The sequence below is a fragment of the Psittacula echo genome (assembly GCF_963264785.1).
Source record: "Psittacula echo genome assembly, chromosome: 2".
Taxonomy (NCBI): domain Eukaryota; kingdom Metazoa; phylum Chordata; class Aves; order Psittaciformes; family Psittacidae; genus Psittacula; species Psittacula echo.
Window position 1 is genome coordinate 157,963,099 of NC_137737.1, and position 144,179 is coordinate 158,107,277.

Here is a 144,179-nt window from a genome sequence, read left to right on the forward strand (position 1 = left end):
TTGGTCTTTATGGTGGCCCTGGACCACAGCTGGTTCCAAAGTCTCATTTTTATCTGGGCACTGGGATATTTTTGTACAGAAAGACAAACTGTGGAAAAGTTAAATTATTCTGTTGATGTGTATAAGGACAAGTGACCGTGCACCACCTTTATTTATTCATTTATTTGTGCCTACGTACGTATCTATCCTCATGAAGTTATGTCTGTGTGTGTGTACGTGTGAAAGCATGTGTTTGGTTAAAAGCTCTGCTGGAAAAGTCACAGTCAAACAGCTGCATTAAACAGGCCAATGTCTGTGGGCAAAGGGACAGATTATTCCCTCCTGCTTCTATATAGGCCTTCTTGCAGAACCGAGATGGACCAAGGAGGGACATGAGCTGCATAGAATTTTGAGGCTGGCCCTACTTCATGTGACGAGTTGCATCAGAGACCTCCAGAAATCCTTTACAACCCGAGCAATTTGATTCTCTGGCTGTTGTTTGATCAGTGAAATTTGTATTAATGGCAGGGGGATCTTCAGGAGACTGCATGGGCTTAGAGAGATTGTAGAATAACTCTGGGCTTCCTTGGGAAACAGCCACAGTCCTGGCCTGAGCATGTGAATCTCAACCAACTAATCACCCCCAAATTTCTTACACCTCTTCACTCTTTGCCCCTGGAGCACATATTTCCTTCCTTCAAGGATGCCTTCTACAGACAGTTAGAGGAAGTTCCTAAGGCTGCATTTAGATTCAAGCAGCAAATAGCACCATGAATGTCTGAATAATCTCTATCATGAACTCTCTTTCCCCACTGTAGATTAGTCTGGTCCTTTAGCTCACCCCTTCTCCACAAGATGCCTGTGTTGGTTTCTGCTAAGGTTTGGACATTCATTTATTTATTTTCCCAGCAGAGAGGTAAAATACATTATTTAAAAACATGCTTAAAAAATGATGGGCAACCTACAAACACGAGGGGTTAGCTGCAGTCTTGAGCATAAATGCCAAGAGCCGAATATATTTTAAGTGTAGCTATGTTGTTTCACTCTACTTTTCTGTGTGTGTATGTGTGTGTGTATGTGTGTTCTGCAGGGATTAGTTATGGATTCACAAAATGGATTTTCACAGCAAAGGTTCTTTCTGTGTTTCATTCTTTTGATACAACTTCAACATATTTTTCAGTATTAATTTTCTCCTCCTCCTCTCTGTACATTTGTGTGTGTGTCCTTGTGGGTGTGTATAAATATGTACATATATTGTGGTTGGCTGGAAGCAGGAAAACTCATTTTCTTTAACTGTCATATCTCTGAGAAGCAGACTCACAGAAAAGCTTTTAAATACTAAATTAAAAGACTTTAAATGCTTGGCTTTTCCAATCAGCTTCTCCTTAATTCTTTTCTCTCTCCCTCTTGCTCTCGCTCTCATTCTTACCCCTCTGCTGAGTTTTCTGTTTAATTAGGGGGAAACAAAATAGTGACAAAAAGCCAAAGACATAATCTCTTTCCAAACTGGCAAAGTTGGGGTTTAATCCTCCTGGCATAGGCCCATCGAGAAAAAAGACAATTCCCTCTTAAAATAGGAAGTTAAAAATTAGGAGCTAATGTAGCACCTGTTGAAGACTGTAGAAATATTTCTTTCTATTTATATGTGTTGCTTTAGACGCTGAATCACTTTGCCTGTGAGTACATGAGTCCCCTGTTGAAACCTCTGGAAGATGAGGATTGACATAGCCAGAGGTGTTCTGCTGTCTGTAGGACCTTGGCACCAGAGGCCATAAGTTTCATTGCTGAATCAGTAGACCATTTCCCTTAAGTAGGCTTTTAAAAATGCCCTATAATTTAGCAACCATTTACTCATGCTGTGCTACAGCAGGCTCTTTTTTAATTTTAACATCTTGTGTTTTCATTCATATTCAAATTTCCTCCATTCTGGGTACAACTTACCACATCCAACATCAGCAACAAGGAGTCTAGCATCTTGCATAATTCGTCTATGCTATCTTCAATGATTGCACAGTATATTTATATTCTTAGACATCCATCTTGAGAAGAGATGGTTTACCTATGGGACTCTTTCTCTCCACTGGTGGCAGAATAGATCTTGGGACCTGCTTTAGATCATGTGTAGATCTTTTAATTGTCTACAATTAGACAAGATGCTCTCACTTCATGAGAGAATAGATTATGAAAATGAGGAACATAACCTCCATCTTGAATTCCATGGAGACAGTTTGAAAAGACATTGCGAAATCTCCTTTCGTCTTGCTCAATATGAAGAGGACAGATCTTATCACAGGAAACAAGATTGGATCATGATGCACCTTATGTTTATAGGGAAACATTTTCTCTGAAGTCTTTATGGCCATTTTGCATTTCTGAATCACTCATTATGTTTTATCAGAAAGGAAATTCGTGATACAGTCTGTCAATTTATTTACCTCTAACTTTCTTGCTACAAACTGTAACAACTATGAGATGCCCGTATACAGCAAAATGACAAATGACTGCAGTTGCTGGTTTGTGAACTATGGTGCAATATTCAGTATACTTCCTATAGATGTCAACTGTATATCGCATATTGAGGGCTTCACCCTGGTGTGTACTGAGACCAGGCCGCTTCTGTAGCAAGTAGTGAACTCAGGTATACAGTGTGGAAGTCTGACAGTGAGTCTATAGAAAACACTTACACTAAAACGCAGCTATTTCCTCTCTGCAATGTGGCACCTGAGATCAGGGAGCAATCGTTTCCAGGCAGAGGAGTGTGGAACAATGTCTCCAAATGAAATTATAGCTTGAGGAAAGGATTTTGTTGAGACAGGATGCAATGTAATTACCCAAGCTGGAATTTTGCCAGGACACTGACGTTAAAAACACTTTCAGCTCTTGTGGAAAGTGCCACAGGATCTTATAATGACTGCAAAGGAATGGGCTTTGGAATTTTATTATATATTTTTCTTTGAGTGTCTCATCCAAAAGGCAGAATAATAAAGTGAGAAAGAAAAAACTATCAAAGTAAAAGCTAATCTTTGCAAAGTGATGGAATATGTAAATCCCACTTTGAAATGGTAATTTATTAACTTCTTTTTAAGATAAGAATGCAATTAGTTCATTCTTTCATTTCCCCCCCATCCTAAAAAATGCACATATATTATCAAGTCTTTTCTCCTATGTCAAATCTATATCATTTAATTTTGTTGCAGTGAAACTTGTGGGGTTTATAAAAGGTTTGGGAGGGTGGGGGAGGAGGTTCTGCTTTGTTTCACTCCTGACTGTAAATAAAAGAAAATATTACTAAATTCAGACGTGATTGCTGTCAAAAATCTGCACTTTGTTAAATTTATAAAGGCTTTGGGCTATTTTTATATTCAATGCAGTGTCAGTAAAAAGTAATCAGAGAGTGAAAGGGACTTTTTATCATTCCCAGTTTATTCACAGAAATACTCTCTTGAGCTCTGAAGGAAAAAAAGGAAAATATTATGTGTGATAGAAGAGTAAGCATGCCTTATTTTCCACTTGATCATTTTTTGGTAAGGGAATGAATGTAGCTGCATCTATTTCTATGCATCTCTATACATAGCACACTGATTATTCCCAGCTAGTCAGTCCAGCATAACTTTTCTGAATCCATTATATTTTTATCACCATGTTTTTACATTTCATCAAAATTATGAAAGCTGAGTCTAACTGTCTGGTCATTTATATTTGGGTAAGTGTTAAATAAAAGGTATAAATAAATAAAAGTTAAATGAATCAATTATTGCAACAGTGACAGACTTTATTTGATAACAGTAAAATATGAAGATTTCTGTGTCTATTAATTTACTAATTCAGATGTTCATGGATTGTGCAGTAGGTGTAGGTTCAGATTGTTTTCTACCCATGGGAACAGGAATTCACATATGTCTCTGAAGAGAGAACTATCCTCACAATGCTGTTGAATAGGCTATGCTACTGCTGTCATAGCCGTTCCAGGAAGAGCTGCTTCACACTATTTAGGATATTTAAATATGCAACAAATTTAAAAGAAAAGGAGTGAGAGGGAGTCACTTGTAAAGAATTAATGCATTTCTTTAGCAATGAAGGCATGGGTAGTGGGATTCACCTCTCCTGGTTTATAGTTGCCTGTAAAATAAATGCCTCCATCTGAATTACGTTATTCAATGTTCCCATTATAATTAATAAAAATATAGTCCGTAGATTTGAGGGACTACAATTCATTTCATACCAATGTAGAATCCTGCGTTTAGAGCAAAGAGGCAAATCTCTTCCATTCTCCACATCTCATTTTGAGCACCTGCTCCTCACTGGTGATTTTAATCTTGGTACACAATGCAAAGGGATATTTATGTTATATATGCTGATTGAAATGTAGAATCATAGAATAGTTAGGGTTGGAAAGGACCTTAAGATCATCAAGTTCCAATCTCTCTGCCATGGGCAGGGACACCCCACACTAAACCATGACACCCAAGGCCTCATCCAATCTGGCCTTGAACACCGCCAAGGATGGAGCATTCACAACCTCCCTGGGCAACTCATTCCAGTGCCTCACCACCCTCACAGTAAAGAATTTCTTCCTTAGATCCAATCTAAACTTCCCCTGTTTAAGTTTGAACCCGTTACCCCTTGTCCTGTCACTACAGTCCCTGATGAAGAGTCCATCCCCAGCATCCTGGTAGGCCCCCTTCAGATACTGGAAGGCTGCTATGAGATCTCCACACAGCCTTCTCTTCTCCAGGCTGAACAGCCGCAACTTTCTCAGCCTGTCTTCATATGCGAGGTGCTCCACTCCCCTGATCATCCTTGTGGCCTCCTCTGGACTCGTTCCAACAGTTCCATGTCCTTCTTATGTTGAGGACACCAGAACTGCACATAATACTCCAAGTGGGGTCTCACAAGAGCAGAGTAGAGGGGCAGGATCACCTCCTTCGACCTGCTGGTCATGCTCCTCTTGATGCAGCCCAGGATACGGTTGCTTTCTCGGCTGCGAGCGCACACTGAAGCCGGCTCATGTTCATTTTCTCATTGACCAACACCCCCAAGTCCTTCTCTGCAGGGCTGCTCTGAATCTCTTCTCTGCCCAACCTGTAGCCGTGCCTGGGATTGCTCCGACCCAGGTGTAGGACCTTGCACTTGGCATGGTTAAACTTCATCAGGTTGGCATCAGCCCACCTCACAAGCGTGTCGAGGTCCCTCTGGATGGCATCCCTTCCCTCCGGCGTATCCACTGAACCACACAGCTTGGTGTCATCGGCAAACTTGCTGAGGGCGCACTCAATGCCACTGTCCATGTCACTGACAAAGATGTTGAACAAAACCGGTCCCAACACGGATCCCTGAGGGACACCACTCATTACCGGTCTCCAGCTGGACATTGAGCCATTGATCACAACTCTTTGCTTGCGGCCATCCAGCCAGTTCTTTATCCACCGAGTGGTCCACCCATCAAATTGATGTCTCTCCCATTTAGAGACAAGGATGTCATGTGGGACAGTGTCAAAAGCTTTGCACAAGTCCAGGTAGATGATGTCAACTGCTCTGCCCCCATCCATCAGTTCCGTAGCCCCATCATAGAAGGCTACCAAATTGGTCAGGCAGGATTTCCCCTTAGTGAAGCCATGTAAAAAAAATTAGAACTGAAAATGTGTGTCTGGCCTTGGGTGCTAGCCTATTCTGCACTCAGTTGAGAAGGCAGCCTAAAAAGGCTGCTTCTCACAAAGTTCCTAAGCATGGCAAGAAGTAGCCCACAAGCCCACAAGATCTGAGTTCAGCATATGCTTGGCTACACTACCAGTCTGGGCAGCAAGATGCTGTCTTTGTGAGCAACAGGAAGGGCTGGTTAGCAGCAGTCTCCTACACAGTGTTCGCAAGGATCTGTTGACTTTCAGCCATAAGTCCTGGCAGCATCCTGTTACCACCAGTCAGTTGATCTCTTTGAGCCATCAGAAGGAAACAACAACTCACAGAGGTATAAACTGAAGGTTTCTTCCCCTTCCTCTGGGCTTCTTGTGTCATTTCATGAACCAAAGAAAGCCCTGGATGGGTGGTGCAAGATGCACACCAAATCTCAGACAAAAAACCACACTAAGTTCAAGTCTATGGAGCCTCTATTTCTTCAGTTTCTCTCCATGAAATGCTCGGTGGAAAAACTTTCACCTTCCAGTTCATCCTGCTGTTGAAAATTCATGATCCTTCTAATTTAACACATGATAATTGCCATTTCATAGTCAGGATTTTTAACTACCAGCAGGATCTAACCATTCTTTATGCTTTTCAGTGGTGTAACTAAGGCAGCAGAAGAGGAGTCCGGAAACGGCATGTGTAATGATGATCCCTTAAATTAGGAGTGAACCAGCTACGTTTCTAAGGACTGTGTTGGTATTTTAGTAATTGCCTTACTGAGGAGATGGAAGCCTACTTCTGGAGCAAGGATACAAATCACTGATTATCCCGCCAGCCTCTGGTGGTGATGAAAGCTCAGGATTTGTGCTCCCCACCGCCCTCACACATAGCATTGCTGATAACCACGGTGTCCGAATGTGTGCGAACGGAGCCTGGCAGCACAGCAGCAGCACCAGACTCACCAATTAAGAATTCGTCTTAGCGAGCAGGGATTAAACACTTTTCATTAGAAAATTTAGAGATTCTAAAGCCCTATTATAGAGATCTGCCACCCGCATTGTGAGCGAAACAGCTGTACAATGGGCGATTATAAAACAAGAAAACAAAGTGACGTTTTGGCTTGGAACTTTATTGTCTCTGTGCTCTCAGCCCTACAATCCCATGGAAACAATGATGCTTAAGAAGAATTATTGTTATTTCCTTCTGAGCGGGTGGGCTATTTGCTCCATCTCCCTGTAAAGGTTAAAAATAACAATGTGTGACTCTTTGTGCCTTGTTACGATAACTTCACATTTCCATCACATTAAAAAAAATCACAGAGAATATTCATAATATTGTGCTATATAAAGCTTAAGACACAGGAGGGGGCAGGGTTATCATCACGTATTTTCATTATTTAACAATTATCACTGTGAGAGGTTCTGGAAAAAAGTTTTGGGGAAAAAAATGAAATAAAATATGCAGTCACATCCTTTCAAAGTCTGACCCTGTAGAGCTTTTATTCCAATCAGCTATGACAAAATTGATGACAGAAAGGGCTTTCAGCATGGTAGTAGCATAACAGCATACCAGGTGTATTTGCAAAATCCATTTGCTTTGAGATGCTTTGATGACTTAATGTTCTACATGGAAAAAGGAGTGCTTTATGAAGGCAACACCCAGCATATGAAACATCTATGGAAGAAAATAATCTCCCTCATTCCTCAGAGACTCTCCGTTTGCTTGACAGGATTTACAGTCACCAGGTGCTCCTCAAGCCCAGAATATTGCAAGATTCACAGGCAGGTACCAGCCCCTGCAAACACCGGCTCAGCTTGTATTACAAATGCTGCAGCATCTATTTTCTAATGGAAGTTGAGTGTTACAAGTCATTTGCTACCAGGGTGTCCAGAACCTGGGTCCTCATATAGTGAGGCTATACATGGACCGCTGTTATACTAAGAAATAAAACAGTGTCAGGACACAATGCTGGCAGTGGAATTTGCTGATAAACATTTTTACAATGATCCATGGTGTGGTTTTAGCCTGGGCACTGTCATCACAATGCTTGGATGCTGGTTGACAGCTGGCAAAGTCTCCAAACCATTCCCAATAGGCAATTTTGCTTTGCACACTAAAACAGTTTAATTGTATAAACACAGGTCATTGCTGGCCTCAGTGCTGGAAAATGCTCCCAGCATTCCTTAATTTATTTGCAGAAATGTTGTTGTCTCATCAGAAAAAATGTAGTTACTAATTTAGTTGCACGCAGGACACAGTTTTAGCTACAACCATTGGTACTGGGGTACACAGCCATTAGAGCTGTAACTGGCACAAAGCAGAGACACAAAACACTCAGCCAGTGCCCAGGAGGAGAGGTAATGGCTTCATGGCAAAAGCGTTCTTCCTTCAGTGGCTGATGCTCTGCAGCTGCCTTCTGGGAGATCAAAGCCAAGTGTGGGGTGTACATATTTACCGCACTGAGATTTACTGCAGGGACACCAAGCAGTGAACCTGGAGCTCAGCATTCAAACAGAGAACAATAGAGCCTTTTTCAGGCCCTGTTTCCTCCAGGAATGAAATGGTCAGTGGCGCAGTGCAGTGATTGGAGCCTGCACTCACCCTCATAGCACTTAGGTGTTACCCAAGAGAAACGAGCGTCAAGCTTATTAACTTGGGCTTAGCAATGACAACGTAGAGGGAACTCAAGAAAGAGCTGACTTGTATTTGACCTTCCTGCAGTGAAACCAAAATAACCACTCAGGTCCCACATAGTGGAATGCTAAATTATCCCAAAGCAGGACTTTGAAAGAAAGGCTTAATTTAATTTTAAATGTGACACAGAAGGTTCTGTAGAAAGATCTTATCCGTAGGAAAGACCTTCTCAGTTCATCCCAAAAGACCAGGCTTTAAAAGGGGACTTTGGTTCTTAATATCCTTTGTTTTCCACTTCTATAGTGATATATCTGGCCAGAAGACTCTGTTCCTTATATTATTTGTTTCAAACAAAGGGAAAACAACTAATCATTAATAAGAATATTATTAATCATTAAAAATCATTCTAAATGTGTAAGATACCAAAAAAATATTTCCTCTACATTCCGTCCTTCAAAAGACATCAAAGGTGGGATATCTTGATCTCTCAAAGTATCTTATTCTATTGTTATTAATTAATTGCATTAATTAATGTTTTATATTATTGCTTATATTAAATTAAGGGTAACACATATCACCTGATTTTAGATGTCTAAATCTAAACTGCCTTTATAGTTATATTTATTGAGTCAGTGTGCTTTTGTATCTGGTTAGAATACACAGAGCTACTTAAGCAACTTAGAAATCTCTCTCTAGTCTCTACTGACATAGGCAGCAGTTCCCATCTTGCTGTAGGAGGATCCTAAAGTGGTTTGTGGGTGTTAACGTCCATGCTGTAGACACCAAACGTAGTCTTAGGCAAAGCCCTAAAAGTGTGTTTAGATGGCCATAGCTAAATGAGATGAATTTTACAGAGACTGAAACACCAGTTAATTCAGCACCAGCTTGACTTTGCATAATGTAAGAATATAAAACATCAGAATGGCCATACGAGGTGCAGAACCCAGCCTATTCCACGACTGTGGATGGTAATACATAGGGAAAAATTCACAGAAAGCAAAGCATGTTTTCAGTATAATATTCCTTCCTGGTAGGAAGCCTCCCAGGTCCTGCATGCAAATATCTTGGAGATTAGTAAAGGTAGTGATTTCCTTCAGACCACGGTGAGGGTGATGGGGCACTGGAATGGATTGCCCAGAGAGGTTGTGAATGCTCCATCCTTGGCGGTGTTCAAGGCCAGGTTGGATGAGGCCTTGGGTGACATGGTTTAGTGTGGGGTGTCCCTGCCCATGGCAGGGGGGTTGGAACTAGATGATCTTAAGGTCCTTCTCAACTCTAACTATTCTATGATTCTATGGTGTTTAGGAGAGTTTAATGAGCTTGCCCTTCACCATGCTTGCTTTTCTGCAACCAGACATAGATGCAAACCAACTATTGTCACCCCAAAAATGCATTTTCATTAAGGGGTAATAGCACTGAATACTGGCACAGCAACAGGTAGGTTTAAGGAGAAGTTCATGCAAATGAGAGGAGCTAGGGTGGATTTGAGGCAATATGAGGGTTGGTGGCTAAGGTGGATGAATGGGATTTTAAACAAATAAGGATTTCGGATTTTATCTCTTCCCTGTCTTTCTGTTCCCCAAAATCTCACTTCCATGTTTGACATCTCTTCTACTGTCACTGGGGTCCTCTTATCAGCTGCTCAGTTATTTATAAGAAATAAAAATAAATCAATTTGCTGAGTTATTTTATATGGACAGTATGATTTGTTGGTCTTTCATTGAACAGACTTCTGAAATGAGAAACATATAGCCTTAAGTGCCAGTATTATTGACTGTGTGTATGGGATTGGAGACAGATGTATGGTTACATGTGAAAGAGTGTTTGTTCTTGCTGTCAGCTTAAGTTAGGTGTCTATGAGTAAAATGTGCCTAATGCCTTCATTGTATTTGCTTCTTGCCTTGTGCGGCAGCATAAAAGAAAACAGTCAATACCTCAGTAAATAGTGGAGAAGGTATGCAGTATGTGTAATGTATCGCATTGCAAGAATAAATGGGTTACATCCTTCACTTTGAGAGTTTAAACAGCAGATTACCCTCTGCACTTGGGTGTATTTCAGTTTGAAACTATTATTTGAATTTTGCTAGCACTAAGGGAATGGTCAGGGATGAGGTTGCTATACAGATAAAGAAGGTGAAAAAGATAGTCTGAGCCAGAAAGATCATTTTCAAATGCATTTTTGCTATTGAAAATCATGTTCTCAGTTATTTTCATCCAATTAGAGGACACAAGCAATGCCACGTAAACTGAGATGTTAATCAAAATAAAAGTCTGATTTTATCCCAACTGGTCACATGGCGTTAAGAGATGTCACTATCAGCAAAACTCTACAGATAGTTACACCACTGCAGCAGCATTCAGAGAGCATGAAAAGGCTCTGAATTATTTATAAGAACTGGGTCAGCTTCTCGGTGGGATAAAACTGGGAGAGCTAATTAACTGATACACCCCAAACAATGTTCCACTTCATATTTGACGAATAACTCCGAATAACAGAAATTCAGGGAATCGTAAGCTGCTTTGCTTCCTACAGACTGCTAGTTCAGGTTTGCTATCAAGCTTGCAGAAGTGCAAGGCAGCCTGTAAAGAGCAAGTGATCTCGGTGTTTTGTAACCAATATGTACATGTGCAATTTTCCACTGGAGGAAAATGGGATGCATTACATTTGCCTTCCTTATCCCACTACAGAATAAACCTCAAGTGCTGAAATAAAGGCCATATTTTATAGCAAGCGTATCGCCAGGGTCATTAGCTTTCCCATTCGGCTTCATCAGATGGCTACACAGCAGGATGCACTCCAAATTTATTTGATAGCTTGTCAATAAGCAGCTGCCTTTTAATAGCTCTTAACTTCATGGACTTGAAAAGCAAAATGCCTCACACTCACAGTAAATCAAATGGTCCATCACAGGGATCTCAGGTTTTTCTGGCATTCAGGGCAGAGTGGAAAGTACCTCCTGACTCTAGCTTTCACGATAAGTTTTCTGAACACCTATCACCAGGGAAGAGAGACAGGGACTTGCTGAATTGGAAATTATTGTAGTGAGGAGAAGAGTGGTGAGTTCTGCTAGATATAGCTGTAGGTAGGGAGTGAGCAAGGAGTCAGATCAGGAATAGGGACTTCAACAAATCCCCTCTTTAAGTGAGAACAAGAGGTGAGAGCTTGTCATTTTATTTAGTGCTACTGTTCCAGTAGTTGGCTGATCTTAGAGCAGCTCCTGCCTGACCTTCTGCATATTCTACAGATGCTCAAGGGTGATCATGACTAAGTATTTTCACAGAGGATGGTAAACTATTTATCATACTCTGTCCCATCTATAGACAGGAGGGGATATTTTGCCTGTGTGCATGTGCAAGTAACTCTGGGCTAGATGGCTATCACAAACACTTTGTCAGCTGAAAAACCCACAACCAAGGGCCAATACTTATGAGATCAAAACACAAAAACTTGTCAGTTTTTTAGAAGAAGGCCAAATGGCTGCAAATCAGTGACAGTACAAGGTAACCCTGTAAGACGTACCGCTTACAGGCGCTTTTGAGTATTAAATTGTTTCCCTTTGTTGTCCCTCCAGTCTCTAAACTCTTTGAAGACATGGGCTTCTTCGCAATAGAATAGAATTCTAACCGTATACAATAAAAAGTGTCTGAATTGAGTTTTTTCTCCTCATTTTAACAACAGAAGAACCTGAGAGATTTGACAACCTATATGACTAGTATCTACCTCTGCTACAAAAGTACTACTTGAACACCAACAAGGAGATTTAAGAGTGAATTTGATTTTTCTTCTGTTGAAAGAACTTACATTTCTTTACTCAAAAAAAAAAAAAAAAAGACCTATAACAGTAAAATTGGATGTAGAAAAATTTTATTTTTACAACAAAATATTTAAGTCAAACATCCCAGAAGGACCTAAATGGCATTTCCAGTTTTGCTTTTAATGCTACTTGCTAGGTAAGAGGTGTCGGATGTCGGGAAACACTATGCAAACTCTTGTGAGCCAAGATGATGGCTCCTGTTGCTGGTATGCTTGGGAAGCACTGTGTCAACTGGTCTGGGAATAACCTACAAGCATCCTCCAAAAAGACACCTTCTTCTAAGAGGGCAAACTATTTTTCTCACCTATGCCCTCCTATCTGACTGGGCATGTGTCAGTGCCTGCATAGAAATCCTGCAGTTATGGCAAATGGTGAACCCATCAACTCAGAAACGTACACTCTCTGCTGGACTTCACTGCTGATAGATCAGAGCTGTTTTACAGCTGGCTGGCATGAAGTACAGGCAGAAGAGCTTGAGATTGTCCCTGAATAGTTAGGCCCCTGCAAAGCAGCTGTGTGTGGATTTCTTTTGGGTTGAGTTTTGCTCGCACGTGCCCAGTTGAAGAGCAAGTTTGCATTCTTGTGTCTGCAGTATGCTGAGTGCCTCGATGATGCTTCACAAACACAGAGGGATAAGGAAAAAAAAGCAAAACTGATAAAAAGATGAAAAAGAAATATCAGCTTCATCTAAACCATTCTTCTTCTCATGTTCAAGTACTTTTGTAACTATTTTCTCCAGTCTTAGATCAAATAACTCCAGTAATCGGTCTCTTACCATTTCCATAGGGTGTGTCTTCTAACATATAGAGTTGAATGGAATAGAATAGGCACTGTTACCCAAGCTAAAGTACACTCACTTAAAACACCTATGTGTCAAGGGGGCAAAGTGCCACTTATGTGCCCTGTAGCAGTTATTTCTCCATAAACCAAGTTACTTTAGAACAAGACCATGGCTGAATAAGGGACCTTAAAAATCATCTATTTCCAGCCCCTCAGCCGGAGTCAGTGTGTGACGACAAAACTGTTTAAATTCAGGTCACATCCCTACCATCTTCCAGCCGTATCCAAGGAATCAGTTGTCCCACAGCTGCAACCCCAAAGACACTACAACATGGCCAAGTGGCACGGGGCTGAGAGAGACCTTGGTAGATACAAAAGTGAAGAAATAAACATGAGAGTTTAGCTCAGGATACATGTGAAAGCTGAAGACAGGAATAATCAATACCTTATAAAATAGTATATGATTATTCTTTTTGTTCCCCCTAAATCATCATCTAAGATTATACAGTATCTATTTTTCTTCCAAGCTGTCTTTTACCCCAATTTCATTCTACTTATTCTTTCTTATTATACTGTGAATTTTTATCATCCCTTTAAACTGACACTGAATAGTCTTTATCTGAAAGTATAAACTTATTCTTATCTATGGCTTTATTTGTTGCTGTATTTTATGCCTTCCAAAATATCAGCAGATAAATCTCAATTAAGCTTCTAAACAAACTCTGCTGTCTCCCTCCCATGCCTTCCCCTTTCACTCAGTTCTTTTTCTACTCCTTGTGAGTCTCCCAGAGGCAAGTAATATTCTCATCTGTTGCAACCAGGGTTAATTTAAATTTGGATTCTGATGGGCTCTGAAGAAATAAGAAGCTTATTGAGTAAGTAGTCTCAGACCAAAGTACAACCATTGCAATTCATTACTGTAATTTACACCGTGTCCTTCCCTTTTTGGAGAGTGAAACCCAAGCAGGTACCAGATGCCCACTGTGAAATGAAGCTTGAATGTCTCTTTACTTGAAAGCAAGTTCATGACTGTTTCAGCTGAACTGGTTGGAGAAAATGTGGAAACACACTCGTTAAATTTCCATGTAGAAGTGGGTGGGTGCTGACCATGGTTTTCTCTACTGTACACTTTGACGCAGGCAACACAGGGAGGCACCATTGAGCTGCAAAGTGGAGTTCTTACAGGGCCCTGCCAAAGGGAAAAGGATCATGTCAATATTTATTAGACTTTCCAGCAGCTTGTTAAGTCAGTAGGAGAGCTGAATCCCAAACAAACTCCAATTAGATTTAGTTTCAAAATGAAGGTCTCTTTCTGAACTGTTCAACAAGGTAATGCTACTGGTGATGATGGGGGCTTCTTTCTTGGGGAACTTTTTAACCCTTTATTATGTCCTTGTCCTATTGGTCAAGGTTTTGATGGTGTTAATATAGAGAGTGTTGCTATCCAGAAATATGTTGCACAGGCACATATAGAGTGTTTGTTGAAAAAACCCTAAAATTTGGGATGTTGGCATAAGATAAACCTCATATTGGAAATCTAGTCTCCCAGACATGATGGTCTGTTGCTGCATAGATGGGGACTGGTGTCTTGGTTGCAAACCTCCTTGCAGCAGCATTTTCAGCCAGAATGAGTAAGACTTGAGTAAACAAAATGACTCTGTTTGTGGGCAACTTAAGTGCAATCCAGAGATGCCCGACAAGATTTCCTTTTCTGGTCTTATAAGGGGTAAAGCAGCTATCCTGGAGCTGTATTACTGTTGCATAAAGCTTATATGATGGAGTGGAGCAGTCGTGAATGAAGAAACTAGTATGAGACATGTCCTTTCTGGAGCATTTTTGGAGCTTTGATGGAAAATGTAAGATATATTAAGCTCCAATTCTCAGCTTGCATCTGAGGTGGGACAGGGATCACAACGCAAATGTATTTTCATTGGAGATGTCTGTGAATGGATTCCGAAGAAAATAGTAGGGAAAAAAAGAGCAGGGAGAGCAAGATTCCCCTCCTCAAAGAGTTACCCCCAGGGAGAGCTTTAAGGGTTAAAAGCTGCCACTTTGCAAAAACAGATGGCAGAAGAAACACTCTTCCTTCATATATTAGCAAGACAACCTGGGCAATCCCTGGGGAAATGAATAGTAATAAACAAATAATTCAGAGCAGCAGTTGCTTCTTCTAGATCTGTCTGTCTTGTCACTGAATCCTTATTAGGTGCATGTCAGTATAGTAAAAAAAATTTCCAGTGAGAATTTCATGCTCTATTGCCTAAAAAATCGTATTTCCATCAAAGCCACCTATAATCCATACCGGGAACTATTCTCTTTCCTGGAAGTTTTAGTCCTAAGTCACTTTTGAAAGTAAAATTTAGCCATTTCAGGCACAAGCCGCTTGCATTGCAGTCTGAAGCTATAATGAATAACCCTCATGTTTACACAATGGGCACTTCAGGCTGTTACACTAAATACAAACCAGGGAGCTATATTCCAACTTCTCTTTTTTGGCTTTACATTTCCATTTATATATCAAAACCACTACTACAGTTGAGAGTAAAACCTATATTTCTTTTGGAATGTCCTCGTTTTGTGATTTAAGACAGTTTTCATTTACCACAAGTGCAAGCATTTAAAACCAGATTGAAACCCATGTATTTGAAGTGTGCTTATTGAGATTGGTTTATTCTGTTCCCTTTCTGGGAGCACAAATAGAGAATATAGTTCACCAGGGAAAAAGATTTCAACTGATAGCTTCATTTAGCAGTCCTCTTGCAAAAATCCACTTCTTTTACAAATCAGGTTATGTTCTTCCACAAAGTCTCCTGTTCATATGTTCAACATTTTAGATGTGTAAATAAAACAAATGAGGACTTTTCATCTCCTCATGCCCTTTGTATTTTCCTTTGCCACCTCTGACCTTTTCTTGCCTACAAGCGTGATTAAAGAAAGAGCCTTATTAAAGTGCATTATTTTCTTCACAAAGCTAAGGTTATTTTTTAAGAGGAAATTTCCATATAGTGTCATGTTCAGAGCAAAGGAGTTACTGTGTTTCCTTCCCCTTTCGACAGTGATTTGTGAATAGGGACAAATAGGGTAAAGTAATATGATATAAGTCTTTCTGGAAGGAAAAAGAAAAAAGGGCATTTGATCCTGGCACCAATCTAGTAAATCTGAATTCAATTTAACAGTTCTAGCTATTGCCTTGTGGGAAGCATCAGGTTGAATTTTAGCTGCTTGATGGAATGAAAACTCAGATTACCTGCTCTCTAAGGTTATTTTGGCCTAAGTTAAGATTTTTTTTCCTCCCCTGATAGCATTCATGACCTATGAAAATTCATCTCTGGCATGGCAAAATAGAAGAGAGCAAATAACAGAACTTTCCCAGCTCCTCTCCAGGGTATAATCATTTTTCTTACAATCATCTTCTACTTTTGGTACATTTATTTTCTCCCCAGGATTTTTGTCCCACCTTTCACTGCTGATTTCCCTGAAATATTGCCGAGCCTGGTAACCTCCCTCATCCTCATTCTGCATCCCCAGGGGCTTGCTATAACTTGAGATGGATTGACTCCAATCCTCAGAGCACTGACAAAATTTGACATGACTCGTTTGAAAGCTGCCCAAGGTTTAGGACTAGACCAGTCAATGTAATATTACAAGATGAACTCCAGGTAGTGAGCTAGAGCCCTGATGTAAAACCTGGAACAAAATAACAGCAGACCAGGTAATGAAGACTGCAGCTGAGCTGCAAAACTCCTGAGCAGGACTAAACCAGTAGTAAAACTGTACAGAGGGGTTTAGCTCTCTACACAATTAGAAATTCACAGTCCATTGGGATTTCTTTTTCAGATTGCATGACAGGGCTGACAGCTGTAGGATAGGGACCTGCTGTGCACACATAGTTAAAGACTGCAACAGCTCCCGAGAGTCCTCTGGATCTGGGAGCAGAGAAAGACACAGAGGCAATGTTCAGAAGGGAAACTAATAACGACACCACCATGGTTTCCCCAGTGCAACATCTTAGGTTCTCTACTGAGATGTGCAGGTGAAGTCTGCAATGTCAACAGTGAGTCTAATGCATTCTTTTTCTGTTTTGGACATGCTTTACTGTGTGCTAGAAATTTCATTACATATGCATGTTATATACATATGTAGATGTGGATGCATTGTATGCTGCATATGTACATCTATTACCTATGAACGTGAGCAATTATTACATGTGTTTCTGTCTGAGCATCATCTCGGCAGAACTGTGTACTGGAGAGGATTGAGACTTGAACCTGCATATTCCAGGGCAGCGGGGCTGTCCCATGAGCCGTCATGCAATAGCAGACCGGTGAAGAGCACCAGGACCTAACAGAAAGACACTTCAGGTGGTCCCAAAAACTGTAACTTCAGCCACATATCAAGATGCTAACAATGAGTTGTCCAGCTTGGTGGCACAGATCTAGCCTGAGCCACAGCCATGACAACGTTTAATAATCCCATGGAGATGTGACTTCCATCTCAAATTTGTGTCTACTACGGTTTTGGCTCTCATTTAGGGACAATAATTCCACTTCTGCATATGTAAAGCAGTTTCCTTATGCTTCAAAATTCTCCATTGTTATGAAATTCAAAAAACTTGATAATAAGGAGTTTGTCAATACAAGACTTGTATTCAGATAAACATTAACTTCTCACCCTTTCTTGGCTTCCATCTCTACCTGTTTGTCCTTTATTAAGTACTCAGACTATTAGATTACCAGAACAGTAACTTTCTTTTTATTTGTTGTTTGTACAGCATCTTGCACAAAGACTTTGTCCCAAGATTGGGATTCTGAGTGCTGATAATTTCGCTTGGTTATTTTACCTGCAATACAAGGGACAAAAAAGGATTTGCCTCAAGGCATTTATTGATATTGAAGTTTACTTATGATATAGTTTCTCACTGTTTCTCCACAGCAGACATTTATTGGTAAACTCAGAATGTTCCAGATAAATGAATTAGCATTGCAGTAGCTGCTGTTTCTAGTTCTGGTCTTGCCAGTAGATAAAGGAGCTGTGTATATTTCCTGATGTGTTGATTTGCTATTGGAGATAACGGGGAAATAAGCTTTTTTCCCCTTCAGCAAGTGTCAGTGAAGTAATTGCCTAATTTCACCAGGTTTTTTTCATGGGGGACAAAAAAGGGGGTTTGCGGCATCAAATAACAAAATTTGGGATAAAGCACTAAATATTATTTTTAAAGCATGTTACATTTTTTCAGGCATTTGAAGGCACACACTTTCTCTTTTTATGCACATTTAGACATTGAACTTTTTTCTTTTTTCCCTATGAATTTCCCATAATATCCTTTCCGAAAAAGAGCTCTTACCAGTGCTCCTTGGGAAGTGGGTCCAAATAGCACTGCAGTACTTCTGCAGCTCACTGGACATTTCCCCCACTCTCCTTTCACCATGGTCAAAGAACTCCTGTTGTGAGGTATCAGCTTTGATCAACTTTCTACCCAAACCTCATTTTCTACAAGGATATTTTCAGCCAGGATTACCTCTTAAAAGGTTTCTGACAAGCTATCAAAGGTGGATTTTTGAGTCAGCCTAAAATTCTGTCTTAGGATATCATAGAATCGTAGAATAGTTAGGGTTGGAAAGAACCTTAAAATCATCCAGTTCCAACCCCCTGCCATGGGCAGGGACACCTCACACTAGATCATGTCACCCAAGGCTCTGTCCAACCTGGCCTTGAACACTGCCAGGGATGGAGCATTCACCACTTCTCTGGGCAACCTGTTCCACCACCCTCACAATAAAGAACTTCTTCCTTATACCTAACCTGAACTTTCCCTGTTTAAGTTTGAACCTGTCACCGCTTCCCTGCCTTCAAACTGTAAGTCAGGAGAGAGAAAGAGTGCAAGAGAAGGATTTGGCCCGAGAGACTTAGATCTTCAATAATTCTCTGTTTTGTTCCTTTCTTTTTGCAGGTTTTGCTTGCCATATAAATTGAGCTGAAGATTGTCTGACCAGATGAGGCTCAAAAGCATGAAACCCATTCTGCTCATGGCAGAAAGATTTAAGTTTACAAACCCAACCTTCTAGCACAAGGACCCAACGTAAATATGGCAATAAAATAATTAGATTTTTAAAGCAATTTTTAACAAGAGCAATATTCAATTGTTACTTTCTACTTCTTTCTTTTCTTTGGGTTTTTTTCCTCCAAGTGGAAGAATCTGAGAGATGCAAGTCTTGTACAGTTGTGAAATTCTAGGGAATTTTGTGAGCAACATGATAAGAGGACAAAAAGGGTTATTCAGAGGATGAGGTTTCAATTTTGTTTTACTTTTGAGATACAGAGCATGAGAGCAGACTTTTTGGCTCTATTTCCTTTCTTTTACTAGGGGTTTCTTGTAGATGAGTTGACTGATTAGTTCTTAGATTAGACTTAAGGTATCAGCCTGTTTCTGATTGATGTTCAAGGAAGAAAAACATGCAGCTTTTTAACCCTTTGCATCAGACTGAAATTCAGAGTCAGCAGTAAAAGAGAGATGCTCAGAAAGCTAGGAAAAGATGCTGCACACTTAATTGCAACATTAACCAGTGAAATATTAGCAAATTTATTGGGCTTTTTATATTACAAAAAAAAAAGTAAAGGAAGTTCATTATGCTCCGTAATCCTGCTTAAATATTCATCATGTTGTTAATGAACCACATTCATTTTTAAAATGTTCAACCTGAGACGCCGTCTAACATGATTTGATCATAATATAATTTCTGGATGACCGTAAAAGGGACAAGAACAGTAAAAATAATTGTAACTCTAAACATCTTCCCCAGTTTTCCCCTGACTAATGAGCATCTGTTTTTCATTAGCAGCATCGTTTTATCTCTAGCTTATAAACCTGCACAGCTGGGCATATTAGAAATAGCTCAGTGCACCGTGGAACGTATGTTTCCTAAACTGCAGAAACACATGGAACTATTGGAGGTTTTAAAAAGCATGATTCAGGGGTGATTTCTCTCATACTCTCTATTATTCACCATGGTGTAATGCCTGGAGGCTTGGTGTGGGAATGGGATATTATCACTCTGTTGGCTGTAGAAACACAGGAAAGATAGTTCCTACCTTGCAGAGCTTGCACTACAGAAAACAGAAGCTGAGCCACAGGGAGCTGAAACTCTTTGCTTAAGGTTATGCAGCAAGCAGAGAGCATCAGCTAAAGCAGAACTTGTTGCACCTATCTTTCCCAGGCCTCTGACCTATGCACCACTCTCTATTCACCAGCAATTCAGTTGAAAGAAGGCTGATGGGTGAGTTTGGATTTTGAGTGGTGTAAAATAAAGCAGAGCCTGGTCCCAAATGCTTCTTTATCATCTTGCAACTTTCCAGAGAATTACTGAACGATGCCTCTATCTGAGCCAATGAGGTTTATACTTTTTCCTTTCCAGTTCTCTTCCCTGTCCCATCTGAGGGGAGTGAGTGAGTGGGTGGCTGTGTGGGGCTCAACTGTCTACTGTGATTAAACCAGACCGTGGTTAAACCACACAGTGGTTGTCACATCAAGGTGTACAGGATCTGTATTTCTCTTTTCTGAACCGTAAGAATTTTCTGTTGGCTCAATTCTTGATTTTCCAGATGTCCTTCATGACTCAACCCCTATTTGGAAAATCAGTCGGTCCCTTTTTCCATTTCCTTACTACATCTATAAATCTGTTGAGTACGTTTGGTGTTTTCATTCTGATCAGTCTTAAAGATACTGGTACTCCAGTAAAAACCACTGGGATATGATGAGTGTTACAAAGTAAGACCTTGCATGGAGTCAGATGTAGGTAGGGAGGATTCCTTCCCTGTCCCTCCTGCAAAATAAGGTACCTTTGCTTTTAATTACAGTGACAAAGCATGACGTTATTCTGCAATATTTTGTTCCAAAATAAATATGCTGGTCAACCTCTTTATTAAAAGAAAACAAAGATCTCTACTTCTCAGTAACCCCTCTTTCTGGCTGCTTTTTTATTACAGCTCAGTGCATGAAGTTAAGGTCTCATTGTTTAATTAATCATTGCTTAGTACTCCTATCTTTAAAGATAAATGTGTTTAAAGAAGCTCTTGAAATAGGTCTTGTGTTTTCACTCAAAAGTATAATGTACTTGTCTACCTGTAAACTCCCTGCTGTAGGAAAGAAATCAAAATCTTATTATACTGAGTTAACTACCAGCTGCCAGACTTGTTGACCTTGTTTGTTTGGAAATTAAAAGGCAGGCCATGGCAGAGCTGAACTGAATAATCTGGTAGCACAGGGAGACAGAGTAGAGGTGCTCTGTTTATTTACAGAGCCTCAGGCGGATTACACCCCTCTCAGGCACCAGTTTTTAATGGGAGTAATGTTTGAAATCAGGAGAGAAATGCAGAAATCTTGTATTTGCATGTGCTTTGAAAGAACAGCATGGCTTTGTTTTGTTTGCCTTTCTTTTTTTTTCCAAAGGACTTGTGAAGCTGGGTTTATGCAGGGCTTTATTAACACCCACTAGCATATTTATAGATCTATATATACATTCTGCTGCTAGATGGCAATAGTTAAAGCAACTTCCACACTTATATTATCAGGAGTGCCACAGAGCATTGCACTCAGCTCTGTTAAACACTGGTACCAAGAAAGATACAATACTGAGTTTTGAGAATGGGCACCTGATGATGTAAGAAGAAGAAAAGATTTAAGGAGGCAATTTATCATAGCAAAGCAGAATAGTAAAGAGCTCCAATAAATTAACCACGAAGTGGCAAATTACCTTCTGTATTGTGTGGGAAAGAAAGAGGAGGCAGTTGCATTGATTTACATCAGAGAATCCACAGATTCTCTCAGATGAAAATCCAAATGCTGCAGTTGAACAGGTATTAGTTTCAGGTAGAAATGTATCCACTCTGCCCAGTATTTGTTAACACTTTGTCACATGCCATTTTCCTTTGGGCATGTCACACAGACCTATATGAAAAATCGTCATCATCTCTCAGGCCTTGTGCTGATTCCAGTTACTAACGCACCCACAGTTTCAGCACTTGTTCCCCTGATAAATCAGCATCCTGATTCTTCTCTCATTATTCAACTAGGTCAGGGTTCTTTCCATGGAACTAGTATGAAGGAAAGAGCACTAAGGGTCTTCTTTTCGGTATAGTCCAACTATACTCTTCCAGAGCCCTGGACAGACATATTCCTGGTCTATCCTTGTCCCAGGACCTAACTGCAATCACCAATCCTTATAGGAGATTAATTTGGCTGAAGTGGGACAAGTTTAAGCAGTGACATAAAACAACTCACATAATTTCATGCTTTCTCCTCCCTTTTTTAAATTTCCCATTTTATTTACCATCAAACAACAAGAATTCTTCATGGAGCAGACCTATACAGGCCATAATTCCACCCTGCACTGTTATAAATTGCTTTCTTCCCATCAGTCCTTCCCTCTCTCCAGTCATATCCATCGTATTAAACGTGCAATTGAATACATGACCTAGACTCTTATTTGCCATCTCAGAAGAGTTATCTATTGGCAAAGCCAAGAGGTTGGTGAGCTTACTTCGAGATGACAGGCACCATTTGGAGAAAGAAAAACTGTCCTGTTTTGCTTAAGTGAAGTGGAGGAGAGGAAATGGCTCATTCCTAAAGATAGAGGAAGGGAAATGAAGAAATGCATCAGAGAATAAAATCTTTCTGAAATAGCAGTTTCTCCTAAAAATCTTAAATGATATTTTCCAACTGAGACTCGGAATGCTGGCTGAATCCTCTTTATGACTCCCACACTCACTTTTTCTTTTAGATGAGTAAAAACTTCAGTACAAGAAAAAGTCAATGATCCCCATGGAAATATTCTCTCTGGAAATCTTGCAAATACTTCATTTTACAGAAATTTGTGAATTCTGAGGAATTACATGATTGCAAAACTGCACTCAAATGTTAATAGAGCTTTGGTTAAAGCTGTGGAATTGCCTCCTGCTTGACAAGTTCATATGGAGACCAATTTTATTCTGACCTTTCAGAATTCCTTACAATAGCTGAGAACAAGATTCCAAACTTCAACACTGGTAAACCTTGCCTGATGACATTTAATGGGAGGTGATGTCTGCTCAGTCTTGCCTGGAAGCACTGATTATGTACATATATGAGGGCTGGAACTGCCAATGAAGCTGCTCATTGTTAGGGATAATTCTGTCCTTTTGCTTTCACCATGTATGTATTTTATAGTTACACCTACTGGAATAACGATTGCCTTAAGCAGAGATACAAATGCTCCATAAAAGATATTTCTAAATGGATCATATTAAAAAGCAGTGTTATTTAGGATAACTTCTTAAGGCGTGTTTTCTGCATAGCTTGCTTAGCTTCACAGAAATCCAATTTTATTGGGGGAAAGGTTTTATATAAAAAATACTTTTAAAAGATGTTCAGATTTTGAGGTTTTCCTTTAATAATATTAGAGAAAGATCTTCTGAAGGATGTGTAATGATGCCTGTTCATTAACGGACCATTCACTGTCACAGAAGAGCATGATTGGGGTAGTGCATACGTACATGCTGAGTGTCTAAGTCCACTCTAAAAGTCAGTCTCTGATATTAGAAGAAATCTGTCAAAAAATGATCAGAGAATAACTGCACTGTTTTCAGGAATCCTGGTGAGAGAAGTGCTAGGTATGAACTATCACTTGCAGTAACGGGAATGTTAGCACTTTCCATCAGCTTTTACTAGTACATGAGGTGCTGTTCACTAAGGAAACATGTGAGATTAGCTGGGAGGTGTCAGGATGGGATAGAAATAGAATAAGGGCTCAAACTCACAACCAATGTTTTTAATGGTGTGCTAACTTCTCACACCTCTGCTAATCCCAGTAACTGGCTGTGCAGGCGGTTGCAGTGCCAGGCAAAGGCAGGAAGTTCCATCTTCGCTTAAACCCCTTAAACCATGTGAACTCATTTAGTTCACATTGGCTCACACTTACCTTTGTAGCATATCTGCTAAACAATGATGGTTTGGTGGTGAATTTAAGTCTCTTATTTTCTTTTTCTTTCTTTCTCTTCTCAGCCTTGTCAGTGATTAAAATCTGAGACTGTCAGAGGGGGAAAGGAGGCAATGTAAAGTTAAGTATCACAATGTTCTCTCTCGAAAGGCTTGGAAATGCTCTTTTAGATGCTTGGAAAATACTCATAAGTAGGGGCACTTTTCAATCACCTCCTATTTGCTTTCTTTGTTTTTTGGTCCTTAATCACTTGTCAGTAAATATGATCAAAATCTAGCAGGTACCATCTGATAGCAACCTCAACTGTGAAGCTGGAACTGATTGCAAGATCATCATGAAAGCCTGGATAAAAACTGACCTACCACCATCATGAAGGCTCTGACCTGCAGACTGTGGAAACCACCAGGATGGTGACCACATTTTTTAAAGGGTTAGTCAGAGAGGTCACCACTGAAATCCCTCTTCATTAGCCATGCTTTGCTTTTTTCCTGTGTGATTCCTCACTACAGCTCATCGGAATGTGAAATTGGTGATTCCAACCAGTGACATTGAAAGGGCATCCACAACAGCCAAACTCAGCTCACCAATAAATAACAAGGCTCAAGCACCTCCCCACACATGCAAACAGAGGTAGAAATGCATGCTAAATAAAAGAAAACAAAACCACTCCTTTCTTGGTTGAATGTGAATGCCATTAAAGTTTAACTGCATAAGATGATTTTAAGGCTTTTTCTGTTCATTTATGAATAACAAAACAAAAACCAAAAGCATCATCTGGGGTGAGGTTTTTTGTTTGGTTTATGGTATTTGGGGATTTTATTTGTTTGGAGATGCCATTCTTCAGGGTTTGGTTGGAATTTGTCTGACAAACACTGGTCTCGTTAGCTCCTGAAGTCAGTCACCTGGAGGGAGATGTAGACCTTTGGAAGAGCTGCTTTTCCCCTGCAGTTCTTATCTCCATCTCAGAGACTGAAGCGCAGACTCTGCAGTCAAACTGATTGCGTGGGAAGGTGAAACACTTACTGAACCACTGGAGAAACCACTCTTCCTGGTGCAGATGTGCACGCATTGTCTAGCTTATCCTTAGATATGCTCATAGAGGCTTGCAAATGCTTTTTTAACTGAAAGCTCAGATGGGTGGAACTTATCTGCTTTTAGCAGTATTTTAGGAGGTTCAAAAAAACAAAACTCAGTTTTGCTGTTTCAACTGAAGTGACAGATGGTAGAAGAGCAGGAGGGTTAGCAGGAAGAATATTGTAGGAGTCTGCGCAGATATAAATACTTAGCTAATAAATAAGGTGGAGGTAATAACACATGCGAATTCATATATAAAAAAAGAAATCTGGAAGCAAGTCTGTTAATATCTCTCTTCTTTTTAATAATGATGCCTAAATCTGGCAGAGCACTTTTTGTAAGTATATTTGATGGAGGAATCACTGTGTGTTGCCATGGTGTTGGGATTTTTTTTTTCAGGGCAAAACTATGCATTTGAAAAAGAAACCTTTACCTTGTTGCTATGCAAACACTACATTGTGCTATTACAGCCCCAGAAAGCAGCACAACAATATGGCAAGTAAGTCAATATCCTGGTAAGATAAATGCTCCCTTTCTTCGGCCTTTCACTCCAATCCAGTGCTGCAGTAATACTTGAATCTGATGAATTCTCTGGAGGCCAGGCTGCAAAATTTCCAGTGTACATGTCATTTTTGTAAAGAAATTGCTCACTAATATCTTATCTACATCTGTATCCAGACCCAAACTCCAGCCTGGTGGTATAAATGTTCACTCGCAAGCAGCGAACGTTAGTTCATAGAATAACAGAATCTTAGAATGGTTTGGTTGGAAAGTATCATTCAGTTCCAACCCCCCTGCCATGGGCAGGAACACCTCACACTAAACCATGCCACCCAAGGCTCTGTCCAACCTGGCCTTGAACACCACCAGGGATTGAGCATTCACAGCTTCCTTGGGCAAACCATTCCAGTGCCTCACTACCCTCACAGTAAAGAACTTCCTCCTTAAAATCCAATCTAAACTTTCCCTGTTTAAGTTTGAACCCATTACCCCTTGTCCTGTCACTACAGTCCCTGATGAAGAGTCCATCCCCAGCATCCTTGTAGGCCCCCTTCAGATACTGGAAGGCTGCTATGAGGTCTCCACGCAGCCTTCTCTTCTCCAGGCTCAACAGCCCCAACTTTCTCAGTCTATCTTCATGCAGGAGGTGCTCCACTCCCCTGATCATCCTTGTGGCCTTCCTTCATAGAATAGAATCATAGAATAATTAGGGTTGGAAAAGACCTTAAGATCATCAAGTTCCAACCCCACTGCCATGGGCAGGGACACCTCATACTAAACCATGGCACCCAAGGCCTCATCCAACCTGGCCTTGAACACCACCAAGGATGTTCATGTTTCGTGACATTTTGTTCCAAGTGATTGGGAGGCATCTCTTGCTGAAAACCAATTAAAAGTCCTTCTTAAATGTAGTGCTTACACTGGGTTATGCAACAGCTTACTATTGTTTCTATGTACAGCAGCCTACAAGGCAATGATGTGGTTGCTACCATATCCATCATCTTGGGTTTCCCTTGCTACCCATACTGAAATATGTGCTGTGCCAGTTAGCAGCTGGTTCTGGTCAAATCCTAACATTCTTTTTCCACAGCCTGGTTCATCTGAAATATAAAATTAATGATACCAGCTTATGCAGCTTTTCCACTTGCTTATGTATGAGAGATTTATAATACTGTATGTCTTACTTGTGACTGGGAGGTGGGAGCTCCTGGGATGGAAGTGTACTGGCTGAATACGGACTGTTTGAGCAAATGAAGCTGAAACCGATCCTCATTTGGACTCAGCTGAATTACTGTATTTTTAATTCTGCTCAGATGAGAAATATATTTAGCCTGAAGATTCGTTTTTAATGATCAGAAATCAATTCAGCACAGATACAGAAAAAACATTTCAAATGTAAACACAGGATAGTGCTTCCAGCAACCTTTTATAACAGCAATTCAATGAAAACTGGAGCTTTTCCTATTTTTCCCCTTTATAACGTAAATGGTCATGTCATATCACATTTGTGACGATACAGAATTATGCTATATACTAATCTATCTGCGAGGGCAGCATGTCACAAAATGTGTCACCAATTAGCCCAGACACTAATTACATTTTTCCTTTTCCTTTGCACCAGGATAATAACTAGGCCATGAAGAGAGACATCCCACCCCATTTTAGGAGTTAGCAAAAGCAATGAATGAGATTGGTTCTATAGCCAATCTCTTTTAATTTACTTCATTAACCAATGAACTAGTTAGATTCTTTCTTTCTGAAAGCGCTTACTGAGAGTCTTATTTTGGCAGTTAGTCTGTCATTAATTTTTTGGTGCCTTTTTAACACATTTAATAATGGATTAACATTGAAACGGTTGAAAAGAATATGCTTAAATAGAACATAATGAGAAAAAACACCTCATTATCTCCAAAACTTTAAACTTATGCTTCATCCAACTATTTTTTACTTTTTTTTTCTTTTCCCTACTGGAAAAATATTTTCACTATGAGGTATTTATTTCTTTCTCACATTCCTCTGAAGTGTGTATTCAGACACATCATCAGAGTGGTTGGGCTGCTTATCTGAGTTTAAATGGCAGCTCTTTTCCTGGAAAAAAAGAAGATTGTAGAAACAATTAGAAATTGAATCTAAGTTTCTAAACATCTATGTGTTTAGATCAACTCTCTTTTAAATAGGTTGCATCCTGCCAGTCCTGAAATACCTACTCATGAACGTGGTATTTCCAGGGATGGCATCCTTTCCAGTAAGTTAATGCTAAGAAATTGTGTTTGGATGTCATTGCCTTTGGGATGTCAACAATTGTGAAGGCAAGACAACATTGTCAATTTCTCACAGTTGAAAGCTAGGAGAAGACACAGTTTTGGTATGGTTGGACAAGCTTGCTCAGCCCTGTAGCCAAAACACACAGTCTAGGAGCTTTGTGCTTATAGGAATTTAAGCGTGTGAATTGAAAGAGTGTGAATAGCCCCCTCACATCCCAGCTGGATACTGGTGGACTTTACATTCACTATAGAATGTATAGTGTCATTTAACCCAATGTGGCAGTCCTTAGCATCTTGTTTTCCTCCATTATGATATTTACAGTGATCAATATCATCATGCAGGGGGGTTGGAACTAGATGATCTTAAGGTTCTTCCCAACCCTAACCATTCTATGACTATATGCACATGTATTTAGGCATATCCTATCTATATAATTGGCAAATATGTTTCCAGTGACACCTCTTTCTAATCTAATTCCAACATAATCATTAGGCAAAGAGGCATTTAGTCATGTTGTTGTCCGTTCAGTGAGACAGCTATGAAGTAAAATGACAGAATATCACAGAATCACAGAATCCCAAGGGTTGGAAGGGACCTCAAAAGATCATCTAGTCCAACCCCCCTGCAAGAGCAGGGTAACCTAGAGTACATCACACAGGAACTTATCCAGGCGGGCCTTGAATATCCAAACAAATACATAGGGCAATGTCTTTTACTGGGGGTGGTGAAGACATAGGAAGGTCTAACATTGTCCTGCCCCCTACTTCTCATCTTTATTGATCCAAGTATTATCTGTTTCACTGGTGAATATGCACATATAACACTTTTTTGTTTGTTTGTTTGTTTGGATTCTTGTTCCCTAGGGAGTTTTGGAGTTATTTTTACTTTCTGTGTTTGAACTAAAGTAACTGTCTGCAGGTAATGAACATCAGAAGATGACTGTCTTGGTGTACGGCATGTATTGCAGTCCAAGCAAGAAAAATAACATCGGAATGCATTTTTTTAGCAATCCATGTATTAGTCTGTTAATTTCAGCACACTATTCCTGTAATTTACTACCAGGGCCATTGTATTGCTTTGCTTCTCATTCTACATGAGCAGGCTGTCTTCAGCAAATTTCCTTTCACAAAGACTGCAAGATGCTTTAAGTCTTGGATACCTTCCCAAATATAAATAATCTATTCAGAGAGCCTGTAAATAAAATTTCTCTTTCTGTATCTGTAATAAAAAATTTAGATCTTTCATCTGAGCTGCCTATAAATTCAAGAGTGAATGTCATAGTCTTGATTCCCAAAACTCACTGGAAGATGAACAATTATCACTGCTTTCTAAGTTCATTTGTTTCTCTAGGTCAAACTCTACTGTCTGCTGTTTCTCTTGTGACATTCTGTCTATTTCTGCTATATCATTGATCTGATATTGGCTTAATTAAACAATAGAATGGTTTGGTGTTAACATCAATAAGAGAAAAGAAAAACAAATGCTCTGAACCCCAATGCTACATCTTATTTAATGGTGTGTGGTTGAAAGTAGATCTCCCTGAACAGGGTCCTCAAAATTTCTATGTAAAAATGGAACACTTCAATATGTAGGAAATCTCTAAGCATAGTCAGCATAGAGTATGGGCTCAGCAATTTCCTTCTCCTAAGTGCTTGGGTGGCTGCATCAAGAGCTTTTCCCATTCAATTCAAGACAGTGACAGCTACTTCTGCCCTCTCTGAACCTCAGTTCTGCTGTTTTAGGAAAGAACCAATAACATTTCCTTTCCTCATAAGAGTAAAATCTGAAGCTTTTGAAACAACAGTAAAGGATTTATTTGTTCCTAAGCCTAGTGAGTAACTTTGGATCTATGATAAACCACTAAGAGATGATCAGAAACTGGGTAGTATGACTAAAATATATCATGGAGAAACTCCAGTGGAAATCATATAGGAATTACTTGGCTTTGAGGTGCTAATTGCAGTATTGCAGTATTGCAGTATCCACCCTATAGTTAAGTTAGTGGTTACTACAAAACATCCAGTGGTGTGTTTCAGCTGCCTTGGCCAAAGGTTTCGTATTAGTGCCCTGAGTTCTTTTTTAAAAAAAATAGATAAATAAATACAACTGTGCTAGAATCAGATAAATCACAATAAGAAAATTACATTTGAATTTCTCCTAGAGATTCCCTAAAAACCAGTTTTTTCATATTTTACTATACAGGTTTTTTTGTGGCATCAGCATTTCCAAAGATTGTAGCTCAGCAAGAGTCAAGGGGAGGTTTCATGGCATTTTCTCTAAGGTTGTCAGAAACATCACCTAGAAACACAGGCAGCAGACTGCTCTCAGCTACACTGTGCCCAGAGGAAACGCTTGCTCTTTCCTAAAGAGAAAAGCACTCTTGTTACCATGCACAATGTGTCATAAATGATACAGCACCACTGCAAACCTAGCAATGATCCAAGTTCGCTAATGAATGCCATGATAATTAAACTGTCTGCCTGTGTCTCAGCATGTGCACACTCATGTCAGTAGATTCCCTGCTATTGAAACTCTTTCCATTAGGTGATGTTTTTTAATCACTCCACTCACACAATTGAAGCCTATTTAGCAGAGTAAACCAAAAATGTTACCCAGCAATTAAAAGGCTAACTTTTTCTGTGGGAGGATTGGAGCAAGAAGCTTCTGATACTCTTGCATTGCGTACTTCCGCTCTGTGGGTAGCAAATATCCATCAATGGTAATCAACCTGTTGTAAGGAGCTCCTCACCCATCAGAGGCCAGCATGAATTTTTACACTACTTGCATCTTATAGCTTAAAGCTAAATTCACTGCTGCTGTGTTTTTCAAAGTCCTCAAAACCTGAGGAATAATTTTCATCCATTTCCCCAAGCAAAAGGGCTCTCTGAAGCCCTGTTTTGCTCTTTATTATGCTAAGGATAATTTTTCTCTGTGGAATTTGGAAGGATATTGTTGGGTAAAAACAGAGTTATGATTTGGGGAGCAGATTTTAGTACTATGGCTCTGTTTGCATGACCCTGTGACCATCAGAATAATAGGGCAGGCACAAAGATCCATGGCACTGCATGAGAATTGTAGTATCACAGTACCAGTATCTCAGATAAAGAGAACTCTCTTCATCAGACTGTACTATCAGATGTAGTGAACTTTAATGCCCTACTGTTTAGTCATACAAAACCTTCCTTATGCTAACTGTTACGAGATCACATTGATCCTGCTTTTAGTGTTGTCACATGTAACCATCTGGCAACAGGACAAGCGCCAAAACATGACTTGCATATTTGCTGGGTTAGGGAACAGACATGTTTGAATGTGAGCTGAGCCAAATTTTTGTCATATGTACAAATATTGCTTCTCCCTACAGCTTGGAGAACATGTGTTTTCACAGAGCTACTTAACTCCATCCTCATCGCCTGCATTTTGCCCTTGCTCTGAGCCATAAAAAGCCTTTATGTTTGTCAGGTCAGTAAAAAGCAGAACATCATCCTGTTTATTTTATAGCTAACTTCATTAGCAAGAAACAGCAAGGACTGAAATACAGGGCTGTAAAAACCCAGCTTAGGTTTGGAATGTAATGTAGTTCAAGTAATTAGTCCACTTAAAGTTTTTAATGTGGTCTCTTGGTTTCCAAAGTGCTAAAAAGCTTTTTTAATGGCTCTTCCACAGTTTTTCATTGGGTTGGCACCCTGGCTTTAGCCATGAAAAAAACAGGCCATATCATAATATCTCTGGTTGTCATGCCAGAATTTCAGCTGGTACATGTTGGCATGATACCCATGGGGCCAGCTGAAATATGTCACTTTTCACCAGCTGAACCTTGTGCTTTTCATAGAATTACAGAACCATAGAATGGCTTGGGTTAGAAGGGACCTTAAAGATCATCTAGTTCCAACCCCCACTATCAAGTCTAAAAGAACTTAGCTATACTACCAGTTCATACGGTCTTCATTTTTGCCCAAAAATATAAAAAATTATCTAGGGTTCATAACTTTATGGTGAATTGCTTTGCACTTGTGTTGCTTAGTTCTTCTAGACCTGTTTATCGATCAGAAACTTGAACCATTAGATTTAGGACTCTCATGCGTGTGCTGGGATTTCTGGATTAATTCTAATTTAATATGCCTCCTTGGCTATTCACAGTAACAGCTGACCTGTGATACCTGGTCAACTGATAGCCACAGGCAAATGGATAAAAGCTTCAATACATACTGGAAAATATGGTCACAGAGAAGTAAAAGCAGGTATATCCTCGTTTCTGTTTTGGCCATGAATGCAAACATTATTGAGGGACAATTTTGATAAACTACAAAAACAATTAAAAAATGAAGCCACAATCTGAAATCTCGGATCATTTCACCCTGACTGACTCAAGCTTAACTGCTTCCCCAAAATTCCACTTATATTCACATTTAGTCAGAATAAAGATTTAAAGACTTGTTTTTCCTTAACAAAGTCTTATTTAAGTATCAAGGCCTTTAGGATTTAGAGCCTCGGGCTAGAAATCTCAGGAGACCATTTTCAGGATTCATGTGCTTTATGGCCAGGAACAACAATCATCTGACTTGAGCCCCACTGTAGAACAGATTTTAGAAATGTTCTCTTACACTTCTGGAACAGAAAACAATATTTTCCCTTCAGAATATTTGCTTCAGACCATATATGTTAAATATGCTGAGGACAACTTTCATATTAACTAGATAGATATCATTTTGGTTTTTTGTAAGTCTGTTTAAAAGAGTTGGATGAATAGATGTGTCTCAACATAATATTGATTCTTTAACTTATCCTTTCCCTTCATAATGCTTCAATAAAGCTGAATTTCTTACACTCAGAACTGGCCAGAAAACAATTTCCATTCTGCAGGGGAAGGAAAAAACCAACAAAGCAAAGGCATTTCAAAACATTTAGTTTTTATTCAGATTGAATCTCATGGCAATTGTATACAAAGCTTGATAAAAATGTTAATGTACCTCAGACAACTTTCAAAGAAAAAGAACTACAAGTCAGCTTATCAGATAAACATTTGAAGTATCTTAAAAACACTCTAAAAGTGTTCAAAGCATCCTTTATAACCTTTGCAAAAGTATGTGTAACTTTTAGACTAAAGTTTGTAAACAATTTGCAGGGGATTCATATAACTTAACTTCATTTACTAGGCAGATAAGTCTCCAAGCTAAACTAAACTCTCTCTACATTATTGCTGCCATTAAGATGGTTTGAATATATAAGCAAGACAGAGTTTGTAACGAAAGGTATTATTTTTATTACAGCATTTCTGCAGTTGGAAAAACCTGAACACCTCTTTCACTTGCTCACACTTCTCCTTAGATCTGAGAAAGAAATGCCCTTCTAGGGTATGATTCATCCTTTCTTAAGATAGATATGATGACTCACTTTCTGTAGGTGCCTATTCATCTCTGTTGACCATAGAAGGATTCTGGTTGACTAACGATAAACAGCTAACTTGAAGATAGAAAAAAACAGATAGATAACCTGGACTTTACTTTGCAATTATAAAGGTTTCTCATAGGAACTTTCTTCCTTCCATTATTTGCATTAATTCAGGTGCAAGTTCTGAGTGCAATATTTACAATTTATTTCTTTAATTACGGTCAATCCAGAATCCCCTCTGAAGGTATCTTGGTGTTCAGAGTGACTGAATTACCTATTCCCAGAGAGGAATAGCTGCTGTTTTGCTTTCTAAACAATTCAGAGTTCTCCTAGGAAATAGATCTAGGGAGCTTCAATGATCACAACATCTTAAGTTAATATCTGTCTGGTTTTAGTTGATGGTAAAATGACAACACAGCTATTGCTACAGAATGTTAAAGTAAAAACATTTATCATTTGCTGAATATGTTCTTTTGATCTCTCTGAGGTTCTCAATATACTATTGCATATTTTCAAATGACATAAGGATACAAATGCCTTTTTTTTTCCGCTCTTCAGCTGTACTAGTTGCAAAAGCCAGGGCTTGCTGGAGACTAATCCTAAATAATTTCTGTAGAGGACAAGTAAATCAATACATCATCCTAACTGAAGACTTCTCTATTATGTGAAGTTGAAAGCGTGATCATCCAAGACCAAGTGATAAGGGCAGAGGTATGGTCAAAAATAGTATCAGTTGTTCATTTAGCTTGGCTAGAGGCACAGTTTGATCCTTTTTCTCCCTCTGTGGTGGTGTTTGGCTTTCTGCAAAGAAGAAAAGCAAGAGGAAGGGCACGAGGTCCCACTAGCAAGGCCAAGTAAGAACAATAGGAGTCAGGATATAGTAGACAACCAAGTTTCCCAGAGGTATCCTTAATAGTTGGCTCAAGAGCAAACCAAATCTAGTTTTTACAGAACGACCAGGCTGAAGTGACTCAGCAAAGACTGGATCTTGAAATTCAGCCCTTGAAATTTGGATACCTTCATCTTGTCTGAATAGAGTTGCTTTTACTTTCTAGTGCTTATTAGGATCACTTCAATCCTCATTTGCTGAGTGACAGAAACATCCCCTAAAGTTTCAGCAGTTCTTTCAGAGAATGCTTACTCTATTTCAGGTCCTTTCTAGGTATCTTTTCCTACACTGGACGTGCATGATAGAGACAAAGATAGAAACCTAGGGAGGCTACATCACTCTCTATGTGACTGAAGACAGGATTACCTTGTGCATAGACGCTGCTGGAGGGGAGAGAAGCCAAAGCAGAGCAGTCACAGTTTTTCTCTCTCCTCATCTGTCATGAAAGTCAAGTGTCTCCACTCTTCCTAGCATGTTTACTGGTGTGCATTCACTCCAACTGATTAGGTTCATACACCCTAACTAATGTACCTGCTGAGAGAAGCCAAAAGCAGCAGAGCATTATGTGGTTCGCTGGAGAGCCAGGCCTGGCATGCACTGTCCATAGTGGACCCATTTGTAATTTGCTTAATTTTGTGAATGCTGCAGATAACTGCCAGGTAATTGCTGGGGGTGCACATACATTAGAGGTTGGCAGGGGTAAGGATGAGAAATCTGTGAACAATTAGTTGACTTTGGTCTTGTGTCCTTTACAATTAGCTAATTTGCTTTCAGTGACAAAGTACCCTGACTGTTGTTTTAATTTTTAAATTTTTCCACCATTTTCAGCTAGAAATGTCTATTTTTCTTCTGCAAATTTCCTTAAAATTCAGAACATGTGATTTGCCAAGTGTTGCTGAGGCCAGTAAATCTATAGGGAAGGTATGTAGATTGTGAGATGCAGAGTGCAGCTGTGAGGAGGATGGCTTTGTGGTTACAGCTCTGGCTGTGGACTCAGCAGGGTATTACTTGTTTCCTATCTGCTTTGTGATTATAAGCCCATGAATGAATCACTTCAGGCTTTCTTCTGTACCCAAAGCAGTAGATCTTAAAGTATATGTTTTTCTAGGCTGTCTTCACCACCTTCATCTTATTTTCATCCTCTTCTTGTATGCAGTAGATTCTTGTCTTTTCCATTTTCTAGTACCCAGAATATAAACCCTGACTCCCTACTACCCCCCAAATCACAGCGTTAGCTTTTCTACACTCCCTACTGTCACTCAATACATCTTCTTTCTCCCAGGTACGCTATGAACTCCAGTCAAAACTATGGGAGCCGTCTTGGCCTTCCTTTGCCTACACTCTTGTGCCCCATTCTTTTAAACAATGTCATGGCTAATTGTTTTGTTCCACACATAACCTTATTTTTCATAAGCTGCTGCCTTCTCAGGTTGGGAGATCTCTTTACTATGTACAGTGATAGTCCTGCTTAGATGAAATTCTTTCACATTAATTAAAATATCTCATAAAATATCTAATCTCAAGCTTTATTTAGATAAAATTAGAGAGTCTGGAAGGTTGAAACTTAACCTTCTCCTAGTACACTCACGTAAGAATATCAGAAAAAACCTTTCTCTGTGAAGGCTATGAGAACATAAGCTAAGTGATGCCAAAAAAGTAGAGAAATTAAGAAAAATATAGATGAAGAAAAAGCCTTCTGGGTTTCTTGCCCTCCAGATCAACTTTCAGATTTGATAAAATACATGAAAAATCGATATCTGTAATCAAGTTACCAATGACTACTCTTAGATACTCTCTGGCACCTTTTCAGGCAGCCCCTAAAACTGTCCATTTTAATTCATATCTGGACAGAAAGTCCAGATGTAGTCATAGGAAAGTACAGAGTCCTGACTTACATATATGTTTCTTAGAGTTCATTAATGCTAAAGGTAAAGCCTCTACCTGTGGAGAAACTCCGATTACCAGAATTCATTGATTTGTCCTTCATCCCTTCATCAGTGTGGTTTGGGCCCCAGTGAGATGCCGAAACCATTCATGTCTTTGATCCTGAACATCAAAGTCCTCTAGAGAATTAGCCCATGCCACCTGAGGACTTGTTTTCCTGCAGCCTGTATGCTTTCCAAAGACTGGAAAGACACAACATTAGTGTGATAGGGAGAGGATTGTGAATAGGATTCTCAGGGCCATTTCAACTTTGTGAAATTTCATGCCATGAAACTTTTTGCTAGTCCATAAATGTCGCCAATACCTAAGGGAAAGATCAGTAATGTGATCCCATGAGGGAAAAAAAGAAACATATAGACCTCATCCCAATATTTTATGAGCTGCTCAGCACCAGCTTGGAAAACACAGAGAAAGGGTGATATGTGCTAAATACATAGTTAAATGCATTGGTTAAATGAACATTCCACTTGGCTTATTACAGAGTAGTACAAGCTTTTATGGGTCTTTGCCTACTTTTTTCTCACCCAGACAGACCATCCCTTCATAAATGAACTTTCTGCCACACAGATCTGCAAAAAATAGATAATCCTTCAAATCAGTAGGTGTGCAGGCCTAAAACGGTTGATTGAAAGCCAGAGATGCAAGAAAGTCCTGAACTGCGAAATACTGACATTGACTTGGAAACACAGATTGCTACCAATTTCTTAGGGTTCCAGGGTACTACTCTGACAGGGTTTTGGTAATCCCAATGTTATGACTTGAGTTTACTGCACATTATCCAGGAGGTGTTCTTCAGATTTGGCCCTCAGGCAGACAAGCAAGAGGAAAAAAAATTACTTTATTTAGAGACATCTGTTTCGAGATATTAACTAGTAAATAATGCATAAGTTGGGATGATGTTTTGGCACCACAACACTGTAGAGCTGAATAAAACAAATAATAGAACCATGAAGCAAAACTGAATTTTATAGTCGGTCTATTTCCTGCTAGCTAAAGCTAAATAAGTTTGGGAGACTGTAAGCAAAGGGGAAACATATTTCTGTCTGTATGTTTGTTTGCTTGTTTCCTCAAAGCCAGCATTTCCCTAAAGCATTGCATGGTCATTCCAACAACGAACTATGAGGATTGTGTCCCATGTGACAATGTGGGAGGCAGAGGCTTACGATGGTATGGCTAACGGAAACAACCCTCCGCTCATCCACCCTTCCCTCCCTTTGTGCAACATAATTTAGTCATTTCTAAACAGCTTTAGGTACCAGCAGGAATTCCAGGAAAACCTTCTCTGATTTTGGATAATATTGAAATACTGTGCTATAGCTTGCAGCAGTTCAGGCTCACCAATAACTCAGATAATCATCCACTGGGATGGAGGAAAAGGTGGGGAGATAGCTGGAAGCAATAACACCCTCACCTTCTAGTAAAGATGCAAGTCAATGTTGCTTTTATTACATTTTTTTGCAGGAGTAAACTCTATCTGAAAGAATTGAGTTTTCATCTCCATCTATGTTGAAGTCACCAATTGGCCCAAACGGACATAGAGTTTGATTACAAAGCAGTTTTTCTAGTCAGCAGAACTGAAAACTCTGCCATGTTTTCTAATGAATTTGGAACTGAGTCAGAATCTGTGGGAATTGTGTTACAGGCTTGGGTAGAACCCAGATTTGGTTGGTTTTAGGCACTTGAAGCCCAGTTTATGAAGTTGCTCAAGTGAGCACTTTCCAATATTTGGGTTTCATTAGAATGGTTTCATCTGTCTCTCTGAAGAATACACTATGAACATCACTATCCCATCCGCCTGGGCATGTTCCCGTGTAACCTGCTCTATGTGGCCCTACCTTGGCAAAGGGTTAGACTTGGTCATCTCCAGAGGTCTCTTTCAACTCTAATTATTTTGTGATTCTGTGGTCATACAGACAGAATTGCCTTTGTGCATGGCATAGTGTTTTCTTCAGTTATAAACCCACTTAAAGGTTCCTTTTCTCCTCACTGCCATTAGGCCTTTACAATCAAAGCACAGCTTGTTTATTATCTGTATTACAGTGACACGCACAGACCCACTCAGAGTCAGTGCTGTTGACCTACCCATGACCATGTTTCTTATTACCAGTTTCTGTCTCTACTGCTCTTCTAGCTGCTACAGCAATACAAATGATAACAATAAGAGTGGATGAGCTTTTCTTCCTGGCAAAATGAGAACTCGACTAGAGAGCAAAAAGAGGTCAGCAAAGTAAGACCAGTGACTGAGTGTGCATTTCTAAAAACAAATGAAAAAGTTGACCTCCCCAGGGTATGTCAAAGGCACAGACAGGACAAAACATGATCAAACACTGTGATTCACAGAGCACTCATGGCAGCTGAGGCCATGATGTGTGTTCTGTGGGTGCTTCACTAGATATGACAGTGTAGAAACATCAGCGAGTTCGTTTACTAAACCTTTTACATCAAAAGCTCATATTGATCCAGCAGGAATTTTGAGCATTGATGATGCTGATCCAGAAAGCTAGAAAACTGTCTTTTAAACCGTGATTTAGTGCTACTTGTCACCTAAGAAGCATTTTCTAAATCTTCTGAACAGATTTCATTTGGATATCCATAAACTAATGTAGCTCACAATGAGAAAATAAGGTAATTCAAGTCCCAGGTATTTACAAAATAGTTATCCCTTCCCTTTCTCAGAATAGACTATTCAGTGAAACTGGCCTTTTCAGCCAGATTTATGTGAGTCATGGTGAAAATGAAGTATGTCCCATAAGTCTAACTCTAGTGCAGACACTAGTCAGGCTGAATGATCTTTCTCTGTGATGATTGTCCTTTCTTTGCAAATAGTCACCTTTCACTACACTCTATCAATATTTATAAAATCTGATGGGCCTTAAAACATGAAAAAAAGGATTAAATTAATTTAACGGAAAACTGAGGACTATTTTGCATTTTGAACAGATTTTATATGTCCCTCTGTGTTTAGCATCTCTTACTTGTTACCAATCCACGATGCGTCTACCGGAATTAGTAAATCTCTTTGATTTACTTACTTAGAAGAAAATGTTTAATAGATGCCACATGAATTTTGCAAATTGCTCTCGTTCTGATGCCGATTAATAGAAAATGATGCAAAATGTAAAAACAATTTCTGGTCTTAAATTAGTGTTCTCTCCTACTTAAATCTGGGGGCTAGAAGGAAGCTCAGGATATTTTCTTATACTTGTTTTAGTCATACTTATTTCTTAATTGAGCTCCATATTAAAAGTGAAATAGAAGCATATTAAGGGCTGGAGATGAGAGTGTCACTGCCTTTATCTTGAAAGGGTGAAATGGTGGAAGTCTGTAAAAGCATTTGGTTAATCTCAAATTGCCTTGATTAATCAAAACCCTTGGAAATGCTTTCCCTGTGCCGTTTCAGGCTAAGTGGTTAAAATTGGAGAGGTGGAAAGCAATCTAATACCTTAGTGTTAAGTGGAGCACTTCCTAACTCTGAGTGAAGGCTGAGCAGATAGTAATTTTCTAATTTAAGGTATTTAAATATAGTTTCTTTAAAATTTTATTTGTTTTTAAAATTAACTGAAATATTTTATATTTCTTTTTTTAGGAACATCTGTTTTTTTGTTGGTGGTGCTTGAGGGCACTTATCTGAGTCATTTATTGTGATCATATTGATGTTGGGGGTAGTAGGTACTGAAGCTTAGTTGAGACATAGGAAATCTCACTAGCACATACATGATTCAAATGCAGCCTAGACTCATACAGACTCAGAATTTTAATCACACATTAACTCTTTAACTGAAAAAAAATCTGGAAACTGCAGGAGAAATGTTTTCATGACATAAAAGCTGAGACTTTAATTGGCACCAAATCATTCTCTTGTTGGTAGTATGAGCAAACAGATGAAATCCTAATTCTAACTGTGGAAATTGTACTGAATTTTTTTGCCATTTTGTCCAAAACTGGATCATGCACTTTTGTAGGGCATAAACACTGTTGCATGAAGAAAATTAATGTGAGCTTTTTTTCTCCATGATTTCCAATCATAGTTTTCTTCCAAGAAGACAGAAAAGGAAAATTATTTGGGATCAACTGTAAAATACCTGCTTTGCTTATGATATCTCGTAATTCTTACCTCTTTGAGTAAACACACAAACAAGGACTGCTGCTTTCCTTTCTAGTGAGCTGTAAGGTGCTGTCACACATGGTCAGTTAGTTTATTTCTATGGGGAGTGCAAGAAAGGATAGGGGAAAACCAAGATCTTTGCATTTGGTGTAATCCTTATCAACCTGGAACGACGGCAGGCAATAGCAGGATAACACATATATGGCTGCAGTCCATGAAAGTTCCCTCTAAGCAGATAGCAATTCTTAATCAACTTATTTAAACTTCCTCAGTGATCACACAGTGGAGACTGGTAGCTCCAGAAGGTGATTCATACCAGCCTAAGATAGATGTCTAACATTAAGTGGGATGAATCACCCAGCAGATACGTTGTCTCTCCAGTGATACAAAGGGACCAAACGAATAAGATAAATAGTTTAGACAGCTAACTTAGACCACTGAAGTTACTTGAAACAAATCTGCATCCTAACGTGTATGTAGGAGCTCAAGAGTATCAGTTTTTTGGACTGACTGAATAAGAAGGTTTAATGGAAGGACTGTAGTCTTGCCTTGCCTTTCTCATTGCCACCCAATCCTTAACTTTGCTAACAGGCAGATAGCACATGCTATTTCAGGTTTTCATTTTGAAGACAAAACATACGTAAAGGAACAAGAGACACCTAATACGTTAAACTTCACTGTATTATTCAGCAGCCAATGTTTAATTACCCACAAAAAGGTGTGCAAGCTTGCACTAGCATATGCGATCTCAGAAAATAGGTTTCTCCAGTTGAAGGGACGTGCTACAATTTTCCAATGAACAATAGTGCCAGTGAGACTCCCCATATCCATCCACTCTGTTCAAGCAACATCAACGAATGCACAGTCACCTTTTCTCTTCTATACCCTTACAGGCTGTTAAAATATACAATTAACTTGGCTAATTAAAAAAACCCAAAACAAACAATTTCATCTTTCATTTGACCTTAGTAGTTTGGACATTAGGAAAACTTGTTTACCACTCCAAGGACTATTTATGAAATCTGAGGTTTGAGATCTGATCTATTTTCTGTCACTTCCAGTTACTTACACATTTCTTTGTATTCTGCCTTAATTTTGAATTAAATATGATTCTTTATTGCTGCAAGGACTTTCCTGCCAACTAATGAAACAAGCCATAGGGAAGTTATCTTGCTGTTAGTCATAAAATTCCCTTTTATTTATTTCCATTCTTCGTTATTTGTTACAGAGTAAAGGTTTATCCTGAGCCAGCAATTAATTCAAGATTGTTAGTCCCTCTTCTGTTCTTGCATTATTCACATGTGTTGCGGTTTAACTCAGCAGGCAGCTAAACACCACACAGCTGTTCTCTCACTCCCAATAGGATGGTGGAGAGAATCAGAAAAAAGGTAAAAGTTGTGGCTTGAGATAAATACAGCTTAATAGGAGAGAAAAAGAAGGGAAAATAGCAATAATAATAATAATAATAAAAGAATATCTGGAATATTGTGTCCAGTTCTGGGCCCCTCAGTTCAAGAAGGACAGGGCCCTGCTGGAGAGAGTCCAGCACAGGGCAACTAAGATGATTAAGGGAGTGGAGCATCTCCCTTATGAGGAAAGGCTGAGGGAGCTGGGTCTCTATAGTCTGGAGAAGAGGAGACTGAGGGGTGACCTTATTAGTGTATATAAATACATAAAGGGGGAGTGTCACGAGGATGGAGCCAGGCTCTTCTCAGTGGCAAACAATGATAGGACAAGGGGTAATGGGTATAAACTGGAACACAAGAGGTTCCACTTAAACTTGAGAAGAAACTTCTTCTCAGTGAGGGTGACAGAACACTGGAACAGGCTGCCCAGGGAGGTTGTGGAGTCTCCTTCTCTGGAGACATTCAAAACCCGCCTGGACACATTCCTGTGTAACCTCATCTAGGTGTTCCTGCTCCGGCAGGGGGATTGGACTAGATGATCTTTTGAGGTCCCTTCCAATCTCTAGCATACTGTGATACTGTGTGTGATATACAAAACCGGTGATGCACAATGTGATTGCTCACCAGCCACTGACTGATGCACAACCAGTCCCTGAGCAGTGGGCAGCTCTCCCCGGTTTTATTGTTCAGCATGAACAATTGTTCAGTATGAAGACAGACTGAGAAAGTTGGGGCTGGTCAGCCTGGAGAAGAGAAGGCTGCGTGAAGACCTCAGAGCAGCTTCCGGTATCTGAAGGGGACCTACAAGGATGCTAGAGAGGGACTTTTCATCAGGGACTGTAGTGATAGGACAAGGAGTAATGGGTCCAACTGAAACAGGAGAAGTTCAGGTCAGATACAGGGAAGAAATTCTTTACTGTGATGGTGATGAGGCACTGGAACAGGTTGCCCAAGGAAGTGATAAATGCTCCATCCCTGGCAGTGTTCAAGGCCAGGCTGGACAGAGCCTTAGGTGGCATGGTTTAGTGTGAGGTGTCCCTGCCCATGGCAGGGGGTTGCAATTGGATGATCTTAGAGTCCTTTCCAACCCAAACCATTCTATGATTCTATGATTCTCTGAAGTCATATGGAATGCAATATCCCTTGGGTCAGTTGGAGTCAGCTGTCCTGGTTGTGTCCCCTGCAAACTCCTTGTGCGCTTCAGCTCTCCTCACTGGCAGGACAGTGTGAGAAGCTGAAAAGTCCTTGACTCTAAATGCTGCCTAACAGCAAAAACATCGGTATGTTATAAACATTATCTTTATCCTAAATTCAAAACACAACACTGTACCAGTTACTAGGAAGAAAATTAACTCTATGCCAGCCAAACCCAGAAAAATATACACTCCCTCATTAGTGATTTATATTCCCAAAGTACCTGATCTTGCACTGATTTCAATAGTCACTATCTAGATGAACATATGGGTCTGTCTCTTTACACGCTATCAGTCATCCAAATAGACAGCAACCCAACTCCTAAGATATTCCACAAGAGTGTGAAAATAATTAGGGCAAATAAAGTTATATAGGGTGAATTTCAACCTCAGGATTTATCCTTTCTTTTGAAGTTAGTAGCAATATGTTTTTGTTTAACTATATAAAATATATTTTCATGAGCACTTCCTGTTAATGGCAATATTATGTATTTTTATTTTTGCTATTTTAATTCTTGATGTCTTACAACTAGACACCCTGTTTCAGTGACCGTGAAGTTATTCATCAGATGACATGACTTCCTGATTTATCTCTAAAACTTCTCCACTTTTAACAGTCAGGAAAAATTATACATGCATAAATGGACTTTTCTGCACTTCTGTGGCTCTAACTGCACTGGTTGCTTCTGCTGTTGAACGGCTTCATCTTAGAAACTTATGCATTTTGCTGAGATATTACTGGCCATAAGGTCCTAATGTGACCTTTGAATCAGTCCTCCTGCATAGTCTGAGCTCCCGCTTTGGATTAATGCATTCTTCTTGATGTCACAAGTCCAAAATTTGGAATTTGAAGACAAATATTAGACAGAAATTAATCATGAGCTTCAGATGTTGCAACAAACTATTGAAGGAAATGTTGAAGCCTTTATTTCGGTGTACCTGTATGGTTTATCCTGCCTAGCTTTACTATTCCTTCCTTTTTATTCACTTTTCCAGTCAGTAGAGATAGACTTGTATGATTCCCATGGGCAACTGAAGCTATTCAAGTTATGAATAATTCAAAATTGTAGATTCTTCTCCCTTGAATTTAGATAGAACATAGATCATTATCCTCACTTTCTAGATGTTTAGTTAGGTATATAAAGTTAAACAGGATTAATCTATGTCTGAATAATATTCTGTGTGCTAATAGTTTTCCATACACAGGTTGTTAGATAAAGTCCCAAGTTACTTAAGTAATCTAAGTATGTGATTTCTGACTGTTACATGTCTGTTGTGAACTTAAAACATTTTGATGAATTTTGGCACTTGAAGAAGCCATGTCTGATTCGTTCTATAACTTGGTTGTACAACATCAGTGAACTACATCAATTCTGATTTGTGCTTGAACTGAAGTGTCAGCTCTATGGATTGCCCAAGCTCTACTTGTCCAGATTGTCTTACATCAAACATTAAACAATAACAATTCCTACAAAGTTTTGCAATTGCAGAGTTTCATTTTTAATTTTATGTCACCTTTCAACTGTATTCTGTTATCAATTTATCGTACCTAGATGTCACTTTGTACTGCTTAAATACCACTGTCATATCCTGTAATCCTACTTTTCCTTCCAGACCTCTTTCAGAAAGATTCTACCTACCTATAAACTGGTATTTTGTTTATAGATATCACTGAAATAGATTAAATCAGTGACCTCTAGATCAACATGTCTTTCCTTCGCTAATACTTCTAGATCTCTTTCCACTTTTTTTTTGTCCTCCTACATTAACATACAAGTGATAATACTTTACTACTTACCTTGTTCTGAAAGCAAAAAAAAAGGATAAGCGTATTTTGTACATCTGCATTTGAAATACAAGCAATTTTATCTAAGCTGAGAAAACATTTCCTTTCTTCCTATTCTCTCTTTAGTTTAAAGCCTGTTGAATCTATTAGCCTTTACAATTTTGCATAAAAATGTTTGATATTGTTGCTGCTTACATAAAAACCATTTAATCATAGACTCTATTAGGAAGCTAGCTGGAACTTGCTGTTATTTACTTTACTTGCAGACTTTTTTCTCTTGTTAAGTGTCTTTGGTTTAGTGTTCAGGCACTAAATCATTAACAAAGGTGCTCAGTAATGCCTGGGGGAAAAAATGACCTGTTGAGGTAATTTTAATGCTATCTTTTTAATACTTTTCAGTTGCGTCAATGAGGGAGGACTAAACTGGGAGGTTTAGGAGATTTACCCAATACTATGCCACTGTTTGATTGTATGTCCTTAGTTGAATTATTTGAGCCAACGTTTTCTAATTTGCATGACTACATGAAGGCATCAAAACAGGGCTTTGTTTTTCAGCGGTTCAAAAGCTTTAGTTAGAAAGTAAGTAATCCTGAAAAATGTGCAATTTTCAGTGACCCATGTTGTAATTTGTATATGTCTGTCTTTGTGCCTACAGTGTATATAAGTTGAGCATTATGAGCAGCAATTATTTCATAAAACCCTAAACCCCATAAGATATGCTATATACACTTTGCTTATAAACGTGTCAAATGTTGAACATATTCCTATCACTTAAAATGCAATCTGGAATTCATTCAAACTTTTCTGTTTGGAAAACTGATGTAAAGCTGTTTTCCCATCTTATTTTTCCTTCTCAGAAATAATTGAGTTTATGATTCTTGAAGATGTTCTTATAAACTAAACAGGAGGGTGGTTTCCCATGAATTTATTACCCACTAGTACAGAAAAAATAGTTGTAATTTCCGTACCCAGGGGATTTAAATGAGAATAAAAAAGATCTTAATATCAAAAGGTATCCAAGCTAAACTTAAAATGTGTTGCAAGTTCAGCTGGGAAATATGAAAGTAACCCAAATTGTTTCCATCTTTGTCTTCCTGGTGTGTGCAGTCTACGCTGCTTGTTTTTCCAGACAACAATTATTCTATTATGTTATAGCTTTTACAGGTCTGAACCTTTCAAAAACATCTAGCAAATCATAACCTCTGCAGCAACAAAAAATAGACTTCATTTCAAGATGAAGTGTGAAATGCACTTAAGGTACAGAAACTCCTTAGATAGAAATTTAGATTTAGATTTAGCTAGGAAAACTCAACCTTGTAGGTAGATGAATGAGGCACTGAGATTCTAAGACTTGTAACAGGAATGTCTTAATACTGTTATTTGTATTCTGGCTGGTAAAATAGTTTAAGGATTAGTTAGATAAATTGTTAGGCTCATCTGAATGAAAAATGTAGAAGCAGAAATAATAGGTGTCTCAGAGTTTCGGGAAGTAGCCTGAATAGAAGCCTCTAGGGTGCTAGACCAGTGTATTTACTGTACAGCCATAAGCCCACTCATTAAAATACCATTAAGCAAATTAGAAAGTGGGTAACCACTCCTCACAGCCTGTTGTTTATTTGCAGGTCAATGTAGGCTAATAGAGCTTTTTGTTCTTCAGGAACAGTTCTCATGACATTAACAGATTCCAGTAAAAATCTAGTTCATTTATTACCATTTCAGGCTCACTGGAAGAGATAAATAGGACATTAAACATGTACAGAAGTTTAAATTGGCAAAATCCCATCTGTTCTCATCGTTCCTCTACAAATACAGGATCCTACAATCCATCAGTCCTGTGGCACCAGCCAAGCAATTAAGGCTGTTCACACAGTCCTTTCAGAGTGACATGTTTGTGCTGAATGCAAAGTGAATTTCTGTATGCAGCTCACGCTGTACGGAAGGGAGGCAGAATGACACAGGTTTTTTTCACCCCTTTTGCACCTCAATAGACCATTGAAACAGCAGTTGTGAAGATATGGTGGTGGTTTGCTTGCCCCAAAATCCAAAATCACCCATTTTTAAACCTGAATCTAATTCTGTTCAATAATAATTACTTTTCTATGGAGACATAGTTGTGGGGTAAAGTAGTTAATATTCCTGACATTATAAACCAAACATGAAGGTTATCATATGATTGAAAACCACACAGTTAGTATCACATAGGAAGGAGGATTCAAGGCTGAAAGAGCTGCAGAGTTTTAAGGTGGGCTATGACAGTAACATGAGGTAAAGCTTTGAAAGGATGAGGAGCCTGAGAAAACTGTTTAATGTTCATCGATTACCTCCTCCAAACTCAGGAGCAATGACTCCCAACAAAGAGAAAGTCAGGCAAGAACACCAGGAGGCCTGCATAGATGAAAAGGAGCTCCTGGATAAATTGAAACACTCAGGCAGCATACAGAGGGTGGCAACAAAAGCAGACAGACTCGGAGGAATACAGAGAGATTGTCTGAGCAGACAGGGAAAGCTAAAACCCTGATGGAATTAAATCTGGCCAGGGGTGTCAAGGGTGTAAAGTGAAGGTACATCAGGGATAAAAGGAAGACAAGGGAGAATGTGAACCCTTTCTGGAAAGAAATGGGAGAAAAGGGGCCGACCAGAAAGCTGGAGAGGGAAGTATTACAAGGGCGTATATGGACAGGACAAGGGGGAATGGCTTTAACCTGCCAGAGGGGAGATTGAGATTAGATATTGGGAAGAAGCTCTTTATTATGAGGGTGCTGAGGTGCTGGCACAGGCTGCCCAAAGAAGCTGTGGCTACTCCATCCCTGGCAGTGTTCAAGGACATGTTGCATGGGGCTTGGAACAACCTGCGCTAGTGGAAGATGTCCCTTCCCGTGGTAGGGGGTTGGAACTGAATGAGCTTTAAGGTTCTTTCTGACCAAAACTATTTTATGATTCTATGGTTCTAAGAAGATTTGAGCATGCACGTGTATATCAAGAAAATCAACCATGTCCATAGTAGCAAATTTCTGCTGTTGCTGTCTTTCTGGCAGCTGGGAACTGGGATTAACTATCAGCACCTTGCTAGCACATGAGACAACCTCAGGAGATGAACTTGAATATCTCAAGTGCTAATATATTTAATTCCAGTCAGAGCATAAGCAATATCACATAGAATTATGATTTCTCAATTTGGGATCCTCTATTTCGCTTTCTACAGAAATTTTGCCATACTCAATTAAATATTTCTTTTTTCCTAAGAACAGGATTATAGAATACCTCTTCTAATGCATCTCTGTTAAGAAATAAATGATATCAAGATGATCTGATTTGCATAGATCTGATTTGATTTAGACATTTTAGTTCCTCCACTTTTGGGGAAGGACTTGAAATCTAGTGGGTCTCCTCTGTCAGAGATTTGCCTGCATTTCTCAGGGGATGAGTTGTTAAACATAGTTAAGTTATAAGTCTTTTGGTATTAGGACAAAATAAGGAGAGATACGGCAGCAGGGACATACTTAAAGGCAGAGGAGGACTGATGAAGGGACTGAGCCTGAGAGAATAAGATGGGCTTGATGCAGCTTACAGTAAAATGGATTTAGAGTAGCATGCCACATATGAAGTTAGAAAGTAACTATTCCGTTAACTCCAGGGAAAGGTTATTTTGGTTGGAATAGCTGCAAAACTCTTCTTGTGTTTATGTATTTTGTCTCTTGGGTTTTTTTTTTTAATGAAAATAAATTTTCTAGTAGTCCTATTGTAAAGGAATGTCAAGGACAACAGTCAAGCACTCAGTAGTTATAAAGTGTCTGAAATAGTATTGCTTCTATATAGTAGAGAAATGGTTTCTGTTCTGAATCTGTATTATGATTTCTTCAATGTCACAGTCATGATCCCGTTTCGGTATCTCCACTGTTTTCTAGTACAAAAGGGAAGTGGGGATCATGGGGACCTCTTTTTCCAGATCTTTTATCCTTACTCACATGCAAGAATGGTAATTCTGTTGTTAGGACCTTTTCTCCTCTAGATGACCCAACTGATTTACATTCAGCAAAGAGGGAAGCAGTGTCTTAACCCACTAAGGGAAAAGTCAAAATCTCATCAGTCAGAACTACTTTGGGCCATATTAGAATTACCATTTAACTCAATGATAGTTACAACAATGACATAATAGGAAAGTGATGTGTAAATCAGGCTGTCTGCTACTTCAGGCAGGCAAACTTTGGCTTTCTGTAGAGGGAAGGGAATGGGAGAGAATGGTAGACATTTTGTTAAAATCATTTAAGAAGAATACTTATTTTTTCAACTTCACCTATAGTAAATAATATCCAAATAAACATCATCCTTATTAGATGATCCATTTAATTTACATGTTTCAAGTGTTTTTCCTTCTTTGATAGCTTGGAGTGAAAGTGCCATCACTGTGGGGAGCAGGAGATACAAATATTTCAGTCATGCCCTGACGTTAGATGTGATAATACATGAGTGTAATATATAATTATCTGGTGAGTAAAAAAGAATGGAATCTATCTGAAGAGTTATTGAAATCCGTCTGCATCTAAACAAATCACTCTAAGGTACATTTATTGCCAGTAAAGAGCTGGGGATTAAATTAGGTGGGAAAGCACTGGCATCTAGCAATACTTGAAATACTTTGAGGTACCTGAGACATCAGACAGATTGGACACCTGACTTTTGGAGACCAAGCTCTCCTATTTACTCCAAAACTGATATGATAAGGCATTTCCAATAGCACTGAATGCTTTTGCTTAGGTACCTTGAGTCTGTACTCAATAGAATTAATAGATTTTAGTGTGCAATTCAAGCCTTCCTCGTTTAGGTACCTACATAGTGAAAAAGAGGAACTGGACTCCTTCCATTCTTGACCCAGTGTCTTTTAGCTATGGTAGAATCCCAGATAATTTGATTTAGCATAGACACCTACACTATAGACATCTGAATTTAGTGTGGATGAATCATGCTTAGACTGAATTCAGGCAGTTGAATATGCCCTTCTTAACAATGGTCACATGGTAAGATCAGCTCTAACACCACCATCCTGGCTCTGACTTGCTTATACTGGACTTCTTTGTTTTGGCTATTGCCAGTTATCCCTGGTGGATATTCTATGATTAATACAGAAAAGTGTAACTGTTGCTGTGATTAACTTGTCCAATTCTAGGGTTTGGCTCAATAGTATTAGTTTTTCTGCCAGCCCCAAGCAAATATTATAAAAGACTTGCTGGAAATGATGCCATACCCCATAAAAACCTGAGCTTCTGTTTTATACAAAGCACATCTGAATTGAAAATATTGGTCTTCTTAGATAGACACTATATTTCTTTCACCTACCTTGCCACAAGCAGACTCAGAGACATAATGACCCTGGCCTTAGAAGACCACATTATTTACTTTGAACAGTAGCAAGTAATGCTATTTCAGTGTGCTAACTTTACTGCTTTCAAGGCCTAAATTACCTAGCAAACATAGATGGATGAGCAAATGGTCTTCAGTGTGAATTGATTCTCTTTTCCAGAGCTGTGTATGTTTGTGTTTCTGTGTTTGAATCTTCCTACTTCCTACTGATTACTGAAAAAATCCCTTTCCCAACCTTATAATATCACAGCTCACATACAGACTGAAAGATGGATTCCTAATATAAGATGAATGCAGTGCTAAAGGGAAAAGTCTTTTGATTATTTTGTGGAAGAAGAAATGATTGAGAGTGTCAGAGTCTCTCTTCTATTCCCCCTGAGAGGACATATAAAACGTGAATACTCCCTTATATCATTTGAATGAATTTTTCAAGTAATTTTTTTGTTGTTCTCATATTCTTACAAAAACCAGAGCAAGAACTAACATGGAGTTACAGTAAATAGTGTTGAAGAGCAAGCCAGGAAGTGGCCACAAACAATAAGAGTTCTATAGCATGCACGCAGCTTCCATTCCTATGGGTGTACCTATGATCAAGCACATAGACTGTTCTTTGAAAAAGCTGAAGTCAAAGAAAGTGCTGGAAGACTGGAAGTCATGTAGAGACAACATTATCAAGGCACAGACTGCTCAGAGAACAGAAGTACTCATTTAGCACAGGTTGGGTGGCACATAAGTGGCACACAAGTGGCACACATCTCAGAAGTAGCTTGGCTCCATACTTACCTAGCACAGATGATTTGTCCCTGTGGTCGGTATATTCCCCTTCAGTATATTCACATTCTATCTCATTGCCTTAGTCACAGGAGTTTTAGATACTTTAGTAGGAGATTTCATAGTTGTGTCTCCACTACCCTGAAAGACTCCTTTCTAAAACTATCATCAATCCTATGAGCTCGGCCTTCCATCCCTGCATCCAATATGCATTTGTGACCAACATGTACTGTTAAGTTTAAAAGAGCAGTCAGGTATTCAATTTTCCTCTTAAGTGAAAACGTAAAAAAGGATCATCCATGATAACACTTATTTTTGGTAGCTGGCCTGGAAGCTCTGAGGCTGCAAGGCAAGGTTTGCATACCTTGTGTGCTGGTTTTAGCTGGGGTAAGGTTAATTTTCTTCATAGAAACTTACACAGGGCTGTTTGGATTTGTGCTGGAAACAGTGTTGATAACACAGGGATGTTATGTTATCACCGAGCAGTGCTTATACAGAGTCAAGGACTTACCTGCTCCTCACCCCACCAGCAAGGAGGCTGAGGGTGCACAAGTAGTTGGGAACAGACACAGCCAGTACAGCTGACCCCAACTGACCCAAGGGCCATCCCATAACATATGGCATCGTGCTCAGCATTTCTTGTGTAAGAAGAAAGCAGGAGGAGGCACACTCGGAGTGATGGCGATTGCCTTCCCAAGTCACTGTTACACATGATGGAGCCTTGCTGTCCTGGAGATGGCTGAACCCCTGCCTGACCATGGGAAGTAGTGAATGAATTCATTGTTTTGCTTTGTTTGCATGTGCATCTTTTACTCTGCCAATTAAACTGCATGTGTCTCAACCCACAAGTTTTCTCACTTTTACCGTTCCAGTTCTCTCTCCATCCTCCCAGGGGAGAGTGAGCAAGTGGCTTTGTGGGGTTTAGTTGCTGGCTGGGGTTAAACCAAAACACCATGAAAGCAGAGCTATGGATGCCTGCACTATCAGTCCTTTTAAAATTCACAATTGCCAGCAATTATTAGTGTGAGAAATTAGTGCTAGCAATTTTAGTGTGAGGCATCCTTGCCCATGGCAGGGGGTTTGGAACTGGATGATCTTAAGGTCCTTTCCAACCCTAACTATTCTATGATTACATGGTTCTATGAATTATACCCAACTTCTCACCCAGCTGACTCTCAGCAATTATCTTCTGCAGCATTAGTTAAATGCCCAGCCTAATCAGAGGCTGGTTTCACTGTTACATCACAATGGACTTTTCATCACATTTATTGCATTTGTCTCCTTTGGATTTTCTCTAAAATAATGAGGGCAAAATTGAAAATACAGTGATAGCCCTGCTTATCAGAGCATCCCTCTTATCTAAGAGCTCTGGGATCAGTTATATGACTACAAAATCTGACATGTGTTGCAAACAGTGCATTTATTTATAACTGTGGGTACCCATACAAATCCCTTGGCTCCAATCATGTTCAGATAAAGAGCCTGAGGCTGCATTATTTTGTTTTTAAAGACAAGGCTTGCTGTTCAAATGCAGCCAGCAAAACAAGTCTTTGCTGCTTGATTTTCCTCTGTAAACTGCTGGGAATATTTTAGTAGGGGTCGTATTTTGATTACATTGACTATTAGTTTGGATTAACAGGAGCAGAAGGAAAGGAGAGGACTGGAAAGTGTTGTGGGTGCACATTGAAAAGACTTAGGTGAAAATTTTTTGCTCTTTGACTTTCTGTAGAGAAGCAGAAGAACCCAGCTTATGTTGTATTAATCTTCTAGTGCTAATTATTGAGCCTTCTGTTCCCTCCATAGAAGGAGAAACACCCTTTGCAAGGATGAGCCTGAGATGGAGTCAGCTAAGTTAATGAAAAGGCTGATTTCAAAGGTCCTTGGATGAAAAGAATGTGTTTTCCTGCCACACTGTTTGCATCTGTATCCCCTGAAAGAATAATCTCAGGGAGAATTTGAAATACCCCTAACGTACCACACTTTTTGCCACATCCTGCTACCAAGGCAGCAACTCAGGTGTCACATTGATAACTTACAGCCTGACACAGGCACAGGGGGATGCTCCATTGGTGCCTGGTATTTCAGGCTTGCTTTCTACTAGAGAGAAGACTTTCTCAAGAACCACATGTAAGATGTGGTAGAAACAGTGACACCAGAACCATGAATTCAAGAAGGCTTACAAAGAGCAGCCAAACACTAGCTGTAATATCTTGTATAGTCATTATTTTGAGTCCTGCTTCTGCTGCTTAGTATTCTCCAGAAGCATGCTAGTTCATACCTATTCAGCACCAAGAGCAGATCAAAACCCATGCTTTTTTCTCCATTATTTCAACATGGCCAAGTTGAATTTCTTAAAAAATGAAAAAAAAAACCAAACCAAACCCCAGTATATTCTTTGCCATGAGATAAAAAAATGCTCTTTAACATCATCAGCTATGTTTCATTAGTTTATAGTATATTTTATTCAATACTTCCTATACAATAGAATGGACTACATACAGTGGTAACATTATCATATTCATTCAAAGGGAAATTAAAAGGAGTGGTTTTGCATAATTGAAAAGAAAATATTTTGGCTTTGTCAAAACTTAGTGATGATGGTTCATTTTACTATTTTCACATTAAAAATGCCACTGAAACAGGGCACATTACTTTGGAATGTTTAGATTAAATTGCACTTTCTGGTGAATAATTATCTTCTCAGTTTTATTCCTGACTGATTTTCCTGCACATTTTTATCTTTGTGACCTATGTGTGAAAGGTTCCGAAGCCATCCTCTCCACTTAAAACTCTCCAGTTTTGGAGATATATTTCAGTGGAGAACAAGAATAGGTTTTAGTGCTGTTACTAATATAGTAACACAGCTTCAATTGCATGATGTGAGAAAAGATTTGCATGGTGCTTATTGCCACTGAATTTTAACCCAGACCAGCTATACCAACTCAGATTCCTCATTTATACTCATCAGACATGGACTAGGGGCTTAGTCTCAAAGTAATTTATAAGTAACATTGTTGTTTATACCCATTTCAGGCGTATTGCAATATGGGTCAAATTCAGACAAGTTTAACCGAGAGGCAGAAGTCAGAAATATTATATTTTAGATACTTTGTGAAAACAGACGGTGTAATGGAAGAAAGAGATGTGTTAGTGTCCCTGCTTAGAGAGAAATTGCTCCCTAAACTGAACTTCTAGCAGACATCAAGGGAATGCTTCAGGATCTAGCAGTCCAGAAGAAACCTTTGGTACTTCATTGGTTTATGAGCAATATACCGAAACATAAAAAGCATAGGACAGAACAGTTCCCCAGCTGCATCTTTTTTATACAGCAGATAGACTGCCTAATACTCAGGGTTAGAAATGTCATATTTGCTTTTCTATAGTTATATAAGAGTATAATTAAAACTGAAATGTCATGTGAAACAACAATGTATGCCTAAAATTGCCCGGAAAGTACTACAAACAATATTAACAAGTCCAATAGGGAAAGCTAAGCAAGCCTCAGGGGTGTCAAATAAACACCAGGACATTTCCAATACTTACAGCACTTCCAGACTCACTAGGATTCCAATTCATCTAATGAAATTTTGTAATGAGCAGCACTGCTCTATGTGCATGGTAAACCTGATGTGTTCTCACCATGATGACTTAAAGGTGCATAAGAATCATAGAATAGTCAGGGTTGGAAAGGACCTTAAGATCATCAAGTTCCAATCCCCTGCCATGGGCAGGGACACCCCACACTAAACTATTCCACCCAAGGCCTCATCCAACCTGGCCTTGAACACCGCCAAGGATGGAGCACTCACAGCTTCCCTGGGCAACCCATTCCAGTGCCTCACCACCCTCACAGGAAAGAATTTCTTCCTTAGATCCAATCTAAACTTCCCCTGTTTCAGTTTGAACCCGTTACCCCTTGTCCTATCACTACAGTCCCTGATGAAGAGTCCCTCCCCAGCATCCTTGTAGGCTCCCTTCAGACACTGGAAGCTTCTCTGAGGTCTCCACTCAGCCTTCTCTTCTCCAGGCTGAACAGCCCCAACTTTCTCAGCCTGTCTTCATATGCGAGGTGCTCCACTCCCCTGATCATCCTCGTGGCCCTCCTCTGGACTTGTTCCAACAGTTCCAGGTCCTTTTTGTGTTGAGGACACCAGAACTGCACACAATGCTCCAAGTGAGGTCTCACGAGAGCAGAGTAGAGGGGCAGGATCACCTCCTTCGACCTGCTGGTCACGCTCCTCTTGATGCAGCCCAGGATACGGTTGCTTTCTGGGCTGTGAGCGCACACTGCAGCCGGCTCATGTTCATTTTCTCATTGACCAACACCCCCAAGTCCTTCTCTGCAGGGCTGCTCTGAATCTCTTCTCTGCCCAACCTGTAGCTGTGCCTGGGATTGCTCCAACCCAGGTGTAGGACCTTGCACTTGGCATGGTTAAACTTCATCAGGTTGGCATCAGCTCACCTCACAAGCGTGTCAAGGTCCCTCTGGGATGGCATCCCTTTCTCTCTAGCCTATCAACTGAACCACACAGCTTGGTGTCATCGGCAAACTTGCTGAGGGCGCACTCAATCCCCCTGTCCATGTCACCGACAAAGATGTTGAACAAGACCGGTCCCAACACCGATCCCTGAGGGACATCACTTGTTATTGGTCTCCAGCTGGACATTGAGCCATTGACCACAACTCTTTGCGTGCGGCCATCCAGCCAGTTCTTTATCAATTTGCTTTGACTGCCCAAGAAAACAAGGCAAACTACACTGACTAAAAATCATAAATATAGGGTAAAGAAGGGTAGTGAACATTGAGACCATGGATGATCAGGGGACTGGAGCACTTCCCGTATGAAGATAGGCTGAGAAAGTTGAGGCTGTTCAGCCTGGAGAAAAAAAGCTGCATGGAGACCTCAGAGCAGCCTTCCAGTATCTGAATGGGGCCTACAAGGGTGATGGGGAGAGACTCTTCATTAGGGACTGTAGTGATAGGAGAAGAGGTAACGGGTTAAAACTTCAACAGGGGAAGTTTAGATTGGATATAAGGAGGAAATTCTTTACTGAGAGGGTGGTGAGGCACTGGAATGGGTTGCCCAGGGACGTTGTGAGTGAGCCATCCTTGGAGGTTTTTCAAGGCCAGGTTGGACAAAACCTTGGGTGACATGGTTTAGTGTGAGGTGCCCATGACATCGGGGTTGGAACTTGATGATCTTAAGGTCCTTTCCAACCTTAACTATTCTATGATTCTACAATTCTATGCAGTTGAACACAGTTCTCTTTTCTGTGCAAGTTTGTGCCTAACTTTGGCATAAATTCCTAAGCGATCAGGCAGTAGACTTGAAATAAATAAAGGAATTTTGCTCAATTTTATATAAAATGAATAATTTGCATATTCTTACACAAAATGCATGATTCAGCCATGAAATTCATCATAATGAGCTCTTATGGAAGGCAAATTTACACATAGACTCAAAAAGAGGGTTAGGATAAATTCACAGAAAAAAAGATATATTAGCAAATGTGAAGCATGATGATACAGGTGCAATCAACTTTTTGGGCAGGTCTAAATCTCTGACTTACACATAGGGTAATATTAATCTATACTTGCCTTGTTTCTGATGCTGTTTCCATTAACAACTATTACATTTTTCTCTCAGAATCTCAATATTGGGCAAAAGGGACTCCGGACTGATCCAGTTGAGTACTTCTAACACAGTTTTATTTGCAAATGCAATCCTTGGAATTAAGAGAAAGAAGAATTTTATGAACAGAGGCAGCATGACAGCACCACAACTAATTGTGAAATGTTTTCCACTAAAAAGCTGAAAATTAAGAGCTCTGTTGTTTGCTTTCTAGCAACTAAATGTTCAGTTGGAAGCTAATTAAAGACAAAAATTTCAATCACATGAACCGGTGAAATAGTTGTTTTTCAAACCCCACAGTTTTTTGCATGAAAAATAGGTTTTTTCTTGCATAAAATAAGAGAAAACAATCCAAAGCAAAGAAACTAGTGTATACATTATTTCATATGAATACCCGGAATAATAACAAATTTATACTTCATACCCCTCTCTAAAGGAATGTTGAGAAAATGTGAAAAAATGAACTTCTCACTATTTCCAGACAACAAGGAAGTGATAAGACACAGCCAACATGGCTTCACAAAGGACAAATATGCCTGACTAATCTGGTGGCCTTCTACAATGGAGTGAATGTATTGATGGATAAGTGATGATAAGCCGATTTCATCTACCTCAACTTCTGCAAGGCCTTTGACACAGTCCGCACAATATCATTGTCATTAAACTGGAAAGATATGGGTTCGATGGATGGACTCTTTGATAGGAAAGGAATTGGCTGGATGGCCACATCCAGCTAGAGCAGTCCGAAGAAAAGGAGGCTAAAGGGAAACCTTACTTCAGGATTTCAGTATAGAAAGTGGGCTTATAAGAAAGATAAAGACTTTTTACCAAGACCTCTCATGACAGGACAAGATGCAACAGTTTTAAACTAAAAGAGGGTAGATTTAAGCTAGATATGAAGGGGAAATATTTTATGATGAGAGTGATGAAACACAGGACCAGTGTTGTCCTGAGGAGCTGTGTTGAATGAGAATCTTCATAGGTGAAACCATATCTATGGCTGGTGGCTTGTAGCTATACATTAATAATTGCTCATGAAATCTCATAGAATCTGTCAGAGTCATCTGTTTAAAATGTCCCAAAGCAAAAGTTATTAAAACATATAATTAAGTCCTCTATATTTCTTAATACCTAGTTAATACTTCGACATTATACAACTCAAAAGTAATTGAAAACCTGGCCTTCAGGCCTTACTTGACCCTCGCATTTTAAAAAACGATGAATAGAGGAAAGAAACACTAATAAGAAAAGCTGTAGTGATAATGAAAATTAATAAATAATATATTATAATCTATAAAAATTAAAAATATCTCTTGTCTTGTACAGAGAGATTTGTGCAATTTTAGTGACTAAATAAACCCATTTACACTTCCGGCATTCAGAGAAGAGAGTAATGGTAGCAGCCTTGGTTCTAGTTGGGTAAAAACTCTATCAAATACTCTAAGTAGGAAAACTCTGTTCTAACAATTGACAATAATGGGAAAAGATTCCAAGGGATAAGATTCAGACTGATGAGATGCAGCCACTACAATGTGATTGCAAAAGTATCACTTGTACAGTTTGTGTGTTTGCTTGTGAGACTTCTAAGGACTGTCTTTTTCATTACCTCTAGTGTCACCTCCAAAGGATGTAGGGCTGTTTTGGGGGTGTCTGTTTTTGCTCTGTCGTGGGAAGGAGGACATCAGGAACACCTGATCCAGTGAACTGTATGCGTCCTGTGCCACTGGCTGTTGAAATACATTGCCTATACTTCATGTTTTATATGCATGCTTTTGCTCTTTGGTGGACCTCTTGGAGCTATTGACCAGCAGCGTTGCATTTGAAGAGTGCATCACCCTTCCATTGACAGCTCAACATGCTCCTATGACAACATCCAACTGTCCACTGTCTTATCTGTATGCATCCAGGAGAGGATTCTCCCAGGCTTGCGTACTGTGTAATTCCCTTCCAACATATCCCTGCTTCCAAGGGTCTCTGGTGTGTTAATCCACATTTTCCTAACAAATCAGTAGCGTATCAGTTGCCATCTCCAGAAGACTCCAGGAGATGACCCTCATTACACTAGACCTTGTTGTTTCTGGCAAGTCTTTATTTCAGCAGTCTTTCAGATATCTCAGGGCTCCCATTTAGCTCTTAAATAGAGTTAAATAAATGAAGGATGCTCAGACCAAAGTTTCTTCTTCGACTGATTCTGCAAAAGAGCCACTGATCAACTCAGCTGCCTCTTGGTTTTTGCATATTAACCTTAAATATTATTATAGAATTTCTCCTGGAAAAAGAAATTCATGTTAGCTGGGATGCAGGGAAGGGCGTGGATGTTTTACTTGTAAACAACGGTAACCTTAACAGAAAGACTGCAAGATATTTATTTTCTAGGTGGCTGGAAGAAAACAACTGTTAAGAAAGAATGCATTTTTAACAGCTTCTTACATTTCTAAACTCTCTTAAACTTTTCAAAGCCAGCAGTCCAAAGAAGCCATCCTAGTAGCTGTTTGGACTGCAATGCCAAAGGAATCTATTCCAGTACTTAGGGTACTTTCAGTACCATTCAAAAAGTAAATCCCCTTGTTTGGGACTTTGGCCAGGACTTTGTACTTAATGGTGTATGGGCAAAGAAGCACAAAAAGCATGGCTGTTCTTGACTGTTGCTGAGATGGAGTTTTGCAGTGAACATGAGATGGGTAAGATTAAGGGATACAGTGCTGAGTGACAAAGGGGATTCAAGGCTAAAACAACTCTGAATGAAGAAGCCCAACTTAGAGGTCTCAGAAGCCATACAATCAGGATCATATAACCACCCCAGCTGGGCAACCAGCATCCTAGGTTTTTGCATGCTTTATGCACTCATGATCATTGCCATTCTGCAATGAGAACAGCAGGAAATAATTTTTTATCATTTTATCTTATGGTCTCTCTGGTCCTCACTCTTATCATCTTTTCTACACTGATATTCAGCTTTAATTTGTCCTTCATGATTTAACATGCCTCAGCATCCTGATTCCTTGCAAATATTTTTCAAAGAGAGACAATTTTCACATCTCAAAGAATGCTGAAACCTGAAAATCAACCTCTATGCACAACACCAGGTTCACTCCAAGATGAATTAATGCTATTTATATACATGGACAAACATGCAAAAACGTGCATAAACAGGCAATGCCTAGAGCAGTGAAGCTGTTGAAGCCAATTTTCCACTTGATTTGGGTCCTAGACTCTTGGTTACCTAATAAAGCATAAGGGTTGATTAAGTCTTTTCCTGATGTTTGGTATGTTTATGAAGTCCCTTCCCTGCATGGATTCTCTAATTAAGGATGATCAGATATCCCTTTTTCTCAATCGGCACATTGATATGATCTCTCTTTTCTCTTGTCACCTTTTCCCACTATTTTCAAAGGAACTGTCTTTGTGATTTTGTCCCTTCTGCCAAATATATCTGGCCAAAGTTGATGTCTGTGGAAGAAAATTGGTCAGGAAGACTGAAAGAGCAGAATTAAGGATGCTTTTCTATACTTAGTGTTGGAATTTCATGATTTGTGGGATGCATCTTTGAAAATTTGTTTCTTCATGGAGTAGACACATGAGCTCATGCAGGAGATCCAGCAAGATTAGGACATGGAAGAAGAAAGCTAATACAGCTGAATTCTTTAGGTGATAAATTCACTTGGTTCTATTAAAATCAATGGTCTAAGTGCAGCTAGCTGTGAAACCTTAATATAACCACTAACTCCCACATGCTTAACCACATGACAAAGCTAGGGAGCAATCTGTCATTAGGATTTTGCTTTCCCACCACACTTCAGGAAATAAAGTAAGATGTCCAAGTTGCTGGTGGTCTCTATCAGGCATCTCCAGAGGATAATTCAGATCAACTGGGTTAAAAAGTCTGCTGGAATGCTTGTCTTTCTCCTCTGAGTACTTGGGAAACCTAGCTAACTAATTTAGGCTAGGCACACCAAAATTGGTTGTCCAAAGTTAGGTGAGATAACTCTTTTCTGAAGTATTCTGTTTTATAATAAGCCACCTTGTATTATGCATAGGAATGCATGTCCTTCAGGGCAAGAAATTCAAAACAGGTTCTAAGAACAATTTATCAGTCTGTTATCTGTGACTTAGAAAGAGTGCACATTACTATTTGTATCTGAGTTCCCCTGAAGAAAAATTTTATAAGCAATTTATTTTGTGCAGGGAGATGTAGTGTCCTGACCCTGCTTGAGGGTATGACAAGGACTGTAATATATAAATAATACAATCTGTAAAGATGAAATATTTAGAGGGATTAAAAATGCAATAAAGCTCCAGAAATAGCCATATTTTGGTATAAGAAGGGAATTTTACATTCACCTTTTTATATATACGGATCAAATGTGAAGCCTGATTCACCACTCTTATTGAGCAAAGTCCTCAAGCACATGGCGAACTCCAAGAAGCTGTGTGATGCCACTGATTGACAGAGACCCTTGTGTTTTCTTGCTGAATATGACCTTGTGGTAAGGCAGGTCTAAAAGGCAGTTCAAGAGGTCATGTAGGCCAGCACTGCTCAGTCTGTGCCTCTGTGAATTTTGTTGATTGGAAGCTGATCAGAAAAACAAACACAAGTAGTATTAACAGTAGTGAACACCAGTATGCAAGGAAAGAAGCAAACAGAATGAGGTCAAAGGTTTTAAAAGTAATGACTGAACTTTCAGTTATAACCATATCCTTATTTGATTGATTGGATTTGATTGATTGGATTCATAGATGACATCAGCAGTACAGCACAAGTCAAATTTTTTTTTACTCTCCCCAAGAAGATAACTCTTCAATAATGTCATTGAACTGTGCCACCTCTTGAAATGGTATCATACTTAGTTAAAAAACAGGTTATCAAAACTTATAAAAATCAGCAGTGATCAAGATTCAATCACATTATAGGCAATCTTTCCTGGTATTTGACCATCCTCACCAACAAAGATTTTACTTACGTCTAACTACATTTTTGGTATCATGTCTTTTGATTCTCCCTGTTTTTATCAAAAACAATTCCATCTCTTTCAACGTTCTCTTAAAAGGCATGTATTACAGACCTCTGTTCAATCCTAGTGCTGTCTTCTGGACCCTCTCCAGTTGATTTACATTTTTATTGAAATTCAGTTCCCAAAAATGAATGCAGATGTTCAACTGACAGCGTTCCAGTGCGAAGCAGAATGGAAGGACTAGCTCTGATGTCCTCCCTTCCTTGTGACAGCATGACACTCTGATTCCTATTAAGCTCTTGATCCACTGTAATCCCCAAATCCTTTGCTGACAAGCTACTGTCCAGCTTATCACTTCCTTACTTATATCCTCTAAGGTAAAAAACAATGGAAAAGATTCACTCCATCAGCAGAAGCTCTAGAGTAGCTAGAGTCCAGAGTAACATGCTCAGTCTCAGTGGTCATCCTGGAAAGACTTAATTATCTCAAAAGGTAATACTGTTCCTTCTTTTGAGAGGTATCTTATATGTGAAAGTTGATTCACCTTCTTGAGGAGTCAGCATTCATTAATTGTAAGGGATACCAACGACTAAATTGGACTATGGACTTAATGCTGTGGTGGTTTGGATAAAATCAGATTAAGTCCAAACTCAACCCTATTATTTGTCCTCACTGAATCACTTTCTTTCTTGCATCAGTTCACCAAAGCAATTTTAAATTCTGAAGTTGATCTCCAAAGTATTCCTAGTCTGGCATTGCCCATGAGCTTAGTGAGTATGCTTCATTTTTAACTACCCAGAAGGAAAAACACACGATGTTAACTGATCAACCCAGCAGACAACTACAGCATAAACCCTATCATTTTGACAAAGAGTCATTACTAGCTCTTTCCTTTCTGCAGTAGTTTCATCAAGGGTTCTGAAGGGAAGGGGACCATTTCGTTGAGCTGGTCACAAGAGGAAGAATAGTTGACTGTCCAGGATATACCCTAGAAATGCCTTTGTTCTCTCTTCTCTCTGTCTCATTGCAGCTGACCTGTTGTGTGTGGAGGGTGGATATCATAAACATAATGCCCTTAATTTAAGCACTCCATAAACAATGATATTCCTTTAATGAGGAAAATAATAGCCTCGGCACTGTCAAACATATGTATTTTAAACCAGCCATATAAAAATAAATCTCTTTTTAGTAGTACTGGGTTCATCTCCTGTACCACTTAATCATGGCTTCCATGGCAGTTCTGCCACCAGAAAGGCTGCAGAACTGGGCCTGTATACAGCAATCACAGGTTGGTATTGTTCTATTATTCATTTTTAGATAGTAAATTACAAAGAAGAGATGAATGCACCTTTTTATGAGGCAATAACAGGCTGGATTTTAGCAGAGAACAAGTCACTTTGTCTGAATTTCAGGCAATACATCAAGGCCCAGTTGTTCAGCTATAATTTATAATATTTTATGGATATTGCAAAATAATTCAAAATTGTGATTAATGCAACCTACTTCAATAGCTCTCCATTGTGCCAAAGCAAATTAGAAGGGTCTGTTTGAGCTGATGTATGAAAGACATCCACCCTGTTTTCTTTTTCTTATAATGTTAAATAGCCAAGTTTCCTTGCATGTTTCTTCGTCTAAGGGTGCTTGACCCAAAAGATGTGAGAAGTCTCATGAAGGGAATAGTCAGCCTTAAGGACTTCATTTTATTTGACTTTTATGCAAGTTATTCCTGCTTTGGAGGTGTAAGTCATGGTATTTTTTCAGTGGCACATAAGAGGTATGCATCTTCAGATTTCCTCAACTTTCTTTGCAACTGATGTAATTCCAGCTATTGCCTTCTAGTTAAACTGTTGGGGAGAGAAATACAATATTTGTCCCAAAGTCTGAACATACACAGGCACTGATTGTTAGTAATCTCTTAGAAAACATGGCCAGATTGGATGGAGTCTTGGGTGATATGGTCTAGTGTGAGGCATCCCTTCCCAAGGCAGTGGGGTTAGAACTGGGTGATCTTAAGGTCCATTCCAACCCTAACTATTCTATGATTCTATGATTCTATGATTCTATGATTCTATGCTTCACGTACATGAATTATTTTGTTTAGAACCTTTACCACAACTGATCAGAGCTAGGTCAGGTGTCAGTCTCATATGGTACATCCCCAATACAGTTTCTGAAATATGGAAGGGCGTTAAAAAAGTTTTTTATATATGTGTATTTATTTCATGTACTCCATAATTATATACAGAATATATATAAAATATGCTGAGAAAGTTGGAGCTGTTGAGCCTGGAGAACAGAAGGCAGCGTGGAGACCTCATAGAGGCCTTCAAGTATCCGAATGCAGCTTATAAGGTTGCTGGGGAGGGACACTTCGTTAGGGACTGTAGTGACAGGACAAGGGGTAACGGGTTAAAACTTAGACAGGGGAAGTTTAGATTGGATATAAGGAGGAAATTCTTTACTGTGAGGGTGGTGAGGCACTGGAATGGGTTGCCCAAGGAAGTTGTGAATGCTCTATCCCTGGCGGTGTCCAAGACCAGGTTGAACAGAGCCTTGGGTGCCATGGTTCAGTGTGAGGTGTCCCTGCTCATGGCAGGGGGGTTGGAACTGGATGATCTTAAGGCGCTTTCTAACCCTAACAATTCTATGATACTTAAATACATTTGTATATATACATAAGATATATATATTGCATGTAAGTATATGTACACATTATATATATTTTAATACTATAAATTTATGTCAGGTAATTATATAATATGTATTATATTAGATATATATATTTTGTATATCTATCTATTCATCTTTTATATCTATTCTTTTAAAAAGTCATGGTATATTTTTACTTGTTTCTTGCCTACTATAAGCTGAACATTTTTCCTTGGGGCATTTTGTGATTTTGTTTATTTAGGCATATGCAAAAATAACCAATATTAATATTGATCTTAAATCCCAGCGTGCATTTTTCATCTAAACAGGCTAAATATAGTCATAACTACAGTGTAGCCCATGGCACTGAATTTGGAAAACAGATTCTTGAGCCTTTAGCAAGGGTAATTACAGTTAGTCGTTCCACATTTGCTAGTTAATAGCTTAATTGAGTGCTTGGAACATGTGATACTTACAGAAAGAATTCATCATTCTTATAACTGACTTTTCCATTTGAATCTGTCATTTTGGGTGTTTTCTTGGGCATAGAAATGAAAGTTGCTATTTTTTTTTTCTTACAGAAATCTATGCCACATTTAGGCAATAACTACAAATTTGGTTTCTATTGCCACTGTGGATGTCAGTAGCATTTAATCTTTCAGAGAATTACAGGTATGAAATAAGATCCCTAATCTATGCTGAGTAATAGCATAGATTATTATGCTATTAGTATATATACCATATAGAATATTATACTTCTGCTGTGAGAAGGGATGATAACCTGGCATTTGCTTTTCCTAATTTCTTATTCAACATGATTTATTTTGAGTAAGTTTCAGCTGTGTTAGCAGGAGTTTGCCTTCCTCTGAACACCTAAGCTGTAGGTAGGTTATCCACTGTGTAACCAGAGAACTCCCAGAAAAGACAAATTTTCTACATACTTTCATTGACTTCCAAGAAAATTCAGGTATTTGAACAATTCATTTTCTCAAAATTGTGCTGGATTTTCTTTCCTTCTTTGCATTTTCTATATTTTTTTTTTTTGCTTTCATCATTTTTTTTTAAAAAAGGGGTTTGAAATTTTCTGATAGAACAATCTTCCATTTGAAACTGCTGATACAAAAACAGGTATATGAAAATGTATCCATTTTAGGTATTTGTTGTGGGTTATTATGTACACATTTTGTAGCAGGATTGTTGCTTTGACTATAATAATGGTGCCAAACAGCTTGATGTAATATTAGCCAAATCTGCTTTGCCTTATGGGATGGAACAGATGATCTCATAAGGTCTTTTGTAACCTAAGCAAGTATATGTGTCTAAGATTTATGCTACTTCAAGAATAAAGCAACTAAAATATTATTGGAATAATTTTCTTTGGAGTCATAGGATTCTGATTTTTCAACAGATTTCTTGCATGAAACTAAATTGAAAATGTCCATTAATCCTTGTGTTACTCAAAATCCATGTTCAATAGGTTTAATAAACAAACCTGGTACTCTTCTATTCTTCCTGAATATTATTCATAGCATAAGTAGACAGGTGCCATTGAGCTTTACGGGATGTAGGATATGGTTTAATCATGGTCTTTGAGTATATTCACAAGGAGAAAATACTTAATGCCAAAGCATACTTTAATAGAAAACAGCAAAAGCCAGTGCTGTGAATGGACACCAGCAACAAGAAAATTGAAGCAGTACAAGATAAATGGAAGTAAAATGTATGTTTCTAGTTTTTGACAGTACTGGTAAGTATAATTTCCAAAGACTGTGGATTTCAGTATCACTTTGTATCACTTTGTGCCCTTAACCACAGACTGTATGTCCTTCTTTTTAAAAATCTGTGTTCCACCTTAAACCCACATTGGTATGTTTTGTCTAAGAACCATAGTGCAAGCTTATATGCTGTATGACATACCAGAGTGTGACTATTTACGATAAAGGTCTCTGTTACTCTCAACAAAGTGCTATCTCTTTGAGACATAAACGTCTACTTGTTCAAATACACGGCAGCCATTCATCTACCTGAAGAAAGTTTATACAAGAAGAAGAAAACTTAGTTTTTTAAGTAATTTCTCGCACAACAACTTCCCTCTTTTTATAGCCTTTCTTCTGCTCCAAGTTATTATTATTCTCATGCCATACCGTATTTCACACCATAACATGTTTATTAGCAGCAATGTGTGATGTCCCAGGCAGCACAAGAAACCATAATTTACTGACTCTCTTTCACTTCACTGAGCATTGAAATGATGTACCAATTGATCTCACAATGCTCCTTGGTGGCCTTGGCTAACCTGATTAGCTGCTTGTCCTGTTGGTGCCTGAGGTTTGGGCTAAAGCACTGAATTGAACTCATCTAAAAACTCATAATTCTCTGTGCTCATCTGGTACTTCTAATTTATGTATGCTCTGCACAGATTGTGTCTACACTTCAGAAGACCTATGACTTTTATGCTGAATACAGTCCTCGAACTAACAGACCAGCTGACTATTTATATAAATTCTCAGGCAGCCCCTGCAGTCAAAATCACCCGGGGACTCTGATGATACTTTCAACCTTCTGATTTTGCAAATGGTTTTCCCAAGGGCTGCTTGGCAGAAATGGATTGAATTAATTTTAGAAAGGCTGGAATGTCTTGGGTAATTCAGGGAGTGCTTCTGAACTGGTGAGGCTTGCCTTAGTGGTAAGTAAAATGCAAATGCAAATAGATGTTGTAATATCATTCCACCCCCTTGTAAGCTGTGTCAGTGAGTCAGGTAAGACCAGAAAGTAATCCAGGTGACCAGGCAATGACTGTATATTTTGAGCAGAGCTAAAGTGTCCCTTGGACTCTATTTGCTACGCCATAATTTATTACAACAGGACCTTAAACACATAGGAAAGAAGTAGATATAAATTTAGGTTCCTTAATCTCCACCTGAATCCTACTTTATTGAACACATGGATACCTAGTGCCACTGAAAATGCCATACTGCATCCAAAGCATCTGCACAGAGCATGCAGATAATATGACCAGGACCTTTGGGAATCCTCATCCTTATGGACAATTATGTGGCACAGAACATCAATGTAGTCTACAAGGTGTGAGGCTATTATTCCTCTGATCAAATGTAGGCTCTCTCTGTGAGGAAAGATACATTGCATCTACACTTTAATGACAACTATCTCTCCTCAAATATAAAAAGCAACACAGAATAACTTGTTTAAAAGGTGATGCCCACACAGAAAACACCCACATTAAACCCTACCTTCAAGATCTCCTTGCAGACAGAGAGGAGAGACAGACACCTTGCCCGAATCTAGAATGAGCTGCCATCTGGAAATGTTCATCTTTATCTGCACTGACTGCAGATAGAGCTTAAAAACTTTCTTAGACTGCACATATAGCTCTAAATGGGTAGGTTTAGATATCATCAGCAAAAATGCATTATTTTAGTATTGTCTCTTTCTTTCACAGACTGTAAGAAAGGTCTATCTCCTTAGGCTATATCAAATCATAGTAAAAACAATAATGCAATTCACCACACAAATAACTTTTAACATCATAGAATTATAGGTAATTTAAGAAGATTTTAAATCTTTTTCTTCCTTAAATAAATGTTCTTAAACTTACTTACGTTTCCTTGCATCATTTAAATTGAGAATATTATTAAAGCATCCAGAGATTGGGGCAATAAAAGTGTCAGTTGTGATTAAAGGGATATCACTTGAGATAGTGGGGTTTTCCTAACAATTCCAAAAACATTACAAAGTTTGTGGCAAATTATGAATGTGGTTTTTACATGGTTGTTATGTCTTTGAGTGACTTTAGAGGTCTTTGTATACAGCTGAACTATCCTGTCCAAAGAGAAGAAAAATCTATAGACAAGTGGTAATATTAATTTAGGAACATGTTGAATGGTCGGAACTGAGTATATCTGACATGTTGCACTGACAAGCATTTATCCTTAAGCACAGGGTTGTGAAACAGTAATGAAAAACAAATGAAAACAGGACGACCTTATCTGTCTTGGAGGAAACTTCCACCTCTTCTTTATTTTAATATTTTATGCTGCCTTTATCACAAGTGCCGTCCCTGGTACAGGTAAAGTAATATTATACTTATTGGGTTCATGGTATTATCTAGTCTAAATTTTGCTTTATTGTGGTATTCCTCAAATTGTGGTATTTTCAGTTAGGTTCTATTCACCTAGAACTTAGAATATAAATTTGTCAAAGCTTGCAAGGAAATAACCTCTGGATGTTTCAGAATCACTATCACATTGTGCAAAACAGGAGCACAATACCTTGCAAAATTTACTTAAGGTATATACAGAGCTATGTGAAACATAGGAATCGTTGTCCAGGATTAGGTTAGTCTCACTGTTCAAATATCTTGCCTCAAATTTTGTTCCGAATCAAGTGAATGATAGAAGCATTTCCTGCATATTTTTGTGTGTTCAATGTAGTAGCTACAATTCAACTTCACCCTTTATGTCTCTGACAAAAAAAGTTTGAATTCTGCTATCATGCAATGTTATAAAATATACACATGGGTACTAAGAGTGTCTCGGATGCTTCTTGAGTCTTGATAAGGAGATTACATTGACAGTATCTTATACAATGAAATCCACAACTCAGGTGTGCATTGGATAAACCCCCTATTTGATCAGTTTTAATTTTTTCAGTTGTCTGGAAATTTTACTGTTACATATGCTGAAGTAGGAACAATGAGCTACCATTATCTACCTCTGTATACAAACATATTCTGTCACAATATCTACTCTTATTTATCATCTTTCTGAGAAAAATTAAGTATAGAACATATTTTTCAGTCTCCTCCCACCTGAGTTCGGATCTGTCCTTGCATTTCTTTGTCTGTTTACTTCTGTATTGTAAATAACTCTGTGCCAGGGTGGATATGTTAACTGCACTATCCTCTTACAATTGAATTGGAATTCTGTCTATTTCCCTCACTTGAATAGAAAGAATGGAAATATCCAGGGAAGTCCCATCTCCTCCGTGAATGTCATTATATTAAGGTCTCTTTGCATGACTTCATTATTCAAACACCCTTCTCTCTTTTTCAAGTACTTTCACTTATCTTCCCAACATACAGCACTGGTCCCAGGCTGTGTATTATTAGTCAAAGAGTGGCTTTTTTTTTGGGTTGTAGTGGTCTGCATTCATCCAATTAAAGAATCCTGATGTCGAAAGACAAAGGGCAAAAAGAAGGTGTAATCACAATCCATCTTTGCCAACACAATTCAGAGCAGCTAAACTTCTAATCTAAAAGCTGAAGATTGATGTTGTACCACAAGACGCTTGTAGGGTATTGACATGTTCTGTGCATTGATAGGAGGGAAGGGTTGAATTATTTGTCAAATCTAAATTTAGGGAACATTCCCTGTAGAAAACACGATAGAGATCACAGATTAGCTTCCTTTCAATTTCACAGAGATCTGAGCACACGTCCTTTCAGTAACAGGTAGATTTAATCCGTATCTTGTATTTTCTGCAACCTCCTTTGCAGGCACTAGATGACTCCTATTACATACCAGCTCCTGCTTCTTTCTGGTTTTGGTTTGGTAAGAGAAAAAAGAAAGAAGTCTACTCCAGCTCAGCTTTCTCATTATGAAGAGCACTGAATTTTCTCCCATCTAAATGAACAGAGAAGGATAAATTATCTAATTTCTTGCAATTGTTATATTTTGTAGCTTCTTAAGCTATAAAATCTGAAGAGAGGACCTGTTGTTGCTGGTGCGAGCAATTGCTTGATTTGTGTTCACAGATGTCCAAACCTTGTGTTTAAGGAATAAGGGATTGTGAAAAACGGTGAAGTTTTTGTTTCTTCTCCAGCTGGCAGAGTTCATTCATTGGTTAGAAAACAGTATTCTCAGCTCATCTGCACAGAGACCAAACATTAGCTTACAGCTTCTTAAATTCCTCATTGCTAAATAGAAGATTTATAAGTATTAATGTACTCCTTTTAAGCCTGTGCTGGTCCTATTGTACAGAGAGAAAAAGGGAACAAGGTGTCTGACAAAGTGCAAATCTGTAAGAGGTATGGAACCCATTTGTATCTTATCACACAACATATTCTCAGAAAGAAGAGTCATATGGCCACATATCTTACTTCCAGCTCTTACTTGCACCTTCACTATTTCAGTCTCCTCTCAAGCAAAGTGTTTGAGGTACAAAAAAGACACAAGCCACTTTTCAAGGAGGTGTGAAATAATTCATATTTGGGTAACATTAACAATTGAATAGCAAAAAATTCTTCATTGATTTTTGAAAAGGCTGTGATTGATATTCTCTATTGTTGTACTTCAGCAGCCAATATTCAGATCAAAAAATCTGCAAAGGTAAAAATAAGTCTGAGTAGAGGAGAGCATTAAGTTCTTTTAAGAATGTCTACAACATGCATGGCTACTTTGACTGAGTAGCACAGAACGACCTTTCCAAATCGTTCTCCTTTTAAACACAGGTTTCAGACTATATTTTTCAGCAGCTATTTCATATCCTTCATTTAACATCCATTTCCATTCTTGATTCTAATTTATCTGGTCAGAGGTTTCCTCTGTGCCACAGGATACTGAGTCCATGAATCAATGTTATTTCAAGGATGCTGAATTTGAGATTCATAATCTCCTCACTGTGAGCCTCCTGGGTTTGTTTTACCTCATCAGCTGATATAAATTTTGTACATTTTCCTAAATATCTACATAGTCAAATGTCCCTTTTTGATTCCCCCAAGAAAACTATTTCCTCTCTTCAGCGTGAACTGCTTTAGAAGTACTTAGTAAAAATGTTCAATGAAGGTTTTAATAAGACGATTATTACAACAGTGCAGTAATACTAATGCATTAGGTTTATGTTCAGTCCCAGTTCAGACTAAAGTGGGGTTTATGCACATTAGAAATTCCCTTTCAAAGAGTTAACCAGCTATGTATATTGAAAATATAGTAACAACTGTATACCTCATTGATTTCCAACAGTAGCCCCAGAATAGCTTCTTAATTATTTTATAGTAATTACCTTGAAATTTAATTATAAGATCTAATCTGTAAAAATTCCAGAGCTGGTGTGCTATTATTTGGCTAATTTATAATAACAGATGAACTTGCTCGTGATTTCTCACTTGTAGCAAAGAAATAGAGAGCCCTGATGTATTTTATTACAGTATCTAACCGTTTTTTGAATAGTATAGTCCTTACACCACACTGAAAGAAAAGCACCTGGAAACAAATTACTGAGGTCTGAATAGGAGGTTAGTTCTCAGAAGTTAAAACTGTTAGACTATTATTCCTTTATATCCAAAAGAATTCCTATTGCTTAGAGTGTTTCAGACTATGTGGGAAATCCTTTGATAATACTTAAGCTGTGCTTAAGGAATGGACCATATTGTCTCTTTATCTACTATTGATAGCTAGGTAGTTGACAAAAATCAGTGAGTTGCTCTTTGCAAAGAAGAGGATATGCACACTTTGCCCTGCAGTTGCTGAGCCTGATGGCAGTTTTCTGAGAGGATGCTATAGGTTCCTGGACCAGTTTACCAAGAAAGTTGTTATTCAAGTGATGAAATCTGTGACCTGCTGCCCACCGTATGGGGTGGTGCATGCACCATAAACACATGCACGGGCACCGCGTTGTCTTGAACATCTTCAACTAAACACCAAACTTCCCTTCAGGTCACTAAGAACAGGTTCATGTAGTGACATGTAGAGCTTCAAGGATGGGTTTGACAGCACTGTGCTGTGTGGGCCCATGCTCTCCACCTTGCTGTCTTCTTTGCTGTTTCTCAGACTGCCCGTACCACAGGATAGAAGCATCTATGCTATGTCTGGGAAGAGATGAACCTGGCATATCTGGCAGTGTAGCTGTGTTGTTATGCTGAACCTTCTTACTGTTCTTCTTATTCACATGCATGAAAGTCAAACTTGAGTTAAAAGATCAGCTCTCACAACCAGTTCTGGAAGCTGAGTTGAAGTAATTGCTGGAGGTAGACTTACAGCGTGGGAGAGGTAGAAAAAACCCAAGCTTAAAAGAGTGCTGAAATCTGCCTTCCTTTGTCAGTGCAAAGATCCTAAATTACTGAAACAGAATATTGACATACATGTCTCAATCCCACATCTATATAACTAAGTTGGGTTTTTTGTGTATTTTGCTTTAATTTTTTTGTTTGCTGTCTTTCTTGTTTATTTCTTTAGGGTTTTGTGGGCTTTCTTTGGGGTGGTTGTTGTTGGTTTTAGTTTTTGTTCTCATGATGCTATGCAACCAGAAACTGCTTTGACAAAGATGGGGATTTGAAATCTATTAGAAGAAGCTTCTGCTTTAACATTTAAAATAGCCCACTCATTGGGACTAGAATATTACTGTGTGGTCTCCAAGTTCTGCAAGGAGGTAAAACTGTCACATTAGGCATATAGTTAAATGGCAAAATGTCCTATAATCCATCTCATAGGAAAGTTTCCTTTCCTTTCCTTTCCTTTCCTTTCCTTTCCTTTCCTTTCCTTTCCTTTCCTTTCCTTTCCTTTCCTTTCCTTTCCTTTCCTTTCCTTTCCTTTCCTTTCCTTTCCTTTCCTTTCCTTTCCTTTCCTTTCCTTTCCTTTCCTTTCCTTTCCTTTCCTTTCCTTTCCTTTCCTTTCCTTTCCTTTCCTTTCCTTTCCCTTCCCTTCCCTTCCCTTCCCTTCCCTTCCCTTCCCTTCCCTTCCCTTCCCTTCCCTTCCCTTCCCTTCCCTTCCCTTCCCTTCCCTTCCCTTCCCTCTCCCTCTCCCTCTCTCTCTCCCTTTCCCTCTCCCTTTCCCTCTCCCTTTCCCTCTCCCTTTCCCTTTCCCTTTCCCTTTCCCTTTCCCTTTCCCTTTCCCTTTCCCTTTCCCTTTCCCTTTCCCTTTCCCTTCCAGGCAGCTGCTAACGCTGTTTCTTTTAAGTAACAAATATATAAAGCAAGGAAAGAATGCAATCAAATGACTTTCTGAACCCAAACTGAAAATGGCCATTTTAGAGAACTACAAAAGTATTTATTTTTTTAGTGCCCTCTCGTGACAACCTTTAGTGGGTAAGTAATAGATCATCAGAGGTCTGTGCTTTCAGCAGCACATCTATTACAGCAGATTGCTTTGAAGGAGTAGTGTAGAAGAGGGAGCTATAGTCATCAATTACAACTGCTGGAAATATGCCAACAGGTTCACGTCTGAGATTCCTCTCTAGCCTTGGAAAGTAGCAGTTGCAAAGCTCAGCCAGCTGCAATTTCAGTGCCTTTTATACAGCAGGAAAAGAATTCGCCCAAACTTTCAGTGTTTGAGGCCAGCATTAATTATGCAAGGAAATGAATTTATTACTTTTACTATACCTAAACATAAATTTAAGGTGTCTTTTTTTTAATGATAGCATCAAAATTGAGAATCTTGCTTTCCCTATAAACCTTGATGTGTTTTGGCATAATTCTTCACTTCCCTAGGTCTCTATGAAATCAGTATTTTTATATATATTGTGGCGCCTCAAGCAAGACAACATTTTTGCTGTATATAACACATAACCTGCGAAGACAATGGGCATCTCTGGTTAGGTGTATGTGAAAGGGAATCTGATCCAAAGCCAATGGTGTTCTATGGCTCTATGATTCCTTAATGAGACAAAAATATTATTTTATAAAGTTGGATTTTCCTCTAACTGCAATGAAACTCCATCAGTTTGCCACTGGAGTAAAAATGTGAATCTCTTTGTAATGAGTACAATCTTAGTGATACTAGAGTGCTTATTTCTCAAGACAAATTGGAGTGAATTAAACTTGGTGGGCTGCAAGACCCCTAGTGAGCTTCTCTATCACTCTCCCTCCTCAACAGGAGAGGTGGATGCTGAAAAAGAAAGACAAAAGCTAAATGCCTTCCTCTCACCCCTTTCTTCCCAGGCCCAGGACCTTTCCCTGCATCTCTCCCAGTCCCTTACCTCTTTTCAGGTGTATCAAAATGGTCCTTTACTGGCTTCTCTGGTGAAGCTCTTATGCAGATTATCCATTGCAGAAGTGCTGATGAAATTGATTCAATTTATTTTATCATAGTCACTGTAGCAGTGTGCTCCCCCCTCAACCTGACCTTTATTTTCCATGAAGTGATAACCACCAGTAGTGGCTGTGCCAGATGTGTGTGGTCATGACGGTTGCATCAAATTCAAAGTGGATTTGGGAGAGACAGATAATAACACAACAGAGAAGGGCTAATCTGAGCAATGTGCAGGCCCCCAGCCATAGTGCTGGTCAAGGTCTGCCTTTTGATTAACTAATTAACCTAATTTGGTTAGTCAGTATGCAAATATATGAGTCAGTTATCTCGCTCCATAAGGAGTGGGCAGCCCAGGGCCCATTGGGCTCTCCTGTACATCAGCAGGCTGCACAACAGGATGTCCCCTTGAGTAGGGAGTAGGGATGCCTCTAGCAGTTATTCCTCAAGATTGAGAGATTCCTTGCTGCAACAGCATCTCAGTAAGTGATTAATAGCATGCTAAACTTTTAAATCTTAGCTAAGTGATATAAAGGATTTATTGTTCATATGTAATCCTTCAGGCACAAACCATCGACCGAGTCTGGGACTAAGTCTGGATCCAGCTGCACTTGAACTTCCTTCTGAGCAGTTTAAGAAGCAAAGGGATCCTTTTGACATGAGGGTCCCCCTGACAGTTTTTCCTGACCATGTCCTCTATGCAGTAAATATTCAAATGTGCCTGGCTATCCAATCTCATTAAACCACTATCACATTTACTATCAAGCTTTGTTAAATTACTACTTTATATCAATAAACACGTTGCTGCTTCTCTCTAACGAGTGAAGTGCATCCCTCCACCCACGACAGTCACAGGTAAGAGGGAACTTCCCAACTAGCTTGTTTGCTGCAAGTAAAAGACAATTTGTCTGAGCCGAGGCATAGAACAAGGAGCAGTCAGACACATTTCCTTGCAAATAATAGAGGTTTTTTTCTGTTTAACTTTTGACTTGATACATTTCTCAGCTTTCATGGCACAGCACCAGAATCAGGCGCAGGACATGCTGGTAAATCACTCTGGTTTTTCACATTCAGTCACTCCTGTGCCTCTTAAAACATCATAGCTCTGCCTTTCAGGTCTGAAACTGAGTGGCTGGAGACATTGCAAGGTAAAGATCCTTAGCATATACAGAATTGGAATCTGTGACTGATGAAAGAGCCACTCAGAAGACTTATAACAAGATGCATCATGAGTAAGGAGATATTGCAGCTAAACAAGGCTCAAAAAGCCTTGCATATTCTTCAATCATAAATAAAGCCTTCCTCTTAACCCGAGTAACACTGAGACTGCATACAGTCTGAGATAAAAACACATCATCTTCATGTTTTTAATGGTACCGACTCAGATGGTCAGAAAATCAGGAATTTCCACTTCTGTGTAACCAGTGTGACTTTCTGAAATGAGCTTTTAAGCTTAGTTGAAATGCATTTGCAGGACGGTTTTCATTTTATTGTGAATAGCCTAGGCATCTTCAAATGCTATTCCCTTCTTGGGGCATGACAAAGCAGTTTCCAAAGTCCTTGACTTATTGAAAGGATCACTGATTCCTGCATGCAGTGGAATGCTGATTGAAATGACCTTACATATCTGCAGCCCATCAGCCTTTTCTCTTTTCTCCTGGGAAGGAGACTTGTTTATGAAATTATGTTTTCAATAGCAGTAGCAAGCAGAATTCCGATCAGGCTAGTGGCTTGCGCCTTTGGAAAGGAACAAGAGTGACAGAGGAGCCAAAGTTTTAATTGCATTGGCAGTTTCCCCTATTCATAAAAGTTCAGACGAAAGAAAAATTTAGGACAGGGTCATATAAAAGTGTGCCATACATATGCAGAGCTGTTGTGTACTCTTACTGTTTAACAGATTCTATTGCAATATACTTGATTTTTTTTAAGTGCACATGTATTAATAAAGAAATCATCCCTAAGAGTCAGCCGCAGACTCACAACTTCCTCGCCAACCTATAGCCCATGAAGGTGACCATTACTTGTTCTTGAACACATACAGACTTAGCTGTGATGAAAACCTAACTCGTACAATGCTCTGTGCAACTATGCCCTATTTCAGGATGCTGTGCATATCAGGCCACCTATGCCAAGTTCATTATAAAAAATGTGGGGCAGATGGATAAAGAAAGTGATTGTTTTCCTGTCTGCCATTCTGAAAAGAACTTGGAAATCTTCTTTTTCTTTCTGAAAGGAGAGTAAATATCAGAACAAATTTGATCGTCCTGAGCTCATGTGTCTACTCATTGCTAGCTGGCAGCCTTGCTGGATCCCCAGTCCAATGGAAAAATAGAAACCAGTTTCTTCTGTGAGAGCTGAATGGCAGACCTACTTTGTGATGACCCATCCAGGCTGTGCCAGTGAGAGGCTGAAATGGTTTGTGAGAAGGCTTTGAATTTCTCTATATAGAGCTGTCCTCAGTGCCTAGGGGCTGCCAACACAAGAGAGAAGGTGGATCAAGGTATGAGAATAAGCATATATTAACTGTCAATGCTGGCATCATCCAAACAATGAAGGCAGAACTCTCAGATTGTACGCATCAACCCTTGAAATCATAAGGAATCCGTGAATTACTGCTGCAGCTGATCTTATTAATAAAACATCAACAACTAGGTGTCATTAAATAAGGTCTGGAAACAGCAGCGTGTTGTACCCTTATATGAAAATGGTAGTTATTTACAATACAATTAAGATTCCAACATGGGGACTAATATAATTAGTCAAAATCATTTTGAAAATAGCTAGGAATCCCTAGGATGTCTCAACAGGCTAAAGGAAATCAAAGCAGAGTTAAAAGTCACCGTAAATGACCCCGCTGTGATGGAATAAAATGGAAGCTGCTGCTCCTTACTAAGCAAATGATACTAAAGAGACATTACTTATCCCTGCTATTAATTTCATGGTCTTAATTCCTAATGGAAAATTTCTTATTTCCTTTCCCATAAATACATTTTCCTCCAGTAATGTGACTTACGCCTTGAACAAAGTGCCAGCTTGCTTCAAATAGCTCCGTGCTGCTTCCAGGTTTCTCTATAATTTAGCCAAAGCTGTTACATATTCCACTCAATGTGGTTTTGGAAAAGAAAGGTTTGCTGTTTGCTTACTAAATTTGGGTAACTAAAGATTTCAAAGATTTTAAATGTTTATTAGGAAGGGGATAATTAGAGAAATTGAGAGCCATACATGGCATATTTGAGAGAAGCTTCATGTATCAGATTATCGGAAACATGCTTAAAGTCATTGAGCACACTGCAGCATGTAATGCATTTGAGTTTCTTAGTATCTTACCAGGGTTTCTGTATTTAGTGAGAAGTTTGGGGGGATTTTTGTGGGTTTTTTTTCTTCACCTGGTCTCTGCCTCAAGATGAGGTGTTTTCTCTGGTTGAGTTTGGTTAGTTTTTTGGGTTTTCACCTCTAATCATTTTCACAATGACATTTTTCAGCAAGGAGGTTGAGGGAAAATTCTTTTCTTCAGCATTTAAAAAAAAAGAATCACAGTTAATAGGTTTTTGCAATCTGTGTAGAAGTGGTCAGGAGTCTTGCTGCTCTTTCAGATGTGTGACTTTAACCTGAAATCTACTGAAAATTAGCTACTTTCAGACAATTTCTTAGCTCCTCATGAGCAGAAGAGAGTTGCCAGGTACTCCATGTCCACTGAGTAGTTGGTAAGTCCCAGTAATCCGTATATAAACACCAGTACTGTTGCAGGTGTGCTTTCCATATAATTCCTAAAAGAAAACCAGAAAGGACTATTTTTCCAGTGGCTCATCCAATAGTTTGGTGGTGGTCAGTCCTTAGAGGGAAAAGGAAGAGGCATTTATGGATTGGATTAAAACAGAATCACAAAGGAACTGGTTAAAAAAAAACCCAAGAAAAGGCAGAACAAAGGCTGGGAGGAAGGAGAGAATAGGGTAGATGTGTAGAAAGGGGACAGGAATAATTAGGTACTGAGGCAGGAGAGTCCCTTTACCACATGAGATTTTGATACAGCACCCACCCAGTACTGAATGTGTGTGCCCTCAATTAGCATTGCTTTGCCACCAGCAGAGGTGGGCGTCAGTTCCAAACTAGGGGCATGGTAGATGTAGGTATCTACTTATTCTGGGAGCTTTTTTGTTCTTTATGACGTTCTCTGGAATCAGATGGATTCACAATTTCTTTCACAAGATCTCATGTCTCTTCAATGGGAAATAGGTGCATCAAGTTTGGAGATTTATGAGGCACATGTATAACAGGTCTGTTGTTTGTGGGATCCTGGTACTGTTATTTACAGAATATGGAGTTTAAGTGAGGTGATGGAAAGAGGAAAGTGTACAGGAAAAGAAGGGCTGGGTTCCATGCACAGGAAACTGCAAGCTATCTTGAAGGATAGGATTATTTTCCTGCCACTGAGCACATCACTTGAATTGCATGGTCATTCCTGACTGCCTGTTGAGTTTCTGAATGGAGACAGTAAGACATTCAAGGACAGATTTGTTTTGAGCTCTCACAGCTACAACAGAAACTAACGGGAACTTGCCTTTGAGTATGTTAGATTGCTAAATACTCTGGAAAACCAATATGTCAGCCTCTCAGGTCCAATATGACAGAACAGTACTGTGTATTCGTAAGTACGACATTAATAATACTTTCCCCAGGGATCTCCCACTTCAGGCCCATAAGTGATTTGGGAAAATTAAGTCAGGAATAGCTTCGAGAAGCTTCTAAGTGCACCATTGAAATGACCTTAGGGAAAGAAATGGGGTTGTGATAAATCCAGGGTCTATTCAGAGAGGAGGAATCAGGTAGGCTGAGTCCCTGTTCTTTGCTTTCCAGACTGACTCTTTAGAGTGTCTGATCAGTCAAACACTTAGTTACAGAAACATTTGGGTCTGCCAGCATAGAAGAAGATATAAAAAAGCTCCAAATACCCCCAAAATCCACATCCCATCCTGTTCTATCTGTCTCTTCACTGTTTGACTTGTCCTAAAACTCCCACTCCAAATCCCTGTTCATTGTTCTGATTTTTTGACCTGAAAACAATGTCCACATCTCCAGTCTGGCTCAGGATGAATTTTCTCCCTATGTCAGTCTGCCAGGAAACACCTGTAGCCCACACATTCACGTGTGTTGCAACCTTTCCTCAGTAACTACCTTACTGGAGTGTTGTACATCTTCCAGCAGGATGAACTATGGTTCCAGGGGATCTGTACATCTTTCAACAGAATCAGCTGCATTTCAGAGGGGCTTTCTGTCTTCTAGCAGGGTGGGTGGAACAAGTTAGTGCTGAGACTGCAATGGTGGGAATGGTGAGCACAGCACTGAAAGGGAAGGGAGGATGCAGTGGCAAGCTACAAGCCGCATCACTGTGCTTTCGTGCTGAACACCCTACACTTCTCTTTTTTTTTAGTGCAGGAAGGCATGAAAACTAGAATACAATCATCTCCCTACTTTCAGAGAAGTTGCAGCTTCTCTTTTTCATTTCTTGACACCTCTATGGAGAAGGCTGGTTTGAGAGCTGCTGTCTCATGCAGACTAATGAACTGAAATTCTAATTTCCGCTGTCAGCTAGAACTTGGGTCTGACTCCCGTTGAATCCTGGTTCCAAAGATGGTAGCAGATAGCCTAACTTCCTCTGCATTCTTTTTGCCATTTTCCGTGAGGAATTCCTCTCTGGGGTGCATGCTGATCCTATTTTCAGCCACAAAAATACCCCCAGTTTCACTGATGTCAAGGATGTTTAGATGAGCTTGTTCCCTGGCCTTTTTTTCCTTATTCCTTTCCCTTATTCCTTATTTCCCTTTCTCTTTTTTATTCTCATGCAGAGCTTTGGAATCTGTCATCCCAGAGCCTGGTGAAAAATCAGTGGTTTTAAAAGCTTGATGCCATGGATCTATTTTTATCAAATATTCTTTTTCAATCCTCTCATCATTGTAGCAAAAACCTCCATTCCAAAGTCATTAACCTGATGATCAGGAAGGGAATATACAGGGACAAACATGCACAAACAAGCTGTTCCTGAACTGGCTCTCCAATTTATCATTCCATGTCTCTCTGACTGGGAGCATGTATTCACAACAAGGTAACAACACTATAGAAATAATGCAGATACAGCTACATGGACCCATGTATTACATTTTTATAACTACATTTCTGTTTGTGTGACAAGATCTACAGTGTTCTGGTGTTTTTTCCCCACTTCTACTCCCTGTATAATTACCTCATGAGCTATGTGCAAGTAGATATTTCAAAAGAGTCTCCAAAATAAAAGACCAAAGGAAGGTAGGGAGAACAGGCAAATTATTTTAGAAAGACCTGCATGTAATTCCATTTGTATTGAAACTAAGAAAGATTCAGAGTAGAGCAACAAGATGATAAAATCTCAGGAACAGCTTGGATCTGCGGAATGACTGAGCAAACTAAGTGTCTTCAATCTGGAAAATAAGTGACTGAAAGGAAAGATGGTATAAGTCTGCAGATATGACACATACAGGTTTTGCAAAAGATGTGAGTGCAGACTGAAGATTGCTCTGTTTCTTTAGGTCAGAGGAAAAGTGAATCCTCTTGAGCACTTTTTACCCTTGGTTTGCCTGATCCAGGTCTGTGATATAGGCAAATTCAGAAGAGGTCATAATACCTACGCAAGAGGTTTCATTAGGCATTGACTATTTTACTGATTCCATAACCAGATGGAGTAGTCATTTAGTGGAATGTAGATATTTAGAGTGTAGGTGTCTACATCTGAACTATGGCCCTCCAAAGCTTTCTTTATTGTGAACAGAGAGTGAGTCAATCAAGTTAGTGAAGTCTAAGACATGATTCATCTTATCCTAAAATAGATATATAAACCAGACCAGACCAACTGCATGCTTAACAGGCCTGGTGTGTTCAGGAGCTGCAGAAGAGAGACCACAGTTCAGATGTGGAAATCCACAATGTAATTAAAAGCAGTGAGATTAACCTTTCCATCAAGTCTGACAGCCTTGGAGACTGATTTCTGTAGCTTTCACTGGCTGTTTGACTTCAGCTGTGATAGCAATTAAGCACATAGAATAGCTGTGAAGACATCAGAACTTTAAATGTCCCTTTCTGTTTGAGATGACCACATCTGAGCCCAGCTGAGCAATAGTGAGTGCTGCTGGCTGGGTGGTGTGCCTTAGCTAGAAGGTAGACCATGATCAGTCATATTGTCCTGGCTGAGCCTGGTTAAGATGTCGTAACCCTCCCTCCATACCACTTTCTTAACACTATATTTCTTAACATCCTTCACTGTTAGAAATTGTTGCACCTCCAGGTCTACTTGTGTAACTTTCCACGATGTCACTTTCCGAAGAAGAAAAAAGAACAGGTCAGAAAGCCCAGCAATTAAAATCACTGATGCACAAGCAGCTGAAGTGAAGTTGATAACCGTCTACCCAACTTCAGCTGAAAGATGGCAACATCTCTAACTTATGAGTAACTTGTCTATATTGTGTGTCTTTTTAATGTATGTGTGAGCATAGCTGAAAAACTTTGCTGAAAGCAGTATCAGCACCAGAGGGAAGTGACCATCTGCTGCCTTTAGAGAGAAATCTGTCTTAACAAATATTATAGAAACTGCTTTTCATTTTTCATATGTGTTCTGGACAACCTAAAAGCAAAGAAACTAAGTGGTCTTGAGTACATACTCCTGGCAAGTAAGAAATGTGCTGTTTTACTTGCATCATAAATGAATGTTGCAAAAACCTGACATGTATATAATTGCACATATAGACAAATCAATCAGCAGCATCTTAGTTCAGAGTGTAGTAGACTGTCAAACTCAAAAATCTACAGCAGTATATGCTCCTGGACTTTTTCATGCACAACAAGCCCTTTGCAACGTTGCTCTTACAAATAGTCCCAACTGCAGTTGCCATCCAGTGCAAGACTGTTTAAATAGATTTTCTCCTCCAAAGCAAGGCTTCTTAGCCTGGACCACAGTTACAAGGACGGGAAAGATGAAGTTACACACCAAATGATCACATCTTGTAAGAAAATTCCAGCCTTATCAATAACAGAGGGCTTCTCTAAACCACTCCTTTTTGTTCAGGAAGACCTTATTGAGATGTTTTGATATGTAAATGGGGCTTATAAGAAAGTCAGAGAGAGACCTTTTATCATGGCCTGTAGCAGCAGGACAAGGGTCAAGGGTTTTAAACTGAAAGTGGGTAGATTTAGATTGGAGATAAAGTAGAATTTTTAAATGATGAGGGTGCTGAAACACTGGAACAGGTTGCCTGGGTAGTTGTGGATGCCCCATCATTGGAAGTGTTCAAGACCAGGCTGAATGGGTCTTAGAGCAACTTGGTCTAGTGAAAGATGCTGCTGCCCAGGGAAGGGGTGGTTATACTAATGGCCTTTGAAGGTCCTTTCTAACCTAACCCATTCTATGATTCTCCCAGAGACAGCAAATTCGCTGAAGGAGGACATCTGAGTTACTGAGTAACAACTGTGAAGTGTTAGCAGGGTTGCTGCATGTAATATCAGGAAAGCTTAGCTTTACATCAAAAGCCAGTCCTGAGAAATGTTTTCTAGCTTTTTTCAGAATTTTCCCTGGTTCTCCCGACTCGGTTAGGACCTTAGCAAATAGGAGCTAGCAAAATCTCAACCTTTCTGTTCCAGAGAAAGGATTATCTACACTTAGTGAATTTACCTGCTAATGATTTCTTACCTTTTCTTATTATCTGGCTATGACCAGAGAAAAAGAATAGATAGTAAGTATCTTCTCACTCATTTGATAGACATCTCTACTTCTTAATTTCAATGAATGAAGTATTCAGGTTCCACAATATTTTGAAAACTCACCCACTCTGTATTAGAATATATGCAGAATGCAAATATTGCAGCATTAGGGATCAATGACGTATGTACTAACTGTTCCCTATAAGAGATTCTAATGATGGATCCTAAACAGGTTCTTCATTTAATTCATCCTGTTCTGAGGAGGAGGAATCATATACTCTGAGGCATTTTTAAAAATAAACTTCAAATATGCTGAAGCTTTAATGCCTTTCCAAACTTTCAAATTAGTAAAACTGTGTGCAAAATAATGACGTTCCTGTCTATTCTAAAAGCCTTTTCTCACCTAAAATTAGTCAATAATTGCAGAGCATCACATAAAATCATTACCTGTTCTTACTGACACAGCTTCAAAATAAAGCCTTCAAACTCGCCAATTTGTGTTAATGAATCACAGGCAGAATCACTGAGCCAGATTTGTAGCTGGTAGAGGTTTCAGTCATGCTTAGCTGATTTACACCTACTGAAGTTCTCTTCTCCGTACCACAGATGGATTGCAAACTTTTCTGAACATGTCTGCTCTCTCTTTGTTACTATTAACTCCTTCCCACACTACAAAGTGGGTGTATGAACCCCAGAGCGGATCTCTGTGCTTTATAGATATATAGATATTAGTACATGACTGGTATTTGCTTGTTCCTGACACTCTCCAAAGGATATATATGAGGAATGGCATCTCTGGTCTTTGGGGATCTTCACTCTCTGCAAGTGCTATTCCAGTGTGTCGTAATCATTGAATTGGCTTGCTTTTTGTTTTCTGCCTCTTTATTTTAATTTCCTTTGAGCCACTTTCCTCCACTGTGAGGATTTTCCCCATCCAGAGACAAGAATTTAATGTCTTATCACAAGATGTGATCTGGATTGTGCTGGGTTTCAGAATATATTTTCATATATTTGAGGTTGGGTTTGGACTCTGCAAAGATCCTTAGAAGAACGTGATAATAGTCGATAAGAATAGTTTAAGACCATATGTTACTACAAAACTGAAGAATTAGACTCAATCCAGCATACGGCTCTGGTGCGTGGTGCATGGTGCACAGTTTAAAAATAAATACTGAGGTATAACCCAATCTTCTATACAGTTTACATATGAAGGACAAATTAACAACACAATGAACATGGTTCTGAAGAGTCTGATTGATAACTACAATCAAATTTATAAATATCTCAGAGTCAAGCTGCAACAAATAATTAGCATGACCCAAGAAACACAGCCTTTTAATCATTGATTGTGAACCACAACAAGCCTAATGGTTACTACACAGGAAGCTGTTCTCCTGAGGAAAGAATACGGGAAAATTCACGCTTGTGCTGCCCATATGTATTGGAACAAAGTGTGCAAAAGCTGTTGCATTCACTAAGAGCTTTGTCTTCTTGAAATAGCACAGTACCACTTTTGGCTTGGAATATATAGAGTACGTTGTTAAAGAAAACATTAGGTGGAATCTGGTTTCTGCTGTGTGAGGGGCATGAGAGGGACTTTTCAGAAGTTAAGGCATCATTTTAGTGTCCTTCATCCTGTCTTAACAAATATTATAGAAAGTGTTTTTCTTTTTCATATGTGTGCTGGACAACCTAAACCCAAGAAACTGAGTGGTCTTGAGTACATAATCCTGGTCTCGCTTCAGTCCTAGCTCAGCTGCAGCAGTCTACTTTGGTTGTGCAATGTATTTTTAACTACACAGGTGTCTGAGCAAAAGCCCTGAGAAATAATTAAGAATCACTCTAGATCTTAATGTACTTTGGGCTGCTCTATTTCAACAGTGAATAAACATATATGCAAATTGCTATTATTAACATTAAAAATAAATCTAACATCTTTTAATAAGTATGAAAAATCACTGAAGTGCTTGTGGATAGTCCTTCTGTCTGTCTTCCGAGTGATTTAGGATCTCTGATTCAATCAGGCATCAATCTTTTCTCATGCATCTTATTCTTGTTCTGCTCTTATAAATTCTTCCTCTGCTGATCTTGCCTCCATTTAACAAGGCTGGAAATAGTTTGGTTGTTCTAACCTAACTATTTCACACATTACCCTCTGTAGAGCTGAATCTATTTTCTTTTTTTTAATGCGGCTGTATCATTAACAGTAAAATACTTCTCATTTCTCCCCGTGTACATACAGTAGAGTTATGCTTACCAGCTCTCTGCAGAGTTATAAAAAGCCTCCACTTGCCCCTTGTGACCTTGTCACCACAAATTGCTTTTAGATCCTGTGCCATTTGAACAAACACAGCAATTCATTTTCATGTTCCAGCAAATGCTAAGGGGAAAAAAAAAAAGGAAGAAAAAAGGAAAAGAAAAAAAGGTGCTAAAGTATGCAATATACGACCGGGATCATTCTCACTTTAACACACACTTTTTCTCACCTCCTTTGAGACTAAAGTTCAGGGAATTCATGCTACTGACATGTAACGATTTCTATTTGATCACTCTCAGAAACATCTGTTCTGCTTGGACACAGAGCATGAGAATGTGCTTGGAGCAGGAGAACATAGATGGATTTGCTCTTTAGTGAATTCGTTTCAGTAAATTTGTAAATGAAGGGGCGCTGGACTGAATGGTTACACCACCAGACTGAAAGCAAGCTCATCAGTGTTGTAGCTTCGTCCAGCCATCCTCTTGGACATATTTGTAATATACTATTAGGTATTTTGGTCCATATCAAGGTTCTGAATTAGCTCCTTCTCCAGAGTATGTTTGAGCTTGGATACCTTTAAGCAAGGCCCTAAGTATTTTCAGGGTTAACAGTAGAAAGGTCTTGATCACAAGCTTGGGCTGATGGTTATCTGACAACTAGACTTATCCCTCTGTGTTACTTTGGATCAGTCTCAGGACTCCCAAGCTGCTAAGTAATGTGGGTAAAGAGCTGAATGTGAGTCACTGGTGTGTTTTTGTGGTGATGGGGGCAAATAACCTCTGAGGCAGCAATAGAACAAAATTAATTGTAAATCCAAGGAAGTGATTACTCCCTTTTATTCACCACTTGTGAAGCCCCATACAGAGTAGTATGTCTTGTTTGGGTGTTCACAATATAAAAGAAGTATTAGCAAATCTTAATGACTTCAGCAGCAAGTAACCAAGGTGGCCAGGGGATGGGATGCATTAGGAAAGCTTAGACAGCTGGTTTAGTCTTTCTGGGGAAAAAGAGAAAGTGAGTGGATCTAATTGCAGTCTTCAGTTTTCTAATGGGTGTTTATAGAGAGAATAGAGTCAGACTTCTCAGGGTTTTACTATGAAAGGACTAGAGGGAACAGATGCAAGTGGTCACAGAAGATTCTGTTTGATATAAGAGGAAAATTCTCTGCAAAGTACATAGTCAAATATTGGAACGGAGGCCGAGAAGGCTGTGAAGCCACTTTCCTTGGAGATTTTCATAACTGAGATGATGAGGCTTTGACAGGTCTGATGTATATACTTAAACATGCTTTCAGTAGAGAACTGGTCAGCACAACTGACATTATTTTATAATCCTGTATGTAAGAAGAGGTGAATACCTTTAGTTAAAAAGACAGTCTATTGGGCAAAGTAGACTTCTTGATCAGCCAGAGGCAGTAATCTCATAAAGACTTGAAGTTGAAATGACCATTCCAGGAAATATTTCACAGACAACTTCAGTCAGTGAATAGAGTTGCCCTGGTTTCACAAAGGCTTTCACATAGATAAGGACTGATAAAGTAACATCACTTCATGCAACACCCTGGATTTTTGTGGTTTTCTTGTCTACTCCTTGAATTTGATATACTCACAGGCTGGTCATTTATAGCTGTAGGTTTTTTGTAGATTGCCCTTTTACTAAATTAATTAATTATATTTCAGAACTCATCAAAATCATATTCCAAAACTCCCATTTTCCTTCTCTTCAAATGTTTTTGGGAACAATGCTCTTTAAAACACAGTTTTTAAACAGTTTTTATTAAGGACTCATTCTGAAATTGTACTTTCATAGCCCATGGTGTCAAGAGTTCTGACAGGCACATAACACCTAAATTAGGGAGAGAGAAAAGTTGAGATTTTGAGTTTCACACACGAAAGTATAAATCTGTCATATATCCACACTTTTAGATGCAGTTGCCAGGTACCTTATGTATTTGCGTATAATGCAGAAATGCATAGTCTGTACAAAAATGATAACTAACTGATCACAGTATCACAGTATCACAGTATGTTAGAGATTGGAAGGGACCTCAAAAGATCATCCAGTCCAATCCCCCTGCCAGAGCAGGAACACCTAGATAAGGTCACACAGGAATGTGTCCAGGCGGGTTTTGAATGTTTCCAGAGAAGGAGACTCCACAACACCCCTGGGCAGCCTGTTCCAGTGTTCTGTCACCCTCACTGAGAAGAAGTTTCTTCTCAAGTTTAAGTGGAACCTCTTCTGTTCCAGTTTGTACCCATTACCCCTTGTCTTATCATTGTTTGCCATTGAGAAGAGCCTGGCTCCATCCTCATGACACTCCCCCTTTATATATTTATATACACTAATAAGGTCCCCCCGCAGTCTCCTCTTCTCCAAACTATAGAGACCCAGCTCCCTCAGCCTTTCCTCATAAGGGAGATGCTCCACTCCCTCAATCATCTTAGTTGCCCTGCACTGGACTCTCTCCAGCAGGTCCCTGTCCTTCTTGAACTGAGGGGCCCAGAACTGGACACAATATTCCAGGTGCGGTCTCACCAGGGCAGAGTAGAGGGGAAGGAGGACCTCTCTCGACCTACTGACCACCCCCCTTCTAATACACCCCAGGATGCCATTGGCCTTCTTGGCCACAAGGGCACAGTGTTGGCTCATGGTCATCCTGCCATCCACTAGGACCCCCAGGTCCCTCTCCCCTACACTACTCTCTAACAGGTCGTTCCCCAACCTATACTGGAACCTGGGGTTGTTCCTGCCCAGATGCAGGACTCTACACTTTCCCTTGTTATATTTCATCAAGTTTCTCCCTGCCCAACTCTCCAGCCTGTCCAGGTCTCGCTGGATGGCAGCACAGCCTTCTGGCGTGTCAACCACTCCTCCCAGCTTAGTGTCATCAGCAAACTTGCTGACAGTACACTCAATTCCCTCATCTAAATCATTGATGAATATATTAAATAATACTGGTCCCAGTACTGACCCTTGAGGCACTCCACTAGATACAGGCCTCCAACTAGACTCTGCCCCATAGACTACAACTCTCTGGCTTCTGTCCTTCAGCCAGTTCGCAGTCCATCTCACTACCTGATCATCCAGGCCACACTTCCTCAATTTAGCTATGAGGATGCTGTGGGAGACTGTGTCAAATGCTTTGCTGAAGTCAAGGTAGACCACATCCACTGGTCTGCCATCATCCATCCACCGCGTTATTTCCTCATAAAAGGCTATGAGGTTGGTCAAGCATGACTTCCCCTTGGTAAAGCCATGTTGACTGCCCCTCATAACCCTCTTATCCTTGACATGCCTTAAGATGGCACCAAGGATAAGGTGCTCCATCACTTTCCCAGGGATGGAGGTGAGGCTGACCGGTCTATAGTTACCCGGGTACTCCTTCTTGCCCTTTTTGAAGACTGGAGTGACATTTGCTTTCCTCCAGTCCTCAGGCACCTCTCCCGTTTCCCAAGACTTAGTAAAGATGAAGGAGAGTGGTCTAGCAATGACTTCCGCCAGTTCCCTCAGCACCCGCGGGTGCATCCCATCTGGACCCATGGATTTATGGATGTCCAGATTGCTCAACTGGTCCCTAACCCATTCCTCATGGACTAAGGCAAACTGCTCCAGTGACCTGACTTCATCTGAGGTCTCAGGAGTACAGGGCTCTTCAGGACTGCCTCCGGCAGAGTAGACTGAGACAAAGAAGGCATTCAATAACTCTGCCATCTCAGTATCTTCTGTCACCAGGGCACCCATCCCGTTCACCAGTGGGCCTACCTTGCCTCTGGTGGTAGTTTTATCAGCTATGTATTTGAAAAAGCTCTTTCTGTTGTCCTTGACCCCTCTGGCCAGATTTAATTCTAAGGAGGCCTTAGCCATCCTAGCTGCCTTCCTACATCCTCTAGCAGCAGCCTTATATTCCTCCCAAGTGGCCAGCCCCTCCTTCCATGACCTATAAACTCTCCTCTTCCACTTGAGCATACCCAGCAGTTCCTTATTTAGCCACGCAGGTCTCCTGGCCCTCTTCCTTGACTTCTTACGTGTCGGGATGCTCTGCTCTTGAGCTTGGAATAAGCAGTTCTTGAATGCCAACCAACTATCTTGGGCCCCTTTACCTTCAAGCAGCCTTGCCCATGGGACTTCCCCTAGCAATTGCTTGAAAAGGCCAAAGTTTGCCCTGCTAAAGTCCAGGGTTGCAATTCTACTTGCTATTGTACTGGTCCTAGCACACAAGATCCTGAATTCCACCATCTCGTGGTCACTGCAACCAAGGCAGCCCTCAACCTTTACTGCTTCGACCAGACTCTCCTTGTTAGTGAGGATGAGATCCAGCAGCACTCCTCTCCTGGTTGGCTGATCCACCATTTGGATGAGGAAGTTATCATCCATACACTGGAGGAACCTCCTGGACTGTGGCTGGGTTGCTGTGTAGTCCTTCCAGCAAACATCAGGGAAATTGAAATCCCCCACGACGACCACGTCCTGTGACTGTGAGGCTGCTCTCAGCTGCCTGTAGAAGGCCTCGTCAACTTCCTCACCCTGATCTGGTGGCCTGTAACAGACACCCACAACAGTATCACCCCTGCCAGCCTGCCCCTTAATTCTCACCCACAGACTCTCAACTCACTCATCCCCTGTGCCTGGACAGAACTCAGTACATTGCAGCTGCTCTCGCACATAAAGAGCAACCTCCCCACCCCGCCTGGCTGGCCTGTCTTTCCTGAAAAGGACATAGCCCTCCATGAGTATATTCCAGTCATGTGAGCTGTCCCACCACGTCTCTGTAATTGCCACCAGATCATAATCTCCTGACTTAACACAGGTCTCCAACTCCTCCTGCTTATTTCCCATGCTGCACGCATTGGTGTACAGGCATTTCAAGGAGGGAGCTGAGCTCACCAATTTCACGCTAGGATTATAGGAGGCCTCCCAGTCTTCATCAATCCTAGAGTGCTCTCCCACTGCAAGCCCAGTTACAACCCCATCCCCCTTCGAATCTAGTTTAAAGCTCTCCAAATGAGCCCTGCTAATTCATGCCCCAGCATCCTTTTGCCTCTGTGAGTTAAACCTTTCCCACGTGCCATCATCCGGACTGGAACCTTCATTTTATATTAAAGAAAAAAAAAAGTAGATGAGAGGGATGAAAGAAAAGCTTGGGATTGCAAAAGAAAGGCGATTCCCATTCTCTGGATCTATTACCAGATCCAGATAGATTACCAACCAGGCCAGCTATGGGGAAAATGAACATAGACGTATTTCTGGCAGCGGAGTTGTGTCAACAGCAAGGCTCCTTTTCACAGCTACTCTGCACTGACTTCTATTTGGTTTTCCCTGCAGTTTGAGGACTATCTCTTCACTGCTTGAGAAAGTGTAGTGCAGAAGATCTTAATTTAGCAGGGTCTGTTTAAGCTCTAGGAGTGACTTTAACTAATGCATTAATTAGTCTGCTAGAGAGAAACAAGTGAATAGCAGAAATGTTTCTCTATGCTCACGCAGCCGTGCGGATACGTGTGCATACTTGCCTGCAGACTGGAGCTGGCTCAGGGATCAACACTGTCCTCCACTGTCTAGTGGAGACAAAGCAGTGGTTTCTAGAAAAAACACAGTTGTGTTTCTGTAGCTCCCTTTGATGTGTTTCTGGCTGGATCAATTTCTTCTTATGTGTGCTCAGAGACCCACATCAGGGACTGATCCTTTCTCTTTTCCTATCACAACTTAAAATATTCATAGAGTCCTTCTGTGACTCAGGCTAAATTCCCAGTCTTTTGAGTTTCTGGTCTTTAACACTCAGGCATTGCCTGAAAGGATTAAGTTAAACCCAGGCTTTTTTTGGCTGAAAGATGCAGCTGCAGGTGCCTGAGAGATGCAACGCCAATGCAGATGCACCCAGGAGCATGCTCTGGCTTACATCAATAGTCTGACTAGTCCCATATTCTTTGTGACAGGAGCAATAGGAGATGTTATCTGGGAAAAGCACGTATGTCTGGCTACTTTTTGTCCTTCATTCCATTTGTATTCTCTGAGCATGATGTTTTAGGGATGCTAGGGGGTCTGTCTCTGACTAATCTTTTTAGTATCCATTTATGGACCTGCTGTCCATCAATTTGTTTAATTTCATTTTGAACTTCTGGTCCTGTCTGCCTCTATTCTGTGGTAACCAACAACAGAATTTCACTATCCATTGCATAAAAAAAGAACTTTTTTTTTTTTTTTTACGCAGTTTACCTTGTTTTATCCAGTGTTCCAAATTCGAGCTTTGTGGGATTTGTTACATTCAGCTGTCTTTATTGTTTTGTAAAGCTGAATCATTTCCCATCTCTGCCTTGTCCATTCTAAACTGATGAATCCTAGATTTTATAATTTCTTGTTAAGACGTTTGCCTATAAAGTGTTCCATTCCCTTTATAATTTCATCTACCATTCTCTATACTTTCCTTAACTTCATTGAGATGTTCAGACAAGAATCACAGAATCATACAACACTCCAGGTTAGAAAGGACCTCCAAAGGTCATCTAGGTCAATCTTAAGTGAGAATGGAAGCCTGGCTGAGGTTATCTAGCAACTTACCCAATCACATCTTGAAAAGCTCCAGGAATGGAGACTCTGCCATGCTCCTGGGGAGATTGTTGCACTGAATGATTGCTCTTAGTGTCAATATGTCTTTCTTATATCAAGATGAGAACTCTCCCAGTCCAACTTGCGCTCATTGCCCTTTGCCTTCTCCATATGTCTCCTTGTGAAGAGTCTATCCTTTAAGTACTGCAATACTGTGATGAGGTCTATGCTGAACTTTCTCCTCTCCAGGGAAAAAGGACCTAAATCTCTCAGTCTTTCTTCATACGGCTGATTTTGCAGCCCTCTGATCATCTTAACACCTGGGTGGGTTCCAGCCAGACCACATAGTACCGAAGACAAGGGCACAACAAGTTTTTATAGAGTGACGAAAGGACATCCTTTGTTTTATCTGATCCTAAAATTTGGAGGATATTAGACTGTACTGCAGCATAAGCTCATGATGTCAGAGGTGGTTAACTGTAATTTCCAGGTCTTTTTCCTGGCTCACAACACCTGGTTCTTCAATTCAGCATTTTGTAAACATGGCTTACACTATTTTTTTTCTTCCATACATTTATTATAATTGTATTGGGTTTACATATACAAGGCTGTAGGGGTGTTTCTCTGAGAAGAAACCAGAAGCTGTACTTTCATTGGAGAAAGTCAGCTCCAAACGGCTCCAAAAAAACCCACCGTTGGCCAGGTGTTTTTAGCTTTGTCCTACTCAATATCCTATGCTATTTTTAACAAGCAATAAATTAATCTTTCCCAAATGAAGTCTGTTTGCTCATAATAGTAAGTGAGTGACTTCCATGTCTTTATTTTGGCCAACAGGTTTTTCGTCTTATTTTGTGTCCTGTTGAGGAGCTGGGGTGAAAGATCAGCTTGGTGAATGCTTAGCAGCCAACCAAGATTAACATACCACGTTCATCAACAGTCATATACCAGATCTCATTTTAATCTACAGAAATCAACCTTTCCTTAGGTGTATCTCATCTTGAAGCTGTCCACAGAACAGGGAAATTAGATTAGGCACTGAGGACAGGAGGTCATAGTCATGAGGAGGTCAAATGAGCATAAAAAAGAGCGTCAGAGAGGCTCAGTACTTTCATGAGTCTATCCCTAGAGCAATAAAATGTATCATAGAAGAATACCAAAACGTTATGACCAAAATCAGGATGCTTTGGATTTTCAGCTGTTGATTTAATTTCACCACCAAACTAATGCAGAATTCTATGTTCTTGAGCACTTGAAGAAGCTCATGATTGATGCTTGCGAGTAATAATACTTAGGGAAAATCAGACTTCAATGGCAGACAAGGAGTGAGTGGGTAATAGAATGCACTTGCAATTTGAGAGAGAGAATTAGCCGTGATCCACAAGGAAAAGGGAAAAGATCAGACTGTGCAAAAGCAAGGTAAACCCCATCTTTTTTCTTCCTTTTCTTTTGCCTTTTTCCTTTTTTCCCATTTTTTATCCATTGCTCTCATTTCTTTCTCTCCAGGCTTACCACTAGCCCCAAGTCCACTTCTTATTATAGGACAGAAATAAATTTTATTACATCTTGAGCCCATTAAATAGGTCAGAGAACATAATTAATGATAAAAATTCGAACACTCCCCCAACCTGCAAAAAGCACACAGTTAATTTGCCTCTTATACGAAAGTACTTAACACCTGAGAATTGTTCTATCTTAAATTCTGAGACTGAAGAAAGAGACTAATCTGGGAGACTTCATACTAGCTTAATTCATGTTATTTAACTAAAACCTGTTAACCTTTATTAGAATTAACATTTGACTCTGTTAAGGTAATTAATTGAAATATGAATGCATGGATAAATCTCTATGGAATAATACTTCTAAAACGTAACTTGAAAGGGAGATATTTTGGCGCACGCAAAGAGTTTTGGTCAATGGCTCGATGTCTGGCTGGAGACTGGTAACGAGTGGTGTTCCTCGGGGATCGGTGTTGGGACCGGTCTTGTTCAACATCTTTGTCAGTGACATGGACAGTGAGATTGAGTGCACCCTCAGCAAGTTTGCCGATGACACCAAGCTGTGTGGTTCAGTTGATACGCCGGAGGGAAGGGATGCCATCCCAGAGGGACCTCGACACGCTTGTGAGGTGGGCTGATGCCAACCTGATGAAGTTTAACCATGCCAAGTGCAAGGTCCTACACCTGGGTGGGAGCAATCCCAGGCACAGCTACAGGTTGGGCAGAGAAGAGATTCAGAGCAGCCCTGCAGAGAAGGACTTGGGGGTGTTGGCCGATGAGAAAATGAACATGAGCCGGCTGCAGTGTGCGCTCACAGCCCAGAAAGCAACTGTATCCTGGGCTGCATCAAGAGGAGCGTGACCAGCAGGTCGAAGGAGGTGATCCTGCCCCTCTACTCTGCTCTCGTGAGACCTCACTTGGAGCATTGTGTGCAGTTCTGGTGTCCTCAACATAAAAAGGACATGGAACTGTTGGAACAAGTCCAGAGGAGGCCCACGAGGATGATCAGGGGCTGGAGCACCTCCTGTATGGAGACAGGCTGAGAACATTGGGGCTGTTCAGCCTGGAGAAGAGAAGGCTGCATGGAGACCTCAGAGCAGCCTTCCAGTATCTGAAGGGGGCCTACAGGGATGTTGGGGATGGACTCTTCATGAGGCACTGTAGTGACAGGACAAGGGGTAACGGGTTCAAACTTAAACAGGGGAAGTTTAGATAGGATATAAGGAAGAAATTCTTTCCTGAGAGGGTGGTGAGGCACTGGAATGGGTTGCCCAGGGAGGTTGTGAATGCTCCATCCTTGGCGGTGTTCAAGGCCAGGTTGGATGAGGCCTTGCGTGGCATGGTTTAGTGTGGGGTGTCCCTGCCCATGGCAGGGGGGTTGGAACTAGATGATCTTAAGGTCCTTTCCAACCCTAACTATTCTATGATTCTATGATACTTAACCTTCTGTAATACACCAAGTAAATGTCTCAATTATGTTGCCCCATGTCATCTCTGAATTGCATAGAACCAATGAGTAGTTAATGGTTCGTTTTGACAACAATGGTCACAGTGCTGGACCAGATGCTACACATCAAAATTTTCTGTGGCTTTACATAAAACCAAGTACAGAACAAATTCTCCATCCTCTCCAACTCTGAGCTACACCTTTATATAAAGGAAAAAGGCAACAAAATTAGTAAGTACTTCTTAAGAGAACTGCTTGGATTAAATAAATTGCACTGAAAGTTGTTAAAATGATTCCAAAGTACTGGGGCAGTTTGCTAAAGAAGGATCTTTACAGATGCCCTGTGCTTATATTCACTTTCTAAAAATCAGCAGCTAAATGTATGTGAAGAGAAGATTGGGTGCATCCTTAGTTTTCCCTGAAATTCCTGGTATTACTCTAGCATTAGGACAGTTCATGTCCCTTGACTATTGTAGGAGCTTGAGCAGGGAAGAGGAGACTGCCCAGACTACCACACCCATGTGGGAAGCAGATTAATCTTTAGTCTTGTCTCAGATGTGCATATGAAAAGTGTTCAGAACTGTTGAGTTCAAGAGAAAGCATGAGGTAGTGTTCACAGTTATTTAAGACTGAGGGGTCTGGTATGACACTGCTATAGCTCCTTTTTAGCCTGCGCCTTCGACTTTCCTTCTAATAGGAAATGCATACTAAAGTTTCCTATCCACCCTTGAGGTGAAAAGCCACCTCACCCGTCTGTGGAGGATGAAGAGGTGGTATAAAGTCACATTACAAAGTCTCTGCAGATGCTCTGTAGATGCCTGCCTTGCTTTCTGGAGCATTTTACAGAGGGTTTATGAAGTGTTATTATAAGTATTTTTCTTCTCTGTAATATCAGTTGCCCTTATATCCTTGGAAACTGCTCACAGTTCCAGAGAGGAAAAATGTTAAACAATGGCTTTTAGAAAAGTAAAAAGCAACCAAAAAGTATGTATCCTCATTGTCCTTGCTGCATCTCGAAATAATTTTAAGACAAGCTGCTTATCTATAGAAATGGGGGGTGCTGGATCTGCTTTTCTATAATTCCTTTAAAAGAAGTCTTTTTATCAGCACTTGTCCTGTTGCTTTTTTTTTATTTTTAATCTCATACTTTCCTGTTTTTAATTTTTTCTTCTTCTTTTTATTTTATCTTTGAGATTGTATTCATTATCCTTCTAAGCAACTTTTGGATATTTGACCAGAAACTGTTGTGTAGAATACAACATTTTTTGTATGCTCTTGGTGCTCACATTCATCATGTACATTGTGCAAGCAACATTACATACAATTTTAAATCCAAGGCCAAATCCAAATATTTCTGTCACTTATGATCTCTTCAGAAAGCAATATGAAGTTTGATTGAAAATGACAAGGACACAAAACTTTTATTAAAGTGTTTTCATTTTCATACTTTTAGCCATTGGATAATAAGGGTTTAAGTAGATTGCATTTCCCAACTGAAAGTTCTGGTTTAAGCAGTGGGGTTTTGTCCTGTATTCTGTGTGTCTTCCTTGACTGTTTTCTTTCACTGTTGAAGCCCTCAGACTAGTTCTTGGCAGGAAGAGAAACCCAAAATGCATCTTCATTAAAGGTGTTCACAAATAATCAGTGATTCAATGCCAAAGCTTGTATCAGAGTAACAGAAAGGCAAGCTGAACAAGAGACAGGACTGTCAGACAGATCTGTGCAGACCTGGTAGACAGGGAAAATGAACATATTAAGAATATCAGCGAAGTGCTTGAGTCATCATCCCTTTAAGCGTTAAAAAGCCATGCAGATTAGGCCCTTAGTGACATGATTTAGTGGCGGCCTTGGCAGTGCTGGGATAAAGGTTGGACTTGATGATCTTAAAGTTTTTTTCCGGCCTAAATGATTCTGCGTTTCTATGATTCTATGACTTCTATTTCATGTTTATTTCTTAGAAAAGTAGAACAAAGTCTGCAGCAGTGTTATATCTCCTGTTCTACTTTGCTTCCTGGCTTAAATCTCAAGATGGCATTGAACCAGGATTTGTGCTTCTGTCTTTTCAGTCCTTTCTCTCTTTTAACTTCAAAATTTATTACCTCACAGGGCATTTCCTGGCTTGTTGCATGGGTGAAAGAGGAACTGGGGGACATAGGAGTAGCCATGAAGATGTGGAAGACTCTGTGACCAAATCCTGCCTCTTTCAAAGTGTCCTTTGGATGTATCATCATGTGGTTGAGCACCCACTGGACCAGCTTTGGTATTCAGAGAAAGCATATCCTGTAGTAACAGAGAAAACAGAAATAAATAAGGGAGTAGAGACAGAGTCCTGTGTCTAACAGGCAGTGTGGGGCCACATTTGTTAGAATTGCAGAGGATGAGAGAAATGGAGAGGTCAAAGTAACTCTATGTCTGTGTTCCTGCCTTACAAACAGGCTTTCAAAGAGGGAGAGGGAGGTAGAAGTGCTGAGTTCTTCCCCTACAGCAAACAAGTTTTCTGTAGATCAGAACAGAATGGATCTAGGACCTTTGTCAGCTCTTTTACCATCAGAATTGTGAGGACCAAATTTCACGTTTACAGAAGATGATTAAATTGTCTTAATGTCCCACAGCCTTAGTTTTCTTTTAGTATCTTTCAGCTTCTGATGTAGTTTTTAACTCCTGAGCTCCAGGGAATATGTGTTGTAGTATCAAATGTAATGTTCAAATACCTGGAACATAGGATTTTCCATACCAGATCAGGCCATGAAGTCATCCTAGCCTGTCTGATGGCATGGCTGTTATCTCATAGTTCAGAGGAGGCAATAGCCAGGCAGACAGTCTAAATGCTGAATTCCCTTCTTGCCTGAAAATAACATGGACTTGCCTCTGGGCTCTGAAATCTGAAAATATCCACTGATATTTTGCTTTCCTCTGCTTTCCAGTTTTTCTCATAACCAATCTTCCTGAGTATTAGTTTTACACTTCAGAGTGTAATATTAAAATTTTATCATGCTGTTTGTTATATATATCAGATAACTCTCATATTCATGCTTTAGTTACTTCCATTTTCTTTGAATAAGTTATATGTTGGTCTTTTGGCACTAAACATTTTAAATTGCCATAAATATATAATAATGCATTGTATATGTATATGCATATGCAAATGCATAATGCATGCATGTGTATAGATGTGTATATTCTTACCATACCAACTCAAGCTGTATTTCGCAGTTTTAAAGCCAGTACGGAGTATCCTAGATAACATATATCTTGTTGCAGAGAGAGAACACAAGAGCCTTTGCTCCACCACCTCTGGTCTTTGAAGGTGCAAGCATTTGCTTACAAGTTGTGGGTCTTGAACAGAAAGATGGGCATGCATTTAAGTGCTTTTTCAAGTTGGGATATCAATTTGATGTTTCTAATATAAGTAGGCTTAATAAGAAAAATAACAAACTCACATAAGATTAAGACAGTAAAGTGTTTATTAGTTGCAAGGAATTTGCCATAATCCTTTTCGCTGTTTCAAAAGGCCAGATCTGCAAATCCTTTTGCATGTAATATCCATTCACACAGCATGGAAAGGAAGTACTGGGAGCAGACAGTGTGAGCTATGTAGAAATTCCATCGCAAATCTGGCAAGAAACTTCTAATCTATGTAAACCCTCAATGTATAAGTCATTTGTAATTTTGTTTGACACAGATACAACACAGTTATGGGAGTTTAAACAGTCAGCAGTTGTCAGCTTAGCTGCAAAAACTGACCGCATGCACATTGAAATACAAAATAAAGCACATTAGTTAGAATGTCAGTGAGAGAGAATCAAGCTACAGTGAGGCATCGCACTTTTTCCATGGAGCAAGCCATTATCTAGGCTCAGCTAAAAACTGAGCTACCGCTCAAAGCCTTGAACAGCCTGGTCTGATGTCATAGCTGACATTGTTTGAGTAGGACCTTGCACTGGAGATCTTTTGTGACCACTTTCAACCATTATCCTACTGGTCCTATGATGAACCTATGGAAGTGAAGAATGAAGATCACCTTCATAATCTCATTCTGACTTTGGGAAGTGTACAGACACTAAATCTGATACTGTAGAAAATTCTTTGACATCATCCCTGGAAGTGTTAAAAAACCATGCAGATTAGGCCCTTAGTGACATGGTTTAGTGGCTGCCCAAGGAAGTGGTAAATGCTCCATCCACAGCAGTGTTCAAGGCCAGGTTGGACAGAGCCTTGGATGACATGGTTTAGTGTGAGGTGTCCCTGCCCATGGCAGGGCGGTTGGAACGGGGTGATCTTAAGGTCCTTTCCAACCCTAACTATTCTATGATTCTATGATTCTAAGTGAGTGAGTGAGAGAAGCAGCAGATTGTGATCTTCCCATGAGGCACTAAAACGTGTTGAGGTGCTCTATAAAGGCTTGAAAAGATATTTCTGTTTGGTGTCTAAAAAAGTAGGGTACATTTTCAGGTAGATAATAGAATAGAATGTTATAATAGAATATAGGGCACTTCTCTGAAGCAAAGCCCAGCACTATCATTAACAAATTTCAAATTTCATCTGTAATGCATAGAAAGAGCAGAGTTTCTTGAAGAGACCACTGATACTGTGCAACTGTGATAAAAATACATTTCCATGGACTTACGCTACTGTGAATCTGAACCATTTTATCTCAAATTCTTACAATCATCCAGTGTAAATTGGATGTCTGACGCAGAACACCTTGTTGGCAGGATAGAATTAAGTCCACTTTCTCTAGTAGGTAAAATTTCAATAGACAGCCTAATTATTCCTCTTGTTAGAGGGGGAAGGACACTCTTCAACTTAGGTGGCTATGCTGTTTGAGATGGATCACCATCTGGGAGTGCTGTTCTCACTTTATGGAATATAGAAGCAGCTTACCCGGCAAGTATAAATGCCCAGATCCTTGATGCCTGAAGTCAAGAGAAGCACATCCCCAATTCAAACAGCTGAAAATCTGCAAAGTTATAAGCACTGGAAAGCAGTCTTTGTCTGGATAGCCATCAGCATTTTCCACTGAGGACACTTTGAAGAGGAAGAGGAGTGCCACGAGGATGATCAGGAGAGTGGAACACCTCCTGTATGAAGATAGGCTGAGAAAGTTGGGGTTGTTCAGCCTGGAGAAGAGAAGGCTGCATGGAGACCTCAGAGCAGCCTTCCAGTATCTGAGGGAGGCCTACAAGGATGCTGGGGATGGACTCTTCATCAGGGACTGTAGTGACAGGACAAGGGGTAACGGGTTCAAAATGAAACAGGGGAAGTTTAGATTGGATCTAAGGAAGAAATTCTTTACTGAGAGGGTGGTGAGGCACTGGAATGGGTTGCCCAGGGAGGTTGTGAATGCTCCATCCTTGGCAGTGTTCAAGGCCAGGTTGGATGAGGCCTTGGGTGGCATGGTTTAGTGTGAGGTGTCCCTGCCCATGGCAGGGGGTTTGGAACCAGATGATCTTAAGGTCCTTTCCAACCCTAACTATTCTATGATTCCATTCTATGATTCTATCAGGTCCAGTTTTGTTCTGACAACACATATATTCTCACAGGCTATCACCAAAAGCCTTCTGGTTTCTGGGTATTTCATGTAGTAGTGAGTTCTCCCATTTTCTCTTCAATAAGTTATCATTAATCAACGAGGAACTGAGTGCACACTAAGTTTATAAAAAAAACACTGAGCTAGGAAGGGCTGTTGATTCCTCCAAGGATAGGGAGGCCTTGCAGATATCTTGATAAATCAGAGTGCTGGGTGATTACCAACCTTATGGAATCCAAGAAGAACAAATGTTGGATTCCGTACCTGGGATGGTGTAATCCTGGATGTACATATGGATTAAGAGTCAAAAGAGTGGAATGCAGCCCTGCAGAAAAAGACATGAGAGCTTTGGTTGATGGCAATCTCAGTATTAGTCAACAATGTGCCCTGTCAGCCAAAAGGACACATTGGGGTGCATTAAGCACTGTATAGCTACCTGGTCAAAATAAGCAATTGTCCCACTATATCAAGCATCGATGCAGCCTCACCTCAAGTTCTAAGTGCAGTTTGGGGCTCCACAATATAAGAAGGATATCAAAATATTAGAATGTGTCTAAAGAAAGGCAATAAAGATGGTGAAAGATTTAGAGGGCATGAAATAAGAGGACCAGCTGTTGATACTAGGTTTGTTCAGAACAGAGGAGACTGACAACAGACAGGGAGGTGCTGATCTCTTTGTTCTAGTGTCCAGTGATAAGACACAAGAAAATGGTGTAAAGCTGCATCAGGGGAAGTACAGATTGGATGTTAGGAAATATTTCTTTACTGAGAGGGCGTACAAGCAGTGATACAGGCTCTCCATGGCAGTGGTCATGGCCCCAAGCCTGTTGGTGTTCAAGAAATATTTGGTCAATGCATTTAGATATATGGTTTAAATTTTGCCCTATGTAGTGTCAGGAGTTGGACTCAATGATCCTTGTTGGTGTCTTCCAACTCAGAATATTCTATGATTCTATAATTCTTTGATTCTATAGTTTTGTCTTAAAAAATACTAAATATTTCATCTTTAATTTCAAGCAGCACTGCCTTATCTCTTCTTACTGACACACAATAAAAAGCAATGGAATGATTGCCTTTCACCTCATTTTTTCTGTTGACTTTCAAATGTTCTCTTTGCGGTTGCTTTTCTAGCTGCTATTCAGCCTCTCCTCACATGAACACCTCTCAGGGCTTTAAACTTTTATAGTTAGCTCTCTTTTATTTATGGTAGATCATATGCTGAGATTGGATCTACAAGCTGAACTTTGTGTTACAGATGAGAACATAGCACTGGTTCAAAAAATGGTATTATTGAGTTCTCAGAAAATTTCCTCCCCTGTTTGCATACAGATTTACTTTTCATTGCTATTGTTGTTGGGTTTAATCTCTGCAATACACTGAGAAAGGTACTAAAAAACAGTATGAATCTGTAAAGTTGCATTAAAGTCAGTAAAGGTAAATGAATCTGCATGAACTGAAACTCTTGCCATTTAACATTATTTTCACATGTAATTATGAGGTTTTCTGTATGCATATTGTGTTGCTATATTTTCAATTCTCTTTTGGAAAACAAAATTGTCCTGATGTGTTTACATTAAAAATGCAATGTTCAGCTTCTGTCAATACTGGTCTTTGAAAAGCTTGCTGATCCTTGAAACTATTGTCTTCTCTGTTGCTTTTTAATTTACAAAAGACAATTAAAAAAATGAAGTGTTTAACTCTGGAGAAGAAAATTTTAATGCACAGGATATTTATTCTGTCAAATATTGCTGTCAGCTAAAGCTGCAGCTAGGGCCTAGATCTATTTTGGAAATTTCTTCCCCGATGTATCTGACTTTTGTTGCAATTTTGTTTAAATCGCATGAAATAATTCTTGACTATTTAGAACACCACTAGCCAGAGGTAGGCATTAATGGTACATGATGGTGAAGCGCTGTAATGCATCTTGCTGTACAAATGTGATAGAATTACTGATCTGCCTGTATTTTGCCAGGTTCTGCTCCAAATGTTCCCCCAAATAAGTCGGAGACTGCTTTGGTGGGTTTAAATCCAGATCTGACTTCCACTTCTGAAGTGAAGCTTACACAGTTCTTCTTTCCTGAAAAACTGTCCTAATTTTGGATCAACAATTAAGGAGTAAATAACTCCTATGCTCCAAATCTGAATGGTGGCTTCCACTGTTCTGTTTTCTCTACACCCATGTCGACTTTACAGTTAAATCCTGCCCAAATTCTTCTTGTCAAATACATATTGCCACTCTTGGCTAAGTCTGACCAGCTGTTAGCTTCCATGCAAAGCCCTCTAGTAGCCCCTTCTCTTTCTCTCTCTCTTCTTTATTGTTTTCCTATTTTCAGGAATACTTCTAACGTAATATGAGACAATTTTATGGCACTTTAATCAACTGGCTTTAAGTACCCTTAGTCTTGTGCCTTAAAATAAAGTATCTGTATACAAGCTGCCAACTAGGAACAGCTGCAGTCAGTCCAGAATGATCAGGTTCCACTGATGATGGCTTTCTCTGAGACAATTGAATTCTTTCTTATGAATATTGCAATATGGTGCAGTGAAGATCTCCACACCTTTTTACTATTTCTTAGATCCACAACTCAAAGTTTTCTGTTCCTACTGTTACTTCTCCCAGGTGCTTGGAGAAGTAACATCTTTCCTCCAAACTATGTTTCCCCAGGTAGTGTCAAGAAAGATGTTTAGATTTGATCCACACCCTGAAACCTCTTCAGCTTTCATTTTTTCCAAGCCCACAAAGTATCATACACTGAACATGAGATATTTTTCCCCTCTGCACCTCTTACAGACACACTGGCCTTTTCCCTGTTCCATCCTCCTTTGGATAGTGTTATGCAGTAGATGGGGTTATGCTTAATTAATAGGGCCTCACTTTCCAAGGAGAATCTCTTACATGTCTTCAGGTGATATAAAGGTCCTTGAGCACTGTCTTGCCAAGACCTCCAAAACCAAGAAAGCCTTATTCTGGAGAGTGATTGTTTAAGAATATCAGTCTGATAGAGAAAGTTCGGTAGTTCAAAGAGCAATACTAACGGATTTATTCATTTACATTCTCCCATCTGCACCAAAAATGCCAGTATCTAAGTAAGAGACGGGATATGTTACTACATGAAGCTCATGGGACCCCTTTAGTATGAAAATTGCAACACAAATATATTATTATATGTCTCAAAATACACTGAAATAATCAGCCCTGCACTCATCGCCATGGTATCAGAACACCTCTGGGATGACATAATAATGTAATTGATCTAAAAAGGTAGTGTAATTATACCTCTGCTACAATATTTCACACATAGAAACTATTTATAATGAATATTCTTTTACTTACTTTTTGAAATAATCTATTTTCTTCAATGGAAGACAGCGGGATAATTTACAGACAAGAAACTCTTTGATTGGAGAAAGTATTAGGCCTTAAATGAGAGGTTCAGTGTTTGCATTTGAGCAATTGATTGACTCCTTGCACCTCAGGGCTTCTCAACAAGAAAAGATAACAAGGCTTTCTTTTACTTTGATGTGTCTCTTCTGATTGGATGCTCAAGATGCAGAGAAATGTTTGTTCTGCTGACTCTTCTTATCCAAATTTAGCATCTAAAATAAAAGCTTCTAGTCCAAGATAGTCATTCTGGCTCCTTCTGTAGTCAAAGGGGAGAAACTAAAACCCAGAAAAAATGACCTATATCGTATCAAGAAGGGTATCTGATGGGTGGGACAACAGAACACGATTACATTTCCTTGACAATATTTGGAACATAAACAACCCATTTAGACTGGATCCCGAATGAATGCAAGCATTTCATTACCTTAGTGAAGTTAGAATGTAGTGCATTAGGGCATGGATTTTCTCTCCTACACTGCATTCTTTCTTACTGTGTGTGAAGACCCAAGAAGTTTAAAATTCCGAAGGGCCTGAAGGCACAATTTTACATGGTATATTTCTTTATATATATATATACATATATATATATATACAAACATACGTATGTATATACACATATATAATCATACATATTATAGTCACTAAGTACAACAATAGAGCGATACTACAACACGTACTAATCTAACATGGCAGCGCTGAAAGAATGCAAACAAAACTTCTGCATCCTAAGCAGCAGAAATAAAAGTGTATAAATTCTTTAATGCATAAATATGTGACTGTTTCTGCTGCTTGCTTGAGAAATGCTTTCCAAAATGAGCGGGGAAAATCTTCAGTACAAGCTTAAATCCTTGTTCAGGAAAGTAGCTAATGGGGGATTATTTTATGCATATATTTTAGCCTTGTTGCCTTTAGAAGGATTGAGAAATATGTAAAAGTTAAGTAAATGTCATCATGGTAAAATAATGAATCTATTTCAACTGGGAAAAATGAAACGATGACTGTGATTGATCAGATTTCTTTCAAAGGTCAAATGCTGCCAAGCACTGGCTTTTGGGTTTCTTTGGTTGTTTCTTCTAGTGACTTTCTTTTTTGTAACATGACTGTTAAAAATATCTTTGCAACACTTACATTCACAAATTCAATTATAGTTCAAACACCTGCAACTAGTTACTAAAATTTCCCTTTCTCTGATATTTTATGATCTTCACACACACACACGCAACTCTAATTAAACTGTTTGTTTTTATGCCCAATTTGCAATTTCTGATTTTCATGTCCTTCATTAATTAGATAAGGAAAAAGCCATAGGGTTTTAATTACTTGAGATAACATGTGAACACATCTCCATTTTCAATTAAAGGTGAGATAGGATGTTTGAAAAGAAATTAATTAACATATTATTTTTTCTTTTATTATCCTGACAGAAAGCATATATATTATGTGATACTATCAGCAGGTCTGTTTGCACTTCTTAGAAATCTCTTGGGTATGTGCTATATTGAAAGAAACTCAATGATAAGAGGAAGAAATAAGGGTCTAAATCTCCAACAAAACCTGTGAATGATGGCAGCATTTCTGACTTTCTTTAGCGGGATCACTCCCAGTTAGACACAGTTTAATTTCACTAGTGGATTTTACAGGAGTTATCTGGCATTTGGTACACATACCCTCCAGTGAAGGAAACACTGATTTCAATGAGTTCGGAGTCAGGTTTAGCACATACTGGTAGTCCATCTTCCTAATTTTATGAGCAAAATATGTATATGACTACGTATGAATTGCTCATAAATGGTCTTTCTAAAGGGAAGGAAAAGTCAATGGAATGATAAATGTCAATGATCAGAGAATAAATATACTGCGAAAGATCACAGGCAATGTCCATAATAACTCACTGCTCATGCCCAACTCTAAAGAAGTGAATGAGCTGGGTGGGTATCTAACACACTTTTGTTAAGAAACAGCTCCCAAAATCACCAAGATATCAGCTGTATAGTCATGTTTCTCACTATTAGATTATGAAGAGCTGGTGAGTGCCACATAGAATCACAAAATAGTTAGGGTTGGAAAGGACCTTAAGATCATTTAGTTCAAACTCACATCATGGCAATGTGGCAAGTCATGCAGCAACTTCTCTGGCTTGTTTGTTCTTCAGGAATGACAATGCCTCTGCCTTTTCTTCTTGTCCTTCTCTTATACTGTGAACCATACAAAGCTCTTCAAATCTGTCATTTATTTTTTTCTACAAACAATGTGGAAATAGATGTCTACACTGAAGCTGTCAGAATAATTTAGAGATAAATAAATTACAGCATAAAAGAAAAAATCTGTCTATGCTATGGATTAATTTAACCTGGTTTCAGGGAATTGCAGATATAACCATGAAATTAAATATGTTTTCTTCCCTATAAGTTATGTAAAGAAGATGATACCAGCTTTAATAGAGCCATTTCTCTAAAATGAAGTAATTTCAAGTCAACACTAATCATGTCCCATTGGTCCCACAGGCAGGTTTTCCTTTTTTTTGGTTTGGTTTTGTTCTATCCTTGTAAGGCCAGAAATCTTTCAAGACTACGAAATCCACCCTGGCTTTATGTATGAAAACTTACAAGTGTAAAGGAAAATCCTACATATTTTCATTTCACAATATTGCAGCATTGGACTGTTAATCTTCTTAAAAATTAAATAGGCTATAGCATAGAATCATAAAATCATTTAGCTTTGAAAAGACCTTTGAGATCATCGAGTCCAATTGTTAACTGCCAGGTCAACCACTAAACCATGTCGCTGAGCGCTACATCTACACATCTTTTAAATACCTTCAGGGATGGTGGCCCTACCTCAAAGCAGATGAAATAGACGTAGTTGTGAAACATGACATAGCTTTGAGCAATCCAATGGCGTCTCCTGTGTAAAGTAAATATGTACTTTGACTATGGATAGTACTCCAATCTTTCTGAAATGGTGTTTTACTTAGAACTGGTCTTGGTTCTACTTTCTAGCTAAAAGCAGTCCAGTTACCTAGGCAGCATTCAAAAACCTTTTAACATTTGGAACAGTCAAGACATAAAAATTTATGACCAGTAACATGGTTCTTAGCTTTCTATTGTCATTATAGTATAAAAGGATTTAGGGTTTAGAAAGTCTTAGGCATAAGAGTGATCTGGACACAAAGGCTCTGTAAATTTAACAGTGTTTGGGCACAGACCTCAGCAGGTGAAGTAGGCCACTGATGCTGTTAAACTGTCTGAATGGTCCTTGGCAACCTTTGGGTTTCGTGTAGCTTAGTCTCTCCTAAATGACTGCAAGGCAGTTCTTGCAAAGTTCTTAGTTGAGATGTTACTAGGGGGGCAACATACATCTCATTTTCTCTACCTTGGATTTACCTTAGGTATCTTTTCCTTTGAGTGCTGCTTGGCACCATCAACTGATTATAGAGCCTGGACAGTTTGCTCAAACTTGTGGTTTGCTCAGACCTGCCATATATCTTCAAGTTCAAGAACAGAGGAGACAAGTAATACCTCACGTAGTATTCCTTGGGTCATCTTGCATAAATCCTTAAGCTTTGTGTTGTTCATTTTTCCCAGCTAAAAAAAAAGGGATAATATCTGTCAGACTTAGTAAATCCTGGTTTAGAAGGGTTGTAAAATTAGGTTTTGCTGTGGCTGTCATTACTACTGGTTTTAATGGTTTGGTTTTTAAAGCCGGAAGTCATGATAAAGACAATTAGAGCCTTTCCAGATCTAGTTCATTAGCACTGTACTACCAATCCTAAAGACTGCTTTTTCAATGGACAGAGTATTTTGCCCAAATTCCCTTCAATAGTTCTGAAATTTACAAGTAGTCTTTTAAAATATATGGCCTGATTTTCAAAGTGCATTTGAACAGCATTCACCACTGCTGTTCAAATGAACCCCTGAATCCTCACTACCATGGGAAATAAGAGCTTTTGTTTGGAAGGATTTACATCGGCTGTAAAGTATCTATGAATCCAGGATTTCTGAAAGACCTTAATGATGCCGTGTGCCTCCATTTGTAAGGTGAGCAATTCAGAGACATAATAAAGGATTTTGATTTCCAAAAGGAGCCACACAGTAGCCCTCAGAAAACAAGATCTTTTTAAGGTGTTCCAAGTTAGACATGCAAAATGAAAGGTCACATTTGAAAATCACTAGGGATACCCACAGGTAATTGTCACACAGAGAATTCTTGAGTTCTAATTAGCAGAGAATTAATCATTCCACAGAGAACGAGTTAAAAAAGAAGAAAGAGATACATGGTGGGAGCAAGGGAGAAAATCAAACTATATTTCAGTAATGGACAAATACTAGTTCGGGGCCAGGAAATAAAATTATTTGAAATCAGACCCAAAGTGAATGATCACAACAGGATGGAATTTGGTTTTCTATAATGCTGTTTAAGCTTAATGTAATCGGAAGCCTCTTTTTAACAAAGTAAATACACGAACTGCATATTTAACTATCATTGAATGTTGTAAAAATTATTAAGGCATTTATTTGGCAGTTAACAACACAGCCTATAGCAATTAATATCTTTTATTTACAGAACTCAGTGCTGAAAATAGACAACTAATAGGCACGCTTAATTGGCTTTTAACTACTGGTATCTTGTTATTTTACTTTTCGCCCAATGGCAGAAACGTTCCTGAGGTTTTCAATATGAGTTTAATATGTTGCTGATTTTTAATTACATTTTTATTGCTTATTCAAATACATGCTCATTTGTGAGCCAAACCAGGGGTCAATAACAAGGACAGTTTGGGTATGAAGACAGGCTGTTCAGCCTGGAGAAGCTGCATAGAGACCTCATAGCAACTTCTAGTACCTGAAGTGGGCTACAAGGATGCTGGAGAGGGACTCTTCACCAGGGATTGTAGCGAGAGGACAAAGAGTGATGGGTTCAAACTTAAACAGGGTAAGTTCACGTTAGATATAAGGAAGAAGTTCTTTACTGTAAAAGTGGTGAGACATTGGCACAGGGTGCCCAAAGAAGTGGTAAATCCTCCATCCCTGATGGTATTCCAAGCCAGGTTGGACAGAGCCTTGGGTGACACGATCTAGTGTGGTGTCCCTGCCCATGGCAGGAAGGTTGGAACTGGATGATCTTAAGGTCCTTTTGAGCCCTAACTATTCTATGATTCGAAGATTCTATGATTCTATGTTTCTTTATTCAGTGCCTCACTCAACAGCGTCATAGCTTCTTCCTGTTTATTTTTCCTCTATGTTGAAGAATTTGCCTCCAGCTCCTTGCAGAAAGTATCCAAATAGCAGGAGAGTTCATGTCAGGATTGTAGACATCCTAACTTGGGGATGAGCTAAGCTTTGATTGAATTATCACAGTAAAACTTGAGGTTTTTGCAGGCATCAGCCATAAAGTAAGGCTGACATCACCTTGAGTTACCAGCTTGTATTTATGAACTGACCCCACTATTGCAAGCAGATGAAAAAATATTGGCCAGGCAGAGGTAGAATTTGCCACTGAGACCATATTTCTGTCCTTAGAGCTGAAAGAGCTGGCATGATTAGCTTATGGTCTATTTCTCTCTTCTCTTTCCCTGCTTTCTTGCAAATAAAAGTCTTACTAGCAAGGACGAAAGCAAAACAAACAACTGCACAACTACTCATTTGGCCATCACTGTAAAGCAATTCTCTTTTTTAAGTCAGTAGCCAGGGGAGGCTGATATATGTTTCCAGAAACTTTTCAAACAGATCAAAATCTTAGATATACAGCCAGAAGGCAGAGAATGAAAGTTTAACATGAAGCAGGACAGATGTTCAGGAAGCTGAGTCAGGGATTTCCATGGCCAAGAGAAGTTTCAGGTGGAATATTCATCTTTTTCCAACAGATTCCCACTCCCTAAAGCATGTAGTCTGTCCCTGAGAACTGGACAGTCAAAAAGTCCTCTGAGGGGTCCAATGGTGGCTTTATTGCTCCAAAGTAATTGAAGGAAAAGATGAGTAGCTCTTGTATCAATAGATGGCACTGTTTCTATGAACTACAGGCAAACACACCTAGAAATGCAGCTGCAGCTCCATGTATTCTACACAGGGAGAAAACAAGACAAAACTAACAAAATAAACCAAACAAAAAACCCCCAAACATCCCCCCCCCCAAAAAAAAAAAAAAAAACCAAAAAGCAAACAACCCACATTTCTTAAGTTAAAAAAATCAGTACCTCAAAGTTTGAAAATGCCCGAATTAATCTAAGGTCTTGCAGTCTGTGTGCAGTATGATATAGTCTTCACTCATATGGTCATTTCCAAAGACTGCTGCCTTAGTTAATGCAATGAATACAGCTAATTGAGGATAAGATGACTGCATGGGATAAAGCCTAGAATTCCAGGATGCATTGGTCTTTTGTATTGAGGAAATGCAACTTTAAAATTAATGAAGCCATACACACAAGTCTACCTTGCTATAGGTAGAATTATAATTTCCTATGAGAAATGGTAATTTCCTGTACCTTAACAATCCTTACAATTTCTTATGAGAATTTGATATGGAAAGTAGGAATATCAGGGATGCTGCGAGGACAGATAGAAGGATGTTCTCCTGCCCTTCCCAGAAGCATTTCTCATTCTTCCTCCTGTAAGGAACAAAGTTACTTCAAACTCAACATTTCGACCTTAGAGGTGTCTCACTGGAAACACCCCTTTGCTTTAACCTGCACAGTGAAAAGAAATGGGAAAGAAATGAGCTAGTTCACCTGCTGGTTTCCAATCTGACATTCAGCGCTTCCCAGAAGCAACATCTTTCTAAAGAATATATCTATCATTGGCATCTACTTTCTATTTTCTGGACTTGCTTTAAGGTGATGGCAGCCCCTCCAGGGGGTCTTTCTCCGTAGAGCCACTAACAGTAGCATGGAGTGATCCCAATTGTTCTTTGCAGCTGAGAGATCACTTTTGTAGTAGCTTGAAAGCTGTCACACCCCTGTGCTGTGGGCCTTTGACTGACTTAATGATATCATCATGAGGAAAAAGAAAGAAAAGACAGGAAAAGGAATACTTAGCTGATAACTTTGAACATGAATCCCTTTATTTGGTTGACAAAACAGGAGCAGAACCATAGTGTGACCACCCAGGTTTGACTTATCTGTGCTAATAGAGGTTGACTTCAGACCCCTGGGAGACCCTGAATCTCATCTGCATGACATGCTCAGAAACCACCATAGAAAACACTAAATTGAGATTATCAGCCTGTTGAAGCTCCCTAGAAACAGAGCAGTTTTGACTGTAGCAGAGATTGAGCACAATCTGGGGCAATGATATTTGCCTTCTTTCACATGAGCTCTTGTTTCTTCCATTGAACTCAAGAGAAGTTGTTCCTAATACCCAGCTTAACAGCATGGGATTAATCTGTGGTCCAAGGGGTTCCGTCATTAGTCCAAGTCTTCCGTCATTAGTGTAATAAAGAAACTCCTTTGAGATCACTGTATTTGAATTTTACAGTGGCCTTTTTTATATTTTTTTAATGACAGGATGGAAGAAGGAAATGCTCTGTACTTTATTCCTTGCAAAGCACTTTGGAATCTATGGATTTACAGAGCTATTGTAGAGCTGAGCATTACTATCACCACTGTGGATTGCTAGCAGGGAAGATATTATGGAACTGATCTTTTTTTAATGATGGTGTACTCAATTATTATCTATTCCGGTCTTTCTCCTTGATGTGTTTCTATTTCTGTATGTTTTTTAAAGGAAGGTGGGGGTTTAGGGAAAGGGAGAGGCATTTTCCCTGGTAAATCAATTAACTTCTCCAATCCAGCAAACTGTGAAAAAATACAATAACTCTCTTTAAATGTTCCATTAGGGCCCAGTAACAGCTCATTAGATTATACAAGGTATGTGTAATTGCCCAGAAAAGATGCACTACCTTCCTGCAATGCTTAATTTAATCTCCACTCTTTACATACAACTATAACCACCCACTAAACAAGATTCATGGCCTCATGCCCAATGGTATGTGTGTATGAGTGTGTTTTAAACACAAGAATGTGGTCGAAAGTTAAGACTGGTGTGGCTTTATTTCCAGATGCCTGCTATAACCTTACAAAACAAGGCTGCAGAGGACAGACATTTTCCATGCAGAACATTTTCAAGTTGATTGGAATTCCTTCACTGTATTTTGTCTTTGCTGCGTAATGGGGCTTTCTAGCCAGTTCTGAAGCCCCAGATCATGTGAGGTTCTGAAGACACAAAGCTCTACTGGTGAAGTTCATATGGAGCATAAATCTACGAAAACAAGATACTTGTTATATGTATAATACATAATATATCATGCCCGAGCACCCCACAGTCTTTAGCACCAGGGCAGTTTACACCCCTATGCTTGGTAGTTACAACACTTCCTAACCCCTGCTCTCATCTGAAAAAGAACACTGGGATAAATTCCTGGTTTTCCCATATTACAAAATCTTTCTTCATTTTCAGGTGAATTGGGATAACAGGCAGTATCTTATTTTATTATTTTTCATTTCCTGCAAATATTTCTGGCAGACACAGTATGGCAAAAAAAGAGGTGAAATACTGAAGACCAGCACTTCCACTGGTACCTCAAGAATGGGCAAAACATGAGATACAAGGAAAAATCTCATGCAAACGTGTGGCTTCTGGAGCTCCAACCTTGCTGTAAAGATCTAAAACATCCAAATGCTGTAAGAGTATACAGGAGGGATTATCTGGCCTGGAGTTCAACCTGGCCTAATGACACAAGCACTCATTGCATTATTAAAGTCTTCTGTATTTCTGAAGAATTCACATTTAAGATAGACAGTCCATCAACAAAACACAGTAGAATCATAGAATCACAGAATAGTTAGGGTTGGAAAGAAACTTAAGATCATTGAGTTCCAACCCCCTGCCATGAGCAGGAACACCACACACTAGACCATGCTGCCCAAGGCTCTGTCCAACCTGACCTTGAACTTTTATGGACAGGTAGGCATCTTTATATGCTGACCCAATATCACAAAGCCTACCTCATCTGTTATTAGGTGAGAGTCCTATTCCTAGAAATCTCACAGGAAAGCCTGTTTTCCTATGATTGATCAGTGAAGAAAAGGAGAAACAGTTAAAGCTTAGGAACCTCTTCCTACAAGAGTTAGATGTTAAACTATTTAATTTAAGTAAACATGTTCTATTAAAAAGAAACTTCCCCCAAACCTATTTCATATTTTCTTATAACTAGAAAAAAAAAGAATGTTTTTCATAAAATCTCACTAGCAAAATTCTGAATGGCCAGAGCTCCAAGGCAAGGCAACAAAGTGATAGGGATGCAACCGTATGTTTCCAGCCCCAGTTCTCTGGAAAGCATCTCCTCTGCTGCTCTGTTTTATTCCATGTTTTCCCCTTACCATTTTTCTTTTTGTGCCAGACTGCACAGCACATCAATCCTTATTTGCAGCTCTCATGATTTCCAGACTATTGGTTTATAAGAAACAAATAGAGATTTCAAGTTCTTCCTGATGTAAAGCCTGTTAGACAGTCATTGATTTTGCTGGGATTAAGAATGTTATAATGACACTGGGGCAGAAAATACAGTACTTTTTAAAGTGGCATGGTAGGCACATATCAGCCATACAAATGAGGAAGGGGAATTAAAACAGGCCAGAGAGCATTGTTTTACTCTTCACAAAAACAATTCTATAGCGGATTAAAGCCTTTCTACGATTTATAATGCAGTGATGGAGGTATCGTAAAATGTTTCTTCTAGGTGGCTGAGATTTGCTGAAACAAAGCCAGGCACCTGGACAGTAATACACACTCTCCTTATACTAAAGCAAAATGCAGTCCTTTTGCACCTGAAGTAAAAATGAACACTTTCCCAGGCCCTAGCTGTGAATATATTCAGATATCTCTGACATTTTGCTTTAAAGATTCTCTATTGAGAGGTAAGACATAAGAAGAAGCCTGACTTATAGACATTTATTGTTCTATTTGAGAACTCAAAAATTCCACATAGTTCAGTGAGTACAGATGGTTTTACTTCCCCATTCAAGCTGAAAATATAGAAAAAGGGGGACCTATACTGAAATAGACACATTAAGTGAACAGGCTTTCATGTTAAGCAGTCCCACAAAATGAGCTTTCTGGTTTTACAAACCCTTCTTGTTTGACTCCAATAGAAACATCTGGGTCTAGTGTTATTTTAGAGTTGATAAGTCTTCAAATTTTGGAAGGAAAAATCATTGCAGAAGTAAATCACTGAAGAACTTCATTGTGAAAGTTATTTCCTTCCTGCTTTCCTGTCTTCTCTTCCTTCTCCTCCCACTCCTCTCCTTCTATTTATTCTTTCTCTTAATCTTTCTTACACTTTCTGTTTCCTTTGCTCTTTCTCTTAATCACTACCAGTATCTGTAAGATCAGCACAGAACTTTATGTCCAAACTAATATGCAACAAAACCACTCTGTGGTATTATGTAGAAGATAATGTACAAACTCACATGCAAAAAAACCAACCAAACAAAAAACAGTTGGTAAAATTCACACAGGAAAAGGCAGGGAGGCTCAGTTCTTCCCAGTTCCAGATTCATATTTTCCTGTTTCTCTTTCATCCTTTCTACATAATGCAACAAAATTACTGAGAGCAGTGAACTGGTGTGTAGTTTTGAATCAGTCTTTACATGTCTTTTGAACTAAATTCCTCAAGAAAAGATAGACTTTACACACATCTACATAGAAAGTGCTTCTGTAATTCTTTGCTCTAACAGTCTTTGGAAGTCATTTGTGCATAAAAAGTCCTTGGAACGCCATCCCACAAGGCTATCAGAGAATTTCCACAAGTACCCTTGTAGTGGTCTGCTATATGACCACTGCTCGTCTGCAACGAAGCATCCATGAATACCTGTACTGCAAAATGTGGTGTTATATAGAGATCTTACCTTGTAGGAGTCTGAAAATTTAGGTAACATATGCAGTGAGATACAGGAGAAGGTGTCTGGTTTTGTTTGGGTTGATTTATTTTGGTCTTTTACTTCCCAGATGTGATGGCTTTAAAGGGTTTATTAACAGAATTGCAGCATCCATAAAGTGTGTAGTTACCATGTTTCTGTCCCTTGCACTCTTGGCCCTGGAGATAGTGAAATATAACCAATTCTGACCTCAATGAACAGTGAAGATACAAACTGCTTCAGGAAAGCATCCGTCCTCCAGTACACATTTAAGCATACTCTTTAAACCCAACATAATCAGGTAAATGCCTAATCGACAAGTTTTGAATAAATTCTATGACAAGTAAGAGGATTGGTTTGGTTTTTTATAAGAGAGTTATTAATTTAATAATTTAAATATCTTAGATATATTTATTTATAATATATATAATTTTATACAGATTTATATGTAGGTAGGTAGGTAAGTAAATAGATAGATAGATTGATTTATACATAGATATAAATCTACCAATATAGATTAATCTAACTCCCACATGACCTCGTTGAAAAACCAAGGCTATTCTGCCAAGGCCTTGACGGTTTGATACTGGTTACCAAAATCACTCTTAAGATAACTTATGAACCTGGAGAAATATAAATCTAGTATCCTGCAATGGATGTTAGCAGCGTTGCTTCACTCCAGTCCAAACCTCATCAGAAGTAATCAAGGACAGCAATGAAGAGACTGTTCTCTGCAAGACAAGCGACAAGCAATCTCTGAACCAAATTTATATTTCAATGCTTGGTATAAAAACACAATGACAAAAAAAATAATAAATATTGGGAGCATCATGGTGGCAAATTGAACAGCATTATGTATTTAATGATGGTGAGAAATGGGAACTGACAAAATTTAAACGAAACTTTAAATATGGGTTTGTTCACTGCAAGAAGTATTTGAACATAAATCACTGCTTTCATCTTATCTGACATCCTCCTCCCTCCGAAAATGCTTGAGAGTGACATTTTCCAACTCTATGAGAGCATAAAAGTGCAAAGATATGTGTGTACAGGAGAAAGTTATTATCTGAATTTGACTAAAGTCTTCTATAAAACCTCAGCATTTTGTTGTTCACTAAACTGTGAATAAGTGATGCATTTTTTCACCTTCTTTTTTTGTTATTTTTTTTTTTCTTGGCAGAAAACAAAGCCCCAGACCTGATGACTTGGAATATTCTGTAACCTAGGATGAATAAACAGATGATCAAAGTATCCTATGGGAGCAGTTTTAACAATTCCTAAGACTTGTAACATTTTTACATAATAAGTCCTATCATCTACTACTAATAATACTAATACAAGCACTTAAGGTAATAATAACCCAAATTTAATAACAAGGCAGCAATAGCAGTTCGCTCTGTGTATGTGTTCAAACCACTTTATGTACATTATAAAGTCATGGATCATTTGAGAGTGCCTCAGGGAAAATAATGTGGTAAACGTTGTATAAGTAGTATCTCAAAGTGTTGAACCCGTTCCCTCTGAGCTGATGCCACTTTCAGCTCATATTGCAGCTTAACTGTTAAAAAATACAAGAACAAGAAATTTTAAGTGGGACTTGCATTACTTTGACTTGATGTACGTTTGCAATTCATGCACATAATTAGGGAGCAAAAATGTCACTGGTGATCCTTGTCTCATCAGAAATTCAGACATCGCAATGCTGAAAGTGAAGCCCTTGCAGTATTACCCTCCAATGAGCCAAGTATCGTTTTGCAAATTGTACTAAAACACATTGCTCCAAATGTGGAAGACCTTTGAGATGATTAACTCACCATTTGTGGTAAGAAAGACACACACACACAAAAATCTAAGCATCAAATAAATCATTTGAACTGTGACTTCGTGGTTAGTTTGGTGTAGGTAACCTGTTGCACAGATTGGGGAGCTGTATTGTGAGAGCACATCAGCATTTCCAGGGCTGTGTTTAGGTGACAACCCTGAAGTAAGATCCTCTGAGGACACCCTAAGAAATAAAAATTCTTCTTTCAGCATCAGTGGAGAGCAGGGAGTTAAATCGCTAAGTTATTTCAAGAATGCAGCCCAGGTCTCCCAGCCTTGTGCTCAGTACATCAATCACAAGAACTAGATACTTAAGTCAGTTCAATTATTCCCATTGATGTCCTTGAGCTTGATTAAGATCTGAGTTATGACTTTACATATTGTACGCTCAGGGGGAGAATTTAAACAATGAAGACCTGGACCATTCTTCTAGCTGTAGCTTAACATCAGTGAATCCAGTGTAGAGGAAGAATCAAAATAAGGCTAAGAGCAAGGTATTGCGTTCAGCTTTTTCTCATTCTAGCCAAACTGAACAAGAAATTATCTCTACTGTACTGAGTGCATTTGTTTTCTTTCTCTCTGCAGTTTGGACCAAGTCCTCATTTTAGTTTCTTCTTGCATGTAGATGAGGCACAGAGGATAAATCAAAACATGGTAACGGAGTTGTGACTTGCTGACTTGTTTTAACACACGCTTTGTGTTTTAATTTAACTAACCCTTCCATTTTCTGAATGGCTGCAAAGTTGGTCTCTCTCCAGTCTAGCCATGCCTTACTCATATATCCCAGCAAAGTTAAATATTGGGTATTTTTCCTGTATTAACCTGAAGAGAATACCTTGGAATTAACTTAGGGTTCCAAGAAACTTCATCCATATGTAGAGTGGAATTCAAGTGCCTACACTGAAAAGTCTAGAGGCAACTTAAAAGCCCTTGATATCTGCTAGTAGGGTATGATATCTGATATATGCTAACACGGAAACTGCGGGAAACGTGTGCTACACTGAGTTAGCAAGTGGGTATCAGGCTGAGATATTTCAAATGGCACCAGAAACCAATGCTTAAGCACTCAAATCTCTTTCCTGGAGGAACAGAGCCACAGAATATACATTTCTAACTACCTAAGCAAAAACAGACATTAAACTAGTATTTCCAGTAAAACTCTGTGGCAGCATATTGCCCTGTGTGATCTGTGAAAGTCACAGCAGGCATGCATTTAATGAAGCTCACAACATTGCTATGTAAGATATTAATTTGAAAGGTGGCTAAAGCAAGATGATGGGGAAATACTTAATTCCCTGAAAGCTAAATAATAATGGGAAAGGTGACCAGAGTTTGTTACTCTGGTTTTCTTTCTCTACATAATCAAATCTTCCCATTTTGGTGCAATTAAATATCCAATATTTGATTTCATTAAACCCACCTCGACAAAGATACAACTTTCAGAGCCTGGCATGCCACCTTGTTGTGATCTGTGATCTTAGCTCTGCTCTCTAACTTGCTGTGGGTTTGGGTGCAGTGTCATAAGCAGTTGTCACTACATGATCATGGACTATTTTCATCAAGTAGGAACATTTCTTCTAGGCAGTGAAATACTTATCTATAGTATCAAAGGAGGCTAGAGATGAAAACGTGGATATTGAGGAGCACTGTGGTTAGCGGAGAGGGTTCTTCTGTAGGATTGAGTTGTTTGGTTGTTTACTGTTGAAGAAACCTTTTTCCAAGCAAAGGAAAAGCAGCTAGAAATGAAGAGTGGGAGCTGGATGAGCATTCTTGAAAATGCCACAACCACTTAGGATGACAAGGTCAGGCGGTATGTGCTCCCTTTCTTCTGTTTGTGCTCTGATCTAACCAGCTGAATCAAGGCAAAGGGAAGGAAAGCATCCCTGCCACAAACACTCAGTTTGTAAACTTCTCCATTTTCTATCACCTGATGGGAAATGCTATCTGAACTGATAGGGACTTTTCTAGATGCCAGGATGCATGCTGACATTGTGAAACCTTAGTTTTCTTTGGCACCATGTTGCACGACAAAAAGAAGAATGAAGCAGAATGAACCAAAATATATTGCAGATTAGGAACACTCTGTGGGAGCCCTCAGTGCCTGACTACATTTTTTTTTACTGAGAGCCTGAAGATATTGAGGTTTCTCTTAAGGTCATGGTAAAATGGATCTTGCTCCTGTTCTCACCCCTGTAAAGCAGAGTTATCAGCAGAGTCTCATGTCTAGCCGTTAGAAGTAGACTAGATCCATATTGCTTCACGGCCCAGTTCATGGAAATTTTTGACCCAATGATGTGTACTGGAATTAATGTTATTTCCATTCTATATCCAGTAGAAGTGGGGTTGCACTATTTTCCTGAGAAGACCACGCTGAACTCCTGAACTGATACCGCTATCTTGATTTAATCATAACTGCAATAAAATAAATATATTTTGGGTTGAACACATAACTTATAATGTTTGACAAGAGTTCATTTGCATAGGGCCCATAAGTAAATAGAAGATGAACTCTCAGACATCAGTTCACATATTTTAATACCTCAGCATGTATCTGGGGGACTCAAGCATTAATAACCCACCATTAGCATCTTTTATGTGTGTTGGGGGGACACCAAATTTTTTGATTAATATGCTTCACAAGATTCAGGATATATCCATTTTCTTTGTTCCCACTCAGGTCTTGGTGCCCTTACCATACACACTGCCTGTATGGGAGTTCACTCCTTTGTCATAAATGTAGTAACTTTGTAGTAAGTTATTCTTTGTAGTAAACAAACTAGTTTACCCCAAAAGAGCCTACGCTGCTTTTGGGAATAGGCATCTGTAGGAATGCTTTCTTATAGGCAGTATGGTAAAGCTTGTACCTGTTGTGGCTCCTGTTACCTGTGGGGTTTTCTCCTTTTTGTCCTTGCCTTAGATATATATTAATTATTAGTTTTATTCTTGGTTTATTATTAAAGGACCTCTGGAGGTGAACTATGCTAACACCTCCTAGAAGTATGAACAACTTCAAATTGATCAGGTTTATCTAGTCAATCTCTTAAAAATACCTCCAAGTCATTCTGTGCCTCAAAAATAAATATATGCAGATACTAACATACTTATTATGGGTTTCTGTTACCCAGGCTAGCAGGATATGATGAGGAGATCATCAGAGTTAGTCATGGAGAGCAAAGTTGTGAAGTAGCAGCGGAGAGCTGCTATAAAGGAGTGTCTTCCTTACAATTAATTTATGAATACCTTGTCGTCAAACAAACACCTTAATGAAAGGTGACAATGTTGCACCTAAACCACTGGAGCAAGAAGATGGGCAGATGGCAAGTTTGGAAGCAAGTAAGAAGCAATCAAGCAGCAGAAAGGTGAGCTTTGCGGTCTATTCCAAAGCATGAGAATATGAACAAGTTTAGTGCAGGAAAAGGTGGCTCAGCTACTGTGTGGGATAAAGAACATCAAAAACAAGACGATGATGAGAGCTCTACTTCAAGCAGGAGTGGGATTCATCTCTTAAATCAGGGGTGAGATTCATCTGGTTTAATGAAGGCACTGATAGCACAAGCTTGAACGAGTCACCTTGAGCTCTCTTTATAGTCAATAAGAGTCTAATCAATAGAGTAAATGAAGTTTGGGACATGATTTATGCCACCGTATGGATACATCCACATTCAGTTTAAAAGAAGCCTAACTAATATAGATGTTACCACCAAGATCAGTACAGCTTGGCCCATCAGAGTCCTGTATTGTGAACTAATAAAATATTTTTATTAGATTAATTATATTTCATTTAGTCTATTACAGGAGAGAGTATAAAAAAGTCCTGATCCATATATAAGCTGCACACCCTTTCTACACATAACAAAGTTTCAAGATCCAAGCACTGTAAGAGAAATTTGCTGGTATTTTGCCAGTCTTCCTTCTTGTATAAGCCCTTTTTGCACAAATGCTGAAAACATTCACCTTTTTCATTGACCAAATTTCACTGAATCTTAAGGTGGTTTTTAGACGCCTTCAATTGTTTCATCTTAACCTGTCAAATGCTTTGCAGTTCAGCCTACCTCACTCTTTCTCACTTTGAATTACGTCCTCTTCCCATTGTCTGTTTTGTGAGTTTAGATCATGCTGTGTCAACCAACCGCTTTTTTCTTATGCTCATCCAACATCCTGAATGACTTCTTCTCTATTTGACTTCATGACAAAGTTTGTAGTTCTGAGCTCCATGTCAGTCAAGAGTCCCATGTCCTAGATTTTCACTGTATCAATTTGCATATGGTACCATTGATCTACTAAATATGAGATTGGGATTTCTGTTAGCCATTCTGTCACCATACATATATAAATTTGATTCATAGTTTTAGAATCTTCATGGCATTGTTTTCCAAATGGTTAATAGAATAAACAGGGCCGTATTTTGAATTCTGTGATAGCTGAAAAGAAACTGAAATCTAATTAGAAGACAGTGAGTTTTTAGCAATATGGGCTGCTGTTAACAACATAAGGCAGTAAAGGCAAAGATGGTTTTGGTTGACCTGATAGAGAAGAGAGGATCCACTTTGTCTGTATTAGTGAGATGCCAACAGTGAAGATGAGGACTAAGAAGAGAGACTTTCCTAAGGTCACAATTCATAGCAGCAATTCAAAGGAAAAGACACTCACATGAGTCACATTTAGTTGAGTGGAAAGGCATGACATTTCCCATGCCATTCATGTATTTTCAGCTCTCCTCCACCATATTTAAGTTTTCTGCCTGAATAAATCATTTTGGAAGTCCCAACAGCAAGAGAGTGATGAATGAGATGGCATAATTTGAGTGAAAATGAGCTAATCTCCCCAACACATTAGAATAATAATTCTTTGTCAGGCCTAACATTCAAAGAAAAATTGCTCTTGCTACCCATTAATCTAGAGAGGAGATTTTGATAGTACAGTAGTGTAAAGCTAAGATTCGTCTTTGAATCGAAGGAAAGCGAGAGGATTAGGGGATCATTTAGAATAATTCAGATGCAATGAAATACAGTTTATGGCAACAGCTAACACAATAGCCCAAATCAAATATGATTTAGGCACTGTTAGAAGTAGTACTCTAATTACCGGCAATTGATTTAACTAAAGAGTGTGTTGCAACTCTGTCACAGAGTGGAAAAAGGGATTCATTTCTTTATATATTTATATTTCTTTTAACATCACAACCATGTTTTTTGAATGGTTTCTTGGTGCAGAGGCAGAGAACTAGTAGTTCAACTCGGAAGCTTTTAAGGATAAACCAAAGTCATTTTGCCATCAGTAAACCATCAAGCACAGAAATGAGTTTCCTAGAAAGCGGCTTGGGATTATACCTGAAAAAGTGTGTCCTCAAATGCCAAATCCCGGTTATTAAGAAGATAAATGGAATACCTTGCCTTTTCTTTTAGCCACTTCAGAGCTCTCTTTTTAGGTAACACAGATACATGAAACCAGGTTTGGTGGTGTAACAACTTTCCAGAAGCTAAGTGACTTGAGTAGGAAGTTTGTCATTTCTGACACAACGTGCCCTGAGTTGTAGGAGTTCCTCCAGGAAATATAAAATATCTGCAGGGAGACAGGCAGGAAGACTGGAGGCCTAATTGTCCCCCTGTGTATATAGTTTAAACTAACAGGTCTTCCTCAATTTACGGGATCCAGGTTGATGCTGCTGTACATCCTCACTGTGGAGAAATCAGTGAATCTTTCAGAAAGGGATCAGGTAGCAGAGAAATGTGAGACTTTCACCTCCACCCCATAGCACCTAAATATATAACATATGTATTGTGAGTGCCTAAAGGTAAATTATGCCCTTTGCAATTTTGAGTCTAGATGTATTCAAACTTCAGAACATCAAGTAACTCACTGAAGTAACTTTTATTTTTACCCCTAGACCTTGCAGTAGCTGATGTAAATGATCTGAAAGTACTTTAGCTAGAAATGACAATTTTGAATACACGTAGTCTTAGTCGAAACAACTCAGCACTGAGCTTCTGAGATTAAGTGACCTGGGAAATTTGTGCATATTTACTGTCGAAAGTAAGAAGCACCCATGTACTTTGAGGGATATTGAGTGTGCTCCATTCCACCCTTGCCTTGGATAGCAAAGCCTGGTGGCCTTTTCACTACAGTGGGACTTGTAAATAATGAAGTGCTTTAATGATAATGAAATGATTTAATGATGATACAGTGAAGGAATCATGATTCATAGTGCTCATTATTGTGCAACATTACTGAGAGAGGGCAGAACTATTAAGAAGCGTGTTCTTTCTGTGAAGTGAGCTACAAGACCACAATAGTGTTTTATATAGGTATAAAAGGGTGAGAGGATACGCTGTGGATACATCAGCTCATGATGCTAACAGAGTAGTCTTCAGGATGCATTTCCCTGAACTCAGTTTTTGCATTATCACAAGTTGCTTGAGTTTTGCTGATTTTAATCATACTTGGGAAAGGTACTTGGTATCACCCATCAACCTTCATTCCAGACTGGCCAAAGTTTTTTGTCATTGGAAGTAGTTACAGCCAATCTAGATTCAAACAGTTGCTTTATCAAAGGTACTCTTCCAAATAATTCAACTGCCAGAAGCTACATACAAATGGCGCCATTTCAAGGCTTATATTAACCTTAAGTGTTTCCTTTTAAATAAGCAGGAAGGTAGCTAGAAGAGGTGAGCACCTCTACTTAGAGCACAAGATGAACTAAAGATCAAGATAATTTCTAAATTGTTCTAATCTCATGCCTCAGTGCTTTAAAGGATCCCTTTAGAGTCAATTTACTCTTTGACCATTGACTAAAATCTAATAACTTCGGCAACAAATGAAGTGTGAAATGCTGTCAAAAGCACCTCAATAATACCTGCTATGGCACTGAACATTTTCATCCCTGTGGTATGAGTCTGTGGAAAAAGCTGCAGCTTATCATTTATTGGATTTAGAAGTCAACATGCTTTCACAGTGATAGTTATTTGCATTGTCAACCACACCTTTGATTTTGAGTTCAAATCAAGGAAAAATCCTACATGATAGCAAACATATTGATTTTATTTCTTGCCCTCCAGAATAATACATGCAATCTGTAATGAAACAATTACAATACTTGGTAAATATTGTCTTCTCTTTAACTAAGGACTTCCAGAGAGATTTTAAGAGTTGATAATATCTCAGATTCTCTTGCTTTCTTTTTCATCTTGAATAAATGTTGAAATGCTTTCTTTCTTTTTTCTTTTTTTGGAAAGAGAACACCAAGTAATGGACTGTAAGTAGCAAAATCCAAGAGTCGGCTTCCCGATTTTGTTCTATAGCTAGAATTACCTCTTGGGGCTGCAGCAAAGAATGTATTTGTCATCTTGAATGTAACATGCATAGAAGATGATTTTTGTATTCAGGAGTCCTGCATTCTTTGTTCAGCTTTTTCTTCAAATTTAGTGTGTGACTTAGTTCATTCTCTGACATATTCAGTTTTCAAAAGCTCTGAAACCCGAAGAATAACACTCTTTCTCTGACAATTTTGTTATGTGAATGAATTGGATGATATGTAAAAGTACGGATGGTTGCAGGCTTTCAACTAAGTAGTGTCTCAAAATTAAAATTTTCATGAAAGTCCTTCAAGTTTAAAATTGAAATGATATTTTTATTTTTTTTTCCTTTGAACAGAAATATTCTCTTCTTTCTAAAGAACCAAAATAAAATAAGGTTGAAAATTTGCTTCCTTTTCCTCTCTTCATTTTATATTTCCCTTTCTTTATATAGATAATTAATACTTCATACCTCTTTCTGAATTACTATTAGATCTTTGAAGATAATACACAACATAAGCATGAAGTACTAGCTCATATATATTACAATTATAGTATCAAACAGAACTCAATGAGCAGAGGGCGTATCTGATAATACCTCATATTTTGTCAGAATAAGGAAAAAGTACATGATAAAAAAAGCTTAGAGGTGACCCACAAAGTAGTAACTTCTAACAAATCTGGCATTTGTTCCCAGTAGAAAAATAATGAAGTAAAGAGAAAGATGAAGAGAAATTAAAGAAAAAGTTATGTCTTATAAAATACTTAGAGAGATAACTTCAATTTATGCTGAAGAAGATAGGAACATTTAACAGGACCAGCATTTTATTCTTAGTCTTTGGTGTCTATCCATGTAACAACAGGAATTACGGAATGAACAAAGCCGTTTTTCTCTACTTTTTGCAGCTGAGCTTGAAATAAAGCTAGTTTTTTTGTCCTCTTTTGTTCACCTCCATATCTAAAAGAATATAAAGCAATGGTTTTGAAAAACATTCAAAATGCAATTCTTTTTACATTGAACATGATCAGATGTGTCTATTCTGAATTCCAACAGCTTGCAGAAGATTGAATTCCCCGTGTAGCTCATGCGTGTTCAGTGTCCAAACGTTGTTAAGGTGATAGACCAACTGTTCTCAAAAAAGCATTCAAAACTGTAAATAACTTTTTCTTTTGGATAATGAGAAAAACTCCTATTAAAAGTCTTCTGAGAATATCCTAAGCAACATATACCCTGAGAAACTGTCATATTCCAGGTCCAGGTGGTGGTACACTGCACAAATAGAGAGGAGCCATAGAGCCTTTGGGAAACAGCAAAGGCAGGTCTCCAGATTCTCTCAGTAATAAAGTTCTTGGGTATTTTTCCTTTATAGAAACCTCTGGGGAGTGTAAACAGCTTCATTGCAGTGGTGCAGGAAGAACCAACCTGCTCTGCAATAGTTGTAAAACAGCAGCAAAAGTCAAGCTTCTGTATCTTTCTTGACAAGCCTTTCTGCACTTCCCACTTGCTCTGATTTTATGTCACTGTTGATTTAGTGAGTGATTTTGTGCATTTGAACGTGGAGAATGAGGACTACAGTAATTTCCACGAGCTCATCAAAACTGCAATGGCTTTTACATCCCAGCATCCATCGTGATTTCCCTTTTGTTCAGTGAAATCTCATCCCAGGCTTACCTGGTGAGGTAGCTGATTCCTGTCTGCTGCAGAGTATAGCCTTTGGCTGCTCTCTGCTATAGCTCTTCCAACAAGCTCAGGGCACCCCAAACTCCACTCAGACACTTCCCAGGTACCTGACAAGCCTAACACTCCTCACGGCATGCATCACTGTAAGCTTCTAGCAGTTCGAACTCGATTCCTGAAGTCCAAAATTCAATGTCACATTTGCCTGCAAACCAGAAAGATGGCTATGCCCAGATCCAAAGTTGAGCTCTGTGGAGTGCCTCTATGTAATGCCCAGTCCCAGTGACACAGTGTGCCATTCAGGGCAAAGATAGCTCAGGCTGCCTTGAGGAATGGAAATGGCATAATTGGGTGTAACACCCTGTTAAGCTTTACTATTATTATTGTTATTATTATCATGGAGGAAGGTATATTGAGCTAAGCATACCGTCATAGTGATGCTGCTAATATTGCATTCTGTACCCATGGCAGCATGGAAGAAAATGGCTGTACCGCTGCTGTGCAGACCAACTACTGATTTCATGGTCTGCATTACAGTTCATGAAGCTGACTCCCAGCATTCATCCTTTTTTGTCGTTCCTACCCCTATCACCTTGAAATGTGGTTTCAGCATTTTTCCATCTCTATTATTAGTGCATTTTGGGATTGACTCAGCTCATGCTTTGCTTTTAAGAAGCTGGCAAGTCTATTACATAGAGCCATGGTTGCAATAGACAGAAAAAACTCTTTAGGTCGAGCTGCTGCTTTCCTGTCACCCCATTGCTGCTCCCTGGAGCAGGTCCTCTTCTATTTAAGTTTCCCAAGAGTTTTCAAGTTTCCCACTGCCACTGCTTCTTCAGTGAATATGCTTTATAGTCTGTCAGATTTTACCAGCTGGGAACAATTCCCCAAATTTAGGTGACATTTTCTCTACTATAAATTCATTCAGTTATTCCAGATTCCTATTTCTAATGCATAATATTTTCTTTTTTCCTAATACAGCCAAAAATAATGTCTATCACTGATATATTCCCCTTTTAGTTCAGTCCTTTTGAATAATTATTCCATTACACATATTCAAGTTGTAACCTCGCTAAACAGCTAAGCTATTGCTTACATAGAAGAACATGAAAAGTTGCCAGATCTAGGAATGTGAGTACAGTTTATTTCCAGCCTATGTTAAAATATACTCTGAGGTAAGGACAATTAATTTCACTTTTTCTTAAAAAGACAATCTCTGTTGTTTTCTGTTCACTTTGTTTTCTGTTCACTTTGTTTTCTTTCACTTTTCTCTAAACTCCTCTTTTTTTGATGTGTATTTTTGCAAGCAGATATCCTTACCTCTAACCAAGAAACATTTTCTTTTTTGCAATCTGCTCCAAATTTCATAATGCGACCTTTCATGTGTTAGAACAAAATTAAAATCAATAATAAAACAAAGATTTCATGTGATCTCACACTTGTGATAGAAGTTATATCTATTAACAAAAGCTGACTGTTGGATGACTTCTTTTGCTGCTGCCCCTTGAGCCTATAAACCTCCCTTCTTTGCTTTGCGTTCTTAATGTTTTGAATTCCTTGATGGTACATCTCTCCTGACAAAAACTGTTCACCTCCTGTGTATCAATTAATCATCAAAATTGTACTGTTAGTTCTTCTATCCATTTCTCACAAAATCAAACAGAAAATAAATAAAAAAAAAATAAAAAGTTTGTGCACTATTTAATAAAGGCCTCCTCATAAGGTGATACACTAGATAATTGACAGTGTGAATACATTTTTTAACATGGTGATAGCAGGTCACTTAATTAAGTATGAAATAGAATTCCTTATCATGCTCCTGTCATGCATGAACATACATTGCATGTTCATAACTGGGCAATCCCGCTTCTCTGAATGATGTTGACCTATATCAAATAGACATTTAGTTATTCAGCCATGAATTACATGCTACTATGTAATACCATGCATACCACGGTTGGTGACAGCCAGCACGGCTTCACTAAGGGGAAATCCTGCCTGACCAATTTGGTGGCCTTCTATGATGGGACTATGAAACTGATGGACAGGTGCAGAGCCGTTGACGTCATCTACCTGGACTTGTGAAAAGCGTTCTACACTGTCCCACCCAACACCCTTGCCTCTAAATTGGAGAGACATCAATTTGATGGGTGGACCACTCGGTGGATAAAGAACTGGCTGGATGGTCGCACGCAAAGAGTTGTGGTCAATGGCTCGATGTCCGGCTGGAGACCAGTAACGAGTGGTGTCCCTCAGGGATCGGTGTTGGGACCGGTCTTGTTCAACATCTTTGTCGATGACATGGACAGGGGGATTGAGTGCGCCCTCAGCAAGTTTGCCGATGACACCAAGCTGTGTGGTTCAGTTGATACGCCGGAGGGAAGGGATGTCATCCAGAGGGACCTTGACACGCTTGTGAGGTGGGCTGATGCCAACGTGATGAAGTTTAACCATGCCAAGTGCAAGGTCCTACACCTGGGTTGGAGCAATCCCAGGCACAGCTACAGGTTGGGCAGAGAAGAGATTCAGAGCAGCCCTGCAGAGAAGGACTTGGGGGTGTTGGTCAATGAGAAAATGAACATGAGCCGGCTGCAGTGTGCGCTCGCAGCCCAGAAAGCAACCGTATCCTGGGCTGCACCAAAAGGAGCGTGACCAGCAGGTCGAAAGGAGGTGATCCTGCCCCTCTACTCTGCTCTCGTGAGACCTCACTTGGAGCATTGTGTGCAGTTCTGGTGTCCTCAACATAAAAAGGACGTGGAACTGTTGGAACGAGACCAGATGAGGCCACGAGGATGATCAGGGCACTGGAGCACCTCCCGTATAAAGACAGGCTGAGAACATTGGGGCTGTTCAGCCTGGAGAAGAGAAGCTGCGTGGAGACCTCATAGCAGCCTTCCAGTATCTGAAGGGGGACTATAGGGATGCTGGGGAGGGACTCTTCATGAGGGACTGTAGTGACAGGACAAGGGGTAACGGGTTCAAACTTAAACAGGGGAAGTTTAGATAGGATATAAGGAAGAAATTCTTTACTGAGAGGGTGGTGAGGCACTGGAATGGGTTGCCCAGGGAGGTTGTGAATGCTCCATCCTTGGCGGTGTTCAAGGCCAGGTTGGATGAGGCCTTGGGTGGCATGGTTTAGTGTGGGGTGTCCCTGCTCATGGCAGGTGGGTTGGAACTGGATGATCTTAGGGTCCTTTCCAACCCTAACTATTCTATGATTCTATGATTCTATGATTCACATTCCTCATAGAATCATGGAACCATGGAATGATTTGGTTTGGAAGGGACCTTTAAAGCAGGGACACCTTCCACTAGACCAGGTTGATCAAAGCCCCATTCAACCTGGCCTTTGTGTTTTACTTTGGTTTCCATGACAGAGCTTGGCTGATGCCAAACTGAACTCTGGAAGAAACTAGGTTGGGGTTCAGCCAAAGCAATTAAGCTATAAATGGGCATGCAGACCGCACCACTGGGTTAGATTAGTATTAAGCAAAAAACCCTCTAAATGTGTATATTATGAATAGAAGGTCTTTAAAAAGGCCTTGGGTGCCATGGTTTAGTGTGGGGTGTCCCTGCCCATGGCAGGGGGGTTGGAACTAGATGATCTTAAGGTCCTTTCCAACCCTAACTATTCTATGATTCTATGAAAAACAACTATTTTCAGTGCAGATCTACTGCTGCTGGTCTGAATTTTTTCTTATAGCAAAAGCAGCCTGTATTTCTGAGGAAAACTGATGAGCTGGGAATCAGAATTCAATGATCTGAGTGGGGAAAAGGAACATCTCCCAGTAAGCCAAGCTGCAAAGTGACATATGGGGCATCTTTCACCAGCACTTTGAGGTTGTGTTGATACTGGAACCACTGGAGGAAGTGTTAAATCTGTCAGAATTCCAGCATTCCGAGAGATTCATAAAAACCTCTCTCTGTTGCCAGAGAGCTGGACATTTTTAAAGTAACACAGTATACTAGTCAGGAAACTTGAGCTCTAAAAACTCAAAATAACCAGGTTTCTGAGAACTTTGTGAGTGTTTCCAAAACAGTACCTGCACTGTAGCACTTTGAAGGTGAGCAGCATATTCCCTATGCAAAGTTTATCATGAAAATATTCTACCAAATACCTTCTCTTCAACCTCAGTCTTACTGAAAGCATTTTTAAGCTGAAGGTTTTTTTGAATGGTAAAAGACCACTGTTATGACTTCAATGATCTAAATTACTGTTTTGTCATGGGGATAAAGAAAAGAGGAACTATTCCTATAAAAGCAATGGGAGTAGGATACAAACATTGTTGCTTTGCCAGCAATACTTAATCGTTTTCACCAAATGCTTTAATGAAAGAAGAAATTTATTTGAAATTAAAAGAAAGAGAAGTGAACAGATAATGCCACAAAGTTTAATTTAATTTTCAACATTGTAAAGAAAAAAGGAACAACAAACAGGCAAAATTATGTTAATTCCATCAAATTCAGTGGTAATAATCAGGATCCACAGATTTGGTCCCCAGAAAGCAGTGCATATTCATCTACCCTGAATATGCAGTCTTGCACGTCGTCTGCATTTCCTGGTACTGTTTATACATGCTGAACACCAAACAACATTAGGACTTGTGGTTATTTGATATAATTTTGTTTGCGAAATACAATGAAACTTCCTTTATCAAAGATGTTTTATAAATATATCATAATCTCTCTACTCAGAAGAAATGGTTAAATAATAAATGTTTATATTTGCTATATTCATTTTGTAATGTGAAATATTAATGGTAGAGTTTTTTTCTTCCATAGATAAAAATATTTGCTGACAAATATTTTAAGGCTTTATATTTCAGCATCTTGTCAGTACATGCGCTAAAGTGGCCAAGAAATCCATTTGATACTGTTATGTTTGCATTAGATGTCAGTCAGATTCTCTTAATCCAGCTAAATTGTTGTATGAATAGGGAATGGGAGATTCAAATTGTTGATACAGTGGAGCAAAGCAGGAGAAGACACAAAATGTTTCATACACTGGCAGGAAGACTTGGTAACCTTTCTCTCATTGAACAAACCAGCTGTAATCCCATATGTAATCTGACATGCAGTTATTTCTGGAAATTTTATTGTAAAATCCTGATTAGCTGCAGAGCTCTCGGAAAGAGCTATCGGGGAGGTCTTAGGCTGGAAGTGTCCAGCTTCATTCTCATACTTGGAAGAAACACCTGTGCACATGAAGGTCATGATCAAGGATGCATCTAAAACAGCTGGCCATAGTCCAAGTTACGTGAAATGACATTTAGCTTTCAAATTTCCCCTGCTCACACTACTGATACTGATGGGCAGATTGGGAGATTAGGAGCCCACATTTCACTAAGTGAGCTCACTTCAGAGCTCAATATGAATTCATTCCTTCTGAGGCTCCATACAGCCTGACGAGCGCTGAGCAAGTTCAAGGCTCAAATACTTTGCATAACACAAAGTTGTTTAAACCCTGTGGCAGCACATATCCATTGACTTTAGAAGCAAAATAATGAATTGCTAGTCCAATTGGCTGCATAGACCCAGACAGATAACATTTTGATCTCTCTCCAGAAAACACAGAGAAATTCCCTTTGGTTGATGATTTAACATCTTGGCTTTAAAGCAGTGATATGCGATCTCTTGGAAATTGTACTACTGCTGCCCCATGTTCTCATTCTTCCCTGTGTACCAACTGACCCAGCCAGCCTTCACTTTATGTAATGTTTTACAGTTTCTTCCTGCAATATTGTGCAGGAATCCAATAAATTGGTCGAAGCAGTAAAGGTTGAGGGCTGCCTTGGTTGCAGCGACCACGAGATGGTGGAATTCAGGATCTTGTGTGCTAGGACCAGTACAATAGCAAGTAGAATTGCAACCCTGGACTTTAGCAGGGCAAACTTTGGCCTTTTCAAGCAATTGCTAGGGGAAATCCCATGGGCAAGGCTGCTTGAAGGTAAAGGGGCCCAAGATAGTTGGTTGACATTCAAGAATTGCTTATTCTGAGCTCAAGAGCAGAGCATCCCGACACGTAAGAAGTCAAGGAAGAGGGCCAGGAGACCTGCGTTGTTAAATAAGGACCTGCTGGGTATGCTCAAGTGGAAGAGGAGAGTTTATAGGTCATGGAAGGAGGGGCTGGCCACTTGGGAGGAATATAAGGCTGCTGCTAGAGGATGTAGGAAGGCAGCTAGGATGGCTAAGGCCTCCTTAGAATTAAATCTGGCAAGAGGGGTCAAGGACAACAGAAAGAGCTTTTTCAAATACATAGCTGATAAAACTAACACCAGAGGCAAGGTAGGCCCACTGGTGAACGGGATGGGTGCCCTGGTGACAGAAGATACAGAGATGGCAGAGTTATTGAATGCCTTCTTTGTCTCAGTCTACTCTGCCGGAGGCAGTCCTGAAGAGCCCTGTACTCCTGAGACCTCAGATGAAGTCAGGTCACTGGAGCAGTTTGCCTTAGTCGATGAGGAATGGGTTAGAGACCAGTTGAGCAATCTGGACATCCATAAATCCATGGGTCCAGATGGGATGCACCCGCGGGTGCTGAGGGAACTGGCGGAAGTCATTGCTAGACCACTCTCCTTCATCTTTACTAAGTCTTGGGAAACGGGAGAGGTGCCTGAGGACTGGAGGAAAGCAAATGTCACTCCAGTCTTCAAAAAGGGCAAGAAGGAGGACCCAGGTAACTATAGACCGGTCAGCCTCACCTCCATCCCTGGGAAAGTGATGGAACACCTTATCCTTGATGCCATCTTAAAGCATGTCAAGGATAAGAGGGTTATGAGGGGCAGTCAACATGGCTTTACCAAGGGGAAGTCATGCTTGACCAACCTCATAGCCTTTTATGAGGAAATAACGCGGTGGATGGATGATGGCAGACCAGTGGATGTGGTCTACCTTGACTTCAGCAAAGCATTTGACACAGTCTTCCACAGCATCCTCATAGCTAAATTGAGGAAGTGTGGTCTGGATGGTCAGGTAGTGAGGTGGACTGTGAACTGGCTGAAGGAGAGAAGCCAGAGAGTTGTAGTCTATGGGGCGGAGTCTAGTTGGAGGCCTGTATCTAGTGGAGTGCCTCAAGGGTCAGTATTGGGACCAGTATCATTTAATATATTCATCCATGATTTAGATGAGGGAATTGAGTGTACTATCAGCAAGTTTGCTGATGACACTAAGTTGGGAGGAGTGGCTGACACACCAGAAGGCTGTGCTGCCATCCAGCGAGACCTGGACAGGCTGGAGAGTTGGGCAGGGAGAAACTTGATGAAATATAACAAGGGAAAGTGTAGAGTCCTGCATCTGGGCAGGAACAACCCCAGGTTCCAATATAGGTTGGGAAACGACCTGTTAGAGAGCAGTATAGGGAAGAGGAACCTGGGGGTCCTAGTGGACGGCAGGATGACCATGAGCCAACACTGTGCCCTTGTGGCCAAGAGAGCCAATGGCATCCTGGGGTGTATTAGAAGGGGGGTGGTCAGTAGGTCGAGAGAGGTCCTCCTTCCCCTCTACTCTGCCCTGGTGAGACCGCATCGGGAATATTGTGTCCAGTTCTGGGCCCCTCAGTTCAAGAAGGATAGGGACCTGCTGGAGAGAGTCCAGTGCAGGGCAACTAAGATGATTGAGGGAGTGGAGCATCTCCCTTATGAGGAAAGGCTGAGGGAGCTGGGTCTCTATAGTTTGGAGAAGAGGAGACTGAGGGGTGACCTTATTAGTGTATATAAATATATAAAGGGTGACTGTCACGAGGATGGAGCCAGGCTCTTCTCAGTGGCAAACAATGGTAAGACGAGGGGCAATGGGCTCAAACTGGAACACAAGAGGTTCCACTTAAACTTGAGAAGAAACTTCTTCTCAGTGAGGGTGACAGAACACTGGAACAGGCTGCCCAGGGGGGTTGTGGAGTCTCCTTCTCTGGAGACATTCAAAACCCGCCTGGACACGTTCTTGTGTAACCTTATCTAGGTGTTCCTGCTCCGGTAGGGGGATTGGACTAGATGATCTTTTAAGGTCCCTTCCAATCTCTAACATACTGTGATACTGTGAATAACTGCTCTGCACCCAGCATGTTTTTTTTGGCATGCTGTAAGTAGCTTCCAGCAGGATGCCAGTTTCCATGGTTGTCTGAGTACCTGTATAGAGACCTTGTTGGTTCTACCAGGTTTGATATATTTTTCTTTTACTTATTAGTATTCAGGGAGTATGTGTGTGTTCAGACAGATCACTTTCTCCTGGTACTATCATTTTACCATAAATATACATTAGTGCCCACTGCTGAAGACAGGAGTCCTGGGGTGGATTAATATTTCGTCTGCTCTAGTACTTATACATTACAGTTCTGAAGTTTCACAATTCTGACATCTGCACTTCTCTTCAAAGATGATGAAGTCAGATTATTATCATGGCTCAGGTGCTGTATCTTCTTTTCTAGACCTTTTCCTACAGCAGTAAGTAACAAAAGGATAATGGTTTGGGGTTCTTTATACAGGCTTTCTTTGCACTGATTTTTGTGCATTTATGCATAAAAGAAGAGGGCAAAGAGGATCATGTTTTATTTGGAATTGACTATGATGAATTTCATGTGTGTTTGCTGTCACCATGCAACCCTGAAGAAATAAACCATGATTATTGAGTTCCCACAAAGCTGGATTTGTGGGAAAGAATATGAAAAACAGATCCTCACCATGTAGAAGAGTCAAACCACTACTGAACATGGCAGTCTTTGATGATACCAAAAAACCAAAATTGATATGGTTATTTAATTAGACCAAGAAAGTTTGGATTACTAAACCTAGGTGAACATCTCATAGGTTGTATTGCAATGAAGGTATTTGAGGATGTCTTCCCTTCTGTTTCAAGTGCTGCTATAGGTATCTAAGATCAGTGCAATCAAATAGCTGTCAGAGAAGGAACTAATATTTTCCTAGTAGATATTTAGGGATGTGAGACTAAATTTGACACACGAAGTACATAGGGTACTCTATTATGAAAACATCAGTAATTCTAAACCATAGACTTGTGTAAACACTCTCAGTCTGAAGCTAGAGTAGCTCCTTATTTTTCGTTTCTCTTTAAACTCTTTCCTAAATGACACAAACCAAACTGAAAAAAGACAGACATTTTCATACCAGAATAAAAGCAGACACCAGCATAATTATCCCACTTTCCTGTGAAAACAAGGACTGAAAAGGAAAATTAAATGTCCAAAAGACAGAGAAAAATTATCAGCCATAGATTTGTGGGTATTAATGCTCTTTCTCATTTCAAGCGGGTGAAAGTGCTGCTCTAAACCATAGCAATGGGTAGGCCACAGAATAATTTGCATTCAAATGTTTGTCTATTCAAAGATTTCTTGCATAGAGGATTATGCAAAATAGATCTGTGGCTCCTCTTCGCTCAATAAATAGGTTATATAAAATTTCAGTCGTATTTCACTATGCGCTCCATTTTGCTGACCAATAAGGTAAATACATATACATAATATTTCCTTGGAACAGATCTGAGTGTAATGTCATCCAAAATAAATTCTGCTTTGCCAGGAACAGACAGTGGAAAAACATTCTCTTCTTTTGCTGCAAGCTAAACAGGGGGAAGAAGCCCCCAGCTATTTGTAATGCTTCATCCAAACTAGGGCAGTAAGAGTACTTGACATTTCTTGCTATGTACCTTTTACACTGCGGGTTAGAACTGGAGCATATTTTTCTGCACAGAACTTCACAATACATTGATATAATGGCTTGACATACAAAATTTGGATTAAAACAGAACTTCAGAAAGTTTTGAGAGCTAATCTGTAGATCTGGAATAGAAAATGGAATCCCATCTCCATTCCCCAGCTGATCTTACCCTCTTTAAGACCCCACTCCTAGACAGCAGCCAAAGTGACCTGAGATGGGTCTTGTATTATCGTGTGACATTTTTAGTCTTTCCTTAATAACTTGACTGTGAAATGAAATCCTTAATATTTTGACACTGAACATCTCACTCTCCATCAGCTCAGTACCAGTGAGGAAGAATACTGAAGTTTAACTTTATGGGTAGTATTTCAGCCTCCCTAGAAACAAAGGTTTTTCTACACTAGGTACCCACTTCTCAGCTTTTCAAAGCATACTTTTTGGTCACAGCGATTAGAACTGAGTTCGGGTTTAGAACAAAAGCTGGGAAGTTGTTGGGGGCTGATTGGATAGGTGGGGGCAGGTGGTCTGTTGGGATATACTTCTGCCAGCCTGGCTGGCTTGGAGAAGGAGATAAGCAGTGCAGGAAAGTGTTGGACATCAGGTGAAAGCAGTCACACCACAGTGTGTACAGCCTGATATTCCCCTTCTGGATCAATGTGGGACATTCCTCTGCTGGGAGCTGTGGGCACACAGACACAAGTGCAAAGAAGAGTCTAACATCTGGAGCACAGTGAGTAAATGACCTCAGATTTAGTTTCTTGGAGCATCTAGAAAGATTTGCCTTGGTTTTTCATCCTACGCTATGCACTGCAGAAGGACAAAACTGAGTCATTGAACCAGTACTTGAAATTGTGTGAAAAAACACAGGTTGGGATTACGAGCTGTGGCTGAAGCTCCTGGCTTTGCCACAAACCATCCATGTAACCTTGGGCAAGTCACTATGTATTCTGCACATCTTTCTTAAGCAGCTTAAAGTGGGAATATTGAAACTTCATTGCCTCGGTTTGCCTTCTTTCCTCAGTTTCCCTCCACAGAACAAGAAGATATTTTATGATTCTTCTCTACAATGTCTGAAAAGGAGATTAAAGATTTTCATGGAGATGCCTGTCTATTGTGAACCATAAATAAAAAATACACAAGATTTATCTTCCTTATTATGTTGCTGTTCAAAAAATCCTATTGCTTTTTCATCTGGAAAAAACAAGTATCAATTTTCACCCAATACTAGGGCAGGAATATTTTCTGCATCTTGTGAAAGGGCATATGTGACACCCCAGAGCCACCTACATTCTGATTACTGAACTGCATGAGATGTGCATAGACACTCTCCAAAACCCTTTTCTACCTGTTAGGTTAACTACGTGCAAGAAGGGCATAAATGCTGAGGCTTAAATAAATCCACTGGATTTCCAGCTTAATGGCAGTGTTCCACTTGCTTTCATTCCCAGTGCCAGCAGTGCTTTTGTATATAGTTGTTGAATTGTTTCTGCTACTGAACAACTGATGTCAAGTGACCCTTAAAATAAGAACGTTGCAGATGGGGAAGCTTTTGGGTTTTATTTATTTGTTCCCGTACCAAGGCTACCACAATGAATGGGATACCACAATTAAAGAACTGTGAATTCACCCACAGGATTTTCCAACTGGAAAAGATGATGACAGCAAGATACACAGCTTTCATTTAGTGGGGACAGCTCTGAGATTCTAGACCTGAATTTCTCTCCATCATCCCTCCCTACGCATAGGCATCAGCTCATGCTTCTCTTCACACTCCTTCGTCTCCACCTCTGTAATTTAAGGACTTAGAAGTTTTCAATGAAAGTTACTATAAACCCTTTCACTGCTCAAACCATCAATTAGCTTTTGTTCAGACTTGAGTCTGAACCGAGGTGTTTGGAAATAAAGAGCTGTTCTAGGTTGTAATTCTGTCACACTTGGGACTAAGCACAGCAGGAAAGAAGAGTAGCCATCTGCTGTAACTTTGGACAGATCAAGCTCACTGAAGAATTATATATTTTATATGCCTTATGTAGCAGCTCACAGGCTCAGCTCCGCTGCACATGGTTTATAACAAATTTCTATGGTAACACTGAAAAATATCCCAGTGGATCCAGTAGCCACCTCTGCTTGACTTTGTTTTGAACAGACACAACATCGCCTCACACTGGTGTTACCTGTCCCCAGACATCTGCAGATCAGCACGGGATGAGGAGGGGATAGAGTACTTTCCATGTTCTTGGCTCTGCCATTGTTATCTGGGGTAATTGTTAGTAATACTATCTGAGCACAGTAAAAATTACTTTCTATTTGTCTTGGGTTTGGTTGGGATGGAGTTAATTTTCTGAGTTTTGGCTTTAGTATGAGAATAACATTGATAACACACTAATGTTTTAGTTGTTGCTAAGTCAAGGACTTTTCAGTTTCCCATTCTCTGCCAGTGAGGAGGGGCACAAGAAGCCGGAAGGAAGCACGATCAGGACAGCTAACCTTAACCAGCCAAAGGGATATTCCATGCCATTGGAACATCATGCTCAGTATACAAACTGGGGAGAGTTGTCTGGAAACCGCCAATCACTGCTCGGGAATGGGTGGTCGTGAGTCAGTGGGTGGTGAGCAATTGTATTGTGCATCAGTTGTCTTTCTTGGGCTTTATTCCTCTCTCTCTATTTCCTCTTACTAGTATTATTATTGAAATTGATTTTATTATTTCTATTATTATATTTTACTTAATTTCAATTATTAAACTGTTCATATCTGTACCCATGGTTCTTACCTTTTTCTGATTCTCCTTCCCACGCCACTGGGTTGCAAAAGCAGGAGTGGTACTTAATTGCAAGCTGCTGTTAAACCACGGCAATAATATATATGTAATTTTGCATAATATTTCACTTATGAATTAATTTTGAACTATATGATTATAAAATAATAAAGTATTCTAACATATTGTTTCATACTATTACCTTAGCATGGGTGCTTACAGACATCTGAAGTACTGTCAGGTAGTAGCTTCCGGTTCCAAAAATATGTGCACAACTTATAAGACCTTTGTCTTATCACACAAACCTATGTGAATGTTTCAAGAACCTTGGGGCATCTCAGATCGTACTGGATGCATGTAGTCAGGCCACTGAACAGAGCTCTGCATCTCTGTTTTCCCTGCCAGCTCTAGCCTGATCAACATAATGCTGAGGGCCACAAAATGCTGCTGCAGTGCACATAATAAGGAAAGGATCCTATAATTTTTTTCAGTGAAAAAAAAGGGAAAAAAGCTATCAAATCAGGATTGTCTCTATCCATCTAAAATTTATTATTCTCATTGGTGTACCTTTCAATGCTTAAATCATGACATATGTACAGGATTATTTTCTTTTAAAATGGGAACACATAACTGCCTCACTTTATCCCATCTACTCTTAATGAAAGCCTTCCCATTCTCTAAAACTCCAGAAGACAGAATGAATGCCATAATATCTAGATTCTATATGTAGGAGTGAAAACATTCTCCACTCTTTTTTTCCAGTCAATTGCTCCTTGACAATGAAAAAAACCCTGGAGTTTTTGCAGCAACTAGGCAGTTAGCCTGAATGTGAAGCAAAATGCACTCATGAAAGAGCAAGTTCACCTGGATGATTATCCCTTTCCCAAGAAAGGATGCAATCAGGACAAAGAAAGAATAACTTCTTTTCAAAATAAATTAAAGGCAGAGGCAGAACCATATCTGTTAGAATAAATGGAACCCTAAACTCGCATTTTAGTATCTGCTAATGCAGTCGAACACAGGAGTGTGTGTTTGTGCATTTGTGTCACCTTTTGTAGTTTTTAGAGAGAAGTAAAGTTTGTCCTCCCTCATGTCTGAGACTTTCTGTGAACAGTTTCACACAAGTAGAGAAGTTTTAGGAGTTTTCCCCTCACAAAAAGTCACATCCAACAAAACCAAAGTTTCGTGTAAATGGACCCATTTCAACCAGTTCCCACCAGAAAGAGATCAGATCTCATTAGAGTCTTAGAGAAGACTTGCTTTCAGAAGGAGCTCCTGGGGCTACCATGCATTTCATCACAGAATATAGAAACAAGCAGTTCAAGAAACACCAGCTTTATACTGAGCTCTCTTAGGATCCTCTTACTGAGGATTTCTCTTGGTCTTAAGGACTCTCTGGATTTTACATTCCTTGGCCTCAGCATTTTAGGAGTTTCCTGTTTGTCATTCAAATGTGGGATACTACATGTCCCTTTTAGGAAGACAAACCTTTTGTTTTACTATTTTCCATGGAAGTATTGCCTTGGTGAGAGAAGATTTTTATTGTGTTTTTCAGCAAGGTAATTAGGAGAATTTCTTTAAGCAAGAGATTCATACTCTTGAAAACAGGGAGATTAAACCTCCTTGGAAAATGAAATGTGTCTCATAAGACTGACGTTTCTCCTGAAACCATCTCAACTGGGTTTTAACTGAAATGTGTTGGCAGTATGGAATCTTAAACGCAGCAGTGGGAGTCAAGCAACATCATAGACATAATGCAGGAGAGGGGGTTTTAAACTAAAGTTTCTCCTATGATGTTCTACAGCTTTGGATGGTGAGGAAGCATGTGGGTATAATTGGGTGGAAACACAAATCCACCCACTGCTGTAAAGCAGACAACATTTCAGTATGATTCATAGCATGTGTCTTACAGTAACTTAGATCTTTACTTCTTATTTAAGCCATGTGCAAGTTTTTCAAGAACACCTGCATTGTTATTTTCCTGGGTTTCACACTGCCCACATAATTATATGACAGTCTTCCAATTCATTATTTCTTTATTGGGAATTATATTCAAGAAATACCTAAACTTAGTGCCAAAAAACAGGTTTTCATCTTGTGATACACCCTGTGTCCAGTTTCATGGAAGCTGCTGGTGAAATCTCCAACTGATATTGATGTGGGAGATCGGGGATACTGCAGTTAAAGTACTGTGAAAGCAGATAGTCTACATTGCAATTCCTGTTGCTCATTTTCACTTTCCGGTGTGGATCTACCACAAGCAAAATGAGTCTCCAAAGGAAACAAACCTCCCTGGGTTTTTGTAATAGCTTTAGGACCACTAAGTGCTTCCTAGTAATTCTTTTATCTACCTCCTCAGTTTAACTAGCTTATGTTCTTCCAATTTGCTTGCATGCAGTCTGCATTTCTGAGAGTTTTGGGGGTAATAGGGTCTTTCCACTATACAGTATACCTATATAGTATGCACTTCCCAAATTGTTTCAAGTAACTGTATACCCTGTTTCTGAGTTACTGGGTCACAAAGCATAATTATTGCAAATATTACAGATTTTTTGTTGATAATTACTATTGAAAAGAATCTTAAAATGTTTTTTCTCATAGCAGAAGACAAGACTCAAACGATTCAGGATGCTCCCATGTATGTTATGTTCATTTTCCTATACTTTCTTTCTCTTAGCACCCTATAGTTTCCTTAGAAACTATAGTATATAGAAACTATAATTTCCTAAGAAACTATGTGACTTAATAGAATCATAGAATCATAGAACAGTTAGAGTTGGAAAGGACCTTAAGATCATCAAGTTCCAACCCCCCTGCCATGGGCAGGGACACCTCACACTAAACCATGCCACCCAAGACTCTGTCCAACCTGGCCTTGAACACCATCAGGGATGGAGCACTCACAGCTTCCCTGGGCAACCCATTCCAGTGCCTCACCACCCTCTCAGTAAAGAATTTCTTCCTTAGATCCAATCTAAACTTCCCCTGTTTCAGTTTGAACCCGTTACCCCTTGTCCTGTCACTACAGTCCCTGATGAAGAGTCCCTCCCCAGCATCCTTGTAGGCCCCCTTCAGATACTGGAAGCTGCTCTGAGGTCTCCACGCAGCCTTCTCTTCTCCAGGCTGAACAGCCCCAACTTTCTCAGCCTGTCTCCATACAGAAGGTGCTCCAGCCCCTGATCATCCTCGTGGCCTCCTCTGGACTTGTTCCAACAGTTCCATGTCCTTTTTATGATTCGAGTAATACAAGAAAGAAAAAGTTGCTTCCACTTCCAAAGAAGGGCTAATATCTGAACAGAGAGAAGAGATCATTTTCCTTTTCAAAATCAGTGATCGGGCATTAGCAGGGATAGCCTGTCTTCCTACTTACCAGCAGCATATTAAAGCACTAGATCTGCTCTCAGCAGATCTGGAACAAACCCCTTGAAACTGTTAACTTGCTGATAACTGTGAGTGCAAAGGGACTGAAGCCCAGGTTTCTCCTGAGCTGAGGGAATAATTGCTGAAATATTAAATAAAGGCAGAGAAAAAATAGGAGCTTCTCTTTAAGTGTTATTTTGTGTAGTGTCTCTTATGTTGTTTAATCTGAATAGTAGGGTGTTGGGATTTAAAATGGATGGAAACTACAGATGGAAAGCATGATTAGTCTTGGGAGGATTAATGGAAGTTAAATGCTCACAACATTTAGATAATTCTGGACCCGCACAGACTTTGCAGACCCACAGATTGTCCCTAGAGGAACCTGAAACCTGGCTGCTTAACTTCAGACATCTCAGATGTGCCTATTGTATTAAGTCTCTGGGTAACAAAAGGATTATTGTCATTAAGCAGTTCTAGACACGACTCTTCATCATGAAAAATTTGAAGTAAAACAAATGAATCACAGCCTAAATGTGCTTCTCCATGCCTTACAAAAACAATTTGGGTAAACAGCTCAGATGCAACCTTCCTGCTCCATATACTTCTTAACTGAGAAAAAAACGTGTCCTCCTCCTCATGGCTTTGAAAGCTTTAAAGTCTTTCAGGTTTGCTCAGTGACAGATCAGAACTAATGAGACTCTTCATTTCAATTTCAAATACGTAAAATATATGGCAGCAGGCAATCTCTCAGGTATTTTCATGTCCATAGCCATTAGTCTTTCAGAGCTTAAGTCTTCATTAAGAGAATAAAAATAACAGTACTTTCCAGGACCAGAAAGATGCTGTGAAGATAACTACATTAAAAATTGCAAGGTGATGCAATGCTACATAAATGGAATTATGTCTTGCACTCTTGAGATTATCAGTAAATAATCAGTTCATCAAAAGTATTTATATGATGTCCTGGAACATCCTTAAAGGCATCTAAAATGTGACATTGCTAATTCACTCTGGCTCTCAATCCTTTTAAAGACCCTATGTGTTCTCCTTGTTCACTGGTGAACAGTGAACTAATTTATTCCAGTCTTCCAGTTCCATCATGGTGCCAGTCTCTTTTTCATCCCAGCTTCCTTAATTATTGTTTGCAAACTGGGATTGCCCAGATATTGGACCATGCCACCTACCTGTGGCTTCTGCGTTGAATGTGCTGTGTCAAAATGAGAGACATTTGAGGGGAGGTTCAGGGGAAAAGAAAGGACAGAAAAACATTCATAATGTACCTGGTTAATTTTGCAACAATGCAGATGAAGAGAAATTAAAAGGTACACCTGAGATGTCTGAATTAATGGTAAACGAGACAACATGAGAGAGAGATCATGAGCTGTTCCATGAGTTCCTGTTGGTCATTAGCACTGTGTTAATCTCTTTCCTCTCTTTGTGTTAGCTATTTGCTACTCCCTCATCTCAGCAGACTGTAGCAGTGGACTATGGACATGTATCCCATTTAGTCATGAAACACGCCTATCTCCCATTAGATTAATGTTTCCAAATCACATTGCAACAAAGTTACAACCATCAGTCTGCTGATAGCTCTTACACATTATAAGTAATTTTTCTCCCTTGTCAAGACATCAAATTAATATCGTAAAGGAGAAATTTAATGCCCATGCAGCATTTAGACAGAGAAACAGAGAAATTATGTCTAATGAATCCTGGTATGAGTAATTTCATTAATTCCTGTTCAAGCAGTTCCAGATATCTGATGCTGTCAATCACTTATTTGCCTTTCAGTTAACAAACAAGTTCATTAGCTCTGTTTTTTTCACCTGTTCTAGGAACTTTGAACCCTTCAAACTACACTTTTCTAAAAAAATCCAAAAAAGATGAAATTATTAACTTAATTTCTAGTTGAATGTTTCATCCACAACTTATTCCAGATAGAGTGCTCAACAGTGAATGAAAATCACTGCACGTTGATAGCCAAAATAAATTAGCAAGTCATCACTGCCCAGTTACATTGGTATTAGCATATAAATATCTTTTATGGAGACTTACAGTTCTGTAGCACAAATTGGTCAAAACAAGTTAGAAAATTTTGGCTGCTCACAGTTGCCTGGTGAAGTATTGCTCTTGTATCTTAACGAGGTTTTGGAAGATCAAAACCAAAGCACAAAACCATCCTTCCTCATTCATAAATAACAACTGGAGCAATCTACTGGATGCTCCAGAATTTGTTATTCATAGTGTCTCAAGATAATAAATTTTTTGTTGAGCCATTTGGATTTTTCACTTTTCTACATATATTGGTTCTTTAGTCTTCTATTTGTTCCCTTAAGTAATTTCTTCATTTTCCCCATGGTTTCCAAGGTCATCTAAAGGTTTTCTCAACTAATATAAGAAATGAATTCACTTTGTTTTATTTCTTCCCTCAAAAATAGACAGACCAAAACTACTACTTCCAGAAATCAACTTGTCCTTTCTTTTATTCAGACTGAGAAGCAGACTTGCTCAACAAATAGCTCCAATTTATATCTGTCGTTCACAGTGTAAGGTGTGGGAGAATATGATATAATACAGCTCAGTTTGCTCTGTTTCCTGAACTCCAGGGCCCTTTTGTGGTGCTATTGACCTTGACAGAGCTGAGAAGCTTTATTTAGTGTTGCTGTTTTCTTCACTGAAGTTTACATATTTTAACTGGCTCGGAAGATGTGTATGTGTTTCAGACAATAAATGACTTCAGGCATTCTGATTCTATCAGTCAGTGAGATACATCTTCCCCTGCTCCGAAGGCTACTGCATTTTATACATTTTATAGTGAAACAGCTGAAGATATTATATGTTGGTTGTACTACCGGAAATGCATACTATTTCAACTTTTCCTTCATTCTTTTTTTTAATATAAAGGAATTTATCATTTTGTTGATAGTTTGGAAGCTCTGCTTTGTACCCAGGTAATATGTTCACTCAATGCACAAGGAGATTACTGAACCTTAGAGTTAATATTCCAAAACATATTTAAGTAGTGGGGGTTTGTAAAACTTCATACCTAACCCATAAGTACTTTCTTTTCTTAACGATTAGGTGAAATGAAAAACAGATACAGGAAAAGAAGTGCTTGTCGATAATATTGCATAGAATAGCATCCCTACAATGGCAAACTACTGAACGCCAGAAACAACTTGGTAAATGACACCTCCAAGGAAATTACTGCACGGTTCAGCCATTAAGCACTATCTGACACTAGTCTGTACAAATACACTAACTTTAAGAATCTGAACATAAATGGAGATAAACATACATAAAATGAGTTATTACTTAAGTAAATAATTGAAAAGTAGCCACAATATCTGGTTATCATCTCTGGAAAGAAATTTCCTAGTCAGAGAAAAAGCATAAGACAGTTATCCACTGATTTTGGATATGCTTCTACAGAATTTGCTGTGTTCTTCGGTGTCAGATCAGTGCTTGACCAAGTTCTGAGCACAGCAAATCTGTAATGACTTTGGGAAAGGCATTTTTTTGGCTGGAACAGGAATTAACCTTTCAGAATGAAGAAGGGTTTATGTGGCAAATTTCCCTAGAGCTATCTGGAAAGTATAACCTCCTAAGCTGTTTACAGACTA